The following is a 143,040-nucleotide window of genomic DNA, read 5'->3' as shown; positions in this document are numbered from 1 at the left end:
GTTCAGCTGAAGAGACTAATTCACGTGTTTGTATTCGGCATGTCTGACTGCTTTGATGTTTTTTCACCAGTTTGTCATGTGTCATTCACACACAAAGCATTTCAAACTGCTCCACCCTGTATGAAAAGTGACATGCCAGGAGTACAATTTGGCGGTTTTGTGGGTTGAAAAACAGGAAAGTGCTCCTGACAGGAAGACTACGGCACAGAAATGGCCCTCTTATTTTACAATGCTTATTTACAGTGATGAGTAAAAAAAAGAGGGTTGGAGATGATAAAAACCTTTGCCACCCACATGCAGTCACATGGGCTGCCTGCTCACCCCGAGCAGCATCCCTCAGTCCACATGATCTAAATACAGCAGCCAAAACCTTCAGCCCTCTCCTGAGGAACCTGCTCCCAGTTCAGGAGACAGACATCCTCTTCACTCTTAAGATCAGGCTTCAAACTTTCCTTTTTGATGAATTTTGTAGTTCCTTTGCTTCCATCTTTTCACTCCCTGTGCATTTATATGACACCACTGCATTCAATGATTCAGTTTCATCTCGGTGCAGGTACCTGGGGCTTCTTCTTCACTACAGTGTTGCCTCTACACACGACTCGCTAGGTTTCCCATAATATTATGTCTTGACCTTACTCTGTAAAGTCCTGTGACATAACTTGCGTTATGTTTTGGTATTATAGAATTAACATTAAACTGCTTAGCATGATGATTTGCGGAACGCAGCGCACGCTCTCACATGACCACGGGAACCTTTTTTCTTCTTGCTGAAACCTAAATGGCTATACTTAGCTGTAATTCCCCAGTAACAGGTTAAAGACTGTATCCAAAGATGGACATAAACATTACCTTTTTGCAGCCTTGAGTGTTTCGGTTGAAACAGTGCATCAGAAGTGATGTCATTCACAGGCCACACCCTAAACAATCATTGGTTCATCTTGTCTTTTACACTGCATGTTCTGGAATTTACGGACCATTCTAACCAGTTAGTGAGTTGAAGTCCCACTAACTCATCTTGTATTACCTTCCTGTGGATACGATTTTATCGTGCAGCATCACAATGGACGGGTACTTATGCGTTTCTGCTAGAAGCCTCATTCACAGAGTCATACAAGCAGTACTTTCAGTACCGAAGCACTTTATCCAACATCCACTCGTACTCCGACAGATGCACTTTCAGTTCAGTACTTTGCCCAATTCAGCTGTGGATCGAACCACCAACCTTCCAACTGGTAGGCGACAAACTTTCTCCTGAGCCGCAGGGTGCAACACTGCAGCCTTGAATGAGGCGCAGTAGTTTTTTTTTTTTAAATTGTTCTGTTTTTTTTTTTTTAAATACTTCATCCCATTATTTTGACATCGTTGCACTGAAATGATAACAGAGGGCTGGTGTCACCCCAGGTCACCCTTCTGCTACTCCCCTAGATCACACTTCTAATTCCAGTCCTAATAATCCCTTGCAAAGATTTGAAATTGCATTTATTCTTATATAATATTAAACAAGTTTGCCACTTTTGCCTGACAGGACACTTTTTCCACAATTGAGGCAGGAATCTAATCTGAAATAACCAAAACTAAAAAACAAAAACACATTATGACTAAAGTGCTTTAGTAGAAATATGGCGTTTCCAGAAAGTAATCCGCTTGAATAAAGGTCATTTAGGGGGAAATATTAACCTCCACTTATGTTACAGACTATATAGGAAACAGCTGGAGATGAAGGGCTCAGCCATCCTCCCTCTCTGCCTGAAGCCTGGACTGTAGTGAAAAGCACCTGACTCCCAGCAGAGTACTGTACGTGGTGAAAAAAAGGACTAAGTCCACAAAGAATGCTAATGATTTCTAAGCCAAGCCTTCAAGGCTTCATAAAACAGAGGCCTTTTTTATTATTTTTTTTACCTCTCGTGACTCCACTTAACTGTGCATGATTATGCAAGGTGGAAGTCAAAGCCGAAGACATTTCAGAGCGGTTACTGGAGCTAAAGACACCATAAGGAGTCTGTACGATCGTGTCTGATTGCCTTTTTCCCAGGACATGAGAGAGAGGCGCTGCTCTCCCGGTGCTCAAGCAACAATCCCCCACAAGTAATCACGGGAGACTTCTTTAACACTCCGCCGCCATCAAGCTCGGATGTTTGTGCCGCATATGAAAACGGATTCTTCCAGAAATCAAAGAGAAAATCTGATCGGCTTCTAGCTAGAGCACCTCCTCTTGTAAGACGAGGACAACAGAAAACAAAAGGATAGAGCGGTTTCATTAGGGCGGCCTTCAACTCTTTCCAAACATGACATTTATGCAATAACCTTAATCTGCAAAACGATGTCTGACAGGAATAAAACTGAGAACTGAATGTCATTTTGATGTGAGCTTGTAGTGATTTGTGTTTCACACAGAAAACATGGGATTAATCAGATTACATTTAATAAGCAGGAATGAGACCTGTGAATACATGGCACAGTCGCATTATGTACATTTGTTAAGGAGATGGTGCACAGATATGGTTGTGGGGAGGGGCGGGGTATAGGAATCTTAAAATGACCCTTCAGTGGGCTCGGACTGAGCCTGGTGAGAAACACTGACTTTAAGTTAAAAACTTTTTTTAAATTTATTATAAAGAAACACCAAGAAACAAAAACACTACTGTTTTTCGCACATGAACTTCTATATACACCCTACGGAGAGGAAACTCACACAAACCAGATGGGATCTACCACAGTGCTAGGCTAGAGCCTGTTTTTTTTTAGTTCAGCTGGAATAATACACAATTCTGTAACACAACAATCAGAAACTAACCCAGAGTGAGGCCGTGTTCGTTCCTCTCTTTAGCTTATAACGCTTTTAAAGCTCATTGCACACCCCCGCCACCCCCACACACAGACATTTGTGTCTTTGCAGTGTTTCTATGTATGTGTGCATCGACACACGAGACCAGCAGTCTCTCTGCGGCCCTTCAGTGTCCCGTTAAGTAATCCTGGGTGGAGTCGGACGCAAACGAGTCTGCGTCCTCGTTGTCGGAGTCCTCGCTGCTGTCGTCGGCTGCGGGCTCGCCGGACAGGGCGATGCGGGCGTAATCGTCTGTGTCAATGGACTTGCAGAAGTGAATGGCGTACTTCAGCTTCTCTTCCAGGACCTGTTTACACGAGTACCTGGGCAGCTTGAGGAGGAAGAAACACGTGTAGGACTCTGGCAGGAAGTGGTCGGGGGGGTTGTACTTATCCAGCACCTGAAGACAAACGCGGAACATTAGTTTTATATTTAGAGCTTTATTTTATGTATTTGAATCAGGGCGAGAGATGTTTCTGCTGATTCTTTAGTCGAGAAAAAGTAGTAGTAGAAAAAAAAAAAAAGTGAAACAATTTCAAGAACAACGTTAAACATAAATGTTCATCTTTGCATGTGCACATGCGTCAGATTAGTTGCAGCCTGGCTACATGTCACGGTTACACGTCAGTTTACTATGACAGTATACAGTACGACATTTATGCAGGTAGTTGGTGACGCAGAGTCAATCATTTCACTCACGAAAAGCGTGAAAAAGAATCAGGGGACAGCTTTTAGGTTTCTCACCTGGACCACAAAGTCTCTTCCTCGGAAATCAGCGATGGTGCGCGGCAGACGTGTGCGGCCCCAGACGAACCTCAGGAATAGAGACCTCTCTGTGTTTGAGAAGGACTCCATCACGTCCCAGAACCACTGAATGAGAGGTGCTGTCGGCTCCACCCCTTTATAAGTGGCCACTGACTTCAGCAGGTGCAGCGGGATGTCCGGGCTTCCGCACACCTGCGAAGAAACAAACGCACTATAAAATCTGCACACAACCTGGGGACAGATGTGGCTTCACAGCCTAGAGCTGCTCTCCCTCACCATTGTTTCCAGCTCGTAGCCAGTGAAAAGTGACAGCAGGGGGACGGGGACCACTCGAGCCATTCCCTCACGCACTGCAGACACTTGCTCATCGAACTCGTGGAGTCTGCAGGAAGACAGAGGGAAACTCAAACAAATGCACAGCTGTTTTCACACATGCACTGCAGACCTCAACGTTTATAGGCCTTAGAATGATGAGACATCAAGCGACCTTTAACCTGCCAGCTACCCAGGGCATCAGTTCAGATTTTGGTGCATTAAAACTCAGTGAGTGGGCGTCATGATTCACTTTATCCAGAAACCTCCATCACCTAAACCACACAGAGTATTTCCTGCAGTATGAACAAGTCTGAAGCAGACTACTTCCTGCTGTGGACTTAATGTGAGAGAGGAGAGCTGTGGGAGATTTGTTAACCTGATGCTCTAGAAACTGTCCAGAGCTTATTTGTGAAAGTAGATTATTTGTATGCAGTGAGCATGTTCTCTTACCTGTAGTTGATGGCCAGGCGGACGTATTCTGCGCGGTTCTCCAGGGTGATGTGGGAGTACTTGGAGCTGAGCTGGATGTCTTGGCCGCTAGCATTGGGCACGGTAAAGGGCAGGGTCAAGGCCTCGAACTCCTCAGGTGTGGCCTCGTTGTCCCGAATGTACATCAAGCCAGGAATAAAATCCTTATCAACCTGGGGAAAAAAAACAGAGCAAATCACTGCTGGGAATTTGAACTAAACTGAGTAATAAACGTACAATTTAGCTGAACTTTACGCAACATTTATCCGTGTGTGTGTGTGTGTGTGTGTGTGTGTGTGTGTGTGTGTGTCCACATCTCATTAACACAACACAGTTCCCGTGAGCGCTGGAGTGATCCATTTTTTGGAGTCTTGTGCTAAATTCATTTCCCAGCTAACCTTTCCAATATCTCAGGGGCAAAACCACAAAACAAGGGCAGCTTTGTGAGGTAGAAGCCCTTTTTTCCACTCCACTGTTCCCCCAAAGACGGCTCAGGAGCTCATGATCAGAGTTTAAGGGCAGGAGTCGACTCACACCATCTCTGAGACAAAAGCTGAGGTTATGCCTCGCGACATTCTTCACTTCAGCAAGTATAGATTCTAACCTTTCTGAGGAGCAGCACAGTGTGAGTTTCGAGAAACATCTAGAGAGGTCCGTACCACTGCAGAACAGCGGAGGGGCTTAGGTTTTAATCTCAGGAGGAATATATACGAGTGGGTTTCTCCTCCATGTTATAATGCACGTCATGTGGTTTGTTATGTCAGATATTATACAACATTTTCAGTCTTTCACCTTTCCAGCTGCAGGGAGGAGGAAAAGCTGAATTCTGAGCTTCTGTCTGAGTGTTTTGTGGGTACCGGCCCCAAGAAAGAATGGACAATATGAAGCTATAATACGCTTTAAATGGCCCTTGTGTGAGAACAGATGTGGCTTTGACTCAGCAATGATTTTGCTGCCTCGTGTCAGAGTTTAAGAGTCGTTTATTCCTTTTACAATCATTTGTAAATCAGGAACAAAGACACAAAAGCAAAGAGATGCCTGTAGCACGCAGCTGATGCTTAAGTGCATCGGAGCTGGCATGCTGCAACTACAGAAAACCTGACTGCTTTCCATTTTGAGCATTCACCAACATTAAAAAAAACAAAAACGGAAACGTATCATTTTAAATGCTCCTGAGTGTCCACGCTCTCTGCTCTGAGTGCATGATCACTTCAAATTCACTGTGGTTTTGCTTTTGATCTCTTTACTTTCTCCTTTTCCCCTTTGTCGCTTCCTTCGATGCAGACTCTTTCCACTTCTTGCTCTAATGCTGGGTCAAATTTACTTGCTCTATTGATAATTACATCTGGAAAAGAATTAGTAACTACAACACCGTCATCATTTTAAGCCTTTTTGTTGAGAAGCATTACATTTTATAGCCTGCATGAGTGAAATGGTTATTGTCCATGTCTGCACTTCCTTTACTTCACTAACCTTTACTTCACGAAACTATGTTTTTTTGTTTGTTTTTTTTGTTTTTTTTTGTGTCCCGTTTGGATCTTTAGCCTTCAGAATTGTTGTCTTAAGGCCAAGAAAGAAGCCAAGCGGATTTATTTTACCAAGTGGATCATCATGGCCTTGCCATATTGGTCCATTTGATTGACCTTTATTATAATTATGAATTTATTTTATTTTCAGTTGCTACAAACGGGACAGACATGACTGGGGGATAGGACAGGGAGAAAGAATGAAAGAAAGAGGGAGAGAAAGAAAACCAAAGGGGAGAAACTATGTTTGTTAAGGGAGGGCAGCCAGTTTGCTTCACAGGTGAAGTCAGAACTAAAAACGGCCAATGAGCTTCTCCTGCATTTTTGTTATTTTTAAACTAACCAATGGTTATGTGGAAAACTGCTACATCCCCTTTGCCTTTTTTGCCTCCTCAGACAGCAAAACTCTTTGCCCAGCTGTTCTACTTATTGCAGCATCCATCCTTCCAGCTTCAGACAGATAAAGAGCAAAACAGAAGCACGGTCCTCTTTTGGTTGTGGTCCATGTAAAAGGAAAGACAGTGACAGCAGAGGGAATCAATCCAACTCTTAACCTCTTAGGACCTGGCGTCCACATATGCGGACATCACATTTTGGGTTGTCTAGACCAAAATACTAATGGAATAGTTCGGGTCTTAGGAGGTTAATAGTGTCTTTAAAAAAAAAAAAACAAAACCCAAAAAAACTACAAAGTATACTTATTTATTTTATAATAAGTTAAAGCAAAAATGAAAACAAACACGCCTGTGAGGGGGCGGTGCACGTACCTCACTGAGGTCAGCGATGGTCAGATTCATGCCTGCCAGCTGTTTCCAAACAGGCTCTGCCAAATTCAGGCTAAGAGGGCTTCCAGTCCGGATTGCAATCCCTAGGAGCACTCCTGCAGACGCAGCAAGGCAGAGGACATTACCCACAGATCAAACATGAACACTGAGCTGTGCGAGGACGCGTGAACCAATAATAAAAATTATGTGTACTAAATAAAACAAGCCAGGTGCTTTATCAGTGAAAATGCAGATGAAATATTTACACTTTTTATACTAAAAGCATATTTTCAGAGTTGGTTTATCTGGGATTAACACCCCAGTCCTGACTGGGAGATTAACTGGATTATACCTAGGAAGCGGAACATGCTCATGTGAAGAGCGGACTTGGCTGCGGGGTTTAGCAGGAAGCAGTCCCTGTTGGCGCCCGACTCGTCGCGGCCATTTGGGGTGACAATGAGCAGAGGAGTCAGTGCGTTCTGCAGCTCCTCGCACATTTCAGCGATGGACTCGCTGTAGCCTCCACCGCAGTCATCCACAGACTCCCCTGAGAAAATAGGTGCAGCGTATTTAAAACAAGGGTAAGAAAAAGTTTCTGACAGTTCGGAGTTTAAAGGGAGGCGTGGGCATCACAGCGTGGACACGTACCTACAAATTTGACCTTCCACACGCGATGAGGAAGCAGCAGGCTGTCGGGGCTAAAAGAGCTCATTTTGGCACACATCTGACCAAACACAGACTTTGTTCCATCAGGACCTGCCAGACCTCCTTTGCTACGGGAACGCTTCACCTGTGGGGTGAAGAAGAAGGGGAGGAAAGAAAAAAAAATAGAGATTAGTTTGATCTGGTTCTGTTGTGGGCTTAACAACTTCCTGCTAGATAGAGAGGAAGTCCTGATGTGCATGACCAGCTCGTTATGACAGCTCCCACTACAGATACAACTCAAGTTAGATGAAGGGGAAAGGGGTGGAGGAGGAGGAAAGACTCCCTACAGACAAGCTGGAGAGCAGATCACACACCATGAAACAATCCCCTTATGAAAGACATCACATGTAACAGTCAGGAGCCAGTCTGGAACGCAGCCTCACAGGGAGAGGGAACTACAGTAAGGGGGGCCGGAGACTTGAAAGTAGACCAAAGTGAGTGATTATGTGAGCTATATGCATGTGTTTCTAAAAGTACCTGTATCCTGTTCAGCTCCACCACAGGTCCGTGCTGTCTGTCCCTCACCATCGTGGCTTGAACTACCTTCCTGAAAGCCGCTTCCTGTTCAAATAATTTAAAGAAATGTTTTAGTGCCTGTCACATCATGGAATTGGTTTCTCAGTACCGTGCTGTCCCACCTTGCCCTGGGAGATGAGAATGCCCCTGAGTGTGTCGAATCCCACCGAGGGGCCATGGCCCGTCTGACCGAGCCGGCCCTCCAGGTCAAACATCGGTATGCACGGGCAGAAAAGCTCTGAGATGTGATGCAGCAGCACCAGCCTGTTCCTCAGGGCCATGATCGGGATCTCCTGCAGGTGGTTGTACTCCATGGGAACCTGAAACACAGCACACGCTCATCTGGTTGGATCTGGCTTTCATTTTTTTTTTTTAAATATATTTTTATCTGCACAACTTTAATGCCATCTACTGGAAGCTGAAACCTAATTTTTTTACCTCAGTTTCTACCTTAAGTGAGTGTAGTACCTGGGCAGGCAGCTTTCCTGCATTAGTGGGCTTGCTTGTGGACCAGGCCAGAGTGTGAGCAGATCCACAGGCCACCCTGTTGATTTTCTTGCCCTGCAGTGCAGCCACCAGCCGCGGCCTCTGGATGGCGTTCGTAGTCCCATCTCCAAGTTGGCCTTCATCGTTGTCACCCCATGTGTACACTTCTCCTGAGCCAAACAAGCAACAAAACCTTTTGTGAAGCTAAATCTAACTCAACATAACCGATCTGCTAGGTTTAATGATAAAGAGAATTTGTACCAAAAAAAAAAAGCACGATCGCACAGAAAACATTCTTCCTACCATCCTCTGTGCAGCACACACAGTGAAGGGACCCCGTAGCGATGGCGATGACTTTCTTCCCTTGTAGCCCTTGGACCTGCCTGGGCCTTCGAACGTGGTCATCAGAGCCATGGCCCAGCCGATGGTAGTCACCTTTTCCCCTTTAAAAGGACACATTAACACACCACGATGAGCCACCTCATCACAACCAAATACAACACCTGAACTTGACAGCTCGTCTCTGTACTTACCACGTATACACAGCTCCAGACTTCGTGAGAGCCACAGAAAACTGCGAACCACACTCGACTTTGACCACTCCAAGGCCGGTGAGAGAGTCAATCTGAAAAGCAGAGGGACAGGTTAACTTTCAATTTTTCAGCATTGAAACGTAACTCACGTTTGTGGCTTTTAAAACACCTTGATAAGGTCTTCCTCTGTAGAGCCGACATTACAGGAATAAAACGCAGAACTACGTCATCATTTCATTTGCACTCTGCCACTGTTTCTATCCTGTTCTGTCATTATGAGTGAAACAGTGAAGCTGATCATGTTAGGGTGAGGAGCCGAGAAATCCTGTTACATTTACTGAAAAACAAAAAGGCGACAAGGCCTCAGAACCAACCTGTGTCTGTACACACAGAGCTTTAAAAATAAGAACAACGCTACATATGTCTAAACAAGCAAAATACTCATTATACATTAATATAACGCAGCACATTACATTTTGGTTCCCTGTCCTTTTGTGTTTACAGTGTACAAATATTACCAAACAGAACAACAAACCCTTCCGTAAATTCAAAACAATTTCGGTAATGAAAAACTGCAAAGCTAATTCTGGATTCAAAAATTTTTTGTGTACCAATTTTCTCATGATAAGTATGGTCAAAGGTTTTGGGGTTTTTATTATTTGAAATTAATCCATCCATCCATTCGCTTCCGCTTATCCTTTTCAGGGTCGCGGGGGGCGCTGGAGCCTATCCCAGCTGTCATAGGGCGAGAGGCAGGGTACACCCTGGACAGGTCGCCAGTCTGTCGCAGGGCCAACACACAGGGACAGACAACCATTCGCACTCACATTCATTCGCACATTCACACCTAGTGACAATTTGGATTTTCCAATTAACCTATCCCCACAAGCTGCATGTCTTTGGACGGTGGGAGGAAGCCGGAGTACCCGGAGGGAACCCACGCAAACATGGGGAGAACATGCAAACTCCACACAGAAAGACCCCGGCCTGGTGTTGGAATTGAACTCAGGACCTTCTTGCTGTGCAGCAACAGTGCTATCCACCGTGCCACCGTGCTGCCCATTTTGAAATTAATATTATTTGAAATTTAAATTATTTTTATTGAAATTCACAATCTTTAAACTGTCACGTTCAGCAATTTAATAATTATGTGGAAAAACAAAAATAAAGATTATTAAAGCAAGTTCATATCTCTGACCCTTTGATATGATCTCAACTTTCCAGGGTGGAGAGTCAGAAACAGAAAGTTGTGCTTCCATTACAGCCTTTTCATGGTCTTCACCCTCAGGACCTTTTCTAACAGTCTTCATCTTTGCATATCCAGGTGGTGCCAGCATAACTGTTGTACACCATGACAGGTGACACCATTCTCTTGCCGTGGCCTTTAAGTCATCTTCAAAAGCCAATCTTACCACACCAAAGAGAAGATATTTGGCAGCATGACACACCCTTCTATGTATTTAGCAAAGCTGCTACTTAACAAAATTGGTAGTACCTAAAAAAGTGCAGTCTGGCCCCATTTTACATGAACCTATTTATCTATTTTTTGGGGGCACAAGAATTTACAATAAATAGCTTTAACTAAAAGTTGTGTATACTGACTTTACAAAGAACAGAAAACTGATTAGGTGATTCAGACTCTGGTCTCCCACATGAAATAACTAGAAAACTGAGGTATAACTGATGCCTCTGTTCACCTCCAGTACACACTGCTCTGTAATCCTTCTTACCTTCATGGGGATTTTGCAGCCATCACTGCCTCCCCGGCCCAGTTTGCCATAGTCCCCATCTCCCCAGGACCAGACCATGTCATCATCAGTTAGACATAGTGTCTGGGCATCCCCGCTGCCGCAGGCGACATCAATGACTCTGTGACCCTGCAGTGCATCCACCTGGATAAAGCACACACAGTTACTCTTTACAAGTTAAGCACATTTTATTTTTATTTTTTTTTTGAGTCTTGTGAGAAACTGAGTCGAGTGACCACAGACCAGCTTGGGTTTAAGCTGGTCCTCGCTGTCTCCGTGTCCCAGGCGTCCATAGCGACCCTTGCCCCACGTGAAGAGCTCTCCGCTGGCAGTGATGCAGGCACTGTGAGCTCCTCCGGCTGCAATATCCACCACTTCCACTCCCCTCAGAGACTCGATCACACGGGGACGGTCACAGGGGCTAAAGACAAAAGGACGCACAGTTAGCACAAAAATTTACTTTACTGTCCAAATTTTTGAGTGAGGTTTAGTTTTATATACATGTATGAACTATAAACTTAATATGAAAGAGGTTTTCTTATTTTTAGTGCATGTAGTCTTAACCTTCTGTTCCCATGGCCGAGTTTCCCGTCCTCAGCTTCACCCCATGAGTAGACTTCTCCCTCAGAGGACAGTGCCAAGCAGTGCTTTCCTCCAGAGTTCACAGCCACCTTTCTGATGAACACGTGCTGAATCGACTCCAGCAAGGTTGGGGTCGACACAGACTCAGTGCCACCGATACCCAGCCTGCCCCCTGCACCATATCCTGTGGCATAGAGCTGAGCATCGACAGAAAATAAACTGGTGTTAGAACCCAAAGCAAAAATAAAGGTTGAGCTGACTTTACGTACACAGTCTGTCGTATATTTAATCAAGCCATGCATTTTTACATGACAAGTACATGACTTTAAATTGCGATACTTGGAGTATGAAATATCACACGATTAAAAAGGCTGGTTCTGTCCTGGGTGTCAGACTGGAGAACCTGGAGGTGGTGTCTGAGAAGAGAATGCTAAAAAAAGCTTCTTTGTATCATGGACAACCCCTCCCACCCCATGCACGCCTCCATGATGGACCATCGGAGCATATGCAGCAAAAGACTAATCGCCCCGAAATGCAGAACTGACCGCCACAGGAAATCCTTTGTGCCGGTGGCAATAGGACTGTACAACTCATCCTCGCTAACAAAGTTATTCTGTTTCCATTCAGACCGTGCAATATCACCCAACAGTTTTTCATCGAACGTTTGTTTCATCTCCCCATCATAATGCTACTCTCTTTTATTCATTTGCACAATACTATGCCACTTTTAGAATCACCTTCACTGATAGCTGAGATATTTATTTTTCAGGATATCATTATATTGTTACTTGTTAGAGTTATTTGATATTATATTTTGCACTATCCTACTGTATATTACTGTATACTAGTATTCTATTGTATATCCTATTCCTCTGTCCCTCTTGCTGCATTGAGCATGTGTATGACAAAAGAATTTCCCTCGGGATAAATAAAGTTCTTCTTATCTTAAAATTTTCTGCACAGATTAAGTTATGAGAGCTCAGAAATGCTGGGGGAAAAAAAATATATTTTTGTACTCTGAGGAAAATATTCATAGTATTAATTTACTTCCTTGAACGGCTTCATTGAATATACTAAAGCTGGGGGAAAAAATGTGCTAAAGTGGGAGGTAGTGATGCATTTTTATGAATGACCCTACAGTAGTCGTGCAGCAATGGTTCAGCTGATATTGTCGATGTATGCTCTGTGAAGGGTTACTGGCACAGAGGTTTTCATGACAGGTAAAAGCAAACACACCTTTCCATCAGCAGTGACAGCAAACAGAGTCTGCTCCCCACCAATAAGCTGGATTGGCCGCAATGTGGCGAGGGCTTCTGTAGATGTAGGTACTTTGACTTTTGCCCCCTCAATGCCCCCTAGCTGCCCTCTGTGGTTGTGCCCCCAGCCGTAAATGGTGCCACTCCCCCCGGCAGAAAGCGTCCAGTCATCTGGGCGCCGGTTCATCCACTGCACAAGCTGCTCGTCGTGCTCGCGCTTGAATAAGTCGTGACTCTCATGCAGGGTGTTCATGCTCTCGTGATCTGCCATGAGCTCGCGAATTTTCTTTGTAACCTTTAAAAGGTGAAGGAAAATGGATTAGAGAGATTTTCAGGGCAAAATGAAAGCTTGCACAGACAACACAGCTGTGCAGACGTACCTCATCCAGGAAAGGTCTGGGTAAAGATGTTCTCTTATCTAGAGCCACAGCCACTCTGGAGGCAGTGCAATATCGGCGGAACCAGGCCCACTTATGTGTCTCCGCACAGCAAGGTAAGGTATCGAGCTCGAGGTCACAGGCAAGAGCAACCAGTACCTGGGCAAAGTGTTAAAGTTATGCTCTGCAAAGGAAAACTATGGTGTTACCGTGTATTTAAGAGAACAACTGCGTGTATACCTTGAAAAATGGACTGTGAAGCAGCTGTTTCCCTCCGCGGACAATCGGGTCTTCGTACTCATACTGCCTCTGCAGAGCCTCAGGCAGCCCCTTGACCAAAGCAGCCAGAGCACTACCTGTGAAGCTCTGAAAAAAGAAAGGCCATCAGTCAGTCGCATGTGCTGAGCAACCACATGTATAACTAACACTCGTCTTTTCTTCAGGAAGAAATGTTTTTTCTGGACTTTTTCTTTTCTTTTTTTTTTAGCTACAACATCTTCACGAGAGTCAAATATTTTTTAGCTCTCTTTTACAGGCCAATAATTTACCATAATAAATGGATAACAAATATTCCAATTAAGCCATCGGGCAGATATCTTAATTATGACAGTGTACTCACCATAGAGCGAGCCTCTCCTTCACTGTCGCCCAGCAGCCTGTTTATGTTGATTGACTGACCGAACTCTGTGGTCAGAAGCTTCCGTAGCCTCTGCAGAGCCCACATCCTGTGACCAGCAGCTACACAAAACAAATTTAGTTCTGTGAAAATTTATTTCGTACTTTATTAAGAAATAACCTGGTGAAGCAAGAGCACAATTCTGTACCTAGAGCACTGAGCTGAGCACAAGCAGCAAGAGAAGCGGCTAGACGGGGCACGATGCTCCTATTGGATGCAAAGTTGAGCCTAAAGTCCAGGAGACATATGACCAGATCCATGGAGGGGCAGGACAAGATACAGCGATCAGACAGCAAGTCTTTGGGACCTGAAGAAGAAGAATGAAGTCTGACTGTCACAGACATACACTTTAAAAAATACCATCATATTATCACCAACTGGTTTCTGGACTCTACATTTTAAAGTCTCAACATTAGCTTTTGGGTACCACAGTGCTGTTGTTTTTGGGCCATATTTGGATGAGGATGGAGGTCCACATCAGCTGACACCAGAAAGCCTGGTTAACAGACTGCGTTCAGATCAGAGACTCTGATTGGCAGAGCTGAGGCCTGACTAGAGCTGGGCGATAGAACGATAACGATATGTATCGCGATATAACTTTTACTCGATAGAGAAATTAAGCTATCGCGATAGACCTCGTCGCTCTTGTCCTCAAAAAAAAAAAAAAAAAGATCAGCCAATCCAAATTAAGTAGCGCAGAGCCGAACCAATCACAGCCGCAGCGTCACGTCGCGTGACTTGTTACGTACAGCACAAGTGCCAAGCCGCACGTGTGTTTGTTTGGGAAGCAGCCAGCGGGTAATGGAGGAAATGAGTGTGCCGACTAGAAAAATCAACCGAGCGTGACCGAAGAGAAAACAGATGATGGTTCCAATGCCGGAGAGATTGTCGAACGGAAGAGCCATAGAAGTTCCGTAGTGTGAAGGTATTTCGGCTATTTCAAGTCTGACAAAAAACAGAGTAGCGTGCACTGTAAATTGTGCCGAAAGCAAGTCTGGAAATACAATGAACTGGTGCATGCGTCACACTGTGCGCCACGTTATTGTTTCGGTGAAATGAATTTCTACAATACTGTTAATTCTACTCTCTGCAGTGTTTAAATGCTTACATATACACACACAGTTACTGTCCCTCCACACATACGACTCGGTTCTGCTTCTATGCCCCAGCTTTGTTTACTTTTTCCCACCGAGGCTTCTAGACTTCTGATTGGCCAACATTTCGGTACGGTTAGGAATCTAGCGCCACCTGCTGCTTTGGCATGTTCATAGCAGCGTTTTCCTTCATTTCTAACCTTTATGTGTGGACGGGATTATTTTTTAAAACGAAAACGGAAAATCTCCGTTTTCAAAAATACCCGTGTACGTGTGGACGTAGCCTCAGTCTCTGACTGGAAGCGCTAATTCATCATTCGGCGTTTGTCAGACTAAAGTAACTGTTAAAACTGTTTGAAAAGCTCAGCTATACAACAAGGAGAGATTGAGAATTTCCTTTTAGTTCTCAGTTTATTTGATATTGACAAAAGTTAGTCAGTTTTGTCTGTTCTTCTGTAACACAAACTAAGATTTATTTTTAGAATTAATACTTTATTTCTAAGTGGAATTGACAATTTAGTCGTCTGTTTCGTTTGTTCTATTTTGAAACTTAAACGCTTTAGCGGCTGCCTTTTGTGTAGTTTGCAATATTTGCCTTTATTTATCTGAAAAAGTCTCATGTTCCTTAAGTACATCTACCCTGTTGAACTTATTATGGGAAATAAATATTTAAATAAAAACAAGCTGCTGATTATTTCACATTTTACTTGTGAGCAACGGCACATTTAAATCTTACAAATATAGTTATTTGGCTTATATCGTGATAGATATCGTTATCGCCTGAAATGAAAAAAACATATCGCCCAGCTCTAGGCCTGACACACAATTAGTAGCTACCATCCACTTGTTGCTGAAAAATAAAATCAACGCTGAAGTGCCAAAAGCTAAAGTTGTTCAAACGTCCACTTGAAACTGGCACCAGCAATGAGTGAGTCCCTACTGACACCAAATAAAAAACAACATGGGTTTCCATCCTACAAAAAACATGTTTAGCCTATAAAGCTATTATAAGAGCTGTACAAGGTGGAGGCTGCTGCTTGGGCACACACCATGACAGTGTTTGTTCAGCATCAGTGCAATAGTAAACGTTTACAACCCTAATAATAAAGAACTATTATCAGAAAAGTTTGTTATCCATCATGTCTTACCCGCTGCAGGCATGATGGGGTAGACTGTGAAGCGCCAGCCCCACCCATTAACCGACCCATCACTGGTAAACTTCCATTTGAGTTCATCTCCGGGGATCCTTAATTCACTTGACCAGTCAGACCACTCCCGACCTGAAACGCAAAGCTACATTAATTTTTCATTTCTTGTATTTTGCGAGAGTAAAGTTTAATCTCTTCCCCTCATCACCTGATCTGACAGAGACAATCCTGTTGGCTCCATCCATGATTGTTAGCGGGTCGTGGCGTCTCTCGGTCGAACACTGTCGGTCAAACTCTATCCTCAGACCCTCGGCACCTGAAGAGCAAAACAGAAGTTGCTGTTTATGTCCGAGAGAGTGATTTTACTGAGATTCAATAAGACCCTGATAATGATCTCTGCCTTTCAAAGGTCTTTTTTTTTTTTCCTAACCTGGGATCTTTACGGTGCCGCTGGTCGATGTGTCGTCTGTGTAGGGATGGCTGCTTTCTACGACGACTGGCTGGGAGGACAGACGGCCGCTCTGAGAATCTGTAGCAACATCCTCCAATTCAGTGACGCATAACTCCAGCAGCATGTCAGCAACCTGCAAGGACCCACATACAGAATGTTAACAATTTGCAGAGCGATGCACGCACAGCTTCCAGGGAATATATGACAGTACCTGTGGATACGCTGTGCCCATGCCAGACAGCACTGCAGACAGGACCTCCTTGCCTTTCTCCCCAGAACGACAGGATACTGCAAGCTTCAACACGTCCACCATTACTCGTGTGTCATCCGGCACAAGCAGACTGGTGAACTCATCCAGGTACTGAGGCTCCGGACCAACCACTTTGCTCTGACTCTCAGAGTCCTGAGGAGAAGCAAACAACAGAAAAACCTTTAAGCTAACAACACTTGGCTCAGGGCAAAGTCTCTGCTTGCCACCAGACTGACTTACTTCTTTGGTCTTCGCCATGGTCTCAGCTATGATGCTGGCTGCTCCGGGGTCATCAGTGACAGGGATGAAAGGACGTGAGGAGGCTCCACAGGCTGATGGAGTTACTGCTGATGACGGGGTGATAGCGTCTTCAGATGAGGGAACCTGTTCATACACACCAAATTCACCCAAGTTCACCAAACGCCAACAAACAACAATATTTACTGCACACGGTTAACAAGCTCCCACTAAGAATCTTCATATCTGAGAGTAAATATACATCTAATATACTGTTTAAGGTCACAGACATTCCAACTTTTCCAAGTCCTATACTGCCTCGTTCTTGAGTTACTGTGTTCACAAAGTTTGATGTCCACGCTGCCCCTGTGAGGTGACGGCAGTATCCCATCAGCTTTTAACAGCTCAGGGGTAAAAACCACACAAATCTGTTCTCCATAGAGAAGGGCCCATCTGGGGTTCAAACTCAGGACCCTCTTGCTGTGTGGTTAGGCTGTGAAAAAAGTCAGCTTCACCAAAGTCTCAGTGCTGTGAGGATCAAAAGAAAACTATCCACCCCAAAAAGTCACAGGCCTGTTTGTTATAGGCCTGTTTGTTGCGGGTGACTACTACATATTTCAGACACACCACTCTCTGAGAGGAGAGGAGGGCTCTTTGCACAACAAGGAAGTTTAAAAACATGGATAAGTAATGGTTTCAGGTTGTTTAAATGAAGCTGGATCATGCTCAGAGATAACCATAACAGTTATCTTTAGAAAGAACACCAAGAATGGAAATGTTTGCAGAAACTTAAAGTCATAACTCTCATCAAGGTCCTGTGAGAGCTCCAAGATTGGACCCAAATGCAGTTTGCTGATGACTGCATCCCCACACCTGGTTGTCATGGACAAAAAATGCACACTGAGTGTTTTTACAATTTAACAGGAAATCAGCAGAAAGTCCAGCTGAGGCAGCGCTTCAAAAACCCAAACAGCACGAGAACAGCCTCACTGACATTTACTAAACCGTGAGGTTTTTAAGAGGCAAGGTGTATTGTGTTCCTGACCTCTCCCTTCTTGTCTTGCCAGGGATTTGGGCTGACTCGCTCTTCAGCTTCTGGTGGAACGGGAGGATCTTCTTCATCGCTCACGCTGGATGAGGATGAAGAGTCTGATGGGGGAATAGGTGAAGAGGAAGGACACTCTGTTGGCAGGATCATGCTGGCCGGCATGAGTGCACCCACCACTGCATCTCTGAGGGAACACACAACACAGTCTGTCAACGTTTAACGCCAATTAATGATGACGACTCCTGCCAGTCAGATACTTAATTTATTCAGAAACATCATCATCTTCTCCTGTTTAGAACGGAGTCAGCCAGTTTGGTCATACATAATTAAACGAACAAGATAGAAGTTACAGCATTCAAGCCCTGAATAGCTGCAGGATATAAGTTTCATATCATGTATTGTTAGTTGAATTTCTTTACCTGTTTTCTTTTACTTCTCACATTTCTATCATTTAAGGAAAGTACATTTTCCATGCAAGTCTTCCTGCACATTAGAAATAGATTTTTCAAACCGTGCACACAGCCTACCTTGCATACATGATTTGAAGGGCTGACAGCACATGAGACAGAGCCTGCTGTTTGGCCAGGTTTCCATCCAGACTGAGGAGAATTTTGGCCAGTGAGGGTCGATTAGACTTCACGCTGCTCTGCCCACTCAGCTTGTTACTCACTGATGATGAGTCACTGTCTGACTGGACACCTACAGAGTACAACACCAAAACAATGAGACGCACTGTCATTGATGGGAGGCAGCGTAAAATAGCTCCAGCTTTACTTCCAGGCCTGTGTTTTCTACCACCTGCAGCTAAGAAAAGTAACTGCTGCTGAAGCCTGATGCAGATGTTGATATGGTCGTGTTTGGGTCCTGCACACAATGAGGGAGACAGACAGACTCTGTGAAAGATGGATGTTGAGAGCTTCCAGATTGAAAAGCAAAGGCCGTACAGAAGAGAAATATATTGTTAATTTATTGCTGTGATGACCCATACTGCCCGGACGTCCTGAAGGTTGTGCTTGTTTTATCTCTGTTGTGTCGTTCTTTGTCGTGCAGCTCTTGATCTGATGGTAACTAGCTAAATGAGCTACACCTGGGCCCACTGAGAGAGACCATAATAGGAAATGAGTTTGCTTTTTAGTTTCAAATTTGAGTCAGCTCTCAGATGGGTAACCCCCATTATTTCAAGTGTTAGACAGTCCTAAATCTCCTACAGCACAAAAAAGGTCCAGAGATGCAGTTCAGGGACTCCATTAGCCGAGGGGCAGCCTAGCAAAAAGCTAGCAGCTAAAACCACAAATGTAACCATTCGCCTGTCAGTCAAAGTGTGATAAAGCAAACTTTAGGCCTTAAGCCAATTTAAACAGGTGAGTTAAATAAAAAAGTCACGATGCTATATAATTGTTAAAAAGCATAAAATTAGATGGACCTTTTAGCATCTTCCCCTGTCTATGGGGGACTGACTGACATTAAGAGCCTACTGTACACAGAGGAACTGCAGGCTTTTTAATACTTCAAAACTGAAGGTGAAAAATTAAGCCGAAAGGTTGACGTCTGACACAGTGTCGTCTTATGGAGGTGGTTTTAGCACTTTTTGTTCAAGAAATGGTCGATGTATGCCCCATCGTCTCAATATCCAACCCCTGCAGTTGCCCTACTATTACCACAACTGGCAATATAGGATGTGCAGAGCTGGGCGCATATTTAGAAAATAAGTGAACTCAAGAGCATCCATCAGATGTTTTTTTAATAGCATATATTTACCTTAAATGCTGATTAAAAAAAGACTCTTTAAAGCATCATTGCTGAAAAATTGCTTGGCTGCACTGAATGACTGCACAGCTCCACCTTGTGGAGAAGCTGCATGTAAACAGCAAGGCTTACCCAGGTATGACGCTCCGAGGGAGTCCCTGGCTGTCTGGAAAAGAACTGGCTCATGAACAGAGGGGGTGGTCACATCCACTGTGGTCCAGGCCACACTGTGGGATGAGCCACATGCCACCCGAGTGATTTTCTGTCCCTCCAGACCCTGAACCAGGGTGGGCTTCCTGTTAACTGTGGTAGTACCATTTCCCTGCTGCCCGTGGTCATTATCACCCCACGCATACACCTGACAGAGAAGCATAAAGCCTTTAATTAGATGGAGTTTTTATTACACCTGTTATTCGTGTATGTCACAAACAAAAGGTTACGAGATACCATCAAACATTTCACACCACCTTAGATTTCTGTACATTTGACACATTTCTGAATCGCTTTGTTTCCTGTAAAGTGAAGGCTCAGCGCCAAGCTTTTACTTTCAACAGTCTCTTAAAAAACATTGACCAGCTGCCTCTTATCATTGGAGGTGATATGTTAGTATAATCAAATTTGTACTGAGGAAAACTATTAAACAAGGTGAAGAGAGAAAAAAAAAATCAGTGTGAGAGCAAAAGGTCAGAGCTAACTGCTCAATAAATCAGGTCTTGCTGCAGGAACACAAACTCACATCTGGAGCAGAGCCACGGCATTAAATGATCAGACTTTGAAGGGTGTGCTCTGGTTTCTAACACCATTTGTTGAGGTCAGTACAAACCTGTCCTGTGTCTGTGACAGCCAGACAGTGCAGCGCTCCGACAGCAACGTGGACAATCTTTTTGCCCCTCAGTCCCTCCACCATCTGGGGCTTCCGCACATGGACGTCGGTGCCGTGGCCCAACCGGAAATAATCGCCTTTGCCCCTGTTTGGAAACAGTTAACGGTCAAAGAAAGCCTGAGGACAGATAATGAATGATAACCTAAACGTGGAACACATTCATCTCACCAGGTCCACACCACTCCAGATTTAGTGAGAGCCAGGGAGAACTGTGCTCCACACTCAATCTGGCAGACGCCCTGCCCGTTGAGCCTTTCGATGTTCTGTGGTACGTTGCAGCCTTCGCTTCCTCCACGACCCAGCTTCCCAAAGTCCCCATCCCCCCAGGAGAACACAAATCCTGAAGAAAAAAACCCCAAAACATTACGGACTAGAAACTGGAACCCAATTGTGTCAAAAAATTTTTTTTTTTTTTTTTTTTTACTGGAACCATTTAAAAGTTCAAATTTTGCCTCTCCTGTCAGCTTTAGCACTAGTGATAAAATAACCAAATAAAGACAAGAAAAAGACTTAACAAGACGAGCCTATAAAGTTTGTAAAGCTTCTCTTGGCAAAGCAAATGGGTTTGGCACAACAGAGCACTCTGGGGATGGTTCGCTTGCTAAAGCTGTCGGACAAGACCGTTTTAAAAAAAAGGTTAAAAGTTAAAAACACTTGCATGAGTGTATTTTTTTTTTTAAGAGGAGGCTTGATCAAAGTCTAAATGCTGCTCTTCACTGTTAGTTGGTCGTATTTTGCTGATAGAAGAGAACAGACTTCACTGATCCATTACAAAGCCAGAAAGAGCTGCTGGGATTTCTGCCTGTTGGACAGTTTTTAAATGACAGAAGTGATTGAAGATAATATAGTTACTAGTTATTTTGTAATCCTTTACAGCACTTTGGTTGATGTTGCTTTATACAGCACATTAAATGTGCTGTATAAATAAAAACAACAACGATATTTTAGTTTCAATCCAATTGCATTAGTCGGCGACAATCACAATGTCAACAGTACAACGTGACTATGTTGCCAAATCAAACAGCTGTTAATCTGTAGGGCTACTTTTAAGGGCAATAAGAGAAATACCTTCATCAGTGAGGGCTAGAGTTTGAGCATCCCTGCTCCCACAAGCCACTTGGATAACACGGTGTCCCAGAAGTACTTTCACCTGAACGACAGACAGAAGAGTAAGACAATCAAATCACACGTCATGCAGTTAAGTCTGTATGTAGCAAGCAATCTGTCTGCTGCTTCAAAGCTGTGAATTCTACTGTGTAAAGTGTGTGAATTCATCATAGACTATACTGGATGCAAATTTCATCTTTCTTTGATCAGCTGATGACACAATGGGCAGCCATGTGTGTAAAGTAAACAAAGGCTGAGCTTACCAGTTTGGGCCTCAGCTGAGTGGTGTTGTCCCCGTGTCCGAGTCGGCCATATTCACCCAACCCCCAGCTGTACAGCTCCCCGCTGGATGTGATGGCAGCGCTGTGAGAGCTGCCACAGGCGATGTCACGGATGCGCTTCGTCTTCAGCGCCTCAATAAGCCGGGGCTTGTCACAGTTCCTAAAGGAAAAAATAAAGCAAACAAATAAAAATCAGACTCTTCTTAATAGTCCTTACTTATTTCTATTTCATTAGAAACTGCTGTCCATGAAGCACATATGACGATATAAAAAATTAACTACACATCTCGCTGACACAGCCTGCATCAACTAAACTGCTTGGAACATTACGTGGTAGAGGAGTTAAAAGGAGTTTACGGTTAGGTCATAAGTTGCGACATAGACTTAACACAGCTTTAGCCCCTGTTGGCCTGCCTTCACTACAGCATATATCTGCACCCAACAGCTTTAGCTAACGTTATAAAGAAATGCCCAAACTGACTGACTCCGTTCTAAACAAGAGAAGATGATGTTTCATGACAAAAAGGTGCATTGTAAGTGTAATCATCATATTGTGCTGACTGTCTTTTTTTTCATAATCAGTGCATGCAACAACTATAATTAAGATTTAAAGCTGATAAATCATGAAAAGGTTTATTTAAGAATAAATCACAATGACGATTAAGGACGAGTACAGCTACAAGACTATATGAAGGCAGTAAACTGTCAAATCAAACTCCTGAAGTTGGAACACAGCTTGTGAAATCATGAGCTCAATTTATACTTCAACCTTACACTGAAGAAGATCTACAGGACCTTCAAAGCTGAAAAGATAAAAGCTATTACCCTTTTAGGAGTGTTTTATTATAATTAAACTGAGCCAATCGGCGTGTAGCTCCACAGTGTATGAGCTGTTGACTGACTGTTGACTGTCTGAGAAACTACACACATTTTTGTTATTTCTTTTATTAATTCATCACTTCATGTGGATATTATACAAGTCATAGTTTGCTAAAAATACACAGTGAGTTTAATAAAAGGTGCGTTAAGTATCTGGGGTGTGCACAGTGGCCACATTCAATGACTTACATTCTACTAAAGTGCCCAAGCTTGCCGTCGTCTCCTTCGCCCCAGGAAAACACCTTCCCGTCCACAGTCAGGGCCATAGCGTGGCGTCCTCCTGAATGCACAGCGACCTTCTTTATCACGTAGTTACTGAGGGCGGTGATCTGACGGGGGATTGGGATGGTCCCACTGGAGAGGCCCAAACCCAATCTGCCATTAGTTGCCTCACCACATGCGTAAATCTTCCCCTCGACAGTCACTGCAACGACGACATATCAGTTACACACTACTGTAGCACAACACGTGTGAATGGACAGATCTTCAAAAGCATTTCTATTCATTCCTCACCTGCAAAGAGGCTTTTGGAGCCACCAGCCACTTGCACCACATTGAGTGCAGACAGGGTTTCGGAGAAGGATGGCACTTTGATCTGTGAACAAACCGAAAGAGATTAGAGAGTGCAGCTCACTCACACCCAAAGGATGTTTTCCTGTCCATGCTGTGTACACACACACGCACACGCGCGCACACACACACACGCACACACACACACACAATATATATCTGGAAAAAACAAACATCAGATGTTAACGTGGAGGGGGAAAAAAGTTAAAATTTGAAGCGTGTAAATCACTGGTTAGTGTTCATACTACATAGTTTTTAATTTGGGACAAAGGCACACAAGCCCTAAACTTTCAATTACTGATTCATTAGGAGAAACGGCACCTTGGAGCCTTTGAGTCCTCCCAGTTGGTCCTTGTCATTCAGACCCCACACAAAAACTTTGGTCCTGATGGTGGCTGCGGACTCCAGTCCTGACGGCTTCTTCCGAGCAAGACTGAAAAGTAAAGCGAGAGAGGCTGAATATGGATTCACATTTTTCCTTGTTTTAAAATAATAATAAAAAATTTTAATAAAACATTGTTGCACAGTTACGTTTGTCACAAGTTTAAAACCACTATCAGGGAGTGCTGGCAGACTGAAATAGCTGCTAAATAGAATTTGATAGTAACAAAGGTCTTACTCTTTTTAACCAGAGCCTGAGGAAATAACAGAATCACTGCCACAGAGCACAGTAATGGGATGCCCTGTGATTCTAAGCAGCACTTATGCCATTTGTGCTCATGTAGCTTGTGAATGGCGCTCTAACACACTGAACAGTGTCAATAACACTATAAAGGAGCCCCAAGCATGCTCAGGTTGATCTACTCAGGCCAGGGCCGAAGAGCTAGCCTCTCTGGGTGGACGTGGAATATTTCCCCCTGTGCCTAAAAGTCTCTGCACAGTAGCAAAGGCCATGGTGAGCTGAAGAGCAGCAGCTGAAAAATTTCTGCCAGCCAGTGTTTACCTGGCCTAGTGTGGGCGCCTGTCCCTATCTGGCCAAAGCTGGGGGAATGAGGGCCACTGGGGGAAATGTAAAAAGGAGGGTCCTTGGCCATTCGTAAGCCCCCAGTGTGGGCACTGAACACGCTCCACTTACTCAAAAACGTCCACAGGCAACTGAGTGAACTGCAGCCAGATCTGCTTTACTGCTACAGTCTCGAGGGCAGTGGTTTTTTTCCTTTTTTTTTCCAAAATCCATGGACAAGTTCAAAATTCTCCAAACACAAGTCGCTGTCAATGACTATAGATGACTGCTGACTAACAGTCAGTGGGCCAGTGTGTGTAATCTACGTGACCTCAGATCCCCATTTCTATTGATATAAGCCATAACAGTGGAAGCATCTGACCTCACTAAAACATGATGCCCTTTCAGCCAAGAGAGCAAATGTTTTAGCGACTGATAAACTGCCAGCAGTTCCAGACAGTTTATGTGCATGAACTGTCTGTGGGGGGCCTAACGATCATTCACTGTTCTCCCCTCATAAGTTCACCCTGGTCCACAAGGGAGGCATCTATGGAGACCACCTTCCTGGCTAAAACCATGCCCAGAGTCTGACCTGAGCAGTCCATGGAGGGAGTCACGATGACGGTCTAATCCCAGTGAGGCCACTCAGAGCTGAAAACCTCTCATGTACCCAGCGGTATCTCTGCTAAAGAGGAATCCATCAGGCTCAGCAGCCTCTGGCACTGTCTGAGGGTAACAGAGCTGCCCTGCAACAAAGAGCTATGGTTGACTGCATCGTCACCAGTCTGTCTGGAGAAAGTCTTCACTGGAGGGCATCAAGTCTGAGCGCTGTGAAGTTAATATGTTCAGTGGGTCTCAATACGCTCTGTTCCACATTTATCTGGAAGTCTAAATTCTCTTCCTGTTGACAGGTAGGAGCTGGCAGCAGCCAGTTTTTGATGTGTGCTGCTACTCAAATGTCCTTTTGCTGAGTAGTACCCACTGCTGCCTCAGTGCATCTCACAAACATCATTGGGTTCGGTGACAGGCCACATGGTAGAACCACAAACTCACAGGCTATCCCCTGGAAAGCGAATCGCACATATGTATGATTGGAACCTGGAAATAATTCTGCCTCATCTCACCTCCCAGCTGCAGTTTTTTCATCATCCTCTTCTTCATTGTCAGAGGCCAGGAAAGGGACTGTAGCCAGGTCTTCATCCTCAGCTCTAATGCGTCCCACAATGCCGAGTCCGTGAATCTTGCAGTCGATACCAGAGCTGCGGCATTGCTTGATTGCAATCTCAATGTACCTGTGATACTGTTGGGGGTGTTTATATAAAGTTATTACGACACTTGAGCTTAGGGGGAAAACAAAAACAATTAGAAGCTGTCAGTTATTGAAGCAGACAAACCTCAGTGCAGTCACAAAGGAGGAGGACAGTGGTGTCAGTGGGATTGATGTTAATTGTCTTGAGTTCAATTAAGTTGTTCAAAGAGTTTCCACCTGCGTGATAAAAATGTCAGAATGATCAAAATGCTAAAAAAACAAACAATTGGTCTCAAAGTTTAAAATTAAACTGTCATCTGCTCAAACAAAAGGGAAAAATACTAAAATCAGTACAATTTTACATAAAACAAAAAACATCTGAACTCACCTGACACCACCACTAACGAGGGCATGTAGCTGCTGTCCGCCGGGTCTACGATCATCTTCAGCCTGTGAACAAGAACGTCTGGGAAAAGCTCAAGACGAATCCAGTGCTGCAAAGAAAAAGAAAATATTAAACGTTAATAAAGCAAACTAATCAGGCTGTCATCCGGCCTATTAGACTATGCAATTCGCTCTTACCTTCCCCTGTGAGCCAGAGGACTGCCAACACTGATCACTGCAGTCGATGAGGCGCGAAGCCTGGTTAACCGACGACGACACGTTGAGGCTCTTGACGGCTCGAGACCAATCGTCAATCAGCATCCCACGCTGGCTGCTGTGGTGCTTCTTTAGCTGTTTTCCTGAACGCCCACAGAAAGCCGGAGACTGGCCTGTTTGTGGAGAAGGTGGAGGACAGGTTTATGCACACGTACGTAGAACCACCACAGAATTTTATGTTGGCGAATGTAGGACTAACCAGGCTCATTGATCCTGCCAAAGGAATGTCTGGTGTTGTGTTTGCGTGTCTTGAAGCAGTTTTCACAGAAGTCAAAGTCGTCACAATTTTTACATTTAAATCTGGGGCCATTAATAGGAAACATCTGGCAGCCGTCACATCTGGAGAAAGCAATAGGGTTTCATGTAAAATGTTCAGTTCAAGCAAAATCTAATTCACCTATTTTCCTTATGGGTCTTGGTCCATTTATTTCACTGCAAGTTTCTTAGCTTTGAAAGCAAACTATAGACCTCCCTCTTCTTGAATATACTCACTCTGTGCTGCTCAAAGCATCAAAAAATTAGATCTGAATACCTCAGCTTCAAATGTACCTTTCCAGAAATAATGACTCGGTTACTCAAAACCATGTGCAAAGACTACAGATATATTTAAAATAAATAAAAATAAATTCCCACGTGAAACTGCTCAGAACAAGGTTAGTGGATCTTCTAGAAATATTGGCCTCGTTGCTCAGAAGGAGACTTTCCTCGCAGGTTAATGCTGAAACACCTGTGTGGGATGTGGTTACTGCTCAAGTACAGTGGTCATTTTATTCTGATGATGTTGATTTTCAACATCTGCAGGAACTTCATGTAGCTGTGATCTGCTTGACTGACCCCTTCGTCTAAAGCTTGTTAACAAATTGACACCAAGCTAGTGGTGGATGATGTCTTAGCAACTGTTAAAATATAAACAATTAGTTTAACCAATAAGTATTTCTGCTACTAAGCAATATATAAAAATCTGGACAACTAATCCCTCACATTGCTACTCACAACATACTAAGATACCAATTTAGTACATCTTTACCTCACTCCAGGATGAACACTGGGGACCAGTTCCATCTCAGACAACAAACCAGTCCAGTGGGACTGCTGTGGAAAGTCGACAATCACATCTTTTCCATTGGCACTGAAAGCTAAAAAAAACAAACAATGAGGCTCTATTAGCACAATAAACTGTGGATTCAAGTTACAATAACAGAAGAAAAATCTGTTGTTGTTGTTGACTGAAATAAAATTTTCAATTCAATTCAAAGAAAAACAGATGATACTCTGTCTTAAGACTGGAGTGACTCTGCTTACCTTTAACCACCCCCACACTCCTGTGTGTGACAGAGCCCCACTTGTACTTTGGTGTTGTGACTGTGGGCTTCACCCTCACTTTGTCACCAATCTTTATGTGAGAAGGAGAACTCTGTGGTGGGAATCCTGAAACGGCAAAATCAGAGACACGGGTTTCTTATGTCTATTTACTTCCTGTTATTAGCATGCCTGCAAAGCATCACATTAACTGTTATCTTACCAAGCAGCTCGATGTGGATGTAGCGAACCCAGTATGTTCCTCCTTTATTTTGCCAGTCACACTGCACATTCAAGTCATGAAGCCCATCTCTGTCCAGCTTAATCACTTTGCCCACATCGCCATCATACACTTCCTCGTACGTTCTGCAGCACTTCACCATCATCCCCACCTGTAGGGAAGCCGCTGAGTCGTAACACCAATTCATCATGTCTTTAAGGCAGATTCAGAAAACATACAAAAGCAAACACTCTCACCTGAATGTTCTCTCTCACATAAACAGCGTAATCATCGTTGCTTTGGAAATCAGATCTCTTCTTAAATATCTGGCTTTCAGTCACAACTGCACCTGAAGGCTAATGTGACAGACACGTATTTTAATCATATATGAAGGTATTAATAATTGAATCTGACAAGCTGAGGGACAGGTAACTGTGAGGGTCACACCAGAAATAAAAGAGTAAGGAACACACCACAGAGAATGCCGGCTCTGCCTCCTCCAGCTCCTCCAGCACCTCCTCATCTGAGTATTCATCAGACACAGTGTCGGCATCTGACAGCTCAGTGACATGAACGTCTGGATGGTCGAGCAGCCAGCTCACCAGAGTCTCAACACCTGATGGATATGCTCAGTTACTCTCCTGAGGTAAATGTCTAAACATCATGAGGCAAGCAGGCCTTGTTTTATGAAAAACAAATCGGTATCTCATACTGTATCTTTTCAAAATCAGCTGTTTGTTTTTTTGTTTTGTTTTTAAAATGCACAAGAACTTTAATATATATTTAATGGATCCACTGAAAAATGTTACCTTCATATTATTAACATTTCCTGACCTACAGGCCTTTAATGTACGTGGGTACCTTTTCCAGATATGTGTAATTTCACATTAAATTATCTATAGCGCTACCAAGCACTCATGTGATAAGATACCTGGGATACCGGAGGCATTGCCTGTAGTCCCAGACAGAGATTTCAAGGCAAACTCGATGTTTTTCCGAGGGAATCCCATCTCCATGAGCTGGCCAACTATTGGTAAGGGCGGGATAGGGGAGGACTTCTGTTTCTTCTGTTTGGGTGGTCTGATGTGCTGCGTGGTGATGGGTGTGGTGGCTTCACTAGAGCTGCTTTCCTCAAACAGCGGCGAGGATGGGTGGGCAGATTCCACAGCCAGGTACTGACACACTGCCAGAGCTGCCGCCTGCACATACATATAACGTCAAAGTCACACCGAATACATCAGCAACATTACCGCTGACACCAGCTGTCTGCAATCAGCTAGACTGACATACCTCCATCTCTTGCCTGTCAAAAATGGCTTTGATGGGAGAAGGCTGTGTGGCGGCAGAAAGCAGCTGCTGCAGGAGAATCAGTGGAGGCAGAGGTCCCTCAGGAGACAAGTCGCCCACATCAGGAGATGAAACCACTGGATCCTCTGCACATAGAGAGACAGACAAGTTCTGGACAAGATCTAGATTGAAAAAAAAAAATTCTGGTGGCTACCAGTGGTACCCCTCAGCCTCATAGTAGATGCACCTATGGTAGAAATTTTAAAATCCTATGTTGCCTATTTCTCAAGTTATTGCATTCACAAGATTTTCCTAAACTTGATCCGTGCCCTCGACCTTAAGGTTAAATCGAACTCTACATTTTCACTTCAAAGGTAAGCAAATAAAGATTTAAACTCTGATCAGCAACTTGCTGTACATTTTAAGAAAACACCCACAGTGTGCAAGGCCTTCAAACCTTAAATGGCTAGAATTTGCTCCAAGTATGGAAACACATCTGATATCTCAGTAATGTCCTGTGAACTGAACCTTGAAATCACTAAACTGCATCAAACAGCAGTAATAGTCCCTAATGATCAAACTTCCTCAGTCCATTTTTAAGATGTACTAACCTAGCCTTTCACTGGGTGAGGTCTTACCACTGGGATTGGGTCCTATGTCCACCACTGCAGGTTGGGAGAGGATCTGCCTGAGTTTGTCCTGATGAGACAGCAGGGCCCGAGCTGCCTTTAAAACATAAAGCCTCAGCTGCTGGCACCGCAGCAAAGAGAGGTCCACCTGGTCGGCTGGAAACAACAGCATTGATTACACCCACTAAACTTTCAGTCTGTGACCAAACAAACGCTTTCAGTGTCTCAAATATTGCCAGAATACTATAAAACATACTGCTGTAAACAGAGTCGATGATTTTTCTTAAAAATTGTTCGTTTGTTTATTTCAGTTACATGCAAGGCAATCAAGTCTGCACCTGTAAGCCCTCGGCTAAGTGACTTTTTCATGCGTTGTTTTTCCAGTTTGCTTCCAGCCAGGCTGACCAGCTGGGCCCAAACAGCCAACATGGGTTCAGTGAATGGCAGGTTCTGCACACTGAAGGATATGGCAGGAAGCTAAAGAGTAGAAACATTAAATAAAGTCAGACTGCTAAGTGGAGCCAGTTTCAATGCATCTGTGAGTATCTGAGCATTCCCGCACCGTTTTAAGATGGCTGAGCAAGCAAACTCTGCAGGTTCTCATCTCATGAAACTGGACAGTGATGCGCCCTTTTGGGGTGATGCGTGTGACCGTTCCCTCTCCATACTCCTCGTGAACGACTTGGCCACCAAGCCTGAGGCGCCCGTCGATCCCACCAATCACCGCCAGCACTGCCATCAGACTGCCCACTCTGGGACCCTCCAAATCAGGGAAACACTCCTCCAGGAAACACTGACAGTTCTGGACATTTATAATTATCGCTTTGTTAGAGCTGACTGGCAGAATAAAAGCACTGTTGTAAGTTAACATTTAAGCAACACGGTAATTGGACTCATAATGCCACAATAAATCTTACCACTTCAGATTGGCAGCTTGCCATAACATCTGCGATGGAGCTCAGCTGGTTGTTGATGTAATCATTTATCAGGCTGTTCCACTGACTGAGAGAGTGCAGAGTACGCAGAACAGCCACAATCTCCTCTGCCAGCGTGCTGCTGTGAGTGGCTGTTAGAGACGCCTGTGGGCGGGACTTCCTCCTTCTCAGGGAACCTTCTGAGAAGGAACAACCAATTAAAAATACAATGACAACAACAGCATTGCATTTGTTACTTTAAGCCTGAACCATTGCAGCACCTCGGAGGAGTGGCAGGTCTGATGAGCAGGTGCTCAGCAAGCTTCCCAAAAAGCCAAACAACTTCTCCACCAGGAACTTCATGTCCTGAGAGCGCTCCGTTTTGTCCCATGAAGGTAGGACCGCCTGAAGGAGACGTAGTGCCAAGATCTGGAAACACAGGGTGAATGAGAGAAAGGATGACATCTCCACTCAGATTGTGTGGCTAATTTACTGGTTGATCAACAAAAATAAATTATGTGCTTCTGTAGAAACTACAAAAGCTGTTTCTTTAACTTGTTTTTGGACTGTAGGAGTGAGAAGAAGCAAAACCTTTCATCTAAACTACAGTTAATGGAAAGATTAACTGTAAATGTTGAGAATCTAATTCTTCGTGATTTTTCTCTTAGTTTGACAAACTGCAGTTAACAAATCTCTGTTTAGAACCCAAAATAATTTAATAATATGCTTCCTATAACTATATTTAACAATGAACAACACATTTCTCTACGTAACAGGATAGAGTTTTCTAGTACTAAAGAATGGCATCATTAATAGCAGAGGAAGCAAATCCTGGTACTCAACCTGTCTCTGCAAGGTAATAGCATTGAAGGACTGGTGTCCCTCAACAATTCGGATGAGCAGTCCGATCCACGCAGAGGTACTGAGGGTGCTGCACATCTGCGGCATGAGAGCAATGCTGCGTATGAAGCCGAGGGTACACCAGCTCCTGTGCTGCTCCCGAGACACCAATCTGTGCGCGTGACAGCCTGACAGCACAGAGGAGGTCAGGTTAGAATAACATGCTGTTCAATATAAGACCTTAGGAAAAAGAAAACGGCAATCCAATTACCAGACTTGTCATTAGCGCCACTTTCCACAAGCATCCTGAGAAGGCCACACAGGGTCCGTGTAGCATCTGACTGAAGCACCTCAGCATGGATTCCAGCTGAGAGTGACAGTGTCTTCAGCAGGTTGACTGTGCTGGTTAGCATCATTGCCGTAGGATGGCTGCTCTTCTCAATCAGCTCTCCCTCTGTATAAAGGACATAACAGGTGATTACTGGAACATCACACTTTACCTGTAGCTGTGAGGATCTCTACTGAGCCTGTCCTTTAAACTGACCTGTGTCGTCCTCTGTGTCCGAGTCCTCAACAGGGGGCTGTGCTGCTGGTGGTGGCTCTGCAAGTTTAAGGTCATACTTTCCCTCTTTGCCCATCCTGTAGGAGTTGGTGCTGCCTGTATCCCACTGAACCCTGATCCAACCGTCCTCACCCAGCTCCCCAATGACCCTGCCAAGACCTGGTGCTGGGCCGTCCTGGACAGACCACGCACATAATGTTAAATATGTCCATAAAATAAGCAGCTAGAGTAAAAACTGATTTAGGTACCTGATCGCCCCATTTCCAGTCGACTCCCCTCATGACTCTGGTACCTATCTTCATCATGGCAGCCAGCTCTGGGCCAGAGGCAGGTAGAGGGGTGGGAGCTGCCTCTTTTCTGGACTCCTCCAGGACTGTCGCTGAGCCTCCATGTGCACATAAACTCAGGTCCTCATCACTGCTGTCTGTACTCGGTCCTGAAGCGTCAGAAAAGAGGCATCAAACACCGAACAAACAATATGTACACACTTCATTTCATTCTGGGTTGCCTTTGACTGGACACTACTCACCTATCAGTCTGAGAATACTCTGAGTGAGGGCCAATATGCCTGAATTCAGCAACAGACTGAGACTGTTAGAGCCGTGTTTCAGGGACAGCATGTGTATCATGGCCAGAAGGAAGCGGGCCTGCGGAATGGTTCCAAGGCTTGGTCCCGCCGGGTTCTCGTTTGTGATGGTTTGTAAAGGAACTGGCTGCACACCTGGTCACAAGAACAGGTGGTCATTCAGCTGGTTTGTCTACAACAGGTCAAGAATAGTGTGAAATGAATTAACCACTTATTTTTCAGCACTCACCTAGCTCTTTGAAGCGAGCGCTTGCTTCAAGCAAGATGTTACGAACGTTCTGGATGGCCCAGGAATACAACTTTCCAAACGTCACCTCCAAAAGCATGCGGTTGAAGGGAGGGATCAGATCTACATCCTTCAGGCAATCAGACAAGGGCTCTCTGAGAAAAAAAACACAAACACAAAAATTGCACCAGGATTACATCATTAGAATAACTGTCATGTGATTATTACAAATAACTTCAAAAGAAACAAACAAGAAGTGTAATTTTAACATGGATTTGAACCAGGTGATCTACCCAATGTTGGTCCCTTCTGGTATGATTCTTTGCCAGCCGCAGAGCATTGCATACTGCACAGACGGCAGCAAGAAGCTTTTAGAGGCCAGCTTCAGCATGGTGTCAATGCCTTCCAGTCTCACTTCAGCCCTCTCCAGCTATAAGGAAACAGAATTAATCAAATTTCCGCCTGTTTTATATACTCTGCTTTAAAACATTGTCACACACCGACTCCCACCTGCTTGAGAAGACACTTCCTCATTTTCTCCACATCCAGTGGCTCCTCTTTCAGTGCAAAGTCCACGATGGTGGCCATGAGGCTGGACTGAGAGAAAGCACCTTGAACGCTGTGCTTCAGCCAGCGATACTTCTGGACGCTGGCCACAGTGTTAAGAAGCGGCTGCCACTTGTCTTGCTGCCAAGACATGCAATAATAGGTTGACAACAAACTCTGTAGACACACACACTCCACTGTCCTGCTCTGATATTTTAGCTACAACTGCAAGGGATGAAAGTGCAACATAAATGTACATAAATAAATCTATAAATTCAGACTGAGCCAAACTTTCGTTGTGTATGAAGGTGAATAGATTTTAAACTGAAGCCATCTTCTTTATGTTTTTTTGGCCATTTTTTTTATCTCATGAACTAATCCTGTTAAACTACCTTGGCTGTTTTGTCAGTGGGTGATTTCCTGTCAGCAGGAGCGGGGCTGATGTGAACATTAAGTTCCTCTTCATTGGTCCCTTCATTCTCCAGCTTTGGCTCTTCAATATCAGCCGACTCTGATTTCTTAGGCACTACAAAAAAAAAAGAAAAAAAGATAACATTCACATTCAAAAGGAGTAGATGGATTATAAATTAAAAAACCTGTTACCCTGCAGTAGATTCTTGATGCCCCACCTCTTTTTTTCCTACGATCCCTGATGAGCTTCTGGGTGATGCTCCTCCAGCGTGGCTGGGAGCTCAGCAGCTTCAGTTTGGACACTATAGACAGGTCGTTGCTTACAGCTGGACGCAGCTCATTAAATAAAAAGCGCAGACGCTCAATAACAGGGGCGCACACCTCCTTATAAGAGCGGCCTTGGTCCTGATGGGTCTATGATAAGACAAAGCAATCATTGCATTAGCATTTCCGTTCATCTTCCTGCTTCCTTTTGCATCACAGCTTAACTGCGCATAACGTGTAAATATTTCACAAGCAGAAAGCATACCTTAATTAGAGAACACTTTGCCTGGTAGACCATGCGGCATACATCAATCACAGATTTAGGGAGGGATCTCTGCTTTCCTTGGTCCACACCCAAGGCACATTGACTGACAAGTGAGAGCGCAACGTGACCTGTGACAGGAAAGATTTTTATTTAAAACTTCACATGCAACTCACCATCGATCAGTTTCATTAGGAAATATCTTTGTGTGGTATTAGCAGTGTTACATGAAGGAAACTCATGTGAATCTCAGTATAATTAAATACAAGAAGAAAAAACACATTTTAGTGAGCCATAATTAGCCTCTAATTTCTCCTCAGGTGACCACTCTGGGTTCAGTTGCTAAGTTACCGAGGTCTTGATGCTTGAGGAGGCAGCAGAGCAGCAGGCGACCAACTTCTTCCACAGGGTGCTCTGGGAGGAAGGTGATGGGCGCAATAAGATGGTACTGCTTACAGCAGCGCTCTATTTGGCATAGGAAGTCCTAAAATATTCCAAACAAAAAGCAAAACATGACATTATTACCCATCAGCCTCCTTCTCACTGTGAAACAACCTCTTCAGGCATTTCTGCCTTGCTTGTACCTTCACAGTATGGTCCTGAGTGTTGTTGTCAGCAATGGCCTGCAAGAAAGGCTGTGCGTGATCGCTGAGAGTTATTCTGCGGGAATAAAGTTTGGTCTTATCAGGAGTGGTTGTGCCCAGTGAGCTGCAGTGGTCTTCGTCCTTCTCCTCATTGTAGTTGTAGTGGATCTGACTGGTCTGCAAACCCCCTGAAAATATGGAGGACTGGAGCCATTCTGTGCAGAGAGCAAACACTTGTGTTAAATTAATTCCAACCTGAAGTGTGAATTTTTAAACCAGGCTGATGTAAAACCATTAAACCTACTGGCACATTCAATCTCCATGGGGGACAGGGCGGTGCTCTTGGCCAAGTAGGAGGCGTGCAGACCCAGGAGCAGTCCCATGTTCCTCTCAGTGTCAATAAGTGGAGAAGAAAGGCTGCTGAGGTCTGGAGTAGTGACCGTCTCCTGGTTAGGCTGAAAATGATAAAAAGTCCCAATATCAAAGGCTAAAGCCACCAACAAAGAAAAGTTGTGTTTAAAATAAAAGTACAACTGGTACCTCCATATATTGGCCAACGCAGAAGGCCTGCATGGACTCTCTAGTGTCTTCAAACTGCAGAGCAGCTTCCAAAGCAACCACAGGGTCCTCTCCTGCAAACTGGGCTGTTAAACCGCAAAGAACAAATGGCATGAGTTCTGACATCAGTTCTCTTATAACCCTTTGACAAAGTCCAGCCTCTGAGCTTCCATGTTTACAACACTGAGCACTTAGGGTGTCCCTGTGTTATTTTAAATAATCCTGGATGTCACATTACATTCCAAAACTACTGTTTAGTCTTACCCAGGACACTGTTTCCTGTCAGTGACTGGGACTGGGCCTGAAAGTCTTTGATGTCATACACTTTTCCATCTATTACAGTCCAAAAGCCACCATCTTTGTTGTGATTCTCCAGGTCAGCCTTGCGGATGAGTGAAACCTCCTCATTGTTCTTGGAGCTCTGCCCTGTAAAGAAAGACCCTGCCAACACAGCAGAAAGTCTAGTTACAGTCTAAAAAGAAACGCACAGAGTAGCATCTCATCTTTGCCCTAAAATTTAGGATGTCACTCAAGTAAAACATAGATGTTGTTTTACCCATAATTCCTGGCCAGGCCAGATCCTCATTATCGTCCCTCTCGTGTCCTGGAGCCAGGTGGTTGAAACGGTCCAAGTGTTCCAGGAGTCCAGCCAGGAGAGGGATCGAGCCGGTCTCCTGCATCAGACCAGCGTCAATGGTGAGGAGAAGGATGATGGACACCACCAGCTCAGGGAGAAGCACTCCTACCAAAGAACAAACAGTACAGTATTCAGTACTGTGTTGCAAACATCTCTAAAGCATAAATATGCTGGAAATACAAATCTGAGGGAAATTTTTTTTTTTTACCAGTTAGATCTCCTTCGATGACACGAGAGACCTCGGCAAAGTGGCGGCAACCAGTAGAAGCGATACTTATTGCCACTGGGAGGATGTCTCCAATGTGAGTGCACAACAAAGCGATGTACTTTTTTAACAAGGAACCAACACCCAGGAGCTCAGGATCTAGAAAAGCACCAGAGAAATCACACACTGCATTTCTGCAACTCATTCTTAATTAGCGGTGGGGACTAAAACCATTAAAACAATTACTGTGAAATAACATTTCCTCAATAGATATGAGATAGTTAACAAAGTCAAAAGCACTCATCCCATGCATGTTTGGACACCGGGCACAGTGCCGAACCAATCAGCTGGTTGGAACAGAAGGCACATCAGGTTAGGTTGATGTCAGATTTATGGCCAAACCACACATTGGATGCATATGAGCCTCACTGTCCACCTCACTGAGACAGCACTGCTTTGCTTGTAACCTCTGTCTACACAAACGAAAGAGCTAGAAGAGACTTACTGTATCCATTAACATTTTCTGTGCCATTGACTCCCAGGTAAAGCTTGCTGACCAGCAGCCTCTGGAAGCGCAGCAGTAGGTCCAGAGATGCAGAGCGCTCCTTACTGACATGCTCTGCCTCCAAATAGTTTGAGATGCGACGAGCAACATCTTTTAGCCTTGCAATGGTCTGGGAGGCGATGTTTCTGCAGAAGTTAAATCCATGAATATGCTAGCAGGGAGTGAAGTATTATACTACATTATAGGAGTATATGCAGCACAATTTGTGAAGGTACCTCAGGAGTTGCTGTACAAGCTGCACAAGGGGCAAGCTTTGCTTCCCTGCCGACTCATAGATGCCCGTGTTGATGAGGTCTTTGTCCAGCATGGTGCGACACCGGTGTATGGTGGAGGCATTAGCTTCCTGTTCATCAATCTCCTTCTCTTTCTGAGCCTCCTTCTTTGCTTCAATGTCCTATCATGAAAAAAAATATAATACACAAAATTATTACCATCATTTAGGATGTCAGGGAGCACATGGAGATGTTCGATGGGCCGGTTCTGGTCCTTGGTCACAAATTTTGTCCATGTGTGCTCTAAAGTGGGATTTAGACATTGTTAAATGTATGCCACAGGCAAATTGTAATTACAAGTGCTTTTGAAACACTACGCTGTAACCTGATGTGCACCTCCCCAGAAACGCAATTACGCATTGTGGCAACACAGCCTTCAACAACTGTCAGAGGCCCATAAGGTACCATTATTTCCTTCTATGCACTTCCAGCTACAACTTCTGCTGCCACTTTTCACACTGAAAAAAAACAAAAAAACAAAACTAAAATCGCATTGCACTGGCATTCTGTGCCGGGGGTGCCAACAAATGAGTGAGCCTTGTGTCACATATACAAATATCAGTCAAGAGAGAATTTACTCAGCATTTCAAACAGACAACCAAGTGCTGACTCGTGCATTTACTACACTGACCTGTATCTCAGCAGTGATGGCTGCATTGAGTGCAGACTCCAACCCTCCATCAGCCATTAAGCTGCTGACCAACAGGTCGATCATGAAGCGCCGGCCGGGACTCACACTCATCTCATTTCCAGATGCTAGAAAATAAAAATTAAAAACTCAGCCTTTGCAGGCACTTCCATCAAACCGATCACAGGTAATGGACTATTAAATGTTTATTTTCATACTGAATCAGTGTTACCAGATGTTTTGATTTGTACTCACCAGCATTAGGCAGGAGTGAGGACAGAGCCCTTGCCCTTTCCTCAGCTGTGGGTAGCAGCACGGACCAGCCGCTCTGGAGGACAGCCTGGGCAGCTGCTTGAACTGTGTTGAGCACCCCAGCATTGCTAGCTAGGACCACCACTGTTTGTTTCAGGTTGTTGAGCAGCACACTTCCAAGGCCCAGCCCCAGCTCCTCTGGATCCACCTGATTACTGATGGCTGCATGCAACTGAGGAAAAACAGTGAAGGTTTAGGGCTGCAATAAATAATTATTTCCTTTCATTTCTTTGATTGTTCAGTTCGTTGATCATTTAATCTTTGAAATGGGAACCACAGGACAGAAGTATGACCAAAAAAAAGAAAAATAAATAAATAAATAAATAAATAAAATTTGGGGAAGTCTAAGACAAATTTGGACTTTTCACTGAATCATCCCTTTAAGCATGTCAAGAAAATTTGAACCAAGTCCAGCACAACATGACTCAGGCCCGACTATCAAAAAAAAAAAAAAAACCCAAAAAAAAAAATAAAAAAAAATAAAAATCACACAGTGAAATTCTTACTAAAGAGATGGAGTCTTCTTCCACTGCAAAGTTATTAATGTTAACTAAAAAGTAAATGCAGATGTGAAAAAAACAGAACTGCTGTTCAAAAACAGCACATACCCACCAAAACAATTCTGTTCCTCTCCAGTAATATTGTATGATATAGACTTAATATCAAATAATTTGCTCCATCACAAAACAAACATGCAGAGGAAAAATTCTACTTCTACAAGCATTTCCAATCAAACCACACCCGTTCAAAGGCCGTTTCCTACCTGGAGCCTGAGCAGGTTGAGTGTGGCGACTACCATGCACTCCTTCTCCTGCGGAGGGGGCCAGTCTGAGCTGCCATCCATGCCCTCGCTGACCTGCCGCAGGAGCAAGTCCAACTGCTCGAAACTCATGGGGCAAACATCCACTACGAAGGGCACACGTTTCCCCACAGACCACTCGGAGCTCGAGGACCAGGCAAAGCTCTGAAAACAAGCAAATGGTAACTGATCTGTGTCTCGTTCTTTACTAACATTATGAGACCAACAGTGATGGTATCTTACCTGTCCGGGTCCACAGGAGATTCCAACTATGTGTTTGGAGTTGAGCCCCGGGAGAGCTTTAGGCTGCTTCTTATTGGAAAAGAGCGTATCAAAGTGCTGTAGCTTGTCATTGCTGCCCCAGCTGAGCACCTCTCCATCATCAGTGAGGGCCAAGCAGTGTGTCGACCCCACAGCTACGTCCACAACTTTCTTTCCTGATTGCAAACAACACGTTTGTTGTTGTTTTTTTGTTTTTTTTGTTTTTTTAAATAAGCTTCTGAAAATCAATGTTAAGGTCAAGCTCACTCACCCTGTAAACTATCAAGCAGCTTTGGGTATCGGACATGCTCATCGGTGCCGTGACCAAGGCGCTGGTTGTCTCCCTTCCCCCAGGTGTACACCTGGCCATCTTTGGTGAGGGCTACTGAAAACTGGCTTCCGCAGCACACCTTTACTATGTCCAGATCCTGCAGCTTCTCCACCAGCTTGGGTGTCTTACAGCCGTCACTGCCTCCTCGGCCCAGTTTACCATAATCTCCATCACCCCAGGACCACACCTGACCTGTGGTAACAGATTGAGGAGCTAAACGCTGTAGCCTGGGTGATTTCTAGTGGCTTCTATTATTAAAAATCAAGCTAAAAATGGCCGATATGCTGGCTACCAAGAAGCAAGAAACACACCAGCTGCTACTGTTGCTAATGGTTTTGTAATAGGTGACACAGGTCGGACACAACAACACTAAGCAATTCACATGAAACTTTAAAGGGGGTTCAATTATTTAACTAACAGACATTTTAAAAACATTAATTCCTGGATTTTAATTCCAGCATTTTTAATCACCCACAGGAAGCATGCTTACCATTCTCTGTCACAGCAAGAGTTTGGGCATCACCACTCCCACATGCCACATCCACCACCTTCAGCCCTTTGAATGCCGTCACTACCATGGGAGTAGTCTGGTCCTCACTGGAGCCTAGAAACCCCAACAGATTACAACTAATTTTAGTAAAGACAAAGAGACCAAAAAAAAAAGTCAAGAATATCTATCAGGGGCAGTTGATTTGGAGCTCACCGTGGCCAAGCCGACCATAGTTCCCTCTTCCCCATGTATAGAGCTCGCCATCAGCAGTGATCGCAGCACTGTATGTGCTCCCACAAGCAATATGCACCACATGCTTTCCGGCCTGTTTTCCATTGAAGGTTCCAATCATTTTAGGTTCTTCTAGGTATCTGAAATAAAGTAAAAATAGAAGGCTAAATTTTTCAGGAAGCTCATTACCATTAATAATTATCATTTATATTTTTATTTTCATTATGATTTTACTAATAACACAGATTCTTTTAAAATGAACTGGCAGGGTTGGGGGATTTCACTCTATCATCAGAAGCCTTTGATTCTGTCTCTGGCCTACGAGCACAAAACATTAATAGAAATGTCCCAGATTTTGGGAAATAATGCACCACCTGTTTCATCAATAATTTAACTTAAACAGATCTTCAAAATCTAATTTAATGCTCCAAAAACCTACAACTCCACTGTTATATCTGTAATAGACAAACACATTCAGTGTAATAAAGTGGTAATATAACAGCGACTGTCACGAGGCTGAAAATGCAGCAGCTTGAGTTCAAGTCCAACCTGATGCCCTTTGTTGTATGTCTGTACCTACATACTCTCCACTAATACACCCCCCCAAAAAGGTGGAAGCACAAAATGTGTGTAAGCCTTTTTAAAGGATGGACATGTTTTTTCTCTGGTTGCTTACGTGGTATCTCCATGTCCAAGCCGGCCACCATCACCGCACCCCCAGGAGAACACCTCCCCGTTGGACGATAGGGCCAAGTAATGCTGCCCATCAGGATGAGCTGCAAGTTTCACAATCTTTCTGGAGCTTAGAACGTGGATTAGCATGGGAGCCTGCAACAAAACAATTCAGAGTCTCAACCTGCTGCAGATGCAGAGATGAAACGATCGACCTCAGAGAAACTGACAGAACTGACCAGGGTTGTGCTCTTGTAGTTCTGGCTGTAAACAGCACCGCTGCTGGAAAGGATAAGAAACCCCTTTTCTGAACAGACAATCTGTGTGACCCCGAGGCTCGACAGGGCTTTGCACTGAATGGGTGCATTAACATTGGCATAAAGTTTCCAACCCAAGAGGCCCCAGGCAATCACTTCCTGCAAGGTTCCCTGGAACAAAACAAGACAGTATTGGTTTATGCTTGAGCATTAACTACTTAGGCAACACATATTCAAGTCACATATTCAAATCTGAAGGTGGGGGTCTGAATAATGCTCGTAAAAAAGACAGATTTAAGTAATACTTAAAAATGTAAAAAACAACTGAACCAAACACTTCAGCAGTGACAGCTAATAAAAAGAGGGGTCACCTTGTGTGACGTAGGCGAGTTGCAGTGTGGAGGGCTGCAAGGAGAAGCTAGGCGGTCCAGGTGAGCCATGATTACTACAGCAGTCTGACGAAGATCGATAGCCAGGTCGTTATCCTGAGGCAACGTCAAGTATCGCAGGAAACTCTCATTTGGACTCAGAGGGGCTGTGAGGATCTGGAAACCACAGCAAAGATCCATGAAATATTAATTAGCTTCATTCTCAACCATGAATGGAAAAAAAACAAAAAAAGAAAAACAGGGCATTTTAAGACGTGTTCCCAAGAGAGACGTGAATCAACACAATTTATATCGATAGCACTTTATCAGTTCTTATGGTCTCGATTTTCCTGCATGTTGTTTATTATAACAGGGTTATAATTTTTCTCCCCCCGTTTAAAATAAATATAAAAGATCTACCTCTCTAAATCAATGAATTTCATTTAGTTTTTCATCTGCCCTCACACTGCTTTTTAATGCAGATTAAATAGCTGCTGTTTGGAGATGGAGGCTGGCACTAAATCAAAGTAAAAACATGAATTATTATTCATTCAGAGCCAATGAAAAGGCAAAACTACAGGTTGTGCAAGATATTTTGTTAAAAGTCCAATTTGAGAACATATATTCAAATTAAGCAAAATATAGTTCTGAGCTCTATGATACTGCAAACTGGACAAGAAGCACAGTTTGAAGAGGAAGGCAGGAGATTTAAAAGCATCCCAGAGGACAGCAGGACGTGTGAACTATGTGAATTAGTAGCAGTTGAGAATGGATTACATTTTTTTTGTGTAATTTTCTGATTATGGCATATTTTATGAAATATCTGAGACAGTTTGACAAACAAATTGGTGCTTTTAAGTTGGCCGTTTCCATTTCAGTGCTAGGGAAAGACTTCAAGTTGGGTTATTTGTTTCTGATCTCTCCTTTTACTGGTGTCATGTTTTATGCATGATATGGTAATAAAATAAAAATTGAAATCAATCTCCAGTCAGCCCATGTCTTATTTTCTTTTAGAAACCAGCTGGGAAAAGAAAATTTCCACCTCAGCTTCCTCTTCAGGAACGGGCTCCTCCTTGCTGCTATGTATGTTCTGAAAGCGCTGCAGGAGCGGCAGTAATGGAGCACTGGTTCCCTGCGTGGAGCGCTCATTGTCCATCTCTCTGGTGCCACTTTCCCACAGACGCAAAAGCAGCAGAACAGCAGACAGCAGCTGACTGGTAGGACATAACAACAGATGAGCAGAAAAGTTAGATTTGGCATTAACAAATAAACAGGTAATAAGGAGATCTGGTTACCTGAGTGTTCCCCTCTGAACAGCCAGCTCCAGCAGGATGGCCAAGGCTAGATGTTGATCCTGAAGGGGAATGTTACATTTGATGCTGGCACTTCCATGTACATCACTGTTCACAAAGGAGACAAGAGATGAGAATCACACAAAGTTATGCAATTTATAAGACGAGATGTTATTTATCTTGCAAAATTTGGGGATTAAACATTATGTACAACTGATAAAACAACAGACCTCAAGAACTTTGTGGCCCTCTCGACAACCTCCAGCCACACTGATGACACAGTTCCCTCATCAAACAGTGTCGCCTCGGGCAGCGCTCGCAGGGCATCCAGAGACTCCTGAAGCAACTCACTGCAAAGATCTGCATCATCTCCTGCAAAGAAACATTTTCATGTTTAAAACACTGCAGAGTAGCTACATTATACAGTACAGATTAAATATAAAGCAATAAGAAGGACAGAGCATTTGTAGCATTTTTTTAAGCTGCAGAGACGTGCAATTTCCAGTGCTTTCAAATGTTTAACTATTGAGGAACCAGGCCACCAGAGTTGTAACAGGGTCTAAAATGTCAGTTTAAACACTGAGGTGACCCAAACTGTGCACTCCCAGTGCGAGAGGAACTGAGGCTCACTGGATTACTGGCATTTCTGACAGCAGCATACCAGAACTATAAGAAAACCAGTATATGTGCAATCAGCTAATGTGCCCAACGTTGACATCCGTTAACTTCCCAGCGTTTACAGACTCTAGTCTGATACAGCAGAACTCACAGTAAAGCTGTTCTTATGTACCGTATTTTCACAACCATAAGGCGCACTTAAAAGTCTTAGATTTTCTTCAAAAAGTACGGCGCGCCCTATAGCGTGTTGTAAGGAGGACGTAGTAGAGAACACCATGAGAACGCTAAAGGGTGAAGTGTGGGCGTTGATCGTATATACCGGACAATCGCACATACCTGTCTAAAAGGACAGGTATGTGCATTATGTGGAACATCGTTGTTTTAACAACCCTGAAAATGGCAAAGAGACACGCTTATGAAGCACAGTTTAAACTGAAGGCCATCAGCTATGCGGAGGAACATGGAAATCGAGCAGCCGCGAGAGAATTTAAGATTAACGAATCGATGGTTCGCAAACGGAGGAAGCTAGAAAACAAGCTCCGGCAGGTCAAGAAAACGCAGCTGAGTTTCCGCGGACATAAGGCGAGGTGGCCCGAGACTCGAGCGGTGGATCATCGAGCAAAGAACGAGCGGGAGAAGCGTTTCGACGGTCACCATTCGGCTAAAAGCAGTTTCACTAGCTGAAGAGATGAAAATTGAACATTTCCAAGGAGGTCCGTCTTGGTGCTTTCGTTTTATGAAACGGTGCCATTTTTCCATCAGGACCGGGACTACGGTAGCGCAGCAACTTCCAGCGGATTATAAGGAAAAGCTGGCCATCTTCCGCTCTTACTGCAGCAAACACATCGGCGACAAAAACATCCAGCCCAGCCACATCACAAACATGGACGAGGTCCCGCTCACTTTTGACATCCCGGTGAGTCACACTGTGGAGAAGAAGGGGACCAGCATGGTAGCGATACGCACAACGGGGTATGAAAAGTCTTCTTTCACTGTTGTGCTTGGCTGCCATGCTAATGGACAGAAACTGCCGCCTATGGTGATTTTTAAGCGAAAGACTTTGCCTAAAGAGAAGTTTCCAGCAGGAATCATCATTAAAGCAAATGAAAAGGGCTGGATGGATGAGGAAATGATGAAAGAGTGGCTGAGGGAGGTGTATGTAAGGAGACCAGGTGGTTTTTTCCACGCATCACCATCGCTCTTAATCTGTGACTCTATGCGTGCCCATCTCACAGCCAATGTGAAAAAACTAGTGAAACAAATGAACCGTGAGCTTGCTGTCATTCCGGGAGGCCTGACAAAGGAACTCCAACCGCTGGGCATCGGTGTGAACCGCCCGTTCAAAGTAAGGCTGCGAGCGGCCTGGGAGCGATGGATGACCGATGGAGACCAGTTTCACCTAGAGTGGAAGGCAGCGCCGGGCGAGTTACGCCACAATTTGCCAATGGATTGTAGATGCTTGGGCTAACATGTCTGCTGGCACTGTTGTTCGAGCTTTCGCAAAAGCCGGCATCATTTCCGAGGAGCCGCACGGCACGGAAAGTGACTCTGACAGTGAAGAAAGTGAACTTGGCATGTTTGATGGAGATTTAGCGCAGCTGTTCAATTCAGACACAGAGGATGAGGACTTCGATGGGTTTGATTGATGATAAAAATGTGAGTACCAAACTTTGTTTTGCTCCTGCTTTATTTTTAAATACAGTGGGGCAAAAAAGTATTTAGTCAGCCACCGATTGTGCAAGTTCCCCCACCTAAAATGATGACAGAGGTCAGTAATTTGCACCAGAGGTACACTTCAACTGTGAGAGACAGAATGTGAAAAAAAAAAAAAAAAAAATCCATGAATCCACATGGTAGGATTTGTAAAGAATTTATTCGTAAATAAGTATTTGATCAATAACAAAAATGCAACTCAATACTTTGTAACATAACCTTTGTTGGCAATAACAGAGGTCAAACGTTTACTATAGGTCTTTACCAGGTTTGCACACACAGTAGCTGGTATTTTGGCCCATTCCTCCATGCAGATCTTCTCGAGAGCAGTGATGTTTTGGGGCTGTCGCTGAGCAATACAGACTTTCAACTCCCGCCACAGATTTTCTATGGGGTTGAGGTCTGGAGACTGGCTAGGCCACTCCAGGACTTTCAAATGCTTCTTACGGAGCCACTCCTTTGTTGCCCGGGCGGTGTGTTTTGGATCATTGTCATGTTGGAAGATCCAGCCTCGTTTCATCTTCAAAGTTCTCACTGATGGAAGGAGGTTTTGGCTCAAAATCTCACGATACATGGCCCCAATCATTCTGTCCTTAACACAGATCAGTCGTCCTGTCCCCTTGGCAGAAAAACAGCCCCATAGCATGATGTTTCCACCCCCATGCTTCAGAGTAGGTATGGTGTTCTTGGGTTCAACTCAGTATTCTTCTTCCTCCAAACACGACGAGTTGAGTTTATACCAAAAAGTTCTACTTTGGTTTCATCTGACCACATGACATTCTCCCAATCCTCTGCTGTATCATCCATGTGCTCTCTGGCAAACTTCAGACGGGCCTGGACATGCACTGGCTTCAGCAGCGGAACACGTCTGGCACTGCGGGATTTGATTCCCTGCCGTTGTAGTGTGTTACTGATGGTGACCTTTGTTACTTTGGTCCCAGCTCTCTGCAGGTCATTCACCAGGTCCCCCCGTGTGGTTCTGGGATCTTTGCTCACCGTTCTCATGATCATTTTGACCCCACGGGATGAGATCTTGCGTGGAGCCCCAGATCGAGGGAGATTATCAGTGGTCTTGTATGTCTTCCATTTTCTGATGATTGCTCCCACAGTTGATTTTTTCACACCAAGCTGCTTGCCTATTGTAGATTCACTCTTCCCAGTCTGGTGCAGGTCTACAATACTTTTCCTGGTGTCCTTCGAAAGCTCTTTGGTCTTGGCCATGGCGGAGTTTGGAGTCTGACTGTTTGAGGCTGTGGACAGGTGTCTTTTATACAGATGATGAGTTCAAACAGGTGCCATTCATACAGGTAACGAGTGGGGGACAGAAAAGCTTCTTACAGAAGACGTTACAGGTCTGTGAGAGCCAGAGATTTTCCTTGTTTCAGGTGACCAAATACTTATTTTCCACCCTAATTTACGAATAAATTCTTTACAAATCCTACCATGTGAATTCATGGATTTTTTTTTCACATTCTGTCTCTCACAGTTGAAGTGTACCTCTGGTGCAAATTACTGACCTCTGTCATCATTTTAAGTGGGGGAAATTGCACAATCGGTGGCTGACTAAATACTTTTTTGCCCCACTATATGCACACTTGTATGCTTGTGTGTTGTTGATGATGACGATTACCGGTAATAGAAATGTGAGTAAGGTACCGAACTCAGGTTTGCTCCCGCTTTATTTTTAAATACGCATACGGTACTTGTATGCGCCCTATGATCCAGTGCGCCTTATGTGTGTGTTAAATACAGTAATGGCACACATAACTGAGACTGCGCCTTTTAGTACAGTGCGTCTTATGGTCGTGAAAATACGGTAGACATTTCCAGTTTTCTTTGTTATGGGCAAGAAACGGTGAAACAAAAACCTCTGATTAAGAATGTAACTCAGACATTCCTTTAAAACTATTTCCTTTCTCCTTCCCCTCGCTGCTAAAATCTGATTTTAAATACGCAGCTACCGACATTAAATAGAGTTTATCCATATCTTAATTTGGCTTATTTCACGTGTTTAATGACCACTCAGAGAGAAAGCTGTGATGTCACCTACCAAAGTCCTGTTTCTGTAACCCTTGACCAACATGAGCCCCAGTTTGAAGCTTAAAGTAGTTACATATCACCTCCTTCCACTCAAAATGTTACTGCTCAATTTAATTGAAAAAGAGCAGTTTTGGGCCCAGAATAGTGGCTAATTTTGAACATAAAACCTGTGTTTGAAGACCAACCACCAGTTTCTGCCATCTTGCCTTCACCACAGGATAACTGTGATGCAATTAGTCTTTCAATGTGCTCTTTGAAAGACTAATTGTTATCCCCCAAGAAAGACCTGGTCAGAGACGCTGAGGGATCTGAGAGTATAAGGAGACCATTATTGATCATTCCACAGGTTCACCTGTGAAATCCTTGTAAGATTTACTTCCTCTAGTGCAGCTATTCTGTAATGTCATACCAAAACGAGTTTGAGCACTGGGCTAGGGAGGTGATCAACTCACTGCTGCAAAGTAAAAAGGGTGTGCTTGATTCGCAGTGGAGGAGGAGGAAGGAGGAGGAGGAAGGAAGAAGAATCATAACAGAGATTAAAATTCACCCCCCCCCCCCCCCCCCCCCAAAAAAAACAAACAAACAAAAAAAAAAAGAAATATCCAAACAATCAAAAAAAAGCCCAAACAAATTTTTTTATTTTTTTAAAAAGTGTGTTACACTTCATTGTTCCTAAAGAGTATTTCCAGGAACACGGCTAAAATGGGGATAGGAGGTGTCCGTGTGTGCGTGTTGCTCATGTTACAGGAGGGCTATGGAGGACAGGGAGGCACTTTGTTCCCACCCAGTCCCCGTGGACACAAAGCCCTCACAATGTTAACAAAAACAACACCTCCACTAGCAAAGCTGAAAATGAAGGGAGTGAATGAATAACAGGGTCAAAGATTTACGCTTGAATAAACGTAATCAGAATCTGTGACTAATTTACATCAAAATAAAAGTTAATAACTGAATATTATTAGTCATTTTGAATTTATAGCCTGAGGATGATGATTATAATTATCATTATTATAATACATGAGACTAAAGCAAGACACTCGATCCTGATTTATCTGCCTGTAATGGAGACCACGCATGATGACAGAGTTACATTTAACGACATCCAAAACAGCTATTTTGGATTCATTCTTGTGCCAAAGCAGCAGGATTGCCTCCTTGGCCCTCTTCTGTCAGTCTGTCGTCTAGCAGCACGACTAAAAACACAGCCTTGCGAAAGATGTTTGGTTGTTTACGACGAGCAGCTTCTAATGTGGCGCAACGCATTCTTCAGCAGCTGTTAAGCAAACTTGCACCACCATGACAACACCTATCATCACCGGCGCCGAAGGACAAAATGTCTTCACTATCAGCACTTCTTACCTGATCTCCATGCCCGGCGAAGGAAAGCAAAGGCAAAAGAAAGAGCTGCCCTGGAGCCGACTCTGGCCAAACCTTCCACCCCTTTACTGGCTGGACGAGGGCTGAAAAGAATACGAGCACATACGGATCAATTAAATATCATCATATTATTATCATCATTGTAAAAACCATACTATCAAACAGCCAACTGAAGCCCACATACAGAAGATGCATTGGATTTCTTCTGTCTGTGTGTGACTTTTACTTCCTTTAGAGCCTTGTGACAAAAAGTTTCACCATCTTAGCTCAAGCTCAACTGAAGAGCTAGGGAGGCTTCGGAAAGGATGAAAAATCCACTACTGTACAGGTTTAAGTCCATTTGATTTATAACACAAGGAAAATTAAGATTGTCACAAAAAGGAATGCCTAAGAGAGATCATTTTAAATTACAATTGTGTTCCTTTCATAAATGCTGAAAGCCAAAAATCTATTTAAAATTTGATGAACGGTTCACCCCTAGTATCATCGCTGTGATGCAATCACAGGGCAGCAACAGCAGATCCTAAAATGAGGTTTTCAATTAGAAATAAAAAAAAATCAAGTCTGCTCCAAATAAATGCCTGGAACTAAAAGCCCTGCACAGTAAATATGGAGCACATTTAGAGTACGGCCTACATTTACTATGCATATGAGAGACCTATTGGAGCATGCCTAAGAGGCTTACAGAAAACACAGTGTGCACTTACACTGAGCTGCAGGGTTTAACTTTCAGTGACTGGATAGACACACCATAATAGTTAAGAGTATACAATACTGTTTACTCTTACTCCACTTCCCCATCAAAACAGAAGCGAGACTTCAGAGATGGGTACTGGCTATGCAGTCTCAGGAGGATGAAACTGCTCCAGCTGAAGGTTACAAAGCTACTGGCACAGGCGGTGAGCACTTATGCTCGCTTAGTGACTACTACTGAGTGCCGGGTTCCTTACGTCACCCAGGTCACATGTGTTACTTTCTTGGTACTCTGTCTCAATCTCTAATCATACGATGGATATCCAGCTATTTCACACCTCCTCTGGCAGTCAGGAAGAATGAAACAGTAAGTTTGACACAGTTTCTATTGGCCCTACAATAATCTACTTTATCCCTTTATGGCCCATTTTACAAGCACTTTAAAGCTTTAAATGACCACAACTCCCTCCCTCTGGTAAGGAAGCTAAGATAAATTCAGTTATGGTAAGAAGAGAAGGAGGACATTATGGGGATAATCATGATAGGATAAGGTATTCATGGTACACTGCTCTCTGAACATGGACACACACACACAAAGAAAAAATTAAGCTCCATCTAGATCATGAGTGGGGGAACTCCAGGCCTCAAGGCCCAGTGTTCTGCAAGTTTTAGATGTATCCCTGATCAAACACAGCTGATTTAAATGGCTAAATGACCTCCTCAACATGTCTTGAAGTTCTTCAGAGGCCTGATAATGAACTAATCATTTGATTCGGGTGTGTTGACCCAGAGTGAGACCTAACACCTGCAGGACGCCAGCCCTTGAGGCCTGGAGTTGGACACCCCTGCGCTAAACGTTGCCATACTCCTCAACCACTGTGGGCTAGAGAGAACATTAAAAATGGTTGCTGAAAGTTGAGGATTATTATTTTTATTCCATTTTTAGTCCATCAGTCATGTATAAATGTTGGCACAGACTCAGAATGCCTCATTCATCGACTTCAATCGTTGCTTTAACCTGCAGCATGTGCTGTAGAAGACATGAGTGTATAACCTTCCAGATTACTACACTTGACTAATTGCACAAACCCGACAGACCAGTTCACTAGTCCAATGTGGCTTTACAGCTAAGGATAAAAAATAAAAATAAACAAAAAACAAGACAAATCTTAAATAACCACCACCCCCACCTCACTCCAACTCTCTAACTCTAAAAATATTCATAGTATGAAGGTCAAGTTTTGCAAGGCGTCATTGTACAAAAAAGATCAGCTGATTCTGAAGAGGTCAGAGAGGAGCTCATTGACTCTCCATGGAATTACCCAGTTTCTAAATCTGCCTCTGTTCTCTCATAAGACCAATGTTTTGTGCACAATTCCTGAGAAAGGAAACATTTTTATTTACCTCTTGTTGTCAGCAGCTGGCAGTGGTGGGCTGGGCGGAGTCTTCCAGCGGACCTTGTACTTCTCCTCCATCATGCTGTGGCTGAGAGAGATGAGATAGCGCTCCAGGATGACGAGACGCTGGCGCAGACGCTGGGCAGACAGGGTGCTTTTGGCCATCTGAGCAGAGAGCTTCTGCTGGTCCTCAACCAGAACCATCAGGCAGTCCTTCAGTTCCTTGTCATCTACACACACACACACACACACACACACAGTTCAAAGAAAAGAATAACATAGTAAAAATAAGTGAGTGCACTGGCATGTCATTTGTTTATGACCAGAAACACTCAATTTGCAAATAAGCTACAGGAGTGAAGTCACTAGTTTTGAGTGATAAATCTGCATATCAGCTAAAAAGAGGTCATAACATACTTCCTGGGATTTCCCCATCTTTGGTCCATTTTAATGGGTCTTTTTGTTTTTGTAAGAGCTGCAGAGCTACACACCATGTAATCTCTCTACAAAGTACCTGCTCAGCAGCTTACCTGAACGATTGAATGAGTTGCTGTCTTGTAGCTAAAGTCATATCTACTACATACATTTAGTATGCCATTTTATTATGTTTTTGCTTGATTCATTTATTTAGTTACTTTACCCTAAAAAGATCTGCTTTACTGTATGAGATTCAGCTTTTTTGTTGTTTTGGGTTGTTGTTTTTTTTGTTTTTTTTTTCATTTTTTGGGAAATTAGTTGCCATCTCAAGTGTGAAGGAGTTTAAGTAGGCTCTCGTTCACAGTAGGGGAAGATGGAGTAGGAGACTGGTGGATTGGTGTGACATCTGCAGTGATGTTGACACTGTACTGATCTGTTATGAGGCTCAGTGTGGAAGTAAAGCTGTCAATTTATTCATCGATCTATGTTCCTACTCATACCTATGGTGACAAGCTGATACAAGTGGCGAATATCAGCTTAGTGTCTGGGCTCAGCCTTAGAGAGGAGTTGAAGAGCCTAGGTGAGGAGGCTTGGGAATGCTTAGGCAACCCTTTGCAAGAGCTGGAGAAGACGGCCAGGGAGAGAGGTCTCCGTCTAGGCTGCTGACGCCAAAACACAGGCCCAGATAATTGCTAGAAAATGGATGGCTGGCTCAATGAATGGACTAAAAAACAAATAACACTGAAACTAATAAAAAACTTAAGTGAAACGAGCAAATGGACTCATTGTCTAATAAGTTAGTTGACAAATCATCAGGCAATAAACATCCTGGATAATCATCCTTTTAGGCCCATCGAATGACCATAATTTACAAAAAACAAACATGTCGTACTCATCAATTACCTGAAATGAGCAAAAAACTAAACTCATCAGGAAGTCCCACCCTGCTGGACATTTAAATGAATGCAGATTTAAGACCCCACTTCCAACCCCGGGTATAGCAACCTAAGCTTTTTGGTTAGATGCTTCAGGGTTGCTCAACTAAAAAATAAAATAAATTTTGTCCCACTGAGTTTCATCACAACAAGTCCTGAGTTCTGATCTGACTCAAAAGAAACCCTTTTTGTGTCTAAACCACAGCGCTGCAGGGAAGGCGAAGTGGGCCAAAATAGCAGTTCTGAAATCCACTTAAGCTTTATGTAAGCCAGACTGTCCTGAGGTTGTATGAGCCACACAGCAGTCAGCTGTGCTCAGCTGTCAGAACAGATATGGATCCTAGTCAGACTCTCTGCTCAGTCTGCATTCCTCACAGCTGAAGAAATATTAGACTCACAGGAAATTATCACATCTTTAATAAAAATCTAACAAGGGACAGAGAGGAAACCTGCAAAGATCTCACATGTCAACATCCTGGCTTCAACGCAGCAGCTCGGGAAATTACAAACATCCAATGGGAAAGCAGGAAGTGTGCCGTTTGAACTTTAAGCATCAATGACAGAGCACTTGTCCATGCGGCGATCCAGTTACACTCACTGTACACACCAGCCCAACTTCCTGTCTCAGTCAATAATAAAAAAAAGGAGGAAGCAACCAGGCAGACAGTATCAAAATCTGTATTAACTGGCCCGCCTGCTCGGTGCTTATCTCCTGCCACCATGAACCGTCCCACCCAGCCCCACCAGCAAACAAACTGGGTGAGAGTCTGTATCCCGCTGTGAACCAACGTAATGCCAACTAAGATTAAACTCTGCAGGGTAAAAATAACCACTCAGACCAGCAGACTTTAGGTTGTCATTTCAGTTTCCACACCTCACGTGCCAGCAAAACACACACACATCAACATGGCCAGACACACCGCCAAACAGTGAGAGATGAGCCGTTAGCTAAAACGAGATTTATGTAGTTCACATGTAGGTGTTACGAAACCCTCTGCTCTCAGCGTAGTATTAATTACCCTACTTGGAAACGGAAAGGCATAAAATGACAGGAGTCACAGGGGGAGCACGAGACTGCAGCAGGAATTACTGCAGCTAACCCGACTTTTAAACTCACTCAGGTAGTTTTCTCACCTGGCTGCCGTCCCCAGTCCCATGTCTCAATGATGGAGTGATGCACCGACGTCGACGTCTCCTCCTCTTCCTTCTTCTCTTTATCATTGGGCTCATCCTTCTTCTGAGCTCCAAAACAGTCAGTGCAGTCTTCTATAAAGAGTCAGAAGAGATTAGGACGTTAACCTTCATCCTCAGCAGCAAGGTTAAAGCACTGCTGTCTGTCCCAATCTCAGGTATCAATCCTCAGACGGCGTGGAAATAGGTGTCACATGTCACACATAAATACCTGGGTGAGCTGATTCTTCTCCGTTGAATGTTATCTCCTCATCTTTTACCATCTCATTCCACATCTCACTCAGACCCTCTGGAGAAAAAGCCCGCTGCCAGAAGGAAGAGAAACACAATCAGTGCAGTGCAGAACAGAAACCTCTGCTTTTATTAATGCTGCATGGAGACATATTTGACACCACCTCAAAGGTTTTATCCACAGCTAAAGGAAAATTTCCAGCAGTGAAGTAATTTATTCGAAAACAACAATTTCTACTTACATACTGTGAACCCCCCCACAAAAAAGTCCTGACCTGAGCCACACAGTGGTGCGTATTAATAGCGTTCGATTTGTTCTCTAGTCACTTCTGCAGACACATTTCCATCACGTTATCAGAACACAACAGCTAATATGGATCCACTCTGATCATTCATTGATCCAAAGTTTTTCCTCAGAGGGTCAGACACTGACTTGGATACAGGCTGAGTTACATGCTGAACGAACTGTGATAACAACAGAAATAATATCCTACTGGATAATCCTCTTATTTTGAAAATTCAATTGCTGCTAACCATTTTCTTTAAGGGTGCTCAAGGTCAGCTCAAGATGGCCAAGAGCATTATTTTCTCCATAATCAGGTCATTCCACATCATTTCCCTGAATTTTATTCCTCGCTAAAGAGTGTACACAGAGGTCCTTTCATCTATCTGTGCAGCCTTCACAACTCAAGAGTACCAGAATAGCTGTTTTATCTCAGAGTATCAACCGACTGAAGAAAAAAACCATTTGTGTGTCATCCCCTTAGTGCTACAACACATATGCATGACATTGGTTTGCTCTGAAATATTCACAAGCTGAAAGCCAAATGTTTCCTCATTCTTAGACAGATTTGAACCCATGTTAGCTCAGAGACTGAGCAGACAGATAACACTAAAGCTGCACTTCCTTCAGTGCTGAAAGAAGCTTTTATGGTGGGAAAATGGTGGGTCCTAAAATCAAGTCCTGATAGGATGATCCAAATTAATTTTCAAGTTCCGGGTAGAGAGACTGCAGCCTGTTAAGTCTGTGGTGTATTCACTGAAAGAGTTCATAATTACTAACAACAAGGGTTTGTTTGCACAACACAGACATTCAAAAAAAGAAAAAAGAAAGATTTTCTGGTGATGTACTTTATTACAGGCTGAACCAGAAAAACAATAATCATCTGCATGAGGTCTGACGCAGATATGTAATCAAGGCTTCTTGTAGACTTCGACCTTCATAGAAATTTTCATAGTGGCCTCTATAGAGCCATTTTGTATCCTACATGCCTCTGACCTAAAATCAAAAATGTAATTTTCATCCATTCTTATGCATGTGTGAGGCACAAATTAATATACAGAGCAATTCCACTCAAGCCCTGAAAATACAAATACAGAGGAAATGTCTCTGGTTTTAGTCAGAACTAATCTCGAGAGGCTCTGCTGCAGATGTTTACTGCCCTGTGAGCCAACTGTCTGTATTATTGTAATGCACCGTTTTTCCTGTTTTGAACCTCTCAAAATTGGGCTCCAGAAAAACACCAACTATTACATATAAAAGAAAAAAGTGACACAAACACCGAAACCAGTTAAAAACTCAACTAAGTCTGAACATTTCTTAAGAATAAAAAACTAAAGTGAAATGACAAAACCCTCTCTGCAAAGTAAGTGAAATTAAACTTAACTGAAAACTAAAGGTTTCAAAATATAAAACTCTACTAATTCTGGTTCTGACATGACAGCAGTCAGTCATGTAAAATACAATCAATAAGGCACCACGATTCTGAAATATTTAGAAAACAAAGAAACAGCTAGGGGACAACAGTGAGTATGACACACTGACATGGGGTAACGTTTTCCCAGTTAATCTGGAAAATTGATCTCACAGCTGAGGTAAAGATAAGAAACATTACAGATCATCTCTTCTCCTCAGTCACTTGACAGATCAAGTGACTGGGGGGGGAAAAAAAAAACAACCAAAAAACAAAACCCACCACGATAAATATTATTTTGTGCCACTGCCTCCTTCTCGTGTACATACCTGCAGGTCTATCTTCAGCCATTTGTCATGAAATCTCAGCTGAGCATCAAGGGTAAATGATGGAGAAGGCATCTTTCCCTCTCCTCTCTGGGCTGCAAACGCAGCCAACCTGCAAGAAAACCATGCAACAAGGAGTGCTATAAAAAGACAATTTAATAAAGTCACTGCAAGGTGGGAATCCACAAATAATGACAATGTAAGTACATGAAAATGGACTGAGCTTTATGACCATCAATTACAAACTTTACTTTCCAGGTTTGTTTCAAGTTTTCCCTTAATATGCTACTTTTTAGTGACTTCATCCTAGGTAAAGTCAGTAAAATCATTAAAAGCATGTCTGTTTTTATCCTGACGATTATCGCTCAAGTGAAGACAATTAGATGGATGAGCTCAGCGAGGTAACGAAGAACCAGAGGGAACACAGTGAAAGCAGTTTGATGTGCTTCAAGAAGACCTTTCTAGTAGGGGTGGGCGATATATTGAATATAATGGATGTATCGCAAGTTTTTCTGCGTATGATGGCTATACTCAATGGTTTTATCGTAACCATCGAGTATAGGTTGCCATGGAAATATTAAGCTGTCTGCATGAAATTTAATATGTTTTTTTCCCTTCCACATGCCACGAATGCATTGATTCCCATTCCCAAGTGGAAGATTTTGGTCGGAGCGTGACAAAACTTGCAGTTTCGAAATCTGCAAGATCTCTGCTTTTAGACAATGCACAATTTGCTTCGTTACAAAAAGTCAAGTGAGTTTGTGGCTTTGTTTTCTGTGTTTAGGGACATTTTGCAAAATTGCGTAACTGCTCTTTTAATTGTTTGTAGTTTTCACAGTGTTTAGTGGTTGTAGAAATGGTTCTCATGAGCTTTTAACCGAGATTCTGAAGTTTCTGTGGATACCACACATGCCGATCTTTACATGAAAAACTTGATTTCATGAAGGCTTAAAACTGCAGCTCACCCCCTTAGCCCACGTTACCACAGGTGCTGGGGCTCAAGACATATCGTGATATATATAGTGTATCGCAACAAAGCCAAAAAATTTTGTGATATTAGATTTTTCTCATATTGCCCAGCCCTACTTCCTAGGCCACAGTAATTACTTCTATTCTAGTTTCCAGGTGGAAAGGAATGTGAATCTGAGTGGAATTGTGCTGCTTGCGATGTGGTATAATCTCAGACATTTTCATGCAACGCAGTGTCTCTGTTAGCTGTTTGAATGTGTCTGTGTTTCTTCTCCTCCATCATGGCTATTCAAATTCAGTTGGAATCCTCACACTATTTTGATTCCTTCACTGTTTGATGCAGAAGTCATCCAAATAACTGTGGCTGTGGATAATACATTGACCACTCTCTGCAAAACATCTGTTCCTCTTGTGCTGCCTGATCCTGTAATACCTACTAGGGCTGAACGATTATGGAAAATAATCTAATTGCGATTTTTTGCCCCAATATTGCGATTGCGATGCGATATGCGATTATTTTTTAAGGTCTTTGTCTTCTGTATTATTAAACAAAGACAAGCAATACATCATATAGTATGGCCAATACTATATTACATTAATTTTAAACTGTTCTTTCCTGGAAGACAGACCTCTGTTATGATGACATGAGGTGATGCATGAATTGATGACTGACATTTTTATTTAACTTCTTCAATCACAACAGTATATTTGAACATACACAATAGTTTATTTTTAGCTTACAAACATCTGAGCATAAAGTGCTGACAAGGAACCCTGGTGTAAACATTAAAATGAAAGTCAGTACAATGTGCAGATTGCAGAAATATACATAAACAAAATCAGTGGCTTTACCACACTCAGTTTTTCGACATCTGTGAACTACTAGACAGTCATTCAATTAAAAAATAATATTAAATAAATAAAACTAATAAATAAAAAATACACACATCTTACTGATCTCTGCAGTCAGTAACATTACACATAAAGTTCAAACATAATAGCAATTGTATAAACACACACACAAACACGCCTTTAAAGTTTAAAGGCGTGAAATTGGACGGTCTAGTTCTGATTAGCGTCACCGCTGTCTCGGTGGAGTTTAATAAACTCGGCCGTCTGCTTCTTGCTATCTAAAATATAACCAGACACTGGTGTAAATTCTCGACTGTCTCATACTTCTGTTTAATAAGTTTTCTGTTTGACGTTTAGTCAGCTGTGTGAAAACCAAGGAGGAACCCACCCGGGGGATTAATAGTTTTATTTTATCTAATCTAATAACTTTAATCTCAGCCAAACCGATTTACTCACGAACAAACAAAACACTGAAAAAAGCCCAACAATAACATTTTTAGGTTGTCTAAGTGACTTATATATTACGTTTAACCCGAGCAGCGAAACTCCGCGGTGATCTGAAAATGATGTGCCGGGAGTTGTGCCGTTCTCGGCCGCATCAGTAACCCTCGAGCTCCCGGCTAGCTGTCGAGCTGGTGGGTAGCAGACGCCTCTGAAAACGTCGAAGCACTTTTGCAAATATGGGATATCTTGATAAACCGAGCAGATATTTGATGTTTACACAACTACTTTCTCGCCTGAAAATATGTTAAAAGTTTATTTTGTGACCCAGAAAGATTAGTATGAGTAATTTTAAAACTTAGTAGCGGCCGCCATTGCTGGAAACTGGAGTTTGGCTGGGCCGCGCTATGAATTCTGGGATATGGTAGTAATTTGGACAGCCTTCGGCGCGTCGCTGTGACGTAATCGGTCTACAAATGCGGCCTCAGGAGGATGCAGCCCATGAATTTGGACATGTCCAGAGTATAATCGCAGCCTTTGCGGTTAGAAAATTGCACTTGATCATGTCGCGATATTATCGCAAATGCGATATATCGTTCAGCCCTAATACCTACACTTATCCGTTAGATAATCCATCAATATAATGGTGATTTACACTGTTGCTCATATGGCTGATACACAGGTATATGCTCCATTTAGCCTATTTAGTAACAAAATGCATTTCTTTCTTTAGATCAAAGAGTCAAGATCTGAAGCTCTTATTATTCCTTCCATATCTGACCTGGAACCTGAATAAAAACCTTGAAAATCTGCCCTCAGCATCAATCTGAATGTGATCTTTGACTTTGAGCTGTGCTTTCACACACAAATTAATAAGGCCGTACTGGCTAGCCTTCCCCAGCGAAGAAATACATTTAATAAATTTTTTTTTACATCTCTAACGCATCTTGATAAAGTCATCAACTCCTTCCTAGCATCAGGTTTAGACTTCTACAATTTCCTCTACTCGAATCTGTGCCAAAGGTCCCACATCCACCTAAACTGCCAGAGATGAAACCACATCACCATCCTCGATGCCCACACTGGCCAACTCTTAGGTATCAGATAGATTTTAACTTAAATTACTTTTAAAGCCTGCTTATGGATTTAGTCAAACCTTATGAACCTCACACCCTCCTAACTGCTTCTAAAGCTTGTCTCATTAGAAATGGTATCACCGTTTGCTGTTAGAAAAGGAACTGAGACAAACTTGGGATCTACTATAGATTACTGCCATCACACAGTGGATATTTAGAAGAAGACTATTTTTCTTCTTCTTTTAGCAGTTACCACATCATATCACCTGCATCAACCTCGCTCTATCCCTAGTATCCTCTGTCACACCAACCCTCTGCATGTCCTCCTTCACTACATTCATGATGACGTCACTTGGGGTCCTTATGCCAGACAATTTCATCTTCAATATCCTTTGTTCAATATGTCCACTAACCACTACAGCAGTGGTTTACATATTTGTCTGACAAGATCATTGGATGGTCCCAGGAGGAAAATTTGGGCTGCATCAGGAAGTGCATCTATCATAGAAATCTGCAAAATCAAACGTGCTTAACATGCTTAATTATATTAATTTTTTGTTATTTTACCCTACTGGCCATGTTTGTCATGCTGCATTTATTCTACTTTATGTAAGCCCTGTTTTTACGACTGTAATTCAGTTTTGTTGGCTGTTTGACACAGAAAGTAGTATACAGCAACGACTATACTAGTTTAGCGTGTTAATATCATGTTAATGTTACTTCGTTTTATATAAATATTCGTCTGTGTGTGTAGAGTGACAGTAAGGAAAGCTCTCCATAGTCAGGTAATATGAAAAGGCGTGTAAACAAATGGGAAACTTGGACTCGAATATTCACTGACAGATGATGCATAAAAATGTGATTAAGCAGTAAGTGGGTTGAGCTTTAGCAGCTGGGTTTGAAAAACAACTTTACATAAGACAAGAAAGACTCTCATCCATAACAGGGGTAGTAATAATTATAACCTAATCAGAGCCTAAATAAGGCGTTGAACGACGTTAAATAACATGAAGGCGATTATGATTTGGGGCCAGAAATGTTTCAGCTACATAAATCGCTGGGAGGAAAACAGCAGATCGCAGCATTGCATGCTAGCAAAAGCAGTGATAACCTTGATGTTTTGACGCTATTTCCCCACACATGATAACAAACAGCAGTCAGAGAACACCGCACACTGACACAGCATCACTGAGCTCATAAAGCTGTACCTAACGCTGGGCAGCGTTAGCTTGGCGCTAAAGCTAATCACTTAGCCTGCTAGCCAGCTAGCACTAGCCCGTGCTAAAGCAGCTCTCATGCAGGCGCTGATAAACGAGCTGCTGTGAGCTGACACCGAACCGAGCGACACGCAGCGGGTCACGGAGCTCAGTAACACAGACAGGAACATGTCAGTTTTCAGCAACAACGCTGTGAATTACCTGCGGTTTCTTCTCAATCTGCTCTCGTCCCCTCAGCTGCTCTGCTGCATTAACGAGACCTTCATTATGGGCTTGATTGACGGATCGCGAACTAGTGCACGAGACATGGAAACAAATTACGTAGTTTTAACTGCCTGCTTCAGTGCGATGCATGTGTATCACCACAGCGTACCCACGGGCGGGGTTTATTGCGCAAGAGGCAGCAATGTTGATTCCACTGATTCCAGTGCGGCCGCCCTGCGCGCAGAGCGGTGTTATAAAATTAACGCTACTTTCAGACTTGAGGCGGGACATAGGAGAGGCTGCGCTGACCTGGGGTGAAGCTGAGATGTCCGCTGGGTGTCGCTGTGGCTCAAAGAAACGGGAAGTAAACAGAGCAGCAGTAATGGCCTCTGACTCAGGACTACCGGCAGTTTCTTCTCAAAATCTGGGAATAACAATAGCTATAATATCAAGTTTCATTAATGGGTCGACATTTGTGCTGCAGAAAAAAGGGATACTACGTTCCCGCCACAGAGGTAAAGCACAGAAACAGTAAACGTGGCTGTTTGTGGAATAATAGAGACTGACTGAACTTTTGAATGTTCTCCAACAGGAAGGTCGTACCTCACAGATGTGGTGTGGTGGAGTGGGACACTGTGTAGTGAGTATCATTTACAGACTTGGTGTGTTATTTAGAAAATTATATGTCTCACACACCTGTCTGTGAATCTCTGCAGTGATTACGGGTCAGGTTGGTAATTTCCTGGCATACAATGTGGCCCCTGCGGTGGTAGTTACTCCTCTGGGAGCCCTAGGAGTGCTGTTTGGGTGAGTTCAGTTGCTCGTCATTTGGTTGTTTGTTTCTTAAGTATTCAGCTCCACGTGGAATCTTTTTGGGCTAAACTACAAACATCATACAGAAGTTTTAATCAACTCCTCATGGGCATGAATATCATGGTCATTTTGAGCTATATATGTACAACATACGTCTTTAATGTCTTTATAGGTCCAACCATAAATCTATATAACCCCACTAATATTTTGTTTAATTCTATATAGTACCAAATCAACCACTCTTCTTGCTATATTTGGTAGAATTAATTTAAGCTGCTTTATTTCCTGGCACTGACCCCGCTTTTAAGTGTTATCCACTAATTTTCATTTAGGATTGTGGTTCCAAAAGCATTTCCTAAGCATTATGTTATCCTTCTTTAGTAATTCCAAGAGCAGTTTTAAGTATTAATGTGTGTTTGGAGCATTAACTTTTAACAATCGAATTGGGGTTAAGATGAAGAATTTGGAGGTAGTCGGTCTTCATCATTAGTCAATCCACTTTTTGCAACCTACCAGTACCGTCGAAGCAAAGCAGCCTGAGAGCATGATACTACCACCACCATGCTTAACAGATCGTGTAGTGTTTTTAGGTTTGAAGGACTCACCTTTACTCCAAACATACCTTTTGTCATTTGTTAAAATAGATAAAAATGTTCTTGTCTGACCTTTTCTCCAGGAAACATTTGACTTGTCCACCTGGGCATTTGCAATTTTAAATCAAGCTGTTGGAGGTTTTGATTTTGGAGCAGGGGTTTCTTTCTTGGTGGTTCCCTCTCAGTTCATGGCGATGTAAAATTTGCTTCACTGTGTACAGTGATGCTGGTGTTACAACAGGTTCCAGCTTATGGCATGCTTGAGCCTTGATGGTTCCTTGGTTGTTCCTCAAAAATACTTACCAATTTCCTCTCATCCAAGGGAGACAGTTTTGGTCTTCGTTCAGACTTTAGCAAAGTGGTGATATATCTGAGTAACTTGTACTTATCTACGGTTGTTTGAATTGATAATTCTGCAGTTGCTTAGAAATGGATTCAAGAGACCTTTTCAACTTGCGTAAAACTACAATTTTTATTCTTAGATCTTCACTGAGTTCCTTGGATTTGTTCTGAGTATTGGTCAGTCTATTGAGTGTTGTCAAACAAATCCTTTTTAATGCTGGCAAACAGCAACAACCAAAGTCAATCATGACCACTAACAAGAAGTTAACAGTCCTTGGCCTTGTCAACTTCGTAAAACCTGCAGCATCACTTATTAAAAAATTAAAGTGAGTGTGTATGTTTATTTGTGTTTGTATCTATATTTTTGACTCTGTCTGGATTACAGAAAATCCAAAATAAATTCAAACTTGTGCACCCAACTCTTCTTTTTTTGAAGTCGTTACAGATTTATGTTCAAAGAAATAATTAAAAGTCAACGATCGGAGCTGAATCTGCCCCTGCTGATGAGAAGCTAGATACACCATTTCATTTACCCATTAACGCTTAAATTTAAGTTAGATTTGGCTTTTAGAATTGAAAAAGTGAAGAGGATGGGGCCTAGTAGTGAGCTATGCGGAACACTTCCTGTGACTCACCACAAAACCAGACCAGATGTTCACACTTACAGCATCGTATATTGGCACACATTTATTTCAGTAAAAACAAATCAAAAACTGTCACGGGTCACTGAGCAGATAAACAAAAAAACTGACACCACACAGTGTCAGATCTCCACCCAGGCAGTGGGACATAAAGACAGCACTATCAGTTCCCTGCAGCCAAATAATGTTTGTTTGTTTTTTGAGCATCACATGATCTTGCTGTGTGGCGTTTATATCGTGTCTTATGTTCCTTTTCTTTTGCTGTTTTGTTTGTATACACTGAGTAACACGTTTAAATCCCCTGCTTTCCAATGGACAACAAAGTTTTCTGATTCTGAAATGGTTTTTAAGGTATAACAGTGATCATCCTTATTTCTTTTTGTCCACTGATTGATTATTTATTTGAGACTTGGGAAAACGGTTATTAAAAGACAGAAATCACAATTTCTGACAGCAGAATGTTTGTGTTACTTTAACCTGAGAGGATTAAACTTCTCGCCCTGTTGAATCAGTTGTTTCTGTTGCACTTGAAGACATAAATCCTTATATCCTTATCACTGCCACACCTCTCATCTGACAGGTATGTTACCTGAAGTTGTAAATCTTCTACTTTAGGTAACATGCCTGAAGTTGAAGATCAACTGTAAAAAGCTGATAATTTTTTTGTTATTTTAAAAATAAAATCATGTCTGTCAGTCAACGCCAGCATCTGTAAATCATATAACTTAATGAAACTGGATCACCGGTTGTAGGTGTGTAAAACTGTCGGGACACAGCCAATAAATCTCAGCCACTCCTTTCAGTAAAGGTCCTCTTTATTTGCTGATGGGAGTCAACAGTATGATTAATATTTACAGCCTTTAAACTGTTGGTAGTATTAGTGAATGGTTTAAATGATACTGCTGCATCATTTAAACCAGGGGTGGGTGAACTCCAGGCCTCAAGGGCCAGTGTCCTGCAGGTTTTAGATGTGTCCTTCATCCAACACAGTTGATCTAAATGGCTTAATTACCTCCTCAACATGTCTTGAAGTTCTCCAGAGGCCTGGTAATGAACTAATCATTTGATTCAGTTGTACTGACCCAGGGTGAGATCTAAAACCTGCAGGACACCAGCCCTTGAGGCCTGGAGTTCCCCACCCCTGATTTAAGCTCTACAAGAGAAGAAACTGTTTAAACACTTTAATTTCTTGAACTTTTGACGGTGTGTGTTTGGGTGCTGCAGGGCTGTGTTGGCCTCCTGGATCTTGAAAGAGCATTTAAGCATCCTGGGGAAGCTCGGCTGTGTTTTATGCTGCTGCGGCTCTGTGGTGCTCATCATTCACGCCCCGACAGCAGAGGCAACTTCAAGGCTCGAGTTGGAGGAGAGGCTCCTCGACCCAGGTAACGCAGAGGGGCTCTTTATTTGCTGTTTCCTTCACACTGATTATGCACTTAATCAGTCATTCTGTTTTACACCAACATTATGTATATGTGTATATACACTTCCTCATCTGACTGATCTGTTGTGTCCAGAAGCTTTTCAGTAGGCCATTAAATACCAATATACACTCCTTTACTTTGGAGACAGTAAAAAGGACTATAGTTAGTGTGTAATACAACTTCTCTACACCTGCTCCTAAAATAACTCTTGGTTTCTCTTGTTGTCCTGCAGTGTTTGTCACGTACGCCCTTGTGGTGGTCCTGCTGCTGATCATTCTCATCGTGTGGGTCGCTCCGGCTCATGGCACATCTAACATCATGGTGTACGTTGCCATATGTTCCTTGCTGGGAAGCTTCACAGTGCCGAGCAGCAAAGGCCTCGGCTTGGCGGTTCCGGACGCATTCAGCGAGGGCCCGTCAAGCAGCAGGGCTCGGGCGCTCTTCCTGGGCTTGCTGGGCACGCTGGCTGTCAGTATCCTCACACAGTTCTTCTTCATCAACAAGGCGCTGGAGTGTTTCAGCTCCAACATATTTGAAGCGATTTACTATGTGACGTTCACGTCCACCGTGATTTTAGCTTCCGGTCTTCTCTTTAAGGAGTGGACCGCGCTGACTATAACAGACAGCCTCGCCATACTGTGTGCTTTAACCACGGTGTGCGTCGGTGTTGTTTTACTGCACATTTCCCAGGAGGCGCTGATTACGTGGAAGAAAAAAGAGGAAAAGTCAGACTGATTCAGATGCCTTTTAATCCTTTACATCGCATCTGCGCCAAAGTTGAGTTCCTGAGACTTTTTCCTACCTCCAGTTTGAATGACCAAAACAACATAAGATATATAATTAGTTTATTTTATCTTAAATATGTTTGAAGTAACACTAGATATGATGTTAACGCTTTCATCTAGTTAACCCTCAATCAGCTGAATTATCTTATGACACCTTTTATTTTAAAGAAGATTATATTTTTAATGTTTCTCTCTGTGTTTCTAATGCCTTTATCTACGACTGAGTGAACTTTAACAAACTCTAAATCATCTGGTTTGGGGATATGGAGTTCAAAGATTTTGTGCAGAAACATTAAAAATCAGGGGTCCTCTTTCTCCTCTCCATGTGTTGTCCAATGTAAAATATCACAGTTTAATGAAAAAGAAGCAGAAAATTTCAATCATATCAAAGCCTGCAATGTTAAAAACCACTTTCCATTCTCCTCATCGCACCAGTGGTCCAAATCCTGTTTTTGTTTCTTTTGTTTTTTTAAAATGAAAAAAAAAAAAAAGAAAAGTTGGAGGACGTGTAGACTGATAGAACATTTTCCTGCTTGAAAAACTCTAAAGAGCACTGGAATCATAAATGAGGCATTTCATTACAAGCTTAAATGTGGTCTGAGGACCGACAGTTAATTTGTCACTGTTGTGTAAATAACTGTGCTTCCTTTCCTCCAGAGTCTTGCCCATCAGGCTTTTACAGGCTGTCTCAGTTCTTAGAATCACCTCCGTGAGTTCAGGCCGCCTGTAAATTATTGAAGGTAACTCCATAAGCTGCCTCTTCAGCTGTGTGGAGGACGACTGAGTATTCTGTGCAAAGGAGAATTTTGTAACACATTCCTTCTCTTCTGTGGCCACTCGCTGTTTACACGAATACATTAAAACTTGAATAAATTAATTAATGTTCTACTTTCATGCCTGGTTATTTATATGAGTCATTCCTCCTGAGATTACTAATGCACAGACTCAGAGCAAACATACCAGCATGTGAACATCATCAGAAGCTCTTCACGGAAGAACAAACACACAAGTGGACGTAAGATGTGCCTCCATCAGTGTCAAACCCTTAATTTATATCCATTTTAAATGCAACTGACTATAACTCATAATCCTTTAAAAGGGAGATTGATTAATACTTTTAAATCACACAAGATAAGCTAAATTCTACTGAAATAGCTTACAGATTAGCTTTTCATTGTCTTCTGTTATTTAGAGGGAAGGAGGCTCCAGTCCAAATATCTCACATGATGTACAGCACCAGTCAAAAGTTTGGACACACCTGAGGAGCTTGGATGTTCCTCTGGGACAATTTGAAAACTGTGAGGCACATAATGAATCTCTCTGACTATCACACCAGTGAACACAAAGTCTGGGTGTTAAATTCAGCTTATTGGAGGTCACTGAAGACGTCAGCAGATGTTTCCTGGCTGTGACTTTATTGTTATCATAAACTATTAAGAGTAGATCATGAAAAATGATAAACATGACGAGCACATCCACACTTATGACTGTCTTCTAATCTTCCCTTTTAACTTAAACGGGCCAATAAACTTGTTTACTTTGATTATAATGTCTGAATACAATTGAATGAATATTACATTCATGCTTGAGTTTGTAAGCTGTGCTATAATGCAGCTCAAACATGAAATTTTGTCTCATAATCTGAAGATTTCAGGAGACGGTCTGAATAGTTTGCATAGACGATCAACTGAGTTGGATATTATTTTAGTTAGTCAAACATAACAAATATAAACTACATATTTGAATAAATGAATAAGTTCCTTCCGTCTTTTTAAACTGTAGTGACACTTTCTCATTTACTGTTAACTAGAGACTGACCCAGCATGGTCAATTATGACTCCGCGCATATTTATGGTTCCCTGTTCTGCAGTGAACCATGGTGATCAGATTTCCTGCTGTAGAGACCTCAGATCTGAGTCTTTTTGCACAAACTCTTTGAAATTTTCCACATTTCCAAACCAGATTTTTGAAACTGAAGCAGCCAAATAACAAAGGATGAAAAGCACCCTGAGTGTGAGGACTTTAGTGCAATCACATTATTCAGTTTATCTCAAGTTTGGTGCTCAAATCAGACCAGCATACTGTCTATCTATAATTCACTCAAACATCGAGTTAAAAAAAACTGTTTAAAAATGTTTAAAATGAAAAATTATACGATTCTGTTCACATTTTTATACCCAAATTCAAGCCAGCACAATAGACTCCTCGGAGAAGTCAGAAATTATCTGAGCATAGGATTTAACCACTAAAACTAATTTTTCTGATCAGGAATGCAAGAAAATAACTGGAATTTGGCATCCTTACAAATGTTTTATTAGGTGTTGTAAAAGAACACATTTTAAAATTAATGAAGAAAAAAATATTTTTAGTGTTACAATATTATTATTAAACAGCCTGCGTATACTGGTGGATTACTTATTAGAAAAACATAAAAATGATTTTGGTAAATACCAATACTGTTCATTTATGCCAGCTGTGGCATAAACCTTACCCAGGCTGGTGGTTTAATGAACATTGTTAAGCACCGAACTGCAAGTTTTTATGTCTTTATTTCAAAGACAAACATTTGCATGCTTTTTAAAACCGCTTAATTAATTAATAATATTAAAACATCTATAATGTCTGCCACAGATAAGCATATATAGGTATGAGAAACAAAAACAGGCCATTCAGGTTTCAAAGGATGACATTTAAAATACATTGTTTTGGAAAATTACACCAAAATGTTTTGAAGTGAGACCTGTCTGATTAGAAACCACATTTGCAATAAAATGTATTATTTAGGAAGTATAATTTGTTATTTTTTATTTGGGATTTTTATTTCATTTTAACTTTTTATTTTATTTTATTTTTTTAAATATTTTTATTACTTTTCCAACAACATACAAAGGTAGTTTCCAATAATATGCTGTTGTAATAGAAACCCTTTTCCCCCACCCTCACCTCCCACTCTGCTCTCTTCCGAACAAAGAAAAAAAAGAACAAGCTCACATGAAATATATATACAATTGTACCATATGTGGCATTTATACATAATTCAAGAAAAAAAACAAAAAAAAAAAGAAATAAGAAAATATAATCAATAGGAATAAACAATAAAAAATAGCATGCACATGCTAAACAATTTCCTCCTACTCCACTCTCCTACATAAGTTGTTCTATATTTACTACTTTTAAAAAATTTTTAAATGGCTTCCAAATTTCATCAAAATATATTAACTTATTTTTCAGAAAGTACGTAATCCTTTCCATTTCCATACACTGTGTCAAGGAGTTTATCCAAGCGCCAATAGCAGGAGGAACTGATGTTTTCCAATTTATTGCAATCATACGTTTTGCCTGTAATGTACAATAATCCATAAACTTAATTTGATAGGTTGTTAATTTAATATTTTTAGGATACACTTGTAGTAGCATCATTTCTACATCCAAAGTGATCTTTTTATTTAAAATTTGGTTTATTTTGTTCATCACCTCCTGCCAAAAGGCACAAACAATTCTACATTCCCATATACAATGAAAAAATGTTCCACGGGCTTCTCCACATTTAAAACATGTATCTGGTATTCTATTATTATATTTATTCAGTTTCACCGGTGTTACATATGTTTGCATGATCCAATTGTATTGTAGTAATTTTAAGTTACTGTTAATCGATTGTTTTTGTGCTTTTAAGCAAATTAACTTCCATGTCTCCTCAGAAATATTAATATTTAGGTCCTTTCTCCAAGCTTCCAACTTAGAAACTGATGTTTCTGAAGAGGCAGAAACAATCCAATTATAAAATGTTGAAATTAAGCCTTTATTACCACCTTTTTTCACCATAAACTCCTCTAGCTTACTTAACTGGGGAAAATTAAGGGATTTATTTTGCATAGATGAAATAAAGCTTCTAATTTGTAAATACTTAAAAAAGTGTTTTTGGGGGATTTGAAATTTTGAGACTAAATCCTCAAATGAGACCATTACTCCATCACAAAACAGATCACCCACTTTCTTAACACCTTTTACTGCCCAATCCTGAAACCCTGCATCCAACTTTCCTGGTACAAATAAGGCATTTCCCCAGATGGGGCTAAACTGAGAGAGATTGTTCTTAATATTCATCATTTCTTTTATTGTAAACCAGACTTCAATCATGTTTTGAACTATAGGATTATTTGTTTCTTTCTTTAACTGTTTGGATTTCGCAGAATATAAGTACAAATTTAATGGCATTTTAAGAGCATTTGCTTCCATCCCCACCCATGACGGGGTATTTTGGGATGAAAAATAAAATCTTATTGTCCTTAATTGAATAGCCAAATAGTACCAGTAAAAGTTGGGGCATTTCAACCCCCCTGTATCAAAGGGAAGGTACAACAAAGACAAACGAATACGAGGCTGCTTCTTGTTCCAGATAAACTCTCTGATTAGTGATGTTAATTTAGTAAATAATCCAGCAGGAGGAGCCAGTGGGACATTTTGAAACATATACAACAGTCTAGGTAATACATTCATTTTAAGAACACTTATCCTTCCAATAATAGATAGTGGTAGACTTATCCAACACTCCAAATCTTTGGAAATTTTCTGTAGTATTATATTATAGTTAAGTACCACCACATCTTTTAATGAAGGAACTATTTTAATACCTAGATAGATGAATTCAGAGTTAACAGTAAAGCCAGATACATTCTGATTTACGTTTTGATTGTACCCTTGATTAAGTAACATTAATGATGATTTTGCTACATTAACTTTATACCCTGAGAAAACCCCAAACTGATCTAATAAATCCTTTACAGCGGGCACAGAATTTTTTAATTGCTTTAAAAATATTATGATATCATCAGCAAATAAAGCAATTCTATGTTCCTTTCTACCAATCCTAACACCTTGTATCTGTCCGCTGTTTCTAACAGCTATTGCCAGAGGTTCAATAGCTAAAAGGAATAAAAGTGGAGATAAGGGTGAACCCTGCGGGCACCCTCTTTTAATATCAAATTGTTCAGAGATTATCTCATTTGTCTTAACCTGAGCCACAGAGTGACAATGTAATAGCTTGATCCAATGCAGAAATACGTTTCCAAACCCAAATCTAACAATGACATCAAAAAGATATGACCGCTCAATTCTATCAAAAGCCTTCTCCGCGTCAAGCGAAAGAATGGCTGTATCGTCCTGCTCACTCTGATTATGAAGAATGTTTAAAACTCGTCTTACATTATGAAAACCCTGTCTATGTTTAACAAATCCATTTTGATCATCCCCTATAATAACTGGAAGAATACTTTCTAATCTTTTAGCAAAAATTTTACAAATAATTTTAGTGTCTGTATTGATTAAGCTTATAGGACGCATATTTTCACACTTATTATTTAGTTTTCCAGGTTTAGGAAGCAGTATTATCAGGGACTTCCTTAATGAGTCAGTAAGATTGCCATTATTAAAACATTCTATATACATATCTAAGAGGGGCTGTGCTAATTTATCTTTAAAATATTTGTAAAGGTCAATTGGCAATCCATCTGGACCAGCTGTTTTGCCAGCATTTAAGGAGTTTATTGCATCTATAATTTCATGTATACTAATTTGCCTATCAACATTTACTTTGTCTTTTTCTGAAATTTTTGGTATTTCAAGTTTATCTAGAAATAAAGATTGCATTCTAGTTACATTATTGAGTTCAGAGTTATATAGCGTTTCATAAAATCTTTTAAATGCATTATTTATCTCTAATGGGTCTACTATAGTATTACCATTTGAATTTTCTAATTTTGTAATTGCCTTTTCAGATTCCATCTTTTTTATACGCCATGCCAGGAGTTTGCTGGGTTTTTCACCTTGGTCATAGAATTGTTGCTTTAATCTCAATAAATTAACAGCTGCTTTTTCACTTGTCATTTCATTATATTGCGTTCTCAATAGTAATAATTCTTTTACAATATACTCATTGTTTTGACCTGATTGAAAGCTAATCTCTTCTAACTTTTTTATTCTTACTTCCAGATATTTTATCCTTTGATTTCTTTCTCTTGTTTTATTACTATTATAGCTTATAATTTGCCCTCTTAAGTATGCTTTAAAGGCTTCCCATCTTACACTTGCCGATGTTTGATCTGAGTTATGTTCAAAGTATTCATTAATTTGCTTGCCTAAAAACTCAAGAAACTGTTTATCCTGCATCCACTTCAGTTGAAACCTCCATTCAAATCGAGTCTTGATCAGTTTTGGTTCTATGAGAGTCAAAGTAACGACTGCATGGTCCGAAATTACTATTTCCTTATACTGGCAATCTTTTATAAAATGAACCAACTCATTTGATACCAAGAAGTAATCTATTCTAGAGTACGCTTTATGTGTACCTGACCAGCAAGAATATTGTAACTTGGTTGGATTTTGATCTCGCCATATATCACTTAAATTTAACTCCTTCATGAATTGTTTGATCACCTTTCGTGTTCTATTGTGAGTATTATCCATGCCTGAGGATTTATCCTTCTGTGGATTCAGAGCACAATTTAAGTCCCCAGCAATTATACATTTACCTTGCAAGTCTGAGATTTTAAGAAATAAATTGCTATAAAAGTTTGGATTATCTTCATTTGGGCCATAAATATTAATTAAATTTAGTCTAGTGGAGAGTAGATTTCCTTGTATTATTAGAAAACGTCCATTACTATCCTTAAGCACGTGCTCAACTTGAAAAGGTATAGATTTATGAATCATTATCATGACGCCCCTGGAATTGGAGGAGTAGGGCGCTGAAAATATTTGACCTGGCCATCTACGTTTCATTCTATTTGTCTCACTATCTAGCATATGAGTTTCTTGTAGAAACACTATTGACTTTTTATTTTTAAATTCAGTTTGGTTTCAGTTATTTTCCAGAGTGCTTATTTATTTTGCTTCAATTTAGTTTTTAATTGCTTGAAAATCTTTTGTTTTAGTCTTTCTAATTATGATTGTATGAAGCAATGACTGTTTTCTACAGTCATTGGTATGAAGGGCATAGAGAGGCATGCCCTTTTGAAAGCAGCTGACTGACAGTCTCAAAAACATTACCCTCAATACCAAGTGTAATAAAACTGTGATAAAACGAATAAATGCTAAATCATAAGGATATCTATATTATTATTTTATTTTTAGTGCGTTTGAAATCTATCTATCTATCTATCTATCTATCTATCTATCTATCTATCTATACATATATAGATATTACATTTAGTTTTAGCAGTTTAGTTTTACTTAACTATCATAACCTTAGTAACCACTGATTTTCTTTTTAATGATAAAGCGCTGCTAGGTTTCCCCGGTAGACCTGATGATGGAGATGGAGTTTCCAGTACGCCTGCGGTTCCGGGTCCAGGTGGTTCCGATGTTGCGTCCCGCCTGCGGTGCTGGGTCCCGCCGGCGGAGGGCACACCGCTCCGGCCGCGTGTCCTGTGCGAGGCGGAAGGAGCGGCGCGCAGTGCGGCAGCAGCGTCTGGAGGCTCGGCGTGTGCGCGCTGGTTGAACACGGAGGGAGCAGTAGGTGATGCGCAGCCACGGAGCCGGAAAGCAGACTGTTCATCAGCGAGAACCTTCTTGTGTGTGTGGAGCTGAGCAGCCCGCGGTGAGCAGGTAATAATCCGAGCTCTGTGCTCGTTAAAGGCGGCGCAAAGAGACTCTCAGTGGCTTCATTCACTCTGCGTTAGCCAACCAGTCAGCCAGCTAGCCTCCGCGCTAATGAAGCTAATGCGGCTAGCGGCGTATAGCAGCATTTACACGCTTTCTTTATTTCTGCCGGTGAGTTAAAGCACAGATTAGTGTCCACACAGGGAAGACTCAGTTAAACACCAAAGCAGCCCGTAAAAAAAGAGACCGCCTGAGGCTAACTCGACATTAAGCCTCACCTATCGCGGCCAGGTGAGCCTCCCTTTCGTATCACTTCCTGAATTCTTGAGTACTGGAGATGGGTGATTTACATAGCAGGTGACTTAGTTGCACAATGCTTTTGAATGTATCTCAGTACAACACCCAGAAACCCTTCAGGTTTTACCGAGAGTCACTCGGATGTGCGTGAATGGGAGCAGACTGTAGGTAGGAAGGACAGCAGGTAGATGGATTCCTCCAACTCCTCAGGTGATGCTTTTCCAGGGTGTAGAGTGGACTGTGGTCACGGTAGGTTCCTGCTGGGGTGCTGACGTTAAACACTGGTCTTTATGAGTCTCTCACTCCAGCCTGTGGTCTGTTCTTCTGCTGTCAGGTGTTTGGGTCGGACAGAACTGCACCTTACCGGGTCAGCACCTGCGCTGTCAGCTGGTAAATGTGACAGACCGCATCAACACATCCAGCCTCACTATGGCTCAAGACAGGGGCAAATATGACTTCTACATTGGCTTGGCGCTGGCCGTCAGCTCCAGCATCTTCATCGGAGGCAGTTTTATCCTGAAGAAGAAAGGACTTCTGAGGTTGGCGAGGAAGGGGTCCACACGGGCAGGTAGGGGTGCTTTTTTCTGAGCATCGATGCTGGTTACCCCAATCCTTGAGGGGACCCACACTTCAGTCTTCTTTTTCTGTTTGTTTGCTTGTCTGTTCCCGTGTTTCCACACATGCTTATCCATTGTGACATTTCAGGCTTGTCAGGTTCTCCTCACCTGTGCAGGGTGTGTTTAAGTGTGTGTCTGCATGTTGTTTGTGTGCATGAGTCATGAACACTCTTAAATCCTAGCAATCATTAACTCCAGCGCTCTGCTCGACCTTCAGTTCACGTCCATCGCCTGACCTGCAGTCAAAGCGAGGAGTTGCATAATTCAGGTTTTTCTTACATGCAAGTGACATTGAAATGAGGAATCACGTGGAAATGAAAACATTTCTTTTGCTTTTCAGGGCAGGGAGGTCATGCGTATCTGAAAGAGTGGCTGTGGTGGGCAGGTTTACTATCAAGTAAGTGATAACGCTGTGGCTCAAAATGAAATGAGATCATTCAGATGCAGGTGTAGCAGACATTCTCCAGAGTTGGTGCATAACATATTTGCATATGTTGAGGTCACATGTGGTTTCAGGAGCTGGTATTTGTCTTTGTGGATGCACCACCTGGGCTCATGCTGATTGCTGATGCTGTTTGAAGGAGACCTGCTGCTGTTGTTATTTTTGACACATTCAGGACTTCTTTTGCGTCTCCTTCACTTTTGTTATCGTTACAGAAAAGCTCAGAATTGGTCTTTGGCAGATTGAGCTGAAGAAAACCTGCCCAGATTTATTCTTTCTTACTTATTTAATTCCATTCTCTTGAATTACAATTCAAATTCAAGGAAGAACACAGTTTTCTTTTAATATTAGATATTTAAGTTCTCCAAGGACTGATTAACCATGTTAAGTAATCACGATCTCAGTCTTACACTTGATTTTAAAGCAAACCTTGTTTTTTTCTCTCTCTTGTCATCCTTTACCAGTGGCGGATGTTCATATTAAACATGTCCAAAGTTTCTAATGATGAGCTCAGTGTATTTACAATAATCCTTCAAAGCTCAGACTGCTCCAAACACTCAGTTTATCACAGATTTGTTTCCTACTCTGGGATCAGAAAGTATCCTTAAAGGGGCTGAAACGGCTTATTTCAGGCAGTCGGTGAAGTCTGACTACACAAGTGAGATAAATTAGGATTATTTTGAACTGTGAATCATGCAGGGCTACTCTAGGAAAGTCCAAAAATAAAAACAAGGACCTGGGAATGAACGAAAGTGTTTGGTAATAACAAATGAGCTAAATGTAATCTCATTGTTGAATCAGATGGTATATTGGTGCATGTATTTCATTATTACAGATGTAATAATCCAGCTTCATCTCGCTAGCTTTAAGATATTTTGTCACTGTCCCATTGTCAAACCCTTTCTTTCTCTACTACCTCTGTTGCAAAATGCCCTAAACCTCAGATAGTATTACAGTGTTTGCATGTCTCTGTCACAGGACAGTTCTACTTTCCTTCATGTGTGGAAATAACTGTCTGTTAACCTTTTGCAGTGGGGGCTGGGGAAGCGGCCAACTTCGCCGCGTACGCCTTTGCTCCTGCAACGCTAGTCACACCGCTGGGAGCCCTGAGCGTGCTCGTCAGGTACTGATGAGTGCATGTGTCTCATCCACCTCGATGTTTTGATTGTGTAAGAGTGTGTGTGACCTGAAATGAATTTATTTATTTATTTATTTTTGGTCGCAGCGCCGTGCTGTCGTCATACTTCCTGACGGAACGGTTAAACCTGCACGGGAAGCTTGGCTGTCTGCTCAGTATCCTGGGCTCCACCACCATGGTCATTCACGCGCCGAAGGAAGAGGAGATCAGCAGCCTCGAGGAGATGGCGGCCAAGCTGGTTGACCCAGGTACAGAAAAAAATTCTTCTCTGTAGATCGTGTCTACAGATATTTCCTCCAAATATTCATCTTTGCTTCACAAAACATGATCATGCCTTACATGCAAAAGGTCTCAGGTTCGATTCCTGAAGGCAGCACAAACCCAGCTTCAGGGGATCACAAGCCACTATACTCCCAACACCGGTCCCGGGCGCTAACAGAGATCTGCAGATTTTCACTGATCAATACAATGTACAAAAAAAAACAAAAAAAAACAAAAAAACGCAAGTTGATCTTTCAGGAAACTTGTTATCCTATTTTGCATCGTTCTTCTGTTTCACTGAGGAAACTGGCTCCAGGCAATCAGGTGGAAGAAATGTTCAGTTTCTTTGTTTACCAGCAGCAGGTTTCAGTGAACCACACCCTCTGAACAACTAAAGCGTGTATTTTCACTTTTGTGAAAGCGCATTCAGCAGATTTGATTTGATTTGATTTTATTGATTAGCATTCAAATTCAAATCTCAGTGAAAACAGTGAGAAAAAAAAAAAAAAACAGTGAAAACAGAACAAAAATCTACCATAAAGAAAGAAAGCATGAGACAAGGCTAATCAAAAGGTATTGGCTGAAGCATTTGCTTATTACGCCAACCCTTTTCACAAAATATCTTTTTGTATGCAGCTCCTGTACACAGGGCTTGAAGAAAATAATAAAACAAAGCAAAAACCAAACAAAACAAACAAACAAACAAACAAAACAAAGAAAAAAAAAACTTTCCACCTTAGATAAGTAACTACATCAAAGTAAAGAATCAAGAGGTTGTTGTTTTTTTTCTCCTTTTTGTTCTTTTCATTCTTGATTTATATATTTTTCTAATACTCTATTTTTAAACATGTTTTTAAACAAGGAAAATGAACTACACCTTTTTAAATCACTGTCATAACTATTCCACAGGTTAACTCCTCTAACAGAAACACATCTCTGCTTTATATTTGTCCTCATCTTGTTTTTCTTAAAGAAATCTGTTCCCCTTAAGTCATATTGACTCTCTCTGACTTTGAACAGCTTCTGAGTACTGGGGCAAAGCAAGTTATTTTGTGCTTTATACATTATCTGTGCCATTTTATATTCAACTAAATCATAAAATTTCAGGGTATTCAGATTAATAAACAAAATGTTAGTTGGTTCTATATAGTTTGATTGGTTTATAATTCTTATAGCTCTTTTTTGTAACTTGAAAATATGAAGAGTGTTCGTTTTATATGCATTACCCCATATCTCCAGACAGTAAGTCATATATGGAAGCAACAGAGAACAATAAAGTGTGTATAATGATTTTTTGTTCAGGACATGCTTTGTTTTATAGAGAATAGCAATGGTTTTTGACATTTTTGTTTTCACGTGGTTTATATGAGACTTCCAACTCAGCTTATCATCAATTATCACTCCAAGAAATTTATTTTCGTACACTCTTTCAATTTCAATTCCATTAACCCTTATTTTAGATACATTTTTCACTTGTCTAGTGCCAAAAATAATCAATTTTGTTTTCTTTATATTTAATGATAACTTATTTACATCAAACCAGTTTTTTAATATATTTAACTCCTTTTCCGCTGTAGTCAGAAGCTGTTCTAAGTTTTTACCTGAGCAGTACAGAGTGGTATCATCAGCAAACAATACACATTTTAACAGTTTGGAAACACTACATATGTCATTTATATATAATATAAATAATTTAGGGCCCAGCACAGAGCCCTGAGGAACACCACAAGTTACCTTCAACTGCTTAGATTTTACATTATTGAATTCGACATATTGATATCTTTCATCCAGGTAACTTTTCATCCACTTGTATGCTATCCCTCTTATGCCATATCTCTCTAGTTTATTTATTAATATAGAATGATCAATTGTATCAAACGCCTTTTTTAAGTCTATAAAAACACCAACAGTATATTCCTTATTATCTATTGCATTAGATATCCCTTCAACAAGTTCCATCACTGCCATTGAAGTGGACCTTTTCACTCTAAAGCCATATTGGTTATCACTTAGGAGATTATGCTTCTCAATATATTTATCAAGTCTATTAACAAATAACTTTTCTAAAATTTTTGAGAACTGTGGGAGTAGTGATATTGGCCTATAATTGGTAAACTGACATCTCTCTCCGTTTTTATGGATTGGAATAACTTTTGCTATTTTCATTTGTGAGGGAAACACACCAGATGCTACAGTGGGGCAAAAAAGTATTTAGTCAGCCACCGATTGTGCAAGTTCCCCCACCTAAAATGATGACAGAGGTCAGTAATTTGCACCAGAGGTACACTTCAACTGTGAGAGACAGAATGTGAAGAAAAAAAAAATCCATGAATCCACATGGTAGGATTTGTAAAGAATTTATTCGTAAATCAGGGTGGAAAATAAGTATTTGGTCAATAACAAAAATACAACTCAATACTTTGTAACATAACCTTTGTTGGCAATAACAGAGGTCAAACGTTTACTATACGCCGAGCAACATGGACTTTCAACTCCCGCCACAGATTTTCTATGGGGTTGAGGTCTGGAGACTGGCTAGGCCACTCCAGGACTTTCAAATGCTTCTTACGGAGTCACTCCTTTGTTGCCCGGGCGGTGTGTTTTGGATCATTGTCATGTTGGAAGACCCAGCCTCGTTTCATCTTCAAAGTTCTCACTGATGGAAGGAGGTTTTGGCTCAAAATCTCACGATACACGGCCCCATTCATTCTGTCCTTAACACGGATCAGTCGTCCTGTCCCCTTGGCAGAAAAACAGCCCCATAGCATGATGTTTCCACCCCCATGCTTCACAGTAGGTATGGTGTTCTTGGGATGCAACTCAGTATTCTTCTTCCTCCAAACACGACGAGTTGAGTTTATACCAAAAAGTTCTACTTTGGTTTCATCTGACCACATGACATTCTCCCAATCCTCTGCTGTATCATCCATGTGCTCTCTGGCAAACTTCAGACGGGCCTGGACATGCACTGGCTTCAGCAGCGGAACACGTCTGGCACTGCGGGATTTGATTCCCTGCCGTTGTAGTGTGTTACTGATGGTGACCTTTGTTACTTTGGTCCCAGCTCTCTGCAGGTCATTCACCAGGTCCCCCCGTGTGGTTCTGGGATCTTTGCTCACCGTTCTCATGATCATTTTGACCCCACGGGATGAGATCTTGCGTGGAGCCCCAGATCGAGGGAGATTATCAGTGGTCTTGTATGTCTTCCATTTTCTGATGATTGCTCCCACAGTTGATTTTTTCACACCAAGCTGCTTGCCTATTGTAGATTCACTCTTCCCAGTCTGGTGCAGGTCTACAATACTTTTCCTGGTGTCCTTCGAAAGCTCTTTGGTCTTGGCCATGGCGGAGTACACATCTCAGGTGTCTTTTATACAGATGATGAGTTCAAACAGGTGCCATTCATACAGGTAACGAGTGGGGGACAGAAAAGCTTCTTACAGAAGACGTTACAGGTCTGTGAGAGCCAGAGATTTTCCTTGTTTGAGGTGACCAAATACTTATTTTCCACCCTGATTTACGAATAAATTCTTTACAAATCCTACCATGTGAATTCATGGATTTTTTTTTCACATTCTGTCTCTCACAGTTGAAGTGTACCTCTGGTGCAAATTACTGACCTCTGTCATCATTTTAAGTGGGGGAACTTGCACAATCGGTGGCTGACTAAATACTTTTTTGCCCCACTGTATATTTGGAATATTTTCATTTCCATCAGACAGGAAATGGAAGCTGGAATTTACCTGCGATAACTCAGGAATTGTTTGAGTCACTTTCTGTTGTTGTAACACAAAGTTCACATCTGAAGCAAAAAAGTATTTAGTATCCACTGTTAGTTTCATTGTTAGCATTACTCTTTCTGATTATTTGAATGTGGAGAATATTTGGTCAGGAGCAAGATCCAATCTTTATAATACAAATCTAACACTTCCTGACTTAAGAGTCATGTGAGAATAACAGGTCATGGAAAAACTTTAAAATAACTGAAACAATAATGTAATCTCTTTCTTTCAGCTGGTTAAGATGTTTCTTTCTGCGAGTAGTTTTAGTTATCTAACTACTCTCATATGAACAAATGTGTTAATATGCAAAATATGAGGGAAATAAATCTGTTTCTATGGTTTTGAAAAGCTAAACTTGTGTCATTCTGCTTCAGTCGATTTGTTTTAGCTCAAAGACGATGTGAAAAAAACCTCACAAAACAGACTCCTGCTCTCTGGAAGTAAAAAAAAAAAAAAGATTTGTGTGTCACACGTTAAAGTTGGAAGGGCTACATTAATTTTAACTGTTAAACGTTTGTATGTTCTCCCTGTGTGTGCATGGGTTCTCTCTGGGTACTCGGTGGGGTTGGGTTAATGATTCTAAATTGCCCATATGTGTGAATGTGAGTGTAAATTGTTGTCTCTCCATTAGTCCAGTGACAGAGTGGCAACCTGGCCTAGGTGTACACATTATGGCAGCTGGGACCAGCCCCCTGCAACCCGGAATTAGAAAAGATTGGATTTATTGAAGTGAAGGATGCTGAGAATAGTGATGGTTTGCAGATGCTTATTTTCTTGAAATGCTCCCCGTCCCACCTCTTCTCCTTTTCTTTCTCAGGGTTCCTTGTCTTTGCCACCCTCGTCATCATCGTTGCACTCATCTTCATATTTGTTGTGGGTCCCCGCCACGGCCAGACCAACATCCTAGTCTACATCACCATCTGCTCGGTAATCGGAGCACTCTCTGTGTCCTGTGTGAAAGGACTGGGCATCGCCATCAAGGAAGCGATCGCCGGGACGAGCGTGGTGAAAAACCCGCTGGCGTGGATCCTGCTCCTGGGTCTAGTGGGCTGTGTGAGCACGCAAATCAACTACCTGAACAAAGCTCTGGACATTTTCAACACCTCCCTGGTAACGCCAATCTACTACGTGTTCTTCACCACGTCCGTGCTCACCTGCTCTGCCATCCTCTTCAAAGAGTGGGAGCACATGGGAGCGGACGATGTCATCGGTACACTCAGTGGCTTCCTCACAATCATCGTGGGCATCTTCCTGCTCCACGCCTTTAAAGACGTTAGCGTGAGCCTGGCCACGCTCGCGGTGTCCATGCGGAAGGAAGAACGAGCGTTTCCCACAGCCAACGGCATAGCATCTCACACCGCCTACGAACTGCTGGACGAGAAGTCGGCCGGAGACTTGGAGGAGCGAGACACGGCTTCGCATTTCGACAGCGTCTCCAGAAGGAATGGCACGATGACGTCCTTGCTGGATCACTAAGGACCTCCCTATTCCAGAAGACTCGGCCGCGGCTCTGATGTAGACGTGGAGCGCGAGAATGAGACAATCAGCGATCCGGGGCGTAAACAGACCAGTGGATTGTAGTTAATGTTTTAATTTGCCTTACTTTTCTTGGAATATGGCTCATATTCATCTCTAGTTAAACTTAATTTCATTCCTGTGTAGCGCTGTAAATAAGTTTTATAAAAAGGTTTTATGGACATGCACCTTCATGCACTGACTTCCTTTCTATGAATCAGATGAAGTTTTAATATATATATATAAATATATATATACTTTATGAAGTCCTGCTGACAATGACTACATTTGATAGGACGTTCTATGATTTGAGTTGTCGTCATACTTGAAGGTAACGGCAGTTAATGTTGGGAGTTCTGAACTTTTTCTTTGCAGTTTTTACATTAAAAGCTTGACACAAACCAACATTTGTTACATATTTATTGAATTAAATGATTAAAACATAAGGCACAGTGAATAAATGCTGAACATGAGCTTGAGCTCTGTTACTTCAGTTCCACTTAAAATGTTTAGCATGCAAGTTGAACAGTGTAGAAAATATAAATTTACCATCACCCACACTTAAAATAGATTAATGCTCACCCTCAAACACCTGCCACCGCAAACCCTTAAATACGTCAGATAAAAACTACTTCCTCTCTCTGATCTACTTCTGTCTGCAAGTATAAAACAAAGAATATCCAAAAAGGGGAAATATTCTTTTCTGATAAGGCACAAATGAATACAAAAAAGAAAAAGTGGCCCAACTTCTGACACATGATGGTCCTCAGACCTAAAGGGCGATATTCGTGGTGATGCGGACAGTGTTTGAAACTTCACGCTGGTCCACAGTGTCGACGGCCGCCTCAGCTGCTGGCGAGCGACTGGTGTATCGGAGGCTGGAAGCATCGGACGTGCTCGACCGGCATGTTCTCGCCGTCGCCAGACTTCATGTACTTGTTCAGGATGGCGAAGATCTCGTTGTTGAGGACTTGGAATCTACGGATTCTGTCCACCATCTTCTTTAGAGGCTGAAAGGGAGACAAACACGGGAATGAGCTCAGAACAGGTCCCACTTAATCACGTTGCTGCTTTTATGTCAGATCCTATTTCACTGGTGAACGTTTATTTTAAACGTGGCCACAGTTTCTAATAGCACATAAAGCCAACAGCTCAGACTGTGCTAAACGCTCAGTGTTACACAGATTTTCCAACTCTCCATTCTGAGGTCACAGAGAGAGCAGGGTGTATTTATAGTACCGTAGGTCAGCCCTGAAGTTGACAACACAATAATTCCCAACATTATTTTTCTTAACCCCCCCTACGGGCTTTTGGATCATCACAGGAAATAACAGTTTGTGATACGTTTTAGCCAGATAACTTTTCTCTGCAGTTTCTCAAGAGCATTTGCATCAGTTGCATAAAAAAACAAAACTGAACTTCAGACATAAACATTGCAGTCGTGGTGGCCATCAATGCCTCTGAGCTTGTGCATTTGGTGGGTTGGAGTTTGCCTGACATCTTCTGCAGACTCATTTAGTGGCTTGTTGTAGAACATGAGGATGTTCTGAATGAGCAACTTCAGGAAAAAATGCCAACTCTTTCTTGGGCTTTAGGATTTATTTCTGTGGAACTACAGAAAAGCCCCGCTGACCTGCTGTTTAAACCTTCTGTTTATCTGGGACAGCCAATTATAAAAAGCTCCCATAAAGGGGGAGGAGCTATAAGAGCCTGTTTGATATTTGGTGTTTCCAAATGGCAGTGGAAGAACAGGAAATTGTATGCAATTGTGTATAAAACAGCTTATTATGAACTTTAACAGTGTTTCAGTTCAATCTGAGGATCCAGCTGGGAGATGTGAGCTGAGCACCAAGAAAACGGGACAGTTAGCCAGGCTCATTTCAAGGTTAAATCCAGCTCCCGGCAGTTCTAAAACAAACTCATCTGCTTAATCCACACAAACGCTGAAGAGTGTAACATCGCGGTGGGTTACCTGCAGCGACTATCTGACGACTTCAGAACCTCATTCTGTGTTTTCATGTGCAGCCACGCTGATTAGCTTTCCCCCCCCCATGTACTCAGTGAAACCTGTGGGTTTGGTTCTCAGTGACCTACTTATCTGCCCAAGAATGCATCACAATGTTGCTGGGTCAGTGTTGCCAACGCACAATACTCAACAAAGAGTTCATCAACAATCACGGAAAACAAAACGCAACAAAAATTCCTGAGAGGCAGGTAAGCTCCTAGCAAACAGAACCATCACGCCCATTTCTCTTTCATCGTCCTACACTTCACTCCCAACTGATTCAAAACTCTTTCATAGTCCGTGAGGGAAACCCCCCCCCCCCCCCCAAAAAAAACAAAAAACAGTCCATTTATGATTCAGTGGGTCACGCTGAAGCCTTTTGTGCTCTTTGCTACATTCTGAGGGGATACACTCAGTAACAGATTTCAACATAAATTATTCAAGTATTTTTTTTTGACAGAAATCCGAGTTCTGATTTCAACTTCCCTGCGCTGCCTCCGCAAGGACCAGAGTGCTGCAAAACTGAAGAAAATGAACACCTGAAGCCGCTCTTGTGATCGCCGACACGCTTGTGCTCATGAAGCAGAAGGACGGACGTCTGCAGATTCACGCTGAGCTGTATTTAGCTTTCTGTTAGCAGTGAAATTCATAATTCATAATTTTGGACTCCAAGCAGAAACACAGCATTAGAAAACAAAAACAACAGTTCAGTGTGGTTTGCTCTCAGTAATGTACGAAGTTACTTTAACTGTTGCAGTCTCACACCTGAGACGGATCTTGTTTAGTGACTTTAAACGCTGCGACGTTATTGGCTGCTCCACGACAAAAATTAGAGGTGGAGGATCTGAAACTCATCAAGCTCATCTTTCATGCTTCATTACCAGTTCTTACTGTGGTTTTTTACAAAGTATTTATAGAAAAGTATCACTTATTTACAGAGGTTAAAAAAGGAATATAGCTTTTTAAATCTGAGTCTCATATGATCTGGTGTGACTGAAGCCAGATTACATCATTATCAACACCCTAAAGGCTACAAAACGACAACAAACAGAAGTCATGTGAACCTAAACTCACCTTGATAAATTCCATACGGGTCATAATCTTTATTAACTTTGCACGTCACGTCACGCAGGGCGCCATCAGCAGATTTTATTATCTAATGTTCAGAGTTCAGCCGTGCGTTTAACAGCCTGTTGTTGAGGTTTCAAATCATATCAGCAGGTTATGGCATGAAGCAGAAAAGTCAATCACATTTTCTTGATGTGTGTCAAAAATAATAATTAAAAATGAATAAAAAAATCTAACTGAATTGAAGACATACGCAGGTCTTTACTTATATTCTTGGTACATTTGCTATTTGAGATGGTGTGCTCATTATTTTGGATGCAGTAACTGGTGGAGATGCTCGGGGACGTCAGGTGAGGGAAGATGCGTTAAATCTGCACCTTATGTATGCTGTATTTAACAGCCGTGCTCATGTCTTTCAAACTCACCACGCTCTTGATGATCTCATCCTTCCCGTCGTGCTTCTGCACCTTGAGGAGGTGGTAGCTGAAGTCAAGGATGTCAAAGCGTCTCTGCTGTCCCAGCAGGGCGATGATCATGCAGCCTGCCCAGTGGAGGCCGTCTCCAAAGCACTGCCTGGAGGACAGGAAGAGGGTGTGTCAGTAAATATTAGGTGAGAGGAAGCGTGTGCGTGTTTGTGTTCGGCCACACTCACTCCACTGTGAACTCGTGGGCTCCCACAGGAATGCAGTACACAAACTGCATGGCGCTCCAGAGGCGGTGGAACTCCACACACTCGTCCACGTGCATCACGCCGTTGCTGGGCAACGGCCCACGCCACACAGGGTCCTCCAGGAAGCCTCGCACACGTGTGAGGATAACCTCAAACATGGACAGACCGCAACACAGGCGCTCTTTGGTCAATAGGTCGCCCTCACGAGCGATGGCTATTTGCTGAAAGAGAAGTAAAAGCATTCAAAAGATCGTCTACCGGTCAGCATCCTCCATAAGTGTCACATGACACAGGAGCAACTGTAGCTTATCTCTGTCTTAATGGTGTGTTCAGAGGGAAACAAAATAAGTTGGTTTATTGCCTGATGTCATCCTCAGGATAAAGTCCACACGATGAAACACATTTATATGGCAGCAAATTTGTTCATGAAGTCCTCCTGGAGAATTTATTTAAGTTCTGAAGATGTTTTAACTCCAGCTCTCAGCTGTACTGAGAAGAAAGTAGTTTCCTCATTGGTTGTTAGAGACAAACATCAGCTGGTTTTGAATTGGCCCCGAAACACTCCAGCATTTGTATTTACATAACTAACCCGAGGGAAAGTGAACACACCATCCGACGGCTCTTACCTGTGGTGTGCCGAGGCGTTCTATCAGGGGAACCATATGCAGCGCCGTGTATTTGGCCTCCAAGCGCTTCATCTTGGCGTCGAGGCGCTCCCCCTCTACACAGACAGACAAAGAAATGTATGAAGTTTAAGTTGAGGATTGTCAACCAGTGGAAATTTGTTCTTAAGAAAGAGGTTTAAAAAAATAAAAAAATAAAAGCTTACAAGAAATAGAAAATTCAGACTAAGAAAGGAAAAAAGTGAAAATGTGCCAAAACGCAGTCCGACAGAGTTGTTACTTGTATAACAAAAAAAATTAAATAAAACAAAAACTTCTCACAATCAGCTGTTTTGTTTCTACATTAACTTTAGTAAATTTAATGAAGCCTGCCAGAATTTGACCTTCATATTAAGATTTTTCCAGATTACCAGGTCCTGGAAATACACAGGTTGTGTAACGGAGCTTTATGACACCAGCAAGAAAGGCAAAAAAAAAAAAAGAAAAAGAAAAAGAAAAAGTGTGATCAACATCAAGTGGAAAGTAAATGCACAAACCGCACCTTCGTGCATGGGCTTACTCATACTGAACATTTAAAATAAAACATTAATGGAAAAATATTATCACACAGATGGAATCACAGTTAGAAGATGAGCTTTTTATGAGCAACCACCGATGATTCATCAGAAACGGATCAAACATCCAGGGTACCCTGTGGCCGTTTATGCTCCTCTACGTCACAGACGTTAAACTGCTACAGCTTATTCAAACTACGATTTACAGAGAAAAACAAAATCGCGCCGAGCAAAAATCGGATTTTGTCATCGATTTTGACACGAGTTGGGTATAAAATTTATTTGGTTGCAGTTCATGTAAACAGACAGTAAATGTGTTTTTCAGCTCTTAAAATTTCTTCTGGATATTTCTGAATTATGAGGGTTTAAAAAGATGTTGGAAAAAGAAAATTAAGAATGTGCCAAATTTCTATTAAGCCCCAATGCAAGTCTGGAAATATTCAGAGAATGAAGGTAAAATTTTGCTTGCCTGGAATAAGCTAAAGTTATTGTAAACATCAAAAGAAAAAAAAAATTGAGATGAGAGGCACAGATCGAGTTTGTTATTAATAGAAAATCAAACGCACACATGATGGCTACAGCATCCAGTTTGGGTTTATAAAATTTTAAATTTATGGGATTTTAATATTTAAAAACAATCATAAAAATTAGCAATATTTTCAGCCAGAACAAGATGCAACCTCTACAATGTTCTGCAACCCATGAAAACATATCAGTAAACCACAGTATGGCACGCTGGTGTCTCTGACACACACACACACGCATGCACACCTGCTGCAGATAATGCTGCGCTGGAATAACTGACTCTCTGTAATTCCGGCTGAAAACCGTACCCAACAAAAGCACTCTTGACTCCCGCTGAACTAATGTTTGCTAGAACACAGCACCCAGCTGTTTTCAAAATTGTTAAGCTTTTCCTAAAACAATACTTTAATGATGGAAAACAACTGAGTGCTGCATCTCAGCATCTCACCCTTGAGCGACGGGAAAAACCAAGGAGGAAATTTACATGGAAAGGTTTCGTTTTTTCAGCTGGTTAATGAGTCTCATTGTTAGTCAACTTTGGAACCAAAAGATGAGATCATGAATACACGCAGATGAAATGAGCCTCTATTTAAACAAACTTGTCTTTGGTTAGAGAAAAAAAAAAAGGTGGGGGTTAATACAAATAAAATAAGCCTTATCCAGAACAAGCTCAGTGCAGCTGCTCCTTCATGTCAAAGCAGACAGACATCGAGAGGATTCTGGTATCTGATCAGGATCCTTCCATCCAAAAGGTAGAAAACCCAAAAGGAAGCACAAGAGATCATAAATCTCATGTGGCCAGGAAACACTTCAAGTTCCTCCAGGACGATTTGAAAAATGAGGCAAATCTGGATAAATCCTGCTGCCAGAATGATCTGAGCGGAGCGATAACAGCAGAGCATGGACGGACAGACGGATAAAAGGGTCAATGTGATGAAGTCCTTGTGACCCTTTTTAGATTACTTAAGCAGGATGCAATGAGCTTAAGGTCGCATGAAGGGAAATTAAAGAGTTTTGTGATTTCGGGTTATGGTTAAATCGCTGGGAGTCACTCTGGCACCACCAGAATCCGCCTTTTATTCAACAGCGAGCAGAGATTTCAGACGCTTGAATCATTGTTTTGGACCCAGAGCAGATAAAGCACGGAGACAGTTTATTGATTACACTGTATGAACTGCGCAGAGCAAAGAGCACAAAGTTATCAATAGGAACCCATCTGCCTGTTGACTTTGCCTAGAAATTTGTCCATAAAGTTATAAACAAGTCCAACCCTGCCCAGGAACAACTGTGACTTGTGCAGGGACTACAAAATATTACACATTCTTACTTTGTTTATTAAATTTAGGCCGCTTATTCAAGTGGACGTTTTAGAGATCTGGGATGTTAATACATGTGTCTGAACTGGAAAAGTTTTTGGGTCCCTCCTGCTGTTTTGACTGTGCAAATAAAATTGACTTTTCCTCTCAGTATTTACCTTTGACATGGACTCTGGGAAGAATGTTCTGGAAAGGTGCAGCATGCAGCAAATCACAAACTTCTTCCTGTGACTGGAGGGAAAACAGCAAAACTTTAGAATAGGAGGCGACTGCATGAGGAAAAAAAATAATGAAAACATCTGCGGAGCATCTTAAAGTCGCCAGAGGCTCCCGATGACCCCGCGACCCGTACCAGGCTCTGCTCACTCAGCATACAGAACAGGATGGCGTTGCCCACCTCCCTCAGGTTCTGGAAACACACAGTCTTGAGCTCAGCGTACTCAACGATGTCCTTCAGCTGGTGGTGGAAGAACTCCAGGATACCTGAATGGAATTACACTGCAGTTATCACATATCTGCTACAGATAACAGCACTCAAAAGTAGATTACAGCAGGTATGCAGCGCTCCCTGATAAGCACATGAAGGGCAGGTTTTGTGGGCTCATGTTTGTTCTGTTGCTGCTCCCTCAGTGGAGTAAAGAAAGTCAAGATAAAGGTCTCTGTACTGAAACGTGTCCACCGCAACTCTTTGATTACTTTTTTGTGCCTCCTCTTCCTGGTGAACGTCCACTGATACTTCCTTTCCCATTAAGGAAAACCTTTACGCCAATCAGTGTTTTGCCTACATGTCAGACTAGGTGCTTCTGGATCATTGCTGGATACACGTAGATGTGACGCAAATCTTTTGACTGAACAAGGTCATCTAACAAAAGGAAATGTGACCAGTTTTTCTCCTCACATTTGAAAGCTTTGATTAAAATGTTAAATACGACTCATTTCCAGCAGTTTGCTTCATTTGAATGAAGCGTTCGCTCCTGACTCACAGCTTCAGATTTTACTCCGACTTGTTCTGCAGATTCAGTCTGTGCGGCTAAGACCCTGACACGACTGACAGAGCAAATCCACTGTGCTCAGAGGTTTTGCCTTTTCTACCAGTTAAAATGAAAGTCAATAAAATGCAGTTTGAACGCTAACACACAAAACAAGCAAAATCCAGCACTGAGACCAAAAAGCACCAGATGTCTCCACGCAGTGGCTTATATTCACATGTATGGGTGTTCTTTGACTCGTATCAAATATCACTGTTATCTTTTTCTACATGTGCAGTATCTCCTGAGTTTTTTTTACTGCTTGTATCAGACCCAGACATTGTGTATCAGCTGGCTACACTTTGACATACCCGGGGAACCGTACTCGTAGCGTGGAAGTCTGCAAATCTTGGGCATCACCTCCATCAGGGTCTTCACATACTGCATTATGGTGCCCTGAAGCTGTAGAAACAGAGAGCTTAACTCCACTTAAAGGGAAGTGAACTCACAAAGAATGAAGCACAGTAGCATCATGAAATCATAGCTCCTGCACATCATTACACACTCACCAGGCTTTTGACAACCTTCAGCAGCTCCTCCATCACCACAGCAATGCCCTGGTAGCCCAGCAGTCTGCACATCACCTTAATGTGTGGGGGGCCCAGAAAGTTTCTATAGGAGCCAAAAGTGCTGCTATAGGCCAGGTTCAGGGTCTACATGCAGAGAAAGACATCAAAAGACATCAAAAAGGTTAGTATGAATATTGCACACCACCATGCAGGGACTTTGTTTTGAGATATTTAAAGGGGGGGATGGTGAAGCTCTGAGAAAGCAGTCCACCAACTACTCTTTCAGAGTCTGCTTCTCTTTAAGGGAGTTCTTTGTCCCCACAGTCCCCAAGTGCTACGTTATAAAGCAGCTTAATTAAAAAGAAAAAGCCAAAATAAACCCAAAGAACAGCTGAGGCCGGAAAAGAAGGTCATAGTAGAGGAGAGGGTAAGTTTTCCTCTTGTGTCATCACAGTGTTAAACATTTGAGAGGATCACAATAATCAGACACACTAACCTGCTGTTGTGAGCTGATGCGTTGTAAATAAAAGTGAAAGGAATCAACGAATGCTTACATTAAATTCCATGGCACTTTTAAAGCGAGTAAAATGGGAACATTTTCCACATTAGGATTATCCTCTGGGGACCACGAACAGCAATACGACAATCTGGCCGCCAGTTGTTCAGAGCTTTTGCTGTGGAACAAACAGTTAGGCAGATGGTCTCGCCAACTGAAGCACATTTAAGCTCCAGTGTCAGATATACAAGATACTCTGACATAAACCAAAGTGCTGCCCGAAGGGGAAATAACGATCAATAACACTATGATGTCTCTGCATTAACTCGCTGGCATGGAAAACAAAATCAAAGCAACCAAATTTGCTAACATATAAAGATTGATTTGTCTGCACTGTGCACTTTTCCCTTACATACACCACAGATTTTTAGTCCTCCCTCTCTCCTGTCAGCAGTGAGGTGAAGCTCTAATCCAGCAGCAGCGGCGATGAGGACACACCGATCTCTGCGTCAGTACTGAGGTTAGAAATCTCCACAGCAGCACGCAGCATCAGAGCAAGAAAAGATTTTTTAAGTGAGTGACGAGCAGCAGCAGCATTACGGGATAATCTGAGCAAACACCAACATGTGCTGGCACAGGTCTCCCGGTAAGTTTCCGTTTTATGCTTTGAATTGATGACGGTGGTCGTACTGGTTACTTGTTACAGCCAATAGTTATAGAAACGTCAATAACAAGATGCTTTTTTATGACACCTCTGAAAAACCACAAGATTTCTTTACAGTTGTAAAAATGTGGCAAAAAGAAAACAAAATGAAACCTGTGAGATTAACTTTGTCTGAAAAGCACCAGTATTTAGGAGGGTTTAAAGCATCATTTGTCATCAGCATTTCTTTTAACTGAGCCTGCAGTGAGCACCAAACCCACCCTGCACTGGTTAAGGGCAAAGTGAAAACTTTTAATCATTTTTACATTTGGGTGTCATTTTATTCAATGCACGTAAAATATTATTCAATACTGAAGATTAAGTTTAGATTTTTAAAGCAAAATAAACTCTTGCAATAGTTAAATATGTCAGCAGGTGCTTTGGGTCAAAGTGTGATTTTATAAAATAAATTTCAGGATTTATTAAAATATTGAAATAAAAAGCTCGTAAACTGGACAGCTCAGAAAAATAAATTTCCATTATGCAATTTGCATCATCTGTGCATAATCTCAGCTCCCTCCCATCTGTTCCAGATAACTCTTTGTACAATGCTTATTATCCTCCGACATTGCTTTGTTTCCCCCTCGTTATGCTTTATATAACATGGTGAGGATCGGCTGTGTGGTCATGACATTTTTCATTATGCTAAGCTCTGTGCATACTGCAAATGGGAGCAGGATTTAAAGTCAGGAAGTAATTAGAGCTTTTATTGAAACCATAAATTGGTGAGTTTTTGGATGCGTTTTTGCCCACTTACGTCAGAACAGTCCTAAGACTTAATGCTGCTTTTCCACCAACTATTTAGAACCACCTCCATTCACTTCTATCTGAAACGCAACAAAACACTGACATTAAAGACCTGAGACAAAATCTGGAACCGCCGCCGACGGCGACCAATATCAGCATCAAAAGTACAATTGCATAGATGCTATAAGCATTAAATAAAGAACAGCCACTGATATCAGTGTTTACATTTTTAGTTGTTATAGATCAAAGTAAAGCAGATGTGTTATTCCCTTCTATAATCCTTAAAGGGACAACAGTGGCCGTGCAGTTTGAGCATGTGTTTAACTGCTAATTGTACATAAATAAAATGTGCATGGGTAGGTGTATGAGAGTCAGGCCTAATTCATAAATTCTTAACTTGGATCACGTATGTGGTAATTCTCTGGTATTTGTCCGGCATATTATTATTGTTTTCATTTTTCTTTTTTAAATTTAGTGCACACGTTTTTTTGTTTTTAGCCTCAAACCTAGTTGCGACATAAATGGGGGCTCATCCGGGATCTTTGGGACTCTTCTGAGGGGACTGAACATCAGGTTTCTTTCTCCTATAAGGTGCGTCAAGCTGACTATGTCTTCCCTGTGAGCGAATTCAAGCATTTCAGCTCTTTAGATGTGCTGCCTCCACTAAAACATTTACTTACTTTGTTTACTTATTACTTAACGCTGTCTCGAGCCTCGGATGCCTGTTTTTGTGGAATAAATAATGGTTGCTACTTATGTTCTAAGGAGTAACTGGATTAAGAGCTTGAGAATCACTTCTCAAATCTGGTTAAAAGTGCTTTGCTTCTTAAAGGGAACAAAAGTGCTGATCGGTGGAAAAAAAAGGAAATGGGTTAAAAAAATATGGGTGGGAAGGAGCCAAAATTAAGAGTAAAATGTGAAAGCTTCTGTTGTGCAACATAACTAGGATGGTGACTTAATTAAATGTTATGAATCATGACCAAATGGCTCACTGAGCCAAGAGAAAGCTTATTATTGATGAAGTCTTCTTATATTAGCTCTTAGATGGGGAAAGAGCACAGAAATACCTCACCCTGTCATCTCAAATTAGTCCTTTCAGTGTCTCACTGTGTTCCCATCTTCCTTTTTTCCAGCTCAGTTTTACATCGCAAGCATCAGACAGCTGCAGTAACTGAGGATGCACTTCATTCCTGCAGACTCCATCTTCTCACAATGGCGATTGCAATCTACAACATCTCCTCCACCTCAGCCAGGGTGAGCTGGCCATCCTCCCCCACCTGCATTGACACCTTCTACAGCGTCATGTACGACCCCAACTGGAACAGCCTGTTCATGGGCTACAAGCGCAAAAGCTTCATGTATGAGGATCGTATCCCTGTCAGTCAGACCAGCACACACCTGGCCAATCTCCTCCCTCAGACTGCCTACTTCTTGTGTGTGACGTGTCAGGCTGCCAATCCGGTGCGGGAACAATGCCAAGTGTTCAGCACTCTGAGCGACAGCAGCGAAGGTCACGACAGAGCCGGCTGGGAGCTGGCAATGGCCGTATGGCTCATCTGCTGCATCTTGCTCCTCGTCATCGCCAGCATCCTGTTGTGGAACTGTCTTAACAACATCTGTATCCTCCCCGGCCAGGCCGCAGCCGGACACCCGGTGGTGACCAACTCAACCTGTCAAGGCATGTCCACATCTGGAGCCCTCTACACTACGAGAAGCAGCAGCCAAGACAGCATCAAACGCTCCAACATCATGCAATCACCCCACCTCTCGGCGCAGCCTACGGGTCACATAATTACCCAAGACCATGAGTTGAGGACGCTGGCTAAGCTGTCCGGCAGCGAGCCAACATGAATCAACTGGATTAAGGTCATCACAGCATTGTTCAGATTCAATTGTCACCGAGTATTTTCATCCACTCACAAAATCCTATTTGTGTGTTTTTCCTCAGAGGAAACATTTCCAACCTATTACAGCAAGGTTTCAACACACACGCACACATGCACACCATTTTAAATAAAAAGATTTATGCTTTTAAGACCTAAAAAAAATTACAAACCAAAAATTAAATATCATTAATATGGCACTCATCTTTCTTTTGGCACTGACAAAAATTTATCCATGTAGAAAAATAAAAAAAATCTGTCATTTAACGCGTCGCCTGCGTGTTTATAGAACGGGCTCAGACAGAAACAAATGTTGTCTGTTTAATCAAAGCTTCACTATCCACAAAAACATTAAAAATAAATAAAATTGTTTTACTCATAACTCTGTAGATCAGTGGTTCTTAACCTTGTTGGAGGTACCGAACCCCACCAGCTTCATATGCGCATTCACTGAACCCCTCTTTAGTGAAAAATAAAATGTGATTTTTTTACTGGTGCACAAAATGAGCCATGCATGTCATGGCGAAGGCTCTGCCGAACCCCTGAGACCGACTCACCGAACCCCTAGGGTTCGATCGAACCCAGGTTAAGAACCACTGCTGTAGATCATTCTTTTATATTCATGTCATTTATTTATGTCCATAAATAAACCAAAAATATATTTTTTAACCTCTCCTACAGTGAAATTACAAAACCCTCTCAAGCCATATTTGTTCTCCCAAAGTAAAAACAACAACTACTTTTGGACATGTCTGGGAGTGATTTTGATTTATCCAAATATTATTTACATTATTTTGATTGGATATCAAAGTATTCTGCAGTCCAATGAAAAAAGACAAAATCCTTGATGTGTGATTTATAAAGATGATATGAAAAGTGGATTTGAATTGCCTTGGGAACCCCCCCCCAAAAAAAAACATTAGTAGCCAAAGAGTGTTCAGTCAGCGTCTGTCATAGTCAGATCCGCCCCTCTCTCTTCACGTCTGGCTTCAAGAAGCGATGGTGAGAACGGTCACCTCGATGCTTCATAACAGGACTTCACCGACCAGTGAGTGACATCACAGCGGCCACGTCCATCTTTTATACACAGTTTCTGGTCTTATTTTTAGACACAGGAACACACAGACATCAACATCATGAGTGTGAGGACTGAAACAGTCTGACAGCATCATAGCTACACTATCAGGTTAGCGCCCCCAGCGTGTTGGTCCACATAACTACACGTTAAACAGAAGAACATGTGATTGACTCATGTGCTGCATGGAGTTTTCACATTTCATGACATTTAAGGCATTCATTTCCTCCGAGGGGACGTCTGAGCACGTGCACACACTTCCCAGAGTAATGCTTTCACCCTTGTATTCTGTGGATACAGTTTGACAGCGTATACTGAATATCTGAGAGTCCACCCCTGTAATATGAGGAGATAAAGTGTGGGAGCTCTAACAGAAAAATGTCCTGACCTTTGACCCGTACAGGTACTGAGGCTGAGCGTTGGGTGGTTTATCCCTCTGGAACTCCTGAGAGAAGGGCAGGATGGTGCGCACAAACCTGAAGGCAGAGTTGGAAACATATCTCCATTAAAATAACATCGGGATTGAAAATACAAGACCCACACAATTACTCCCTTTTCCCCCCTAAACCTTTGAGAAGCACAATCTGATATTTTATCTAATAAAACTATAAAAAATAAAATAAATAAACAGCTGTGAACGTTTATAAGAAACTGCCTCTTAGTTTTAGCTCCAGCTACTGGCATTAATATATGAACATTTTGGTCTTTCTGTGACCTTCACCGTGATTTTATTCTGAAATGTCACCTGTTGGTAGACCCGTTGTAGCAATAGTTGGGTAAGAAGTCGTAGTTGAGCTCCCAGAAGACGTGCAGTGTTATCCTGCCATAAGGGGCCGACACGTTGTGGTTGGCTTCGCGAAACATGGCGTCAAAGCTGTCCAGAGTCAAGAACTTGCTCAGGAGCTTGTGCGTCATGCGGTTGACCTCCAGAAGGCCTTCCAGCTCCTTTAAACAAGTCACACACCACCAATATATATTTTTAACTAAGTCAAATGAAAAACCCCAGGAATCATCAGCTAAATTAAATTACAACTACATACCATGATGGAGGTTAGATCCTCACTCTCGAAGCGACCGATAGCCAACTCCATAGATTTGTAAAGAGCAGCAGAAACCCTCTGAGTGATGAGTCTGTTGAGATCGATGGAGCGGCCTAGAAGCTGAGGTTCACAGCCAGTTAGTTAGAGACAACATGAAGGTGGGAGTACAGCGAGGTGGAAAGCACGACAGCGTGCAGCTTATACCTGGACGTGGCGTTGCTTCAGCAGAGTCTCGTAGCGGTTAGAGGACGGCCAGGGAATGTTGGCTCCTTGGTTCTTGCAGTCAGATCTCAGCCGTTTGTCAAGCAGAAGACTGAAAGAGGATTCACATAAACACAGAGAAGTCAAGGTTTGTAAAAATCACACCTTTAGGCCTGCTCCTTATTTCCTGGCATGTATATCTGGTTCACTTTAATCATGACCAGAGTTTCTAATGACGAGGTCAGTGTATGTACACAAACCTCTGTGAGCCATAAGCTCAGACTGCTCTAAACGCTCAGTGAGGGGCAGCCAATCAGAACAGAGATGGCTTCAATGGGGAGAAACTAAAATAGTTTGCTTCAGAGACATAACACAGGGGCTCCCCCGAGGTCCAGTGTAGGATAAAGGAGGATTATTCTGAACTGTGAATTATGCAAAGCTATTGTGATAGAACTGGAAGTGAGCCGAGTTTTGAACCGTTCCCTCGGATCCCCACAATCCTGGAGGGTAGAGGTGCATTTGAAATTGTCCGACTATGTCCTGTTTGTGTCTGTCATATTTGACATTTGCAATATTACAAATATTAAATAAATAATTTGTACCTAAGCACATGTGCTATAGCACCTTTATCCCCTTCATCCTCCCACAGAGTTTTTTAATACCCTCTGCTACGTTCACACTATCACTCTAGCTGGACGACAAATAAGCTAGCTGTCGTTGAGGCCTTGACAACGTAAAAACATTGGAAAAGTGATCCGACTGCTTCTCAAACTAATCATGCTACTTGATTACTACTGGAATCAACACATTAGAAAACAGACGAAGCAATCAAATCCTTTCTTATGAGACTGTGTGTCTGCACATAAGGGGGAGAGGGGTCGACGTACCTTCCAGCTAGAATCTTGTAGTACCCAAATATCTGATCAGCAAGCTTGTAGACAAACTGATCAAAGCACAGGTTAACCTGAAGAAAAAAAAAATGTTTAAAAGTTTCAACATAGATGACCAATGAAATAGTACTTTCTTCTGGTTTAAGGAGAAAAATTTTTTTCACAGATTTTTGTAAAGAACCGAGCCAAATCCATTCTACATGCACATTAACAAAGCTCTGCAAGCGGCTACATAATGAATAGAAATGCAGCTACTCAACAGCTCATGAAATGGACAGGAAACTGAGATTAATGAGGTGACTATAGGAGAGCTTGTAAGCAACAAACAGGATATTTAGGAAAGCCGTGCAGTCAGAGGCATTATGAGCGCGGTGATGCAGCCGCCACATATCTGAGATCATGATCCTTTACCTCTGCCTCTATTTCATCGTAGAGGAACTGCTTCTTGAATTTGGTCAGGGCGTAGTGTGCGCTGTCGTTGTACAAATCCAGAGGATATAGCACATACCTGCAGGGGATTAAGATGTTATTCTAGAATTAAACACACCCTGCAACCGTGAGAGAATTAATCTGTTCAGCAACAAGGATAAAAGCTGAGACGTGTAAAATAAGAAGCTTCATTTAGCTGCAGCAGCAGTTGGTTAAAAAAGGAAGCGTTACATCAAACTGATACGCGCCACACAGACATCTGCTTAAATATGCACGACCTGCACAAAACACTTACTCTCCATAGTAAATAAGAGTAAAACGGAGAGTTTTTCTTTTCTTCCCAAAAATTTTGGGTGAATATTTGAAGAATTACAGCACGTATGCTTCCTGCCAGCTGATGTGCTTAATGGCTTATGTAAAACCTGCCTCGTATCAACGTAATCCTGCAGCAAAGATTTAAAGCAGACACGAAAACATTCACGGATAATCCCAATTTTTGGGATTTCATCCAGGGTCCTATTTGAAAATGGAAGATGAAAAGAAACGAGCGCTGAAGTTGTCAGAACGCATCTGTCCGATCGCAACCGCCAATCGCAAAGAGCCAGACTGTGACTAAACATGAAGTTTAGTTAGAGAAGGACAAACGCAGTCCTCCGTTTTTGCACCAAGTTGCAAATTATACCATGGAGAATATCTATTTCCACTGCTGTGAGAAGAACACCAAACAATCAGCCCATCTTTCACATAGGATGAAGAACTTAATAATAAGAATGGGAGGGAAACTGTCCAATAGTTATCAGAGTTGGTGGTAACCAGTGGAAATAAATGTTCTTGGTTACAAAAGAAGCATATTTACTCCATCATTGAAGCCTCCTTAGTCTCCAGGATGTGATCGGTGAGGATCCAGGGCATGGACATCTCGATGGGGAACTGGATCCTGCGACCCATGGTGAGCTCCAGAAAGAACTCTCTGAACCACAGCTGGGAGAGGTCACAGCACTGCTGCAAGGTCTCTGAAGGGAAGAGAGGGGAGATGGAAGAAGGTTACATCAGAGTCCCCTTCCAAAAGCTGTCAGGGGCCTCGGGCTGGTGATGATATTTATCGTTTGCTGAACAAAATGATTTGAGTTTTAGACTATGACTTTCTGAGTGTGTGAGTGATGAGATGTGTGTGAGTTGGTTGCACTTTTTAAACAGAGCTTCAAAGTCCTGTACTTGAAGTTATGAGTGCTCAAAAATTATGACTTTTCAAGCCAACCCTCTAATCCCAGAAATGTTCATTAAATATCGTTAAATATCCAAAAGTCGTAATAGGAAAATAAAATAAGAATCATCTTATTCTAAGGGAGGCAGAGATGAAACGTTCTCAGGTGTGACTGATTGCATCTGCCTCTTACCGCTAAAGTTCAGCAGGTGAGTGTAAAAGAAGGACTCTCGGTGAAATCTCTCGATGTCCAGGATGGTGGGGCCCTCCAGGCCGCTGCGCAGAGTCTTTTTTGAGCCACTTTTTTCAGCAATGAGTGACTCCAGCATGGTCCTCACCATGTAGAGCTGCATCAACAAAGAGAATTGAGTAAAGGAAGACCTCATTAGTGCCGGCGCCCTGCTGACTGTACTCACAACCCTGCAAACACTAATCTCATTACAGGTGGGCAGCCGGTATGAAAGCTCCGAGTTGCTTTCAACATTTTCATCATCTCAGTCATTCCATAGTGGTGTGGAAAAGTGTTTGCCTCTTTCCTGGTTTCCTAGTGTGTTGCATATTTGCACCCCAGGGTGTGGTCCTGTCAGAGCACAATGGATCGGCGCTTCATCATGTTTATTTTTTTCCTCTTAAGCTAAGGAATAAAATACTGTAGCAGTTCAAATATTCCAGGTAACTGCTGTATCCATCTCAAATTAAAAGTGCTTTAGCATGGATAGAAACTCTGTTTCTTAGCAAGGCTTTTATTTTGAAAGAAACATGTTCGTTTTATTTAAAATACGGTACATGAGATTATCTATGGTGTCATCCTCTGACATTTCTTATTAATTCCCATGTTAATTAATAAAGAATAACTGAGGACAGGATGTGAGCGGTCAGTTATTATGCAAAACTGCCTCCACAGGAAGCAGAATTATATAATCCTGGAAACAAATCAAAAGCTAACTGTGCTGATGCGCTCTGGTGCGTAAACAAATAGTGCCACACACCTGCACACACCTGGAAAACAGATTAGTTCTTGGAAATGACCCCTGAGCTGATAAATCTGTCTGCAGTACAGAACATAACAGATGGTACTACTGAGTCTGACATAAAACACAACTTTAAACCCAGCACCACACAGGATGAATGGGTATAAAAAGAACCCAAGGTGAGGTGTGCGGTGTAACTGCCGATGGTGAAAGCAGAGGTCTCAGAGCCACAAACTGAGTACCGTAAACCCAAAAAACGTCTTAGTCCAATCCCGTAACACCTTTTACACAGAAGATTCACAATTCATTAAAAAAAAAGTAGAAAACAAAAAGTAACCATCTTCTGAAGCTTTCATACTACAAAATATCAAAAGCAGGTAAGAGGATCTTTGAAAAGCTAGTAAATCCAACATCCCCTTCCAATTCTCAGTGAGAGGTGGTGATAGCTGGGCTGATGGATGATGGGTTTCCAGGTTAGGAAAAGTGCTGGAGGATCACCTACAGTGATTTACTATGCTACAGTGCATTTATGTACTTTTGTAACTTTTTTGCTTTTCACTCATTCATTCAAATATGCAGTGTGAAACATTAGAAACATAATATAGAATTATACAGAATATATACAGAATTATTGTGGATTTTGATTAATTCGTCACCATTTTATCCACATTAAAAAGGCTCCTTACAGTAAATACCCTCTGCAAATTTTAATGTCAAACCTTCACCACCAGGGGGCAGTGCTCTACCCGTGGGTTTGTTGCCGTTTTCAGACGTAACCTTTGATATCTCGTTTTAGTCCTACTTGCATTTTCTCGAGAGGCTTTACTTTATGCCGCACACCTTTTCCTGTGTTCTTAATAACTTACACCACTGTGTGGTATACACTGGTACTACATGAAAATGCAGTTCAGCCAAAAATAAAATAAATGGTAAATGGCCTGCATTTGTATAGCGCTTTTCTAGTCCCTAAGGACCCCAAAGCGCTTCACACTACATTCAGTCATTCACCCATTCACACACACATTCACACACTGGTGATGGCAGCTACATTGTAGCCACAGCTGCCCTGGGGCGCACTGACAGAGGCGAGGCTGCCGGACACTGGCGCCACCGGGCCCTCTGACCACCACCAGTAGGCAAACACGGGGTTAGTATCTTGCCCAAGGATATTTGGCATGCAGCCAGGAGGCAAACTGTAAACTGCAAAATGTAACTATACGCAAAACGTCTATGTAGCATCCTGCATCCTCATACATTAAAATGAGTTATGATAAAGAATGTCAGTGAGGTGAGACCTGCGTGCTGGACGGCCCCACGGCGCGGCGAGGAACTTTAATGTCAAAGCCACCCTTTGGATCTTTTTCTCCACGGAGGGCGGGGTCATTGTGAGGCTCCCGGCCGGTCTCCCAATCGCACACGGTCTTTCGGATGGCCTGGAGGACGCTGCAGAAAGAAGGAAAAACAAAATACTTTTGAATGAGACAGTTTTACTTTGTGTCTTCAGCCAAAAGGAAGACGCACTTAGGCCTTTACTGGAGCACCAACGAACCGAAAATGAGAATGTGTATAAATGGTGGTTCATGCAAAAACCACAATATTTCTATTCACTATGTTAACAAATGTAGTCTCAAACACAACTTAATAACAGATGAGCTAAACATGGTAAATAAATTGACATTAAGCAGGAAATTATTTAGGCAAACAGGTTTTACTTGAGCAGGATGGCCAGATATTTGAAGCAATAGTTTGCCAATTAATTTGAGCATTTTTAATTATTATTTTTTTGTCCATCTCAGACAACGAAGCAGCTCGCAATCAAATTACTAGTGAAGAGTCCCTGCACTCTTATTTTGAAAGCTAAGTTCAGCCCAATGTGTCCCTGTGGGCTCACTCACTGGCTGGATCGTTACTGAAGCGGTCCTCATTATCAGTTAACCGCCTCTCCAGAGAGAGCTTTGTGTCCTGTGGATGGATGATCTGCAACACAAGCTTTGTTCTGCTCTGGAGATCTCTAAGGACTGTGGGGTGGAAGTCCAGCACAGGATGGTGCAATCAGCTGAGTCCCCCATGTTGTTTTATTTGCATCACAAAGGCAATTTAAACATTTTCGGGGGGGGGGGGAAATCAGCGCTTTTTAATAAACCATCACATCTCCTACAAACTGGATCTAAATCTGAGTGCGATCTAAATCTGACTGTAATGCGATTCGAACCTCTGGATGACATTTTTCTTCTTCTTGATAGCGAGGCGCAGCGGATCACGCAGAGTGACCTGAGCAAAGTCCTGCAGAGCTGAGTAGATGGTGTGACGGATGGCGTGGTTGAACACGCTCTCCATGCGTCCCATCAGCACCTGCAGTCCCTTTATCATTGCAATCACCTGTAAAAGCGCAACAATGGATCAGGGACAAGAATTCAAGTGGATCAAAAGACCAATCTTGTCATTCCATGAAAAAAAAAAATCAATCAGCATCCAAGTCCTGATTCCTTCTGGCTCAAAATCTGCTTCCAATATATTCATATTTTAACACTCTGAATGCAGCTTATGTGAAAATGAGGAACAAAACTGTTGTTCATGTATTCTCTATAACAGCTTGGACAGATCACATCCACCAAGAAACTTAGAAGGACGCTATGTACAGTGGGTACATAAAGAATACGCTGATTCTGGTAGGTTGCAGTGGGAATGTTTTTCCGGTCTGAATGATTTCACATGGAGTGACCATTTAAATGTGTGCACTGATGTGACAGACCTCTACGAGGGCAAACTTCTCCTCGCTGGTGTAGTTGTATCTGGTGGCCCTCTCGTACTCCTCGGCGTTGTCGGGGCACTCTTTATTGGAGTACTTGTCTGTGGGATGTACCAGTTTCCAGGAATACTGCAGGAAGAGTTGGGAAGGGGGGAGGATTACTCTTACTTTTATAAATACAAACATCTCAGCTGGAATCACTCATCATGCGTTTTCTCCTCACCACTTCCATAACATGAGCGCTCCACTGTGAGAGCAGCTGCATGCCCTGCAGGGCCAAGTCAAACAGCTTCCTGTACTCAGTGTCAGTCTTCTGGGCTTCCTGACGCCCTGACCCAGTCACCACCTACATCAGCACACAAACAAACGTCATTTAAGGCTCAATCCACACAATCCTGACTTTCTCACAGTATAGATTAGTGCTGAAAAAAAGAAAATCAGCATAAACCTAAATACCAATAAAAACGGCCCTCTTCGAATTTATCTTTCCTGCCCTTATCATTCCTGTGTTCAGTGTATTTCTGACCCACAAGTCAGTTAAATTCCCATCTCAGTCACACTAAACAATGACCCCTGAAAATCCGCCGGGTTAAGACATCTGCTGAAAAGCCTCTTACATCACAGCTGGGAATTTAAACATACCAATGAACATAAGAAAGCTTTAAAAGCTGGAGTGTGTTTCTCTCTGGTGAAATAAAGGTCAGCGGGATACTGATCCTCTACAGCAGCTTATTATGACAATAAACCTGCACCGCATTCAATCCAATACCTCGCCGATGATCTTTAACATCCGAGGGAAAGCCACACTAACCTCACTGTTGCTGTAGCGAGCGAGCTCGGAGATGAAGCGCATGTGATCGTCTCGGATCTGAAGCATCTGCTCACAGATGTTGTACTGAGGGCTGCTGGATATGGACGTGCAAGTCCACCTAAAACATAAGAAAGAGGAGAGAATCAGAGCAAGGAATTATGGGATAAATGAGTGATGATAAAGAAAAGCATCCATAGGAGAAAAACAGCTTTAGGTGCCAGCTGCTAAGATTACGCATAAAAACAAATGAAACCCGATAGAGAGGTGGTGCATGGATCGAGTAAAAATGTCATTTTGCTGCAGCATGTTTGTTTTAAAGGAGAGCGTGAGACCACACGCCTGCCAAAGTTTGCCAAAGTTCAACTCGATCACAAAGATGAAATGCTACAACGCACCGACACCACGTCAACCCTTCACACTGACTTATGAAAAAGTCACATAGTAAAAACTGTGTCCGTGCTGTCTGCAGCTGCCTGCTCCTACAACAAAGCACATTCCCCGCCTGGGGGGGACGACAACATTCAGCTGAAGCAAAATCATCAGTCCAACAACTGCTGAGAGATTTCACTGAGACTACAAGACAAGAAATCAAACTGTGGCTCACATATTTTAGACAAACTGACATCATCGTCCCTACAAATATAGCGGACCAGGTGCCCAGACCGCATTTTTATCCCTTGTCCCATTTATCGGGACAATGTCCGACATTTTGAATAACTCTAGTAGAAAAAGTGGACACGAGCTTCAATAAAAGTCTGCAGCTCACAGTTTAAAGGGAGAAATCTGTTCTGAGCAGCATTAAACTGCTACACTTTATTCAAATTAGATCCCATCATGCCGACGGTCACAGCTGGTTGGAGAAAGAACTGCGATGAACGAAAAGCAAATTTCGTTTTTGACTGTTCACGTTTGGAGCGGGAGAAAAGAAAAAGAAAAATCATAGTTTTAACAGTCTGTCAGCTCCTAAAATTTCAGCCACGCAGCTGTCTTCTGCTCTCACCTGGACTTGTTCTCTTCAAAGTGAGCGCTGGTCTTGATGTACCGGGACAACTCAATCTGCATGTCTCCAAACAGCGGCACCACCTGGAGTTGCTGCGAACACCAAGAACACACGAACCATTTAAAACCGTGGACAGCAACCATGATGACAACCACAAGGTGGAAACTAGCATTTTAAACACCGATTTGACGATCGATAAAGCTAGCATTACCATTAGCTTTTTACATGTGGGATTTTATTCCATGGTTTGAAGTTTTGGTATTTATTTCCTAAATACATCAAACAGCCGTAAAAAGAAATCTTATATAACGTATCACTCATCATCGGTTTTTTGTTTTTCCAGTCAAGAACAGATGTGTTTGTGTTTTTTGTTCATGTCACACGTCCCGCCGTACCTTGAAAAACTTGTCGATCTTGCTCAGGTTTATTCTCTTCTTGGCATCCAGTTTGTAGATGTTGCTGCTGTTTCCATCCATGAGGTACAAGCCGAAGCCCATCACCTGGAGAAGAGGAGAGCTGTGGTTATCCTGTGCACAGCGCTCTGGTTTAAAACGAGCCTCCGCAGCGTCACTTACTTTGAGCAGCATGTGTTTCTCGCTGGGAGTGAGGTACAGCTTGTTGTCGTAGTAATCGGCACACAGGTTCACGATATCCGCCAGCAGCTCTTCATATCCGTGGATCACCTCCAGCTGCTGCTGCAACGACTGGCAGAGGGTACACAAGAGTTTAATATTAAAGAAATATTTACTTGTCAAATCCTGTGTGCCAAAGAATATGGAGAAATGAGATTTGACGTTATGAATGCTGCAAAGAGTGTTTTACACTCTTTAGACCAACCTGGGTGATTTTGTTGTGATTAGCCAGAAACATGGACAAATTCTGAGACTCCTGAATGGACGAAGGCTCCGACATCTTTCGGAGAAACTGAGCGGCTCTGAGCAGAGGAGAGAAACGGTGCATTCGTTTTAAAGACCAAACACAGCCTCTCTATACCAGAGAGAGACGTGAACACATACGTGAGCTGCGCTTGAAATTCCCAGAGATCAACTTATGTATTTTACATCGAGAAGAAACACTGACGGGAGTGCTACCCCTGAAGTCAAGCTCGCTGAGATTCAAACGTGACGGAGACTTTTACTAGATGCACCTATGGTATCAAATCGAGACATTATATGACGCGTCACTTTGTTCTGGCATTATTGCATTCACAAATGTGACCGCCCGCCCAGTATGGAGACAATAATACCCATCAGCCTTTTAACGCTGAGTGTTAAAAAGGTCACCCTGAGAACTCCCTGATGTTAGGCAGGCAAAACTGGACTGATTCATTTTCCTCAAACGTCCTAAAATGTGGCTAAAAAGCTGAGCAAGTTAAAAGGGAGAAAAAAAAAAAAATGAACATGAACTTTTATCGTGTTTACTATGAACACTTTGACATCATACTGAAGCTCTGAATGTCTGACCGCATGTGGGAAGCTCTTTTACCGATTTCTGTTCAGACACTTTGCATCTGTAAACCTGCAGACACGCAGACAAATAAGTCAAAGCAGAAGCAAGGAGGGTCGAATGAGCCTCTGCTCTTTATCATACTCCATATGATTAATTCCATATATTCCAACACCGAGATCAGGAAGGGGATAGTAAATGGTTTCCAGGTTGCTGACTGATGCTGCCATCTAGTGTCTGTGGGGCTAACTGGCCTCGTGAGTGCAGGAGAGCGTGTGTTTTATGGAGTACCGTTTGTACGCCGAGTGGTCGTTTTTGACGCTGCACTTCATGTTCTTCAGCTCATCCAGCACGGCAAACATGTTGATAAACTTCCCGAGGGTCAGCAGGTACGCCTCGGAGACAAAGTCCTTCCTGCGCTCGGTGTGACACAGACGGCGGACCTCGCCGCAGAAACGATCGATGGCTGTGCGCTGCGGGAAAATAAAGCAGCTTTAGAGGATTTAGAGACGGCCGGTCATCATCAGTATCTGCTGATCAAAGAATTGATGATACCTGGAAGTACATGAAGTTCATCAGTTTGGTGACTTCAGGCTCCAGCACCTCGACAGTCTTCTCATAGATCTCCACTCTGTTGGGCTGCTCGTTGCATTTCACCTGAGAAGAAAGAAACAAACGCAAAGAGCAGCGTTCATCTTATGAACCAAAGAAAAACATGACCTTTTTCTGACTGGGTCCTAGTTACAGCAGATTCAGTAAGTCGAATGCTCTCTGGAAGCTGAGACTTCTCTTAAAGAATCAGCAGAGACAGAACAGTCTGACCCTCCTCCACCTCATCTACTCTACTAAAGTTAACTCTTTTTGCCTCAGTCAGCCCTCTGTTGCATCGTCAGCGTTAGCACCGCAGTGTCACAAACCAACATCCCAGCTTTAGGTGACCATCAGATGTGCACAATGCAGTTTAATCAAAAGGCTCGACTATGAAATTGTTTGTTTGTTTTTTTTAATGTTTTACTGTTCACGTTTTCATCATCCAATCAGTTTAATGTTCATCAAATAAAAAGAAATTTCAGCAGAAATCAACACAAAAATAAAAACAATATCATTACATCACATCTATGATCAACCTGAGATCCACTACAAGACACCAAAGACAGGAATTAAACAAATAATGATTCCGTTTTTGTTTTTAGTTCAAATGATCTGGAAAAAACCTAAAGTCCCAGTTAGCATCAAAATTAATAATAAGCATGAATTAGGCTGCTGGGGGATTCCCATGATGCATTGAGTTTTTCTTTTTCAGTCACTATGTATTAACAGACCTCTCTGCACTGAATCATACATGTTATCAATCTCTGGCTCTCTTCTACAGCATGTCTTTTATCCTGTCTTCCTTCTGGCCGCCCCTCCCTGAGCCTGGTTCAGCTGGAGGTTTCTTCCTGTTAAAAGGGAGTTTTTCCTTCCCACTGTCGCCAAAGTGCTAAAAGGGGGTCATATGATTGTTGGGTTTTTCTCTGTATGTATTATTGTAGGGTCTACCTTACAATATAAAGCGCCTTGAGGCGAGCGTTGTTGTGATTTGGCGCTGTATAAATAAAATTGAATTGAATTAGTTCATTGGCAAATGTGACAAACTGATATCTCAGCTTTAAGCTGCATCATCACTTATTCCTCTGCTTATTGTTAAATATTTTCTCTTTTTTGTTTGTTTTTTGAAATTGTGAAAAATAATAAAAGTGTGACGATGAAACAAACAGAACAGATAAAGGAAGCAATTCAACAAACAACACCCAATAAAGTTCCTGTTATACTGATAATAAGGTATATAGTACATTAACTATTAAAATACATACATTTAAACTGGAACATACAAAGGTAAGAGGAAAAAATGAAAAAAAATATGGCATTAATAAAAAGGACAAATTAACCCAAAAGCAAATTAGAACTAAAATATCAAACTTTTTACTCTTTTGTTTTTGATATCTACAATTATTTTGTACCTCTGTTGATGAATTTACCAGTGTGCATATATTAATTAGATCATTCACTTATTCATTCACTTTTTTCAGCACTCCTCCTTGTAGAGAAAAACAAAAATAAATACACTTAAGATGTCTGATGTCATTTTCTCTCTACACACTGACTCACTGCCCTGAGAACAACCAAAGCAGTAACGCGCTCTGTGGTATTACCTGTGGTATTGCACGTGAGCAGCTCCTCCAGGTGTAGAGCATGACAGCGTATTCCTGCCCCTCCTCCAGCATGTCGTTCTACATGAAAAAAAACCAGTCACATCAGCGATTAAAGAAACGATCTACAATGATTCACAACAAAGCATGCATGCATTGAAACCCGCCCTGCCTGCACGCAGAGACCCCGAACCATCATCCCTCGCTAATGGGACACAAAGCATCGTCTGTCCCCGGGTCATTTCCTTCTGGGTTTGGATCCTGTTTGTGTTTGCCTGCCAGACAAACACCAAATGGTGGGAACCTTCCCAGGCCCCGTTTCCAGCAGGCCTTTGACCCAATTCTGACAGATTTATTTTTCCCAGTAAGTCAGAAGACAAAAGCGAGCAATCTGAAATCAGAGCGAGTGTACTGTACCATGCTGGAGTGGATGGTGGCCTGCTCGATGTACGTGGCGATCCCGGTGACGAACGCGTTCCTGTCCTCAAAGTTGGTGTTGAAGTTGGGCTGTGATGGAAAGACGGAAAATGAAAGGTAAGCATCGTATCACAGCGCTCACACGGATAAAGAACATCTGTATACTGAAACCAAATCACTTTCGATTTCTTCTCCTCTGAACTTCATGTTGAACACTTCACAGCTGGCCACAATAAGCCATCATTAGCTTAGATAATTATATCTAACGGGGCGATTTCATCGTATTTCTGGAATCTGTGGAGCTTGCTGATACACCTTGCTGGTTCTCACAGCGGTTAAATGTACTTCACTGAGGAATCAGTGGGTTAAATGTGTCCATAAGGTATGCTCATACACTGCACATGTTTGCACTTACATGTGGGTGTATGTTTATGTTTGTAGTGACTCAGCATCATTCCTATTATTTATGTTAAGAAGTGTGCTTCAAGGTTTCCTGAGTACTGACCTGGTACATGACGGAGGAGGGGAGGGGCTCGATGCATGGCTGCTGGTCGGGGAGCGGCAGCTCCTCCAGCAGGTCCACGTTGGAGAGAGCATCCTCTAAGGTCACTGCAGTCGTCATGCTGCTGAAAAGCACAAGAAAAGAAACAAATTTACACTTTGGACATAATTAGTAAACTTAAACTGCTGCTCATTATAACATCTGTGATGATTTCAGCTGAATCAGGTCAGAATATTTTCTACCTTCGAAGAACTCCATGTGGTTCAGCCCAGTGATGTCGTATTTTAATATTTTTCTCACTTTAAAAGAAGTTCAGTTTGATTTATTCCAGGCTTAGTTTTCCCGTTATTATAATGTGGGGCAAAAGATACGATCAGAGCTGTTATTAACATTAAATGTCCCATAGGCTTCAACGCTCAACCAAGTGCAACATTAGAACAACCAAAGTAAACCCTCAGAGTAAAGAACATCTTAATCTTATACCGTTTTATGTTTTTTAACAGCCAACACTTTAGCTACACAGGAAATAAGTCAAACGTGCCATTGCCTGTTACAGTAAATACTTCTACTGTTTTATGCTGGTTGCACATATTGACGCCCTCTGTAGCTCATCACACTGTTACCAACCTGCATGCAGCTGCAATGACAATAGCACTAAAACAAAAAGTAACACTGAGGCTGATGTGACTCATCAGTTTCTCAAGTCACACAAACTGTTAATAAAGTGCAACGTGACATGAGTTATTGTTTCGTAATTTAATTTACCCTGAGAGAAACATGAACAGGCACCGAGCGTAATGTCAGATGTTTGGCTGCAGATTACAAACGTTAGTCTTGCACTGGTGCAGGTAGAAACATCATCCACCAGGTCACTGGTGGCCCATGTAGGGTTCGAGGTGGAGTTTGGATTCAGTCCGTTAAGAGCTAAAAGCTGTGAGACTTTAAGTCTGGATTTTGTTTTACCCTCATGCTAAAATAGGCAAATGTTCAAACTCTAAACCAAGACAGATGTTGAGAGGCCAGAGGTCAGAGGTAAACTAACCTACTAACCCACAGTGCATTCTCTAAAGTAGCTCTGCTAACACGGCTTAAACTAAGACAGCAGAGATTTTATTTGCAGGAGGCAGCTCAGGTGCCAGGTATTAACCTGTCGGCCGGTCTGTCAGCCTGCAGGCAGCAGAATAAGGGAGGGGTGGGGGGGTTGCTAAAGTCATACTGAGGACCTCAAACACAGTGAAACGATGCAGCGGCAGACAGAGAAGCTTCACACCATGTTTAGATTCCCCTTTATGCAACAGCCTCAGACTGTCCGGACACTTCCTGTCCAAAGCCTCAGCCAACGAGGTCACTGCTGAATCATAACCTCAGCACCGCTGAAAACAACAATCTCACTGGGCTACTGGGCTATTACGTTCAACTTCAGTCACTGTCTCGGCTACAATGACAAACGTGTCTAATGTGAAAACGAAATAATGGAGATGAAAGTCAGACTGTTTTACCACATTCAGTTTTACAATGATTCTCTCGTTCGGCCTTTCAGCGCAACATTTCCTTTTTCCTCTCCACAAAAGTCCATCGTCATTCTGTCCAGTTTATGCAGTTGAATCATAGTTCAAAGTTTAAGTAAATAAGATTAAATAGCGACGAGTTTCTCCTTTTTTAAAGTTTAATGAATCTACTATTAGTACTGACCAAAATTCATTTCTTTGGCGATGAGCAGCCCCCCCAATCTGACAGCAGCTTTTTTATTTACCTGCTAATCTTGGCACAATTTTCCTGCCTCAGTTCCATTCAATTTTATTTATACAGTGCCAAATAATAACAACAGTTGCCTTAAGGCGCTTTATGTTGTAAGCTAGAACCTACAATAACACAATCATATGACCCCCTATGAGCAAGCACTTTGGCGAAAGTGGGAAAGAAAAACTCCCTTTTAACAGGAAGAAACCTCCTCACCCATCTGACCACAGGACTGTGTTTCATGAGCGCAATAGTGTGCCACATGTCCCAGTTATTTTTTTAAATACATCATCAATGACTGCACTGGCTGCTCATTTCTTTAAAGATATTTTTTTATTGTTTGACCGTTTGCTTTCTGACAAACTCTGGTTCGTCAGAGCCCGTTTCCTTTTTAAAACTTTTACAGACGTATTTAGTGTCTAATTTAGTGCTTTCTGAGAAATGTTTTTGATTTTTTATACTTTGAGCTTATTTCTGTGTTGTTCCCAAAACCTTCAAGTGTATAATTATATTTCATTTATTCTGCTGATGCCTCTCGAGTTTTGCGTGTCACTTTAATCGATTCTATAATTTGAATTCATTCTATAATTTATTTTTGAAAGATTTTAGGCTTATTTTAATTCTGTTATTGTGTATTTAGTGTTTTTGTGATGCATCCTGATGCTGCATGTGGTCAACAGATTTAGTTTAAAAGTGGACAGATGAGCTGTATTAGGAGTAGAGCTGGGCGATAGAACGATAACGATATGTATCGCGATATAACTTTTACTCGATAGAGAAATTAAGCTATCGCGATAGACCTCGTCGCTCTTGTCCTCTTAAAAAAAAAAAAAAAAAAAAAAGATCAGCCAATCCAAATTAAGTAGCGCAGAGCCGAACCAATCACAGCCGCAGCGTCACCTCGCGTGACTTGTTACGTACAGCACAAGTGCCAAGCCACACGTGTGTTTGTTTGGGAAGCAGCCAGCGCGTAATGGAGGAAATGAGTGTGCCGACTAGAAAAATCAACCGAGCGTGACCGAAGAGAAAACAGATAATGGTTCCAACGCCGGAGAGATTGTCGAACGGAAGAGCCATAGAAGTTCCGTAGTGTGAAGGTATTTCGGCTATTTCAAGTCTGACAAAAAACAGAGTAGCGTGCACTGTAAATTGTGCCGAAAGCAAGTCTGGAAATACAATGAACTGGTGCATGCGTCACACTGTGCGCCACGTTATTGTTTCGGTGAAATGAATTTCTACAATACTGTTAATTCTACTCTCTGCAGTGTTTAAATGCTTACATATACACACAGTTACTGTCCCTCCACACATACGACTCGGTTCTGCTTCTATGCCCCAGCTTTGTTTACTTTTTCCCACCGAGGCTTCTAGACTTCTGATTGGCCAACATTTCTGCACGGTTAGGAATCTAGCGCCACCTGCTGCTTTGGCATGTTCATAGCAGCGTTTTCCTTCATTTCTGCCTTTATGTGTGGACGGGATTATTTTTTAAAACGAAAACGGAAAATCTCCGTTTTCAAAAATACCCGTGTACGTGTGGACGTAGCCTCAGTCTCTGACTGGAAGCGCTAATTCATCATTCGGCTTTTGTCAGACTAAAGTAACTGTTACAACTGTTTGAAAAGCTCAGCTATACAACAAGGAGAGATTGAGAATTTCCTTTTAGTTCTCAGTTTATTTGATATTGACAAAAGTTAGTCAGTTTTGTCTGTTCTTCTGTAACACAAACTAAGATTTATTTTTAGAATTAATATTTTGTTTCTAAGTGGAATTGACAATTTAGTCTGTTTCGTTTGTTCTATTTTGAAACTTAAACGCTTTAGCGGCTGCCTTTTGTGTAGTTTGCAATATTTGCCTTTATTTATCTGAAAAAGTCTCATGTTCCTTAAGTACATCTACCCTGTTGAACTTATTATGGGAAATAAATATTTAAATAAAAACAAGCTGCTGATTATTTCACATTTTACTTGTGAGCAACGGCACATTTAAATCTTACAAATATAGTTATTTGGCTTATATCGTGATAGATATCGTTATCGCCTGAAATGAAAAAAACATATCGTGATATGAAAAAATCTCATATTGCCCAGCTCTAATTAGGAGGTGTTTGGTATGCTCTGCTTTGCTTTGCATTCTCACTGCTGCTGACTGTCTAACGTCACTGATACCCAACAATCAAAAGACCTTTTGCAATCAGAACTGACAGCGAGTCCAACAATTCACACCAACTGACCACCAAAACAAAAGCTCAGCGGTCACAGCGTGTGCGGGATCACCGAAGGGGTCACCGAGCTGCTGATCAGCAGATGGAAACATACAGTGGGGAAAAAAAATACGCAACTAAATAGATTTTTAAAAGTCTGCATCAGCATAAAAATCAGCCGATTCTTTGTGTACGGCAACTTGACTGCGTTTCTTTATGCCATCCAAAAGTTTACTTTCATTCGATGAATACTTTCCAGGTTACACGCCTCAGAGCATCTGCACATGAAACTTTCAGGGCTGAAAAACTAATTTAAGCTCCATTAGAAACTGCAGCCAAATTAATTTTAAACCCACTCCAAGAGTCACAATCTAAACACTAAATCTGGTTTTAGTTCCGCATGTTTTTCCCCTCTAACCACCTCAGAGTATGATGGGATGTGTTATCACCATCATCATCATCATCATTTCAAAAGGTAAACCTTCAAGCCCAACATCACAAATGTTCCATATTTTATTGATTTTAGATGTAATGACACCCCCACCCAAAACAAATCATTTAAAATTAAAGGCTGAAAGTATCATCAGGATTTATGAAATGACTGTTTGGGTGGTGATTTGGGAAATAACTGTCAGCTGGGGTGGTTCGTCTAAATCTGTAAACTGTTCTGGTGAGCTGGAGCCACGGCCCCACCCGTATGACTCATGGGATATTTGGTGGTTGATGCTAAGAAAAGAACATTTAATCATGGCTTCAGTGTTGTCATCCAACACCGAAGAACAATAGAAGCTCATTAATCTTAATACAGTCAGATACACAAAATTATAAAACAACTGTGTCAGAGTTATCATCTCCTTTGGTGTCATTTATTGAATTTGATGTTTGAAGTCTAAAGAAACAAGACATATTCACAATTTATTCAATTAAAAGGCCTCAGCAGCATATGGAAGAACCATAACAACCGTGCACCTCTTCCTCATGCTGATCACTAACTTGGTCACCATACCAATAAACGACACCAAACACGTGTCGGTAGCAGAATGAGCTGTTTAGCATTGGCACAGCCCACTTAACTCTGCTGCTCAACCCACAAATGAATTTTCAAACAACATATATTCTTAGTTTTTGTGATAAGCTTATATTCATCATCAAATGCATACCAAAGACCTGGATGGTGGAACACAAGCTAAGGCATGCACTCCATAGTGATATCTATAGAACATGTGCAGCTGCTCTTCTGATGCACATACACAAATAGTTGCTTGGCACTGTTTAGACTTCCTCACATTAATGAGACTGCATAAAAAGTTTCACAACAAAACAAAACAAAACAAAAAAAAGTGTCTCTTTGAAAACATTTCACCTCCACTTTTTAAAAAATGTTTAACTATACAATAGCTTTGCATAATTCACAGATCTCTCTCCCCCCCCCCCAAAAAAAATCCTCTTTTATCTCAGTGGAGCCTCAGTCTGGTCTGGTTTTGGTGAGTTTGGAATCCCCGTCTTTAAACTAGCTTTATTGTGACTGGATGCCTCTGACAAATAATTTGAGTAGCAGGAAAGTGGAACTTCTGATCCTTAGATTACCACATTAAACATATCAGCTCTCTCTGACATCACAGAGATCCAAAAAGTAGAGCAAAATGTGATAAATTGGGTGCTCAGAGCAGTCAGGGATTACTGTCCAAACACTGAGCTCATCATTAGAAACTTCTGCCATGGGAAGAGGAAGAGGCAGACAGTTACAGTCTAGATGGTGACACGTTGTCTTTTCTTAAGAAATCTGAGATGACAAAATGACTGAGGTTTGTGACATTATTGCAGTTTTTATTAAAAAATAACTGCTTTCAACATAGAACAAAATATCTGTAAGGCTGACTTTTGCAATAGCCAGCAGTCAGAGTTTGAATTCATATTGACTGACAGCATTGATTTTCATTGATTGCACTGCAATCTCACAGTCATTTTTTAATATCAGAGCCAACCAACGCAAAAATGCAGTCCTGTTACTTTAGCTACACTGAGGTGGAGCACAAGAAATACATTTCTATGCAACTTGTGCTCTTATTAAATGTTTTCTTGACCTGGGAGTAAAAATAGATTTGGCTCGTTGCAAAACAGTTTTACAAAAAAACAGAAGGAAGTCAGCTGGGAATAAATGCAAAGAGCTGATGATTTATAAATTAGCCAAACAAAGATGAACTGCCAACAGTTAAGTAAGCACCATTACAGACTACAGATCAGTCATCAAAAACTGGCAAAACAGGGAAGTATAAACCACAGAGAGAGCATGTGATGCGTGGTCGACTTCAGTACGGGGGAAGAACTCCTAATTTACCCTCATGTCCACTAAAATCGAAAGTAACCAATAAAAAAGGAGATGCAAATTTCAACAAAGATCTTTTTTTTTTTAACTGGAAAACTGCTGCAGAGGGAAAAAAGATGTAAGCACAAAGAACAACTGCTGCTGAGTCTGCTGATCAGCTTTAACTCAGGAGGGAAACCATGTCCTGTATGTAAGAAAAAAGGAACCTTGACTTCAGTGCACAGTTCCTGTTAACATGTCTAGAGTTATGTCCTCATACAAGCGTTATTTTAGCCTGTTAGTTTGTGAGCTGTTGCACACACTCCTGAAGCTGCACACCATGTGTCTGCAGGCGTAACAGCGCAATAAGAAGATTAAAACCACCATCAAGCTTGTGGCCGAGGTGCGCTAGACAGACGCAAACGCAAGCTAAACATCAGCCGAGCAATTATCATAAACGAGAAAAGAATCAAGAAAGAAACAAGAGGTACAATCTGGCAAAGTGCTGATCCCAAAGAAAACTGCCTGTATGTTTGAAGGGCAAAGAGCAACTGTAGGTGGGCTGTGCATGAAATTATAAAAATTCACCGGACTTCCTACAGCGTCACCGCAGTTTTTTCAACTCTCTAACCTCCGAGGTCACAAAGAGGGGATATCCCTAATACGATCATCTCCCTCCCACTCACCAGCTCTTTAAACCTTCTGCTTGTGAGAGGCAGCCAATCAGAATAAAGTTATCTTGGGGGAGGGGGGGCTAACGGCTCATTTTACACAGAGACTGAGATTAATGCTAAATTATCAGATAAAGGAGGATTATTTTGAGCTGTGAATCAACCAAAGCCACTCTAGGAGATGCCAACATAAAAATTTAGAGGTGGAATTAGAAGAAAAGAAAAGTGGAAGTATGTGTTTTTCCTGTAAAATGACCTTTTAATGTTATTTTCTGCAAACAGCAGCTGTGCAGCCTTCTTTTTTAAAAGAAGGAAGCATCAGTTTCTCTGACTGTATGCTTGGCACTGCTGGAGTGTAATTGTCACACGTCACATAAAAAGATAAAAACACTTTAAACAAAGAGCAGCGGATCACACTCTCAGAGGATTTTCACATCAGCACGCAGGGAGGAAGCCACATACGCTTCATATTCCTCTCAAGTGAAAAAACAAACAGATGTAAATCTAAACCCTGCACAACATCAGGCTCACATGTGTTTCCAAACATGGCAACCAGGCAACACAACACAGCTGCGTCGACTAACGCCATTCGCTGGGTGCATGAAACAGTACCAGCCTGAAGGAAGTCAGAGATGTTTTTCATGACAGAGGTGTGAAAACAGTTTTGCACTTTCTTATTTGCAGGTGACAACACAAAGCTTTTGGTTATCAGTGCAGAATCAATCTGGCAGTCGAATTAGCTGATCCATCCGTCCAAGCAGCAGGGGCGGATCTACTGTGGGGCCAGCAGATAATCGCTTGCCACCCAAAGTGCCACCCTCATTTTGCACATGACAATGTTGTTTATTACAATAAGCTAACATTAACCCTTTGAGCCTAGCTACAATTAACAATGAATATAAATGATAAAACTAAATATATTGCATACTGCCCCCCTTAAAAATGGGAAACAGCTTTGTTTCTTGTTGTCAGTAGCAACCGATCGTGCAGATTTCTGATATTTTGTGTAAACGTAAGCATGTAACAATGTAATTATTTCTAATAAAAGATGGTGAAACTTAAGTTAGACTTGTGTTTCTAACTGGTCCACCTCATGTTGTGTAGCTTTCTGGATTTTATACTTACTGGGCTACATAGTAACCTAAAAATTTGCATTTTTTAATGTAACTGACGTGTTTAATTATTGGGGCTAAAGCCAATATAAAAGTTACAGGCTAGGTTTATATGAAACACATGTATATGTGTATTTTAACCACATATTAAAGAATCTAACATTTTCATATGTGTAACAAAAAAAAAGGGCTTTGATTTTGCCACCCCATCTGATTTCCATACCACCCTCAGAAAATTTCTCCAGATCCGCCCCTGAAAATCATCTTTGAAATATCCTCGCTGCACGACACCTACAACATCATCCCGACCCAAACACGGCGATCCTCGTGTCTGTGCAGGCTGGATCGTGTTTGTCTTCTGTATTTTATTTTCTGATTTCCTGATAACCTGCTTTTTGTTTGACTTACAGAACTTTGCAAAAATCGCGAGTTAATCTTGATTCTTGAGTAGTGTCGTTATGATAAGTTATTATGACTAAGGAAAATACTTGTTACCATTTCTATACCACAGGGTAAAAACATTAAAAGATAAATAAATTAGAAGGCCTTTCTAACCCTAACCCCCTGGCCAAATGGTACAATAATCGTCATTTTTGGGTACAAAGGTAATCGACTACAGCAATCTGTAAAACACAGTGGTGATAGCGATGTTACAGAAAAGTCCCATCACATTATGATCCACGACGGAGCATCTGGAAAGTATCTAATTTGCAACGGCTTCATCAATTATCCCAAACACACTACCCTATGCAGCGAAAGCATACCTGGATAGAAAAAACACAGGGGAACACTATCAGTCATGAATGGGCCTTCCCAGAGCTCAGACCTCAACATCACTGAAGCAGTGTGGGATCATCCTGACAGATAACAGAACAAAAGGCAGAAACATCCAAAGAAGAGCTTTGAATGTCCTTCAAGAAGCCTGGAGAACTATTCCTGAAGATCCTCACAGAGAGCTGCTCAGAGACTTAAGACTCTGCTGAAGGATAAAGACGCTCAAACCAAAACTTGACTTCCAAGCTCATTAGAATTACACAAACTACGTTTTTACCTTATATATTGTATTTACATCTATGGTTTTCACACATTTCACTGCCCCCATTTCCAGTTTTACCAGAATGAAGGTCAAGCCTCAAACTGCAAACCCTACTTACTTGTTTACTTTTACAAGCAAAAGATGGAGAGATTTTTTTCATAAAGGTGATTCTGTCTTAAGAGGGCCAACAGATTCACATCTGCAGAAGTTAACAGATATAAAACACAGAAGCCTCTCAGCCGCTTCCTGCTATGTTACAGTGTGAACAGTTTGCTATAATCTATTACCTGAGGTTTATTATTTAAAGGCTTACAGGATCACAAAAATAAAATAAAATGGCAGCTTCTACCAAAACAACATTAGATGTAGTCTAACTCACACTATCTTGCCTCATCACCAGCCCTCCCTCCCGCTTGCCTTCCTTCCTTCCTTCCTTCCTTCCGCCACATCTTCCAGCACACACTGATAAGTAAAGCACTTCATAAAAAGAGTACCGTAATAACAAAGCTGTGACAAACAGGGCAGTTCTTTCTCCTTACAAATCCTAACAGCACCCCCCAATGTTTTAATATTCCCAGTAAAGCCCTTTCAATGGCTTTAGAAAGGTGCTCTGTTATATGAAGTTCATCCCACAATACACACATATCCAGTCATCCACCCATTCACACACACATTCACACACTGGTGATGGCAAGCTACATTGTAGCCACAGCCACCCTGGGGCGCACTGACAGAGGCGAGGCTGCCAGACTCTGGCAGAGACACAGACCTCTGACCACCACCAGTAGGCAACGGGTGAAGTGTCTTGCCCAAGGACACAACGACCGAGACTGTCCAAGCCGGGGCTCGAACCGGCAACCTTCCGATTACAAGGCGAACTCCCAACTCTTGAGCCACGATCGCCCCCACGATCTGGCTCTCTTGCACAGCATGTCTTTTATCCTGTCTTCCTTCTCTCACCTCAACCGGTCGCAGCAGATGGCCGCCCCTCCCCGAGTCTGGTTCTACCGAAGGTTTCTTCCTTTTAAAAGGGAGTTTTTCCTTCCCACTGTCGCCAAAGTGCTTGCTCATATGGCGTCATTTGATCGTTGGGTTTTTTTCTGTTTTATTATAGGGTCTACCTTACAATATAATAAGTGCCTTGAGGCAACTGTTGTTGTGATTTGGCGCTGTATAAGTGAAATTGAATTGAAATAGATCTGAAAATTACTGTACGATTATATGAACTTTCTATAGAAAGTATTTAAATATAGATATAATTTCTATATAATAACCGATGTCCTGTAACCGATGCCCTGTTAGAATGCCAGGGTTTTGTGATGTAAAACAATGACAACAAGATACATCACTTCAGGACCTTTTCCACCATTAATGTGACCTTTAACCTGTACAATTCAACTAAAAAAACAAAAAACAAAAAAAAAACACCACACAAAACAAAACACACACATAAGGAAAAAAAAAAAAAAAAAAAAAAAAAAAAAGGAGTGAGAAACTTCAATAATAACCTAACGGCATAAATACGAGGATCCTTAAACAGGAACTGTGTTGGGCAACTGATTTTATTGCAGAATTCAGCGCATTTTCTTCAGGTCCCTCCACAGAAGAGCATGACACTGCCTCCCCCGTGCTTCACCATAGGTATGCTGTTCTGTGGTCATGTGCAGTGTTGCTTTTGAACCAAACAAACCATCTGGAATCATATTTTCATCAGTTTTTAGTTGTTGGTGAAGTCACTGTTGTGTCATGTTTTTTTCAGGTATTGATGACCATCTGAGAGCAGCAAAAATTGATTTTAAATCAGAGTCAATGTCCTCTGACTATTTGGCATTAATCTGAATGTGCTTGGTTAATTATCCCCACCCATATCCACATTTATAGGTGGGTGCACACACTTATGCAAACATATTATTTTAGTTTTTCTACTTTTATCTCCACCCCCAAAAAAGGTTTCAGTTTGTTTTTCTGTTGAATTGTGTAGGTTAATGATCACATGTAGGGTTCTGAAGTGATTCATCTGGTGTCATCCTCTATGATGCGGTTTTTATATCTACTTTATCTCAGGCATGGTGCAAACGAGCGCTTTGTTTTTGCTTATTGGTTGCTTCTTTTGAATAAAATAGAAGCTCAAACAGGAAGGAGGGCCTGACACTGCAGAGTATTAAAATATGTAATATAGTTTATAGCTTAGAATGATTTTTTAGCAAGTATTTATATTTTATGCTGTCTTATAGAAATAAATATCAAGTTAAAAAAATAATTTTGTTTATTTTGTTGTCTGATAAAAAATTCAACAAAATTAGAAATTTGAGTAAAGTTGAACTCACTGTCTCTGCAGAATGTAAACTGTACATCAACTGTAGATCAAACTCCAGCATCAGTTTGAGCAACCGAGACATCATTTCTCTTTCAACACATGAACACAGCAGTGAGTGTCAGCACAGTTGGGGGGTATATTCTGGAACTTTCAACTTTAGTCTCCAAACGCCGAATAAACCAAAATACCTAACTAAAACGCGTTCAAAGGATGACTGAGTTGATTTACTGGACCGTGAATGCAGCATCAGGACACAGGGGAATACAGATAGTTCTTGAACACACCTCTCCTGACTGTAATTCCCAAAGGAAAAAACAGAAGAAGAAAAAGTCGAGAAAAACCCCAAATGTTAAGCCTCACGTTTTAAACTCGGCGGTTTTTAGTTTGAAAGTGAAAAACTTTGACCGTTTTAAATCTCTGACCCCGGCTCTCACTCCCGGTGCCTCTCTCTGAAGTCCAGGTGTTACTTTTATCAAGTAAAATTAACTCGTCGGTAATGAAACGCGATGACAGTGTGTGATTAAAGCGGTTCTTTGGTGTGAGGCTGTCCTGCCTCCAACAGGACTCTGCGGTAAAAATGGCTCTTCGTGCCGTGGCCTGAGATTAGTCACAGCTCGGGCCTCGAGCAGGAAAACGGCTCTGCGACAAGCTGTTCACCTCCTTAGAGCTGATTATCTTTAGATCCGAGCCTGTTTTTACCGCATGGAGCCCCAACAAGGAGGAAACTGCCGAACCGAAGCGGCACAACTTTTTCTTTTTCCAGCCGTGGGCGAGTTAGCTGGAAACCAACTCTGCGATCAATCGTTTCTACTCACCCGGAGTTGTTGGTTTGCAGGGAAAACTTGTGCCTTTATAACCCGACTACAGCGCCATAAAGCTGGGAAGTTATCCCTCTCGCGACCCTGGAAGTCCCGACTTTGGACGGCTTTAATCCAAGAATCGCGTCCTGCCCTCGGTCCGTGTTATTATCATGGGCGGGGGACAGAAGCAGAGCTGGGAGTTCCTGTCCCTGAAACAGGGAAACTCAACAGGAAACTGAAAGAGCTGCCGTGCTGGACTCCTCCGCTAGGGCCGAAACTCCGAGGATAAAAGGTGCAGTCGGAGGAATGTGCCGTAGAAGTCTGTCAAAGTATGGAGGGCGGTTAGTGCCACAAGACACAGCCAACAAGAATCTGCTCGAAGTATGGTGGGTGGTTAGTACCCCAAGGCGGAGTCGATATCAATCTGTCAAAAGTAGATGGAAAAAGTGTTTGTGTAAATGGGCGAATAATACACGTTGAATAAAATGCTTTGAGTGCTCAGGCAGAGTAGAAAAGCACAGCATAAGGACTTTTTCCGTTTATGGAGAGTAGTTATTACCACAAGATACAAACAAGAAGAACCTGCCCAAAGTACGGAGAACAGTTAGTTCCAACAGAACGAAGCCCGTGGAATGCTGTAAGAGCCTGCTCCATGTATGGGGGTTAGTTGGTGCCACAAAATAAAGCCAACAAGAACCTTCCCCAGTAGGAAGTTTTTGTGACTTTTTACGGAATCAAACTCAAAGTAATGTAAGTACTTCCAAGCTTTAGCTCTTCTGGACTCCATTTTATTATTATTCTGCAAATGGACACAATTGAAGTAGAATAAAATAAAATAAGCATAGGAGTTTGGCTGTGTATAGAGAGCGACTAGTGCCAAAAAATTATCACATTGTGGTAATATACCAAAAGAGCCTTGTGAAGAATGGAAACCAATTAAAAAGGTGGAGCTTCAGAAATAAACTAGAATGCTCTGAACTCTTTAATGAACTTACCAAGAAGGTGAAGACTGACAGAGTGAGCCAATCCTGAGCATGACTTTCTTCAAAGCAGAAGGAGATCATGCTCCTGCTTTCTCACCCAAAGGAGGGAGCATGTTGATAAATTTGGCAGTGGTCATGTGAAACTAAAGTTTGACTGGCTCACGAACAGAATCACTAAATGTAACACAAGATCTGAATGCCTTCCAATAAAATATAATGTTCTCTCTCTCTCTCTAGGATTATATATCTGTAAAGGATTTCTGGATATCAGCCACTTCCTCTGCCTGCCGGTGGTACATACCGTGCATGGGCCTGTCCTTCCATGATGGTCCCTTAGGCTGTGCAAGGATGCCCCTGAGACAATCTAGCACATAACAGAAGGGTGCAAGATGCTAGCAGGCAGAGCATAGATTGAATGCCATAATTAAGTTGCCCTGGAAGTCCTTAGGTCAAATGGGACACCCCCCTAGCGTGGTGGAGAGTGACCGAGCTAAGATCCTGTGGGACTTCAAGTTAAAGACAGACAACCTGGTGATGGCTAACTAACATGACTAGCAGAGGAAGAGGACCATAGTGATAGATGTAGCTATACTGAGTGACAGCAATATCATGAAGAAGGAACACAAAAACCTGGAGAAGTACCAAGGGCTGAGAGAAGAACTCGAGAAGATGTAGAGGGTGAAGGTAACAGTGGTCCCTGTGGTAATCGGAGTATTCGATGCAGTGATCCCCAAGCTAGGCAAGTGGCTCCAGCAGATCCCAGGAACAACATCAAATATCTCTGTCCAGAAGAGCGCAGTCCTAGGAACGGCTAAGCAACTGGGCAAGCTACCCTCAAGCTCCCAGGAGGACCTGAACTTGAAGGATAAAGACCGCCCAGAGGGGAATTTATTTTTAATATGTGTGTGTGTGTGTCTCTGCTGGATATTGCCTCTAGCCAGTATCAATAAAGACTGTTGGCAAATAATTTCATCAAACATTCATCTTACATAATTACTTTTTCTAAGGTTCAATTCCTAGTTAACTGTGTGGCCCTAATATTTACAGTTACTCACACAGTACAGTTGTGTGTTTTGAGCTAAGAGTGGACTTTTTGCCAAGTGTGAGGGACCAAGCAGCCAAGACATAGAGGACAGGAAAAAATGTCTTCAAAATGGGTTTTCTTCATTTTAAACCTCAAAAAAAGTTCAAAAGACAAAATTCAAAAATATAATTAGCGGGCCCATAAAAGAGGTCAACTAAATATAACTCTACAAAAAGTAATGTTCAGAAACTTAAAACAAAGTGGACACAACTTAACTCATAAACTGACCTAATTACAAAGACACAAGAGGGTAGCTTTTATAGTGGTTTGGCCAAACAATTTACACACAATAGGGGGGAAACAAAAACAAACACTAATACTAACTATGCACAGAATAACGTGAGTAAACCTAAAACACCCCTGTTCCTGATAAGCACGTGGTTGGTCCTGCTGAGCAGGCATTTTGTTCTGGGATTCCTCAGCCACGCCTTTTGCCCAAACAGGAAACAGCCACTGCCCAAAACCAGGTAACTCAAAGAAAGAGAAACATAATTAATATAACAGAAAACATTTTTAGAAAAACCACACAATGCTATTATGCTCATAATATCAGTGTTAGGTTTAAATAAAATGATTAATGAACTATATTAATGAAGAAAACTGTAAACCAAACTAATAAGTGAACAAATGGACTTGTTTTACCCATGTGTGGCTGATGCCATCACACCAGGTGAAGTGGTCTAATTTGCCAGATCTGTTTATTCACTTTTAAAATAATAATAATAATAATAATAATAATAGGGCAGCACGGTGGTTAGCACTGTTGCTGCACAGCAAGAAGGTCCTGAGTTCAATTCCAAAAATCAGGCCGGGGTCTTTCTGTGTGGAGTTTGCATGTTCTCCCCGTGTTTGCGTGGGTTCCCTCCGGGTACTCCGGTTTCCTCCCACCGTCCAAAGACATGCAGCTTGTGGAGATAGGTTAATTGGAAAAATCCAAATTGCCGTTAGGTGTGAATGTGCGAGTGAACGTGAGCGCCATTGTTTGTCTGTCCCTGTGTGTTGGCCCTGCGACAGACTGGCGACCTGTCCAGGGTGTGCCCCGCCTCTCGCCCTATGACAGTTGGGATAGGCTCCAGCGCCCCCCGCGACCCTGAAAAGGAGAAGCGGAAGCGAATGGATGGATGGATAATAATAATAATAATAATTTGTCCAGTGAAATGACGTTGTTAGTGTGAATGAGATGAAAAATAGGCAAATCTATTAATCATTTGCACCGATTTTATACATCCAGCGTCTAAAGGTCTTTATTTAATAAACTAAATGCCCTCTCTTGTTGGAAATAATAGATTATTGAATTTGATATTGCCATGTCTCAACAGTGACATCTGCTGGCTACAGGAGCTAGTACTTCCATTGTTATTTTCTTCCTTATGTTTTCTTTAAATTTAATACCTCAGCTAATTAATTACCAGGATACATGTCGACATAAGAATTCCAATGTTCTTTTAAAAATGACAGAAGATTTATTTTAAAATGATAGTAAGGTTTGGTTAAAAATCTTTCCAGTTTATTTTTTCACTTGTGTGTCAGAAAACTCTTCTCGGGCATCACATTATACACTAAAAATATATGAATTACAGTACACAATTATAAGTTATTGCAATTAAAATGACAGAAATTCATACCCACATACACCATGGACTTTTCTTGTCAGTTTTCTCATTATGCCCCTCAGTAATATGATGCAACACAAGACACAGTTTGGAGTTTAATGTAGATGTGACCAGAGATGGGCAGTAACGTGTTACTTGTAACGCGTTACTGTAATCTGATTACTTTTTCAAGTAACGAGTAAAGTAAGGGATTACTATTGCAAAAACGGTAATTAGATTACCGTTACTTTCCCATAGGAACGCTGCGTTACTGCGTTACTAAAACCGTGATTTTTTGCGAGAATGTCTCACGACAGTGACGTAAGCGAGTGCGCCATTAGTGACAACAGCTGTGTGCAGATCAACAATGGATCACATATCGATTGTGGGAGAGAGTATGAGCGTGCAGTGTTTAAAGCGTGGAAGTACTGACCTTACTTTGAGTTTGATTCCATAAAAAGTGACAAAAACATTAGCTTCCGTTGTGCGTGGGAAGAAAACTTCTTTTTACAGCGAAAAAAACCCCTAAACTTCCGAGCAAGCACCGAGTGCGCCATGACGTAATGGGAAATTCACAGAGAAACTCACGGATTCTTCAACTGACCGCGGCACACCTGCACCAGGGTAAACCTCCGCCTACCGCAGTCCTGCTTTACAGGTAAAAATAGAGCAACAGGACCACTGAGTCTTTGACTTTATTTATTTTCTGCTGTGTTTTACTTACATCTATTTGAAAGAGTGAGTGTAAACACAAAAAATATTTTATTTTATGTGCTGGAATGTGCAGAAAATAGGTTTAAATGTTAAACTAATTTATTCAAGTCAGAGAATGTTGCATATAATTACATTTTTGCTTGATGCATAAAGTTAAAAGATTAAAACTGATAAAACAAGTTTTAAAAAGGGACCTTTCCATTTGATTACATTTTGTATGATGGATATGATGAAAAAGTAGAATTGGGCTGAAAGATCTATCGCTTTATCACCTCTTCAGGTTGTAAATCGTGTTTTTAAAAAGTAACTAAGTAACTAAGTAATTAATTAGTTTTGAAAATAAGTAATCAGTAAAGTAACAGGATTACTTTTTTGGGGAAGTAATCAGTAACTAATTACTGATTACTTTTTTCAAGTAACTTGACCAACACTGGATGTGACAGGTCTGTCATTTCTTCACATGTTAAAAATACTTGCTCATCTGTTTTTTTCTTAGACTTTCAAATGAAGGTTGTAATGAAGCTTGATAAGATAACTGAAAACCAAGAAGAAATCTTCCAGAAACATTCCCAGCAGAAAATATTGATGAACCGTGTTCATCACTTAAACAGCTCTAAGCTGGAGGATGTATCAAAGAGAAGAATGGTGGATTACATTATTGGGCTCAAATAATCAAATATGTATTGTTTTCCTTGCATTTTCCTTGTGTATCATTTATATGACGGACACACTAAATTATCCTTTAAATGTTTTTTTAGTTTCTGTTTTTGAGTTGCATTATTTTTTTTCTTTTCATTATTAAAACCACTATAAATTTGTCTTTATATGAAAAAATATAATATCATAATAAAAAATTATAATATATAAAATTTTTTAGTAAGATTTACTTTTTCTCATTTTCCTTTTCCCAGTGAGAACACCACAGTATTATATTATTATATGTTATACAAAATATTCCAATAGCACCATCTACTGTTCAACAAAGTTTTTGTTTCTTTCAATTTTCTTCACGCTTGATGGACAAAGTATGATCATCACAGCATTTTGAGATAATGCTCATGGTAATATATGAGGTACAGAGTCTTACTAAGCTGAAGTTTAAGTTATTCCATATTAATCTACGATAGATTAAGAGACAGGATAAGAACTGCTTGAAGCAAAGAAAGGAATATGTCAGGTAACATTTTAATGTTTTAATTTAAAATGTGATCTAACTTCATAAAAATGGCATAAATTAAATTATATTTTCTCCTCACTGGGTGCTTCTGGTGGTCCTCTGATGTGTGACAAATCAGCAGTTTGGTGTTTTTTCCTTTAACAACTATGACATGAATGACTATCCAAATGTCCCAAACATCTACACAGATATATATATATCGATCTTCCTTTTTTAGATCAAAAACATTCTCGGGAAAAAGAAATTAGTTTTAACCTCCTAGGACCTGGCGTCCACATATGTGGCCATCACATTTTTGGTTGTCTAGACCAAAAATACTAAATTTTGCTCTACAAGGGCCTGATTATCCACTTACGAGGACATTATACTGCCTCTGTTTTATCAAAATTTAAAACGAATGTCCTCATATGTGGCTCTCACTTTTCTTAGAAACAAAAATCAGGTAAAAAAAAAATCTGGTGATTCTTTGTTTTTACATTCATCAGGTCCTAATCAGCTCAAATGTCAGAGAAAGAGGAATTAAAAATCCATGCCATGAAAGAGTTCGGGTCTTAGGAGGTTAGCCAAACTTAATAAATGGTCACCATTAGGGGGCAGTGTTTGACAAGCTGTTTTAGCATAGTTGCCTCTGTAGTGCTTGGGCTGAGATCAGGGTGGTGCAGTGGTTAGAACAGTTTCCTCACTGAATGAAGGTTCGGGATTCAAACTTCCTGGTTGGCTGGGGATTCTGTGCAGTTTGTGTTTTCTCCAACAATTCAAAGATATGCTTGTGGTCGTAATGAAATGATGTCGATTGACACAATTAGTGTGATATTAATAAGTGATTATAAATGGGGTTTTAAAAGTGAAAGGTTTTCAGTCTCTCTGTGTTAGCCCTACAACACACTGGAAACCTTTGCCGGGTGAACCTCTCTCCCCTCCCACCCCAGCTCTTGCTTCTATTTTCCAACCCACAGCACACAGTACTTACAGTAAGTGAGATAACTGCAATACTTCACTTTTCAATTAGAGTATCACTTACTGACATATTTCACAGAGGTTGCGTGAAATGTCAAACTGAGTCAAGATGTTCTTTTACACTGTCATCTGTCAGGAATGATTAAATTATGTCACGCCTGAAGCTTGAAGCTGTGGTTTCTTTTATCTGATTTTCAGAGATTTGTGCAACTTCTGTGCCGCATCACATAAATGTAAATGCTTTCCAGGCAACAGAATTACATTTACTGTACAAATACCCACAATACCCTTGGTGTATTGTTGAGAAAGGTGTTGTAGAAAGAGAAGAGAAGATAGAGAGAAGAGAAGTCTCCCTGGTTTACCTCTCATTACATTTGAGAGAGGGTAAAAAGGCTCAACATCCAATCATTTATGTGCTAAAACAGAGTCTCTTTGTGTGCTTTTGCTAATCATCTTTATTCTTAATTAAAGATAAAATAAAAGTTTGATCAATATGTTAAATGGAATGTGAAGAGATGTGAGGGACCAAGCAGCCAAAGCAAAGAGGACACAAGCAAAAATATCTTCAAAAAGGGTTCTTTATTTTAACCCTCAAAAAGTCCAAAATTAACAAAATTCAAAACCATACTTAGCAGGCCCATAAAACAGGTCAACTAAATATAACTCTACAAAAAGTAATTTCCAAAACTTAAACAACAAAGTGAGACACAACTTAACTCACAAACTGACCTAATTAAAAAGACACATGAGGGTAGCTTTTATAATGATTTGGCCAAACCATTTGAACACAATAGGGGGGAAAACAAAAACACACACTAATATTAACTAAGCACAGAATAACCTAACTAAGCCTAAAACACCCCTGCTCCTGGTAAGCCCATGGTTGGTCCTGCTGAGCAGGCATTTTGTCCCCAGAGTCCTCAGCCACGCCTTTTGCCCAGACAGGAAACAGCCACCGCCCAAACCCAGGTAACTCAAAGAAAGAGAAACATAATTAATATAACAAAACATTTTAGAAAAACCACACAATGTTACTATGTGCGCGCCTCATAATATCAGTGTTAGGTTTAACCAAATGATTAATGAAGAAAACTGCAAAGCAAACTAATAAAGTGAAAAATGGACTAATTTACCCCTGTGTGGCTGATGCCATCACACACCCCCCCTCTTCAGGACTCTCGCTGGTACAGCGAGAGGGGAAGTCGGCGGTAACGTTGTTCTTCCCAGGAATGTGCTTGATGACAAACCGGAAAGGTTGCAGAGCAAGGTACCATCTTGTGATCCTTCCGTTCTTATCCTTCATCTTTTCCATCCACTGAAGTGCACTGTGATCCGTCTCCAGGGTGAATTCTCTTCCAAGAAGGTAGTACCTGAAGGAATCAAGGGCCCACTTGATTGCAAGGGCCTCCTTTTCCACTGTTGAATATCGAACCTCTCTCGGGAACAGCTTTCGGCTGATATAAGCAACAGGATGACGTTCTCCTTCCAAACCTTGAAGTAGCACTGCTCCCAGACCCCTATGAGATGCATCCGTTTGAAGGAAAAAGTGCTCATTAAAGTCTGGACTGTACAAAACTGGTTCGCTACTCAGTGATTGACTGATGTCCTTGAAAGCTGCTATAGCCTCCTCTGTCCAGTTAATCTGATTAGGACACTTGATGCCTATCAAGTCCGTTAGTAGAGCTGCCCTGGTGGAGAATCGTGGTATGAACCGACGATAAAAGCCTGCCATGCCCAAAAAGGATCTTAGTTGCTTCCTTGTCTGTGGGAGAGGACAAGACTCAATGGCTTGGATCTTACTGACCTGAGGCTTGATCACCCCATTCCCGATCACATGGCCCAGGTACGCAGTCTCAGCAGAGGCAAAAACACACTTAGAGGGGTTCACCGTCAACCCAGCAGTGCCAAGACGGTCGAAGACAGCATGCAGATGTTCCAAGTGTTCCTCCCATGTGGTGCTGTAGATGACAATATCATCAAGATATACAGATGCAAAATCTGAGAAACCACATAGTACTTGGTCCATTAATCTCTGAAAGGTTGCTGGAGCCCCATGCAGCCCGAATGGCATCACTGTAAATTGGAAGAGACCCCAAGGTGTTCGAAAGGCAGTCAACTTCTTTGATCGCTCCGTTAGTGGCACCTGCCAATATCCCTTGCACAGGTCAAGTGTGGTCAAGTACTTTGCCTTCCCCAGCCGTTCCAGCAAATCATCAATGCGTGGTGTGGGGTATGAATCAAACAGTGATATTGAGTTTAGGTACCTGAAGTCTATACAGAACCTCATGCTTTCATCCTTCTTTGGCACCAGGACCACTGGATTACACCACTCACTCTTTGATGGCTCAATGATCCCCAAGGACAACATGAGGTCGATTTCCTTCTTCAGGGATATTAGCAGACGTTCAGGGATCCTGTAGCTCAAACGCTTTACTGCGACGCCCTCTTTAATGACAATGTCATGCTCAACAATATCTGTTCGGCCAGGATTCACTTGAAGCACCTCAGAGTTGCATGCAGCTCTCACCTGAAGCTGTTTATCATCTGGCAGATGACTAAGGTCAAAATCTACCACATCAGCAGAAGGCAAGTATTGCTCACCAACCTCTTCTTCCTCTGGCACACCCCTTATGAGCATCACCTCTGCTGTCTTTTCAGGGCGCTGCGCCCATTCCTTCAATAGATTTATGTGCAGAACCCTGCTGGAGCGTGGCTTTCCAGGGATGAACACTTGGTAAGTAGTGGACCCCAATTTCTTCTGAACCTCAAAGGGCCCTTGCCACTTAGCCAATAGCTTGTTGTTGTCAGTGGGGAGGAGCACCAACACCTTTTGTCCAGGACTAAAAGACCTCTGACGAGCTGCTCGGTCATACCAAAACTTCTGCTTCTGCTGGATTTTGGTCATATTTGACTGAGCAAGCTCACTCATTTTCTGCAGTCGCTCCCTCATCTGCACAACATAGGAAACAATGTTAACAGAGTCCATCTTTTCCTTGCCTCCCTCCCAGATGTTTCTTAGCAGGGCTAGAGGTCCTTGTACCTCATACCCATACAAAAGTTCGAACAGAGAGAAACCAGTGGAGGCTTGTGGCACTTCCCTGTAGGCAAAGAGAAGATAAGGAAGCCACTGATCCCAATCAGCACCATTCTTATCTACCACCTTCCGGGGCATCTGCTTCAGAGTCTGATTGAACCGTTCTGTTAGCCCATCAGTCTGAGGATGGTATGGGGTGGTCCTCAGGCTTCTAATGCCCAGCAGCTTGTACACCTGTTTTAGTAAGTTGGACATAAAGTTACTCCCCTGATCAGTCAGTATTTCCTGTGGGAACCCTACTCTTGCGAAGAGCTGTACAAGGCAGAAAGCTACTGATTTTGCCTTGATGGATTTCAGTGGGAAGACCTCTGGATATTTAGTTGCATAATCAGTGATTACAAGCATATAGCGATTCCCTGACTTACTCTTCTCAACGGGTCCAACAATATCCATTCCGAGGCGCTCAAATGGGGTACCAATAATAGGCAGTGGTTGGAGTGGAGCTTTGGAAGGGACTTTGGAGGATGTCATCTGGCACTGAGGACAGCTCTTACAGAAGTAGGCTACATCTCTATGGAGGCCAGGCCAGAAAAAATGTTGTTTAATACGAGCTGTGGTTTTGTGCTTACCAAGGTGGCCAGACCAGGGAATAGAGTGTCCCAAATTAAGCACGGTTTCTCTAACTTCTTGGGGGACCACGAGCTTCAGAAGTGAGCCCATCTGATGGTAAAGTATGCCATTTTGCAAGACATAGTCACTTTTGTTAATGCCTGCCTCCTCTACTTGGTCCTTGTCTATTGCTCGCTGAAAACAGGAAGCTAAACTAGGATCAGTTTTTTGCAACTCTATTATATTGCCAGGAATTTGAAGTCCCAAAGGCAAGTCTGGGTCAGTATGCATTTCTGGGTGTACTATAGTATGCTGGAACTTCTCCTGTCTCCTCTGTCCGCGACTTTTCCGAGGCTTCACAGGTGCAACTTCCCATTCCTCATTAAAAAAATGGCAAGGCACTGAAAACTTCTGAGGTTTCACTAGATTTTTGAGCTTGGGCTCTAGTAACAGCCACATTGCATTGATGATTCTGGTCTGACTCCAACAAATCAAAAAGCACTGGAAAATCTCGTCCCAGAATAGCTGAATAAGGCAGGTTATCAACCACCCCAACATTTAAAAGGTATGTCTGTCCATTCACTTTAATGTACATGTCAGCTGTTGAGTACATCTTCTCATCTCCATGCACACAACAAATGGGGATGGTGTCACTAACACGGACAATATTGGGGGGCACAAAATCTCTATGTATCAGTGTACGAGAACTGCCAGAATCAAGCAAAGCTCTTAAAGTTGTTCCATTAGCTTCAATTTTTATCATTTTAACAGTCTGGTCACACTGGAGCCCATGTTCAGCATGTGAACGTGGCATGAAACACATTTGAACCATCTTAGCTGAGGTTTTTGGGCACATTGGCTTTGTGTGGCCCTCTAACCCACAGAGGTAACAAACAATCTTTTTTGAATTTTTTAATGGTCTGCCAGCAAACTGGTTCTCACCCACAGGAGTTTTTTCTGCTGACAATGGCCTTTGATGATACATCTGGGCTGATTTGGGGCCTTCCTTTGGCATTTTATTTGCATTACAGGTCCAAGGTTGCCCTTTCCTCCTGGCAGCTACAAACACTTCTGCCAGCTCAGCTGCCTTCGCTGCAGAAGACGGATTGTGCTCTCGAATCCAAACCTGTAGCTCAGGGGACAACATTCTCAAATATTGTTCAAGGATGATTATTTCACCAATTTCTTGGTTCGTTTTACCTTTTGGCTGAATCCATTTCCCGTACAGATCTTTAAGTCGAGCATACAACTCCTTAGGGTTCTCATCAAGCCTGACTTCCAGTGAATGGAATCGCTGCCTGTAGGTCTCAGGGTTAACATCATATTTGGACAAAATTGCAGCTTTAACTTTGTCATAGCTGAGAGAGTCATCAATATCCATATGAACGTATGCCCCTCTTGCCTTGCCCGTTAGCAGTGGTATTAATCGAAAAACCCAGTCTGTTTTTTCCCAACGATATGCTAAGGCAATGCGTTCAAATGTAGTCAAAAAATGCTCAATATCATCACTATCAGTCAACTTTTCCAGTCTGTGTTCATGCAATGAAAACTGACCTGATAATGACTGACTGGATTCAGCTTGAGCTTGAGGAGAACTAGGAATGTGAGGTAGCTCCCTTGACTCTGGTGACTCTGTGGTAGGTAATGGTAGCTCTGGTACTGGTGATGTCCGGGACTGCACCTCTAACTGTAAAAGCTGAAACTGATGTTGCAATGCTTTGAATTTTTGTTCTTGTCGTGCAGTTACCTCTTCTTGCCTTGCTTCCCGAGCCTCCTGTTGACCCATATGAGCTTGCAATATTGACATCAGATCTGACAGAGATGGCTCCCTTTCTTCAACCTCAGTGCTCTCCACCATTTCAGAGACTCCAATTTCCTCCTCAGCATCAGCTTCCTTCTGAACAGTTACTCCTTTCTTCTTTTCCACCTTTCCTCCACGATGCATTTTTCTTTTTTTTTTCTGGGGGTGAAAAAGCCTCAAAGAAAAAAATACTGTGTCCTCAACTGGCAGATCCCACTGCTGCCACCAATTGTGAGGACACAAGCAAAAATATCTTCAAAAAGGGTTTTCTTTATTTTAACCCTCAAAAAGTCCAAAATTAACAAAATTCAAAACCATACTTAGCAGGCCCATAAAACAGGTCAACTAAATATAACTCTACAAAAAGTAATTTCCAAAACTTAAACAACAAAGTGAGACACAACTTAACTCACAAACTGACCTAATTAAAAAGACACATGAGGGTAGCTTTTATAATGATTTGGCCAAACCATTTGAACACAATAGGGGGGAAAACAAAAACACACACTAATATTAACTAAGCACAGAATAACCTAACTAAGCCTAAAACACCCCTGCTCCTGGTAAGCCCATGGTTGGTCCTGCTGAGCAGGCATTTTGTCCCCAGAGTCCTCAGCCACGCCTTTTGCCCAGACAGGAAACAGCCACCGCCCAAACCCAGGTAACTCAAAGAAAGAGAAACATAATTAATATAACAAAACATTTTAGAAAAACCACACAATGTTACTATGTGCGCGCCTCATAATATCAGTGTTAGGTTTAACCAAATGATTAATGAAGAAAACTGCAAAGCAAACTAATAAAGTGAAAAATGGACTAATTTACTCCTGTGTGGCTGCTGCCATCACAAGAGATAAGAAATGAGTCTCCAACCTATCATCATATATGATTTTGAATGAGAGAATTGTTGTTAAGTGTTGCAATTATCGAAGATGGAACCATAATTCATATGTGATTTTGCTGATAGTTAGTTATGTCTAATAATGTTCAGAATAGCAGCACTGATGTTCTCCCTGTGTGGATTGTTTACCTGGTGATTAATTGTGATAAATTGTCTCTAAATTGTCTGTTTCTCTGTGTTAGCCCTGCATCTGTTCTGCTTTTCCCGGAACGATATATAATATATAATATAATACAATATAAGTGTGTTTAAGTTTAACCAATACAATGCATAAGAAAATATAATAATGATTCCAAGACAGGCCTAACTGAGAGGATGTGTAAAAAGCAGCCTTGAAAAATAGGATCATGTTTGTGGAAGGGGGGAAATGAGTGAGAGTGACACACAGAAGTCACTACTCTCTGAATTTATGTGGAGACGTCAGATGGGAGGCTGATAAGGGCGTGGCTATACTTCGGATGATATTATGTAAACAACATGACTGAATGTTTAGATACGAGGAGAGGTGGGTAATGGGCACTTGGCAGAGTATAAAGGAGAGCGCCCAGGAACATCCTTTGTTCTTCCCTTTGTCTTCTGTGAGATGAGCAGTTCAGAAGATTGGATTTCAGAAGTTCACCGTTGGATATTTCAGCAGAGATTCCAGAGGCTGAACCGTTGCTCAAACTGTAAACTTACAAATTGGTTCTGTATCTTTTTGGTATTTTTTTGGCAATGGTTGGTTACGATAAAGGGCCGGAGTAACCCGTAAGAGTGATTTACCAAAAATGAGTTAATACTCAGATTTTTACCTTTACCATTTCCCAAAGGGTTAAAAAGGGAATGTCCATAATTTAGACTTTCATTGCAGGAAATTTTATTAAAGCAATTTAGCAGCAGTAAAGCCGAGGAGGTCCAAATTGACCCTTGAGGCCTACTGTCCAGGCCCCTAAAATTAAACCAGGTATTCTGAATGCAGCTCGTGAGGGGAGCTGGTGTAACAGAGGTGGCAGGGAAGACACCTGGACTTAAAACTAGGTGAGTCCCCTGAGGGTCCATCTAAGCTTTGCATTGCTGGTTGGTTAAGACCCATAGGATCAAATATTCTGGCTTTTTTAAACAGAAAGCCAAACCAGACTTCCTGTATTGGGGTGTTGGTCCTGGAAATTGAGTATGTAACAAACACCCAGCAACATGCTGACATTGTTGCAGTCCTGAGTCGGTGACCCAGTGTTTTGAAATATTTGTAGTCTTGGATTTCATTGTTATTTATAGTTTCTAGTCTCTTGGTTTCTGTCTCTGTGCTTCCCCTGTGTTCCTTGTGCCACGTAGTCAAGTTATGTGTTCATGTCTGTGCCTGTCTCATGTTTCCTGTTTTACTTTGACAGTATCATGTGCTATGTTAGTGTGATTTCTCCCAGCTGTGCTCTCTTCCTGTGTCTCATTCCCTCATTATCCCTGTGTATTCAAGCCCTTTTTCTTCCTCTGTTTGTTGATGGGTTGTCTGGGTATTGCCTGCATTTCTCCATGTTCCAGAGTCTCAGGTTTTCATGTTCTGTGCTTGACATCTCCTCTCAGGTTTTTAGGTTTTTAGTTCCTTTGTATTGCTTTTGTAGTTGCCTCCCAGTTTAGGTTTTTTTTAATTTAGTCTTTGCCACTTTCTGATTTTTGTATTCTGTCCCTGCTGCTAATAAAGGTTCACTCACAGTTAAGTCCATTGTCAGCATCTGGACTTGGGTCCCATCTTTCTACACTCCACACATCTGCAGAGACAAAGATGATGCAGATAAAGAGCCTATGAGAACTACAGACTCGGTACAAAAGATGAACTTTTCTCCCCAAATATGGTGCAGAGAATATGAGCCAAAAAAAAAAAAAAAAAAACTAATACAAAAACAAACTGCTGTATTTTTTGCGGTTATCTTTGTCTAAAGCCAGAAATTTGAGTCAGCAACATTTTCTAGATTATTAAACAAGACTTTTCCAGTCAGTACATTAACAGATGTACTGATTGACTAAGTGAGTCTTAGTCTTTGCATTTCGTGCCTTCAGCTGTAATCAGATCTGATCATATCTGTGACTACATAGAGGAAGCAGCCCGGTGACACGAGGGCGACTCGGGGGCAAGGTCTTTGAAGTACGTAAACAGCTTAGAAAAGTAACACTGAATACACACAGGTTTTTGTTAAAACAGAGACAATGTGTTACAATATCATAGTATAACCTTCTGAGATTTAGACACACACACACACACACACACACACACACACACACACACACACACACACACACACACAGCAGATGCAGCCTTAAGAAATTCATCAGGTTGTAGAGGCGGGCAGGAGTGAAATCAGTTCTTTAGCTACCAATGACAGGCATGAATAAGAAAGAGGTGACATTTGTATGATGAAAGAAATGACACAGCATCTGATATGGACTTTTTCAAAAAGCTTTATCAGACATCTCAGTGAACTGAATATTAAATAGCATTTTCTAATGGCCGACGGGAGGCACCCTCTCCACGGGGTAATAAGATTTGAAATATACAGCACCAGCATGTACACTTAACGAGCACACGTACTTCAGTATTCTTAAAAAATACTAACAAAGTCAGATTAGTGTTGCAAACACTAAATGAGTGATACATCAACAAATGTGAAACTTTGAAGACCTGTTTATGTACGTGTTGTTCTACTATAGTAACATCTTATCTTCATGCTTTGGTTTCTATGGTTTATGTAGTTTGCTGCAGAACTCCAAGATAATATTGTTTAAATGTGTCACGTCAGACATCAGCGTTTAATATGTGAGAAAACTAACTATCAACTCTGTATCATCTGCTGGATATAAGTAAAAATATTCATATTGTGTTTAGTAGAAGGATGAAAATTATGTTTTTGTGATTAGGATAGGTGTTAATATTAAACAAACCAGACTCGGAACCGGGGATTTCTTCAAGGTGGAAGAAATCATGAAGAAGGAAGATATGTGAAGATTTTGAAAGAAATCCTCAAGCAGTCAGCAGTAAAACTGGGTCATTGTCATTGCTTTGTCTTCCAGCATGACATCGACCCAAAACATACCCGGTCAAGAACTGCTTTCAAAATACCAAAAGGAATGTTACTGACTGGCCTGCATGACGCCCTGACTTTAAAATCTGTGGGGTGAACTGAACATCAAGATCCATGCCAGAAGACCATAAATATGAGAAACCTTGGTGAGATCTGCCAAAAGTAGAATGGTTGGGGATTCCTCAGCAGATAAATATAATACTTGTGAAAAATACATCAAATGACTGCAGGTTGCTATCAGCAAAAAGGATAAATAATTTGTAAAATAATGTGAAAGGCTTTTGTGAAGAATTTTATTTCTGTGTGCAAAGCAGTGTGTTGCTGACTGATGATGCACTGTACTTATGATAAGCAAGACCATGCAAAGATAACACAAGTTTCAAATATGCAAACATAGACGTAGCAAAGGAAGTGGTCAAAAGGCAAAAAATGACAGATGATAATCATACTTGCCAAAAGGAAGCTGCTCTATAAAAGGCTGAACCTGAGACTCCTACAGTACAAACAAAGGCTAACCATTTTGCTTGCATCATGTTCGGTCTGCAGAAAGTTCTCCTCCTCCTTGTTCTGACCTGCTTTGGACAACTCGGTAAGAATCACAAGTCCTTGTTGTTATTCTTCAACCATTTAATGAGGCATCCATTTAATTTTCCTTTTTTTCTTTTACTTTATTCAGTGCATGGGGGTGGCATCATACATGGAGGAAAAGCACCGGAGAGTTCAATGCGATATATGGTCTCTGTGCAAAACAACGGCGGTCATGTGTGTGGAGGGTTTCTCATCACTAATAACTTTGTGGTCACTGCCGCACACTGTTTTGACGAGTGAGTAATCAAACATCTTCTGCTTAAGTCTCTTTCCTACAGATAATTCTTTGCCTTTATTGGATAGTGGAGCAGTGAAGATTAGACAGGAACATAAGTTGAGAGCAGGGAAAGATGCGCAGCAAAGCTCTGCTCAATTTCAGTCATGTGGCATATGGTTCACTGCCAAACCAGTGAGCTAAACAGACGACCTCCTGCTTCAATCTCTGATTCATGTCATTAAAACAGATTTAGAAAATGAATTGAAAACCTCTTAATGATTATTCCTTCAGCTTCCCCACGCATGTTGTTCTTGGCAACCACAATCTCAAGAATGGCCAAATAGTAGAGATTAAAAAAAAATTCGTCTATAGCAGTTACAACACACCTGAGAAGGGTGATGACATCATGCTCCTACAAGTAAGTACATCTTTATACTGACAACAGTTTCACATGAAATATATTTGTGGTCTTATTTATATTTTTACTTTTTATTGTGTGTGTCCAGTTGGCAACCACAAACGATCTACACGATGAAATTCAACTTCCGCATGCTGAAATAGATCTAACAGAAAATGAAGTGTGCCAGGTGGCTGGATGGGGAAAAACTATGAATGGTGGTAAAACTGTTGGTGAGCTGAGGGTGGTGGACGTGTCTGTCATTAACCCACAAGTCTGTAAGAATCAATGGCCTCAACTTCCTGCCAATGTTATCTGTGCAGGTGGATATGGCACAAGCAAAGGATTCTGTCAGGTATGTATTCTGTCCAATGTCAGCAGGTTTCTTTTTGATAAATGTACTGTATTAAACACTTACTATAAACTGACCAATTAAAATGCTTCCTCCTCACAGGGTGATTCTGGTGGTCCTCTGGTGTGCAAAGGGTTTGCTGTTGGTATCGTTTCTTTCAACCACAACAGCAATTGTAACTACCCAGATAAACCCAATGTCTACACGGACATCACAAAATACCTCCAATGGATCGACATGATTCTACAAAACCACAAAACATTTTGAGTAAAATCCCTGAAGTTTTGCTGTTATTGAACAGCATTATTGAAATGTCAGCATTTCTGATTGCTCTGTCAATGTAGCCGAGACAGAAATTAAAAATATTCCCCGCATGAAACTGTGGTTTTTCTTCTGTAACAGTGATCATTTTAGCATTTAGCTCAATTTCCACAAACTGAAATGGAATATTTAGATTTGTAGTGTGAGGTCATTGTGACATCTACACTTTTCCTTGATTCAAATCAGTGAACCTGCATGAGAAAGAATCACTGTGACAAATTAAAAATTATTAAGAGTCAATATTGATGAGGAACTACTGTGATAATCATTTATGAACAAATACAAATGTGTTTAAAAGTTCTGGGGCATAAAAAGCACAAACATTTAAATCTGGTTTTAATAAAGTGTCCTGTTCTCCTACTACATGTGGATTATTACCTGTGTGTATTTTGCAGTATAAAAAAATCCAAGCGACACACTGAGTCATTTTGCTGAATTTTTCAAATCCCAGGTCTTAATCACCCATAACTTTCCCACTATACAAACATCAAGTGGAGTTGGGACAGCCAAGTATTCCATAATTTTGTGTTTATTCTTAAAGGTAGCAGATGAAAGAACAAGAAGAAAATTATTTTCCATTAAAAACAAGATGAGTTAGTCTATTAAAATGGTATTTTCTAAAGGTTGATCAGTAAAGTCCTGACAAAAAACTCACTCTTGAGCATCAGAGCTCAAATCTTAATCTGGAAAATGTGGTTTCTGTGGTTCATCTTGTTTGCTGCAGGTAGTGTCATTCCAACACGTTCTCATCCCAAAGCGTAACATTTTATGCTAGGTTTTTGACTGCATCAAGTGTTTCCACAGTGAGGAAGGTAGTGCCTTTCTATACTTGTCAGATACAGTACTGTATCTCAAACAAAATATAAACAGGAGTCAGAGAAGTAAGAACGCAGCCAGGCCAATGATTGCCAGCTTTGAAGGGTTACATGGATGATTTAATAACTCTTCTTCAAACATCATTTGGCTCCTGGAAAGGTTTGAAGAACTTCATGCGTGGACCAGGATTAATGTTAAATCGTCCAAATATCACATTCTCTCCATACAGAAAGGTGGCAGGGAAGAACTCATCTGTTTTACAGTGGATGGAGAGAGGATGCCACTGTTATTGTTCATATATTCTCATGAATTCTCTCTACACCCACGACTGCAGTTCGACCCACAACAACACTCTCATCATCAAGTTTGCTGATGACACCACGGTAGTCGGACTCTTCTCGAAGGGAGACGAGGCAGAGTACAGAGAGGAAGTCCTGAAGCTGGCAGCATGGTGTTCAGAAAACAACCCGGCACTGAACACTAAGAAAACCAAAGAGCTCATTGTTGACTTCAGGAGACACAGCACCGACTTGGCCCCCCTCTAGAATCAGAATCAGAAAGGGTTTTATTGCCAAATGTTGAGCGGGTTTACAACATTAGGAAATTGCTGCGGTGCTTCAGTGCAAACATACTGTTATAAATTAAGCTTTAATAGACATGAAAATAAAAATGAGAATAAGAATTAAAAGTGCTAAGTAGATAGATAGATAGATAGATAGATATATACATGATATATACATGAGTGCAGGTGGTGATCAGTGCCAAACATGGAATGATGCAGTGAACACAGCGTAGGGTCATGTGTTAGTGGTGGGAACAGTCATACGGTTATTGTTCATGTGTTCAACAGCAGAGGGGAAGAAACTGTTCTTATGGCGAGAGGTTCTGGTGCGAATGGACCGGAGCCTCCTGCCTGAGGGGAGCAGGTCAAACAGACTGTGTCCAGGGTGAGAAGGGTCATCTGTGATCCGAGCTGCACGCCCCAGTGTCCTGGAGGTGTACAGGTCCTGCAGAGATGGGAGTCTGCAGCCAATCACCTTCTCAGCAGAGCGCACAACACGCTGCAGTCTCTGTTTGTCCCTGCTAGTGGCTCCAGCGTACCACACGGTGATGGAGGAGGTGAGGATGGACTCGATGATTGCAGTGTAGAACTGCATCATCGTCCGTGTTGGCAGGTTGAATTTCTTCAGCTGCCTCAGAAAGTACATCCTCTGCTGGGCTTTCTTAATGACGGAGGTGATGGTGGGCTCCCACCTCAGGTCCTGGGTGATGGTGGTACCCAGGAAGCGGAATAAGTCCACAGAGGTGATGGGGGTGTCAGTCAGGATGATGGGGGGGGAGTGGAGCTGTGTGCTTCCTGAAGTCCACAATAATCTCCACTGTCTTCTGGGCATTCAGCACCAGGTTGTTGTGGCTGCACCAGGACACCAGACGTTCAACCTCCCTCCTGTAGGCAGACTCATCCCCGTCCGAGATGAGTCCAATAACGGTGGTGTCATCTGCAAACTTGATTAGCTTGACAGACTGGTGGGTGGAGGTGCACCCACCAGTGCACCTCCACCCAGTATACAGGGAGAAGAGCAGGGGAGAAAGAACACAGCCCTGAGGGGAGCCGGTGCTGATGGTCCGGGAGTCCGAGACATTCTTTCCCAGCCTCACATGCTGTTTCCTGTCCGCCAGGAAGTCAGTGATCCACCGGCAGATGGGATCAGGCACATTCATCTGGGAAAGCTTGTCTCGGAGATGGTCTGGAAGGATGGTGTTGAAGGCAGAGCTGAAGTCCACAAACAGGATCCTGGCGTAGGTTCCTGGGGAGTCCAGATGCTGCAGGATGAAGTGTAGGGCCATGTTGATGGTGTCATCTACAGACCTGTTGGCTCTGTATGCAAACTGCAGGGGGTCCAGGAGGGGGGCCGTGAGGGTCTTGAGATAGGAGAGAACCAGGCGCTCAAAAGACTTCATGACCACAGATGTCAGAGCCACGGGTCTGTAGTCATTTAGTCCAGTGATCCTAGGTTTCTTGGGGACAGGGATTATGGTAGAGGACTTGAAGCAGGCAGGCACATGACATGCCTGCAGTGAGGAGTTGAAGGGGAGTGTGTGGAGAGGGTCCACACTTTCCGGTTCCTTGGTGCAATAATTCAACTGTATATACATAACACTATTTATTACATATTACTTATGGCTTGTATATTGTACATTTTATATATATATATATGTTTTTCCCTATGTTAATACTGTCCATATGTACATAGCGCTGCAGAACTTTACCCCCCCCCCCCCCCCCCCCCCCAGCATGTTTACACTGAGTAGGAGATGCTCTGTATCTCATTGTACAACTGTATAGTGACAATAAAGGCATTCTATTCTATTCTATTCTATTCTATTCTATATGATTATAATCCACCAATAAGGAGAGGAAGGAGCTAGTCATAATTTCGGTAGCCTGGATAGAGGAGGTATTAAATCAGAGCCCTCAGCCAACAACTGATCATGGCAGAACTCACTGTCCAGTGGAAGGGAAGGATGAAGTTACCCTGTGAGAGAAAGAAGGACTCGTACCTTGATCTGACAACTGAGTATAGAGAAGCATGTGGAAGTCAGCTGTAGAGTCTAGAAGGAAAACTTGTTGAGGGGAAGACTAGGGTCCTATAGCTGCAGGGGGTGCAGGGAGACATTCCTGCTGTTGCTGCACCACCAGATGTTCCAAGATTTCCTTCAATTGAAAACATTTTCATCAGAACACACAAAACATTCACAAAAGTTCTCAGAAATTTTTTTAAATGGATTCTTTTTTCTATTTTCTTGGATTAGTTCTGTTTTCTAAGAACCCTGCACTGTGAGAGCGTCTGCTTCTACACACCCACCCACCCACCCACACACACACACACCCACACACACATAAGTATGATTTAGAGATATATACAGAAAGTCTAAAATGTTCAACTATCTTAAAACGACTGAGCATCAGACGCCGTCTCCACATATTTGGGCTATACAGCACCAGATAGCTAATGAGCACATGAAGTACAATTATTTTTTACAGAGTAAATATTGAATAACGAAGTCAGATTTGTGCTTCAAACACTAAATGAGTGATACATCAACAAGTGTGAAAGTTTGAAGACCTGTTTATGCACATGTTGATCTACTATAGTGACAGCTTATCTTCAATCTATGGTTCATCTAGTTTGCTGCAGAACTCAAAGATGATATCATTCAGCTCTGTCATGTCAGATATCTGCCTTCTTTACTTGTGAGTATAATTAAACAGAAGAGATTGAAAATAAGAGAAATAAAGAAAGGAATTTTTGTTTTTATCAATTATACTTTGCATACTATTTGCTTAATCTGCCATATCAACAGTTCTACAGTCAGTTGTTACATTGGCTGTTGTTTAAGGATTCATACAACATGAAAGAAAACATACAATATCACAGAGTATATCTACAGAGAATAGTTTAAAGTTTCAATATTCAATCCACTGATTACATAAAAGTTAAAAAAAAAATACTGCAGGGAACATTTGGCTCGAAATATGGTGAAAAAGTCCTAACTATCAACTCTGTGTCGCCGGCTGGATATAACTGAAAAGTCAAATTACTCATATTGTGTTTAGTAGATGGATTACATTTTTTTTTCTCCATAAAACCCAAAATAAGTAAAAGATAACAGCTGGAAATCATACATACGAAGGTATTTAACTTCACAAAAATTGAGAAGCTCTAAGGTGCAAATAAGAACATTTAGACCAAAGAAGAAGTTGATAAATGACAGTGAGGTACAACAGCAGCAAGTGGTGCAAAATTAATGACGAATAATCATACAGTAGTGAATGTATTTCAGACTGATGAGGAAACTTATCTTTGCAACAGTTGCAAAGATAAGTGTCAAACAGACAAACTTACCTTGAATAAAGGATGTGGTTGAAAGTCAAAATATGGTAGATGATAATCATACTTGCCAACAAAGCAAACCGCTCCATAAAAGGGTCCCCCTGACACCAGTACAAAGAAAAGTTAACCATTTTGCTGACATCATGCATGGTTTTGTCTCCTCTGTGTTCTGACCTGCTTCACAATTATTCTTCAACCATTTAATGACGCAACAGCTTATATTTCTTTTTTCTTTTTTTTGTACTTTTTTCAGTGCACGGTGGTGACATCATACATGGTGATTCTGGTGGTCCTGTAAAGGATTAGCTGTTGGCGTTATTTCTTTAAATAAATAACTCTAAATATATCTTATAGTTTAGATTCCTCAAAGTAGCTACCCTTGGCTTTGTTGGCACATATGCTTGGAAGTCAGGTTGGTACACAACTGACAGCCTTATTTGACAACTGTTAGAATTCATATTATGGCAAGAACCAATCAGCTAAGTAAAGAGAAACGACAGTTCATCATTACTTTAAAAACTTAATGTCAGTCAGTCCGGAAAATTGCTAAAACTTTTAATGCGTCCCCAAGTACAGTCGGAAAAACAATCAAGTGTTACAACGAAACTGGCTCAAGTGAGGACAGGAAAGGAAGACCAAGAGTCACTTCTGCTGCTGAGGATAAATTCATCCGAGTCACCAGCCTCAAAAATCGCAATTTAGCAGCACCTCAGATTAGAGCCCAGATAAATGACACACAGAGATCCAGTAGCAGACACAGCTCTACATCAACTGTTCAGAGGAGACTGTGACAATCAGGTCTTTATGGTCAAATAGCTGCTATTAAACCACAACTAAGGAAAAGCAACAAGCAGAGGAGATTTGTTTTTGCCAAGAAACACAAGGAATGTAAAATTAGACCAGTGGAAATCTGTGCTTTGGTCTGATGAGTCCAAATTTGAGATCTTTGGTTCCACCCTTTGTGTCTTTGTGTGATGCAGAAAAGTTGAACGCATGGTCTCTACATGCATGGTTCCCACCTTGAAGCATGGAGGAGGAGGTGAGATGGTGTGGGGGTGCTTTGCTGGTGACACTGTTGGGGATT

General features: G+C 41.8%; 6 protein-coding genes across 8 annotated transcripts; 4 read left to right on the top strand and 2 right to left on the bottom strand.

Annotated features, from left to right (window-relative positions):
- Positions 1-2,411: 2,411 nt before the first annotated feature.
- On the bottom strand, positions 2,412-60,065 carry herc2 (HECT and RLD domain containing E3 ubiquitin protein ligase 2). The gene is made up of 91 exons (XM_085348594.1): positions 59,984-60,065; positions 55,231-55,339; positions 53,188-53,281; positions 52,920-53,051; positions 50,441-50,663; positions 48,326-48,426; positions 42,826-42,967; positions 42,599-42,703; positions 42,346-42,517; positions 41,307-41,480; positions 40,918-41,106; positions 40,683-40,834; positions 39,989-40,146; positions 39,776-39,889; positions 39,226-39,477; positions 38,937-39,130; positions 38,658-38,858; positions 37,838-38,066; positions 37,586-37,710; positions 36,898-37,076; positions 36,623-36,807; positions 36,121-36,276; positions 35,832-36,017; positions 35,540-35,716; positions 35,258-35,361; positions 35,022-35,172; positions 34,718-34,932; positions 34,485-34,617; positions 34,137-34,264; positions 33,826-34,021; positions 33,589-33,722; positions 33,161-33,337; positions 32,944-33,080; positions 32,654-32,805; positions 32,368-32,559; positions 32,087-32,274; positions 31,821-32,013; positions 31,548-31,730; positions 31,280-31,464; positions 30,718-30,865; positions 30,440-30,636; positions 30,085-30,324; positions 29,861-29,999; positions 29,532-29,678; positions 28,897-29,039; positions 28,538-28,805; positions 28,080-28,222; positions 27,864-27,962; positions 27,610-27,778; positions 27,390-27,515; positions 27,115-27,223; positions 26,287-26,426; positions 26,010-26,200; positions 25,816-25,921; positions 25,573-25,664; positions 25,303-25,478; positions 23,557-23,668; positions 23,179-23,260; positions 22,855-23,089; positions 21,769-21,946; positions 21,467-21,548; positions 20,567-20,738; positions 20,339-20,483; positions 19,648-19,873; positions 18,297-18,468; positions 17,767-17,953; positions 16,725-16,868; positions 16,446-16,637; positions 16,214-16,367; positions 15,992-16,099; positions 15,784-15,915; positions 13,690-13,848; positions 13,485-13,603; positions 13,106-13,231; positions 12,869-13,024; positions 12,469-12,783; positions 11,215-11,429; positions 10,894-11,071; positions 10,633-10,794; positions 8,903-8,994; positions 8,673-8,812; positions 8,352-8,539; positions 8,006-8,203; positions 7,845-7,928; positions 7,311-7,452; positions 7,015-7,209; positions 6,666-6,778; positions 4,355-4,545; positions 3,866-3,971; positions 3,569-3,781; positions 2,412-3,224 (listed from the first exon to the last, which is right to left on the bottom strand). The coding sequence occupies exons 2-91, from the start codon at positions 55,300-55,302 to the stop codon at positions 2,952-2,954; spliced, it is 14,499 nt and encodes a 4,832-aa protein (XP_085204720.1). The 5' UTR covers positions 55,303-55,339; positions 59,984-60,065; the 3' UTR covers positions 2,412-2,951.
- Positions 60,066-60,311: 246 nt separating this feature from the next.
- nipa1 (NIPA magnesium transporter 1) lies at positions 60,312-64,531 on the top strand. Its single transcript, XM_085348536.1, has 5 exons — positions 60,312-60,501; positions 60,579-60,626; positions 60,703-60,793; positions 63,600-63,757; positions 64,029-64,531. Exons 1-5 carry the CDS (start codon positions 60,312-60,314, stop codon positions 64,529-64,531), a joined length of 990 nt encoding a protein of 329 aa, XP_085204662.1.
- Positions 64,532-72,060: 7,529 nt separating this feature from the next.
- Positions 72,061-80,425, top strand: nipa2 (NIPA magnesium transporter 2). Its single transcript, XM_085347496.1, has 6 exons — positions 72,061-72,186; positions 72,812-73,045; positions 73,435-73,491; positions 74,569-74,659; positions 74,762-74,922; positions 79,535-80,425. Exons 2-6 carry the CDS (start codon positions 72,907-72,909, stop codon positions 80,191-80,193), a joined length of 1,107 nt encoding a protein of 368 aa, XP_085203622.1. The 5' UTR covers positions 72,061-72,186; positions 72,812-72,906; the 3' UTR covers positions 80,194-80,425.
- A 260-nt stretch (positions 80,426-80,685) lies between these two features.
- On the bottom strand, positions 80,686-119,685 carry cyfip1 (cytoplasmic FMR1 interacting protein 1). 2 transcript variants are annotated; one of them, XM_085348903.1, is made up of 31 exons: positions 119,483-119,685; positions 107,287-107,407; positions 106,782-106,871; positions 106,368-106,445; positions 104,731-104,832; positions 104,467-104,648; positions 103,567-103,663; positions 103,305-103,433; positions 103,125-103,229; positions 102,730-102,821; positions 101,730-101,847; positions 101,142-101,264; positions 100,922-101,047; positions 100,382-100,548; positions 99,465-99,612; positions 97,392-97,545; positions 96,851-97,007; positions 95,977-96,073; positions 95,563-95,639; positions 94,679-94,787; positions 94,475-94,594; positions 94,180-94,379; positions 93,823-93,910; positions 88,531-88,674; positions 88,333-88,423; positions 87,346-87,476; positions 87,152-87,224; positions 84,602-84,696; positions 83,958-84,196; positions 83,731-83,878; positions 80,686-81,242 (listed from the first exon to the last, which is right to left on the bottom strand). In XM_085348903.1, exons 2-31 carry the CDS (start codon positions 107,401-107,403, stop codon positions 81,078-81,080), a joined length of 3,762 nt encoding a protein of 1,253 aa, XP_085205029.1. In that variant the 5' UTR covers positions 107,404-107,407; positions 119,483-119,685; the 3' UTR covers positions 80,686-81,077. The 2 variants fall into 2 exon arrangements, with proteins under 2 accessions (XP_085205029.1, XP_085205030.1); XM_085348904.1 differs by having other exon boundaries at positions 107,287-107,404.
- On the top strand, positions 87,011-92,644 carry fndc9 (fibronectin type III domain containing 9). 2 transcript variants are annotated; one of them, XM_085348905.1, is made up of 4 exons: positions 87,011-87,547; positions 89,478-89,672; positions 90,975-91,067; positions 91,610-92,644. In XM_085348905.1, the coding sequence occupies exon 4, from the start codon at positions 91,689-91,691 to the stop codon at positions 92,325-92,327; it is 639 nt and encodes a 212-aa protein (XP_085205031.1). In that variant the 5' UTR covers positions 87,011-87,547; positions 89,478-89,672; positions 90,975-91,067; positions 91,610-91,688; the 3' UTR covers positions 92,328-92,644. The 2 variants fall into 2 exon arrangements, with proteins under 2 accessions (XP_085205031.1, XP_085205033.1); XM_085348907.1 differs by lacking the exon at positions 90,975-91,067.
- Positions 119,686-131,853: 12,168 nt separating the features above from the next.
- LOC146607657 (duodenase-1-like) lies at positions 131,854-137,190 on the top strand. Its single transcript, XM_085347549.1, has 6 exons — positions 131,854-132,079; positions 135,916-135,958; positions 136,046-136,193; positions 136,466-136,592; positions 136,681-136,926; positions 137,026-137,190. The coding sequence occupies exons 1-6, from the start codon at positions 131,990-131,992 to the stop codon at positions 137,188-137,190; spliced, it is 819 nt and encodes a 272-aa protein (XP_085203675.1). The 5' UTR covers positions 131,854-131,989.
- The last annotated feature ends 5,850 nt before the right edge of the window (positions 137,191-143,040 follow it).

Source organism: Diplotaxodon limnothrissa, linkage group LG23, assembly GCF_057381915.1.
Source record: "Diplotaxodon limnothrissa isolate DT_005_m linkage group LG23, D_limnothrissa_male_GT1.1, whole genome shotgun sequence".
NCBI lineage: Eukaryota > Metazoa > Chordata > Actinopteri > Cichliformes > Cichlidae > Diplotaxodon > Diplotaxodon limnothrissa.
Note: the sequence above shows the minus strand (reverse complement) of the source record. Positions and strands in the feature narration are given on the sequence as shown.

Excerpts from the sequence above, each read along its gene's own strand:
- cyfip1 (XM_085348903.1), bottom strand. The coding sequence starts at position 107,403 with ATGACGACTGCAGTGACCTTAGAGGATGCTCTCTCCAACGTGGACCTG. Across the intron at positions 101,265-101,729 it reads CTCGCTACAGCAACAGTGAG|GTGGTGACTGGGTCAGGGCG; the intron begins GTTAGTGTGGCT and ends GTGCTGATGTAG. Across the intron at positions 84,197-84,601 it reads AACGCCTCGGCACACCACAG|CAAATAGCCATCGCTCGTGA; the intron begins GTAAGAGCCGTC and ends CTTCTCTTTCAG.
- nipa1 (XM_085348536.1), top strand. The coding sequence starts at position 60,312 with ATGTCCGCTGGGTGTCGCTGTGGCTCAAAGAAACGGGAAGTAAACAGA. Across the intron at positions 60,502-60,578 it reads ACTACGTTCCCGCCACAGAG|GAAGGTCGTACCTCACAGAT; the intron begins GTAAAGCACAGA and ends GTTCTCCAACAG. Across the intron at positions 63,758-64,028 it reads GGAGAGGCTCCTCGACCCAG|TGTTTGTCACGTACGCCCTT; the intron begins GTAACGCAGAGG and ends GTTGTCCTGCAG.
- herc2 (XM_085348594.1), bottom strand. The coding sequence starts at position 55,302 with ATGCCTTCTCCATCATTTACCCTTGATGCTCAGCTGAGATTTCATGAC. Across the intron at positions 39,478-39,775 it reads TCTTGCTGTGACAGAGAATG|GTCAGGTGTGGTCCTGGGGT; the intron begins GTAAGCATGCTT and ends CTGTTACCACAG. Across the intron at positions 8,204-8,351 it reads CAGGAAAGCTGCCTGCCCAG|GTTCCCATGGAGTACAACCA; the intron begins GTACTACACTCA and ends GCTGTGTTTCAG.
- fndc9 (XM_085348907.1), top strand. The coding sequence starts at position 91,689 with ATGGCGATTGCAATCTACAACATCTCCTCCACCTCAGCCAGGGTGAGC.
- LOC146607657 (XM_085347549.1), top strand. The coding sequence starts at position 131,990 with ATGGTTGGTCCTGCTGAGCAGGCATTTTGTCCCCAGAGTCCTCAGCCA. Across the intron at positions 132,080-135,915 it reads CAGCCACCGCCCAAACCCAG|AAAGTTCTCCTCCTCCTTGT; the intron begins GTAACTCAAAGA and ends TTCGGTCTGCAG. Across the intron at positions 136,593-136,680 it reads ATGACATCATGCTCCTACAA|TTGGCAACCACAAACGATCT; the intron begins GTAAGTACATCT and ends GTGTGTGTCCAG.
- nipa2 (XM_085347496.1), top strand. The coding sequence starts at position 72,907 with ATGGCTCAAGACAGGGGCAAATATGACTTCTACATTGGCTTGGCGCTG. Across the intron at positions 73,046-73,434 it reads GAAGGGGTCCACACGGGCAG|GGCAGGGAGGTCATGCGTAT; the intron begins GTAGGGGTGCTT and ends TTTGCTTTTCAG. Across the intron at positions 73,492-74,568 it reads GTGGGCAGGTTTACTATCAA|TGGGGGCTGGGGAAGCGGCC; the intron begins GTAAGTGATAAC and ends AACCTTTTGCAG.